Genomic DNA, 144179 nt, shown 5'->3' with positions numbered 1-144179 from the left:
TTAAGGTGATGCTGGCCTCATAGAACGAATTTGGAAGTACTCCATCTCTTTCTATCTTTCCAAACAGCTTTAGTAGAATAGGTATGATTTCTTCTTTAAACGTTTGATAGAATAACCCTGGGAAGCCATCTGGCCCTGGACTCTTGTGTCTTGGGAGGTTTTTGATGACTGCTTCAATTTCCTCCCTGGTTATTGGCCTGTTCAGGTTTTCTATTTCTTCCTGTTCCAGTTTTGGTAGTTTGTGGCTTTCCAGGAATGCATCCATTTCTTCTAGGTTGCCTAATTTATTGGCGTATAGCTGTTCATAATACGTTTTTAAAATCGTTTGTATTTCCTTGGTGTTGGTAGTGATCTCTCCTTTCTCATTCATGATTTTATTGAGTCTTCTCTCTCTTCTTTTTAATAAGGTTGGCTAATGGTTTATCTATCTTATTAATTCTTTCAAAGAAGCAACTCCTGGTTCTGTTGATCTGTTCCACAGTTCTTCTGGTCTCGATTTCGTTGAGTTCTGCTCGAATTTTAATTAACTCTCTTCTTCTGCTGGGTGTAGGGTCCATCTGCTGTTTCCTCTCTAGCTCTTTTATGTGTAAGGTTAGCTTTTATATTTCAGTTCTTTCCAGTTTTTGAATGGATGCTTGTATTGCAATGTATTTCCCCCTTAGGACTGCTTTTGCTGCATCCCAAAGATTTTGAACGGTTGTATCTTCATTCTCATTAGTTTCCATGAATCTTTTAAATTCTTCCTTAATTTCCTGATTGACCCTTTCATCTTTTAGCAGGATGGTCCTTAACCTCCACGTGTTTGAGGTCCTTCCAAACTTCTTGTTGTGATTTAGTTCTAATTTCAAGGCATTATGGTCTGAGAATATGCAGGGGACGATCCCAATCTTTTGGTATCGGTTCAGACCCGATTTGTGACCCAGTATGTGGTCTATTCTGGAGAAAGTTCCATGTGCACTTGAGAAGAATGTGTATTCAGTTGAGTTTGGATGTAAAGTTCTGTAGATATCTGTGAAATCCATCTGGCCCAGTGTATCATTTAAAGCTCTCGTTTCTTTGGAGATGTTGTGCTTAGAAGACCTATCGAGGGTAGAAAGAGCTAGATTGAAGTCACCAACTATAAGTGTATTATTTTCTAAGTATCTCTTCACTTTGGCTATTAATTGATTGATATATTTGGCAGTTCCCACATTCGGGGCATATATATTGAGGATTGTTAAGTCCTCTTGTTGGATAGATCCTTTAAGTATGAGATAGTGTCCCTCTTCATCTCTCACTACTGTCTTCGGGGTAAATTTTAGTTTATCTGATATAAGGATGGCTACCCCTGCTTTCTCTTGAGGACCATTTGAATGGTAAATGGTTCTCCAACCTTTTATTTTCAGGCTGTAGGTGTCCTTCTGTCTAAAATGAGTCTCTTGTAAACAGCAAATAGATGGGTCCTGCTTTTTTATCCAGTCTGAAACCCTGCGCCTTTTGATGGGGTCATTAAGCCCATTCACGTTCAGAGTTACTATTGAGAGATATGAGTTTAGTGTCATCATGATATCTATTCAGTCCTTGTTTTTGTGGATTGTTCCACTGACCTTCTTCTTAAAGGGGAATTTTAAGAGTCCCCCTTAAAATTTCTGGCAGAGCTGGTTTGGAGGTCACATATTCTTTCAGTTGCTGCCTGTCTTGGAAGCTCTTTATGTCTCCTTCCATTTTGAATGAGAGCCAAGATTATTCTTGGTTGCATGTTCTTCTCATTTAGGACCCTGAATATATCCTGCCAGCCCTTTCTGGCCTGCCAGGTCTCTGTGGAGAGGTCTGCTGCTACCCTAATACTCCTCTCCATAAAAGTCAGGGATTTCTTGTCTCTTGCTGCTTTAAGGATCTTCTCTTTATCTTTGGAATTTGCAAGCTTCACTATTAGATGTCGAGGTGTTGAACGGTTTTTATTGATTTTGGGGAGGGGGTCTCTCTATTTCCTGGATCTGAATGCCTGTTTCCCTTCCCAGATTAGGAAAGTTTTCAGGTATGATTTGTTCAAATACATATTCTGGCCCTCTGGCCCTTTCAGCACCCTCGGGAACCCCAATTAAACGTAGGTTTTTCTTCCTCAGGCTGTTGTTTATTTCCCTTAATCTATCTTCATGGTCTTTTAATTGTTTGTCTCTTTTTTCCTCAGTTTCCCTCTTTGCCATCAACTTGTCTTCTATGTCACTCACTCGTTCTTCCACCTCGTTAACCCTCATCGTTAGGACTTCTAGTTTGGTTTGCATCTCATTCAATTGATTTTTAATTTCTGCCTGATTGGATCTACATTCTGCAGTCATTACGTCTCTTGAGTCCTTTATGCTTTTTTGTAGAGCCACCAGTAGCTGTATAATAGTGCTTCTGAATTGGCTTTCTGACATTGAATTGTAATCCAGATATTGTAACTCTGTGGGAGAGAGGACTGTTTCTCATTCTTTCTTTTGAGGTGAGGTTTTCCTTCTAGTCATTTTGCTCAGTGCAGAGTGGCCAAAAACAAGTTGTATTGGGAAAAGGAGAAAAAGAGAAGAGAGAAAGAAGGAAAGAAAAGAGAAAAAGAAAAAAAGGAAGAAAAAAAGAAAAAAAGAGAAGAAAAAGAGAAAGAAAAAGAAAGAAAGGAAAAAGAGGGTGGGGGAAAAAACCAGAAATCAAAAAGCCAAGAAGCAAACAAACAAACAAACAAAAAACACGGGGGAGTATCTTCTGATTCTGTATACTTTAAGTCCCTTCACTTCCCCTGGAATTTCTCCGTCTAGTTGGTCTTCTGGGGGAGCGGCCTGTTTTGCTGATTTTCAGGTGTTAGCACTTGGGGGAGCTGCTCTGCCCCCTGCCTGGTGCAGGGCTCAGTGGGGGTTGTTTACCCCGTGAGGCCCCAGGAGGAACAACCGCAGTGGCGGCCGCCAGCTCTATAGCCCTGGATTCAGCCCCTGCAGTAACTACGGAGCTCTCCGTCGCAGGGCCTGGATGCTCCGGGGGCGGGGCTGCTGATTTGCTCAGCTTGGGGCAGGAGCGTCCTTGCGGTTCTGGGCCCTCCCGGCCTCTGCCTGTCCCGGGGGGAGACCGGATCCTGGGCTGTGTCCTGGCTCCCAGTGCTCTGTGCCCTGCACTGTTGGATTCGTGCTCCAGGCCACGCAGCCCCCTCTGCACGGAGCCTCTTCCTCTGCCAGAGCCGCTTCCGAGCTGCTCCCGGGTCCAGCCATGCGCTGCAGCCCTTTAGGGAGCTCGGCACACTCTCCCCGGCGCGCAGTTGCTCTGTTAGTTTCCCAGGGAGTCTGAGGGCATCCCTGCCCTCCTGGGGTCCTGCTCTAACTCCCTGCGAGCGCCTTTCCGCCTGGGAAGATTGGTGAAGCTCCTGCTTCTCTGGGACGGGGCTTTCCTGTCTTGGGGACACTCGCCCAGGGCTTAGCCTGGCTCCTCGCAGGGCCCCTCCCCCTTGGAGGCCTTTTGTTTCTTTATTTCTTTTTCCCCATCTTCCTACCTTGATAGAAGGGCGAACTCTTCTCACTGTAGTATTCCAGCTGTTCTCTCTTTAAATCTCAGGCCGAATTCATAGATTTTCAGGATGATTTGAGGGTTATCTAGGTAATTTGGTGGGGACAGGTGACTTGGGGACCCTATTCTTCCGCCATCTTGCCCCTCCCTCTGTATTTGTTGTTTCTAATGGCTAATATTCCATTGTATACATTTTCTTTATCCATTCACCTTTCGATGGACACCGAGGGTCCTTCCACACTTTGGCTCTTGTGGGCATGGCTGCTAGAAACATCGGGGTGCAGGTGTCCCGGCGTTTCACTGCATCTGTATCTTTGGGGTAAATCTCCAGCAGTGCAATTGCTGGGTGGTAGGGCGAATCTATTTTTAACTCTTTGAGGAACCTCCACACAGTTTTCCACGGTGGCTGCACCAGTTCACATTCCCACCAATAGTGCAGGAGGGTTCCCCTTTCTCCGCATCCACTCCAACATTTGTTGTTTCCTGCTTTGTTAATTTTCCCCATTCTTACTGGTGTGAGGTGGTATCTCATTGTGGTTTTGATGGCAAGGGATGCGGAGCATTTTCTCATGTGTTTGCTGGCATGTCTATGTCTTCCTCTGTGAAATTTCTGTTCATGTCTTTTGCCCATTTCATGATTGGATTGTTTGTTTCTTTGCTGTTGAGTTTGATAAGTTCTTTATAGATCTTGGAAACTAGCCCTTTGTCTGATACGTCATTTGCAAATATCTTCTCCCATTCTGTAGGTTGTCTTTGAGTTTTGTTGACTGTATCCTTTGCTGTGCAAAAGCTTCTTATCTTGATGAAGTCCCAATAGTTCATTTTTGCTTTTGTTTCTCTAGCCTTCATGGATGTATCTTGCCAGAATTTCCTGTGGCCAAGTTAAAAAAGGGTGTTGCCTGTGTTCTCCTCTAGGATTTTGATGGAATCTTGTCTCACATTAATATCTTTCATCCATTTTGAGTTTATGTTTGTGTATGGTGTAAGAGAATGGTCCAGTTTCATTCTTCTGCATGTGGCTGTCCAATTTTCCCAGCACCATTTATTGAAGAGACTGTCTTTTTTCCAGTGGATAGTCTTTCCTCCTTTATCGAATATTAGTTGACCATAAAGTTGAGGGTCCACTTCTGGGTTCTCTATTCTGTTCCATTGATCTATGTGTCTGTTTTTGTGCCAGTACCACACTGTCTTGATGACCACAGCTTTGTTGTACAACCTGAAATCTGGCATTGTGATGCCCCCAGCTATGGTTTTCTTTTTTAAAATTCCCCTTGGCTATTCAGGGTCTTTTTTGATTCCACACATATCTTAAAATAATTTGTTCTAACTCTCTGAAGAAAGTCCATGGTATTTTGATAGGGATTGCATTAAATGTGTACATTGCCCTGGGTAGCATTGATATTTTCACAATATTAATTCTGCCAATCCATGAGCATGGAATATTTTTCCATCTCTTTGTGTCTTCCTCAATTTCTTTCAGAAGTGTTCAAAACACAAGAAGCCTTTAAAAGTCACATGCAGAAAACAAGCTGGTGGTTGCCAGAGGGAAGATGGTTGGGGGAATGAGTGAAATAGGTAAAGAGGATCAAAAGGTAAAGACTTCCAGCTATAAAATAAATAAGTCACAGAGATGAAAAGCACAGCATAGGAAATGTAGTCAATAATATTGTAATAACATTGTGTGGTGACAGATGGTGACTACATTTATCATGGTGATCACTGAATAATGTATGGAATTGTTGAATTAATATGTTGTATACCTGAAACTAATATAACATTGCATGTAAGCTAATTATACATCAGTAAAAAAATAAAAATAAAAATCACATGCCAAGGAGTTTTATCTTTATTCTCGAAAGAAAGAATAGTTGAAAAAATAGCTGAAATAATTTTAACAGAGATTTGTTTCTATAAAATTCATGCTAGCATCAATTGCAGGGAATGGGCAAAAGTGGTGGATGCCTCCTTTCTCACATAGTGAATAACAAACTGTTGCATTTATCATTACTAAAATGATACTCTTGGGAATCTTTTGAATATTTTGGTATAAAATATCCATTATTCTTTTGGGAACACTGGCGTATTATCTAATCTCTTCTCTTAGCAAAATACACTGGTATTTGACCGAGAGAGAGAGAACACGAGTGGTGGAAGGTGGGGGAGGCAGAGGGAGAAGCTCTCTGCTCAGCAGAAAGTCCAATGTGGGGCTCAATCCCAGGACCCTGAGATCACGACCTGAGCCAAAGGCAGATGCTTAACCAACTGAGCTACCCAGGCACCCATACACTGGTATTTTTAATTCACTGGACAAAAATAAATCTACTAAATAAGGAACTTACATTCAGGAGCCATGAAAATGTTAGTTCTCTGATACATATATTATTAACTATGACAATTAAACACCAAAGTAATCTTGATGTAAAGCTCTCAGATGGTGCTATATATTTCTTAAGATATATTTTGTGTTATAATTCATGATGGGCCAGTATTGTTAACACTGGTGATAAGGAGTCTTTTAGCCAAGATATTTGGTACTCATATGAACTAAAATGGAAAATTGCCTTCCATTCTGAAACCACTTTATTGCATTAAATTTAGCTTTGTCATAACATCTTTTATTGCTCTTTCTTGAGCTTGTATTAGGGAGTACTTAGGGTATGACCATTCCACTAGGGCTTAATTTGAGTGATGGCACCATGTGATACGGGTGTGATCTAAGTAGTGGATTTATTTTGGGATGACAAAAGAATGCAACTTTACCAGATATGGTATGATATGATACCATATGATAACAGAGAATCGATTTTCCAACAGTGGAGAAACTGTTGTGTTAACAGGCAGTTTAGGATGGATTATGGAGGCTACAGAGATGACTCCACCTGCTCATGTGGAGGCATATTTGGCAACTGATCACCAAAGAGAAATTTATCTCATTCCATTTTGACTATGTTTATATTAATAGTTGATATGAGCCTGTAAGTATGAGATTATTGTGCAAGAGAAAATTTTATATTGGAAAATGATAGTGATGCTTCAAAATATATAACAGTGACTGCTAAAAGGCATTGATCAGTATATATTACCTATTTCAAGGCAATTGTACATAACATCATGTATAAGGAAAGACTATAATTAGTTATATCTAAATGATTGGCTCTTAAAGATAAACTGATGTGTTCCTTTCAACTATAATTGAGACAACTGAGAAATAGCAAAAATCAGTAAGTTGGCCTGGGATATGTTTGCCAGTTTGGGCCATCTAAATGACAAGGTCAAACTACTGAGAGACAAAATGATGTTTTATTATAAGAACAGATTAAGAACCAGAATTTAGGAGGCCTTGACCCAACCTCCAAACAACCAGTATTCCCATTCAGGTTATCAGTAGACATGTTTTTGCACCACAATGTGCCCTAATAAAGCAGAAGGGCACTAATGATATCTTAATATGAATGCAAAAAATGAGAACATGTGACAAAAGGGCTAAGTAGGATAGATTCTTCTAAGGAATGAATGGGGAAGAAGCAGAAAGAAGAACAGGAAGGGAATGACGACCCTGCAAATGGCTGAAACAACTAAGAATTGCAGAAACTTACCTTGTCTTTTCATACATGTAGTCCACTAACTCTGTCTGCAAACACCAGTGTTCACCTTTAAATGGTACATGTGACATTTTAATGTAGGTGATGACATTTGGGTGGGTATGTTTACCATGTACAGTAGAGTATGAGGTTCCTGGTGAGAATCGGACAATATGAAGCTGGTATTTATCTAAGGGACACTCCTACCCTAAATTGCCACTCTACCTCCTCCCAGGACTTTTCCTAAAGGACACATATGCTGAAGAACCTGTAATATTATTCACTGGGCAAGCTCCCAGTACCCTTCAATGTAAGGCCTTCAGCACAACTAAAAAATTGTTAAGTCAGAACTCAAACCACATGATCTTTTCACTAAAGCACATTTTCTAATAAATTATAGAATATGTGTGGCATGTAAAAAATAGCAACAAACACAAAATACCATATAATATACTAAACACTAAGAAAATCTGGTAAAGTACAACATGGATTAAAAGTTTGAATATATCATCATATCAGCAAAAGAAAAACCAAGAACCATATGATCCTCTTATTAGATGCAGAGAAAGCATTTGACAAAATACAGCATCCATTCCTGATCAAAACTCTTCAGAGTGTAGGGATAAAGGGAACTTTTCTTGACATCTTAAAAGGCATCTACGAAAAGCCCACAGCAAATATCATTCTCAATGGGGAAGCACTGGGAGCCTTTCCCCTAAGATCAGGAACAAGACAGGTATGTCCACTCTCACCACTGCTATTCAACATAGTATTGGAAGTCCTAGCCTCAGCAATCAGACAACAATAATGTCTTTAAAAAGACATTAAAGGCATTCAAATTGGCAAAGAAGAAGTCAAACTCTCCCTCTTCGCCGATGACATGATACTCTACATAGAAAACCCAAAAGCCTCCACCCCAAGATTGATAGAACTCATACAACAATTTGGTAGCGTGGCAAGATATAAAATCAATGCCCAGAAATCAGTGGCATTTCTATACACTAACGATGAGACTGAAGAAAGAGAAATTAAGGAGTCAATCCAATTTTCAATTGCACCCAAAGCATAAGATACCTAGGAATAAACCTAACCAAAGAGGTAAAGGATCTATACCCTAAAAACCACAGAACACTTATGAAAGAAACTGAGGAAGACAAAGAGATGGAAAGACATTCCATGCCCATGGGTTGGAAGAATTAATATTGTGAAAATGTCAATGTTACCCAGGGCAATTTACACGTTTAATGCAATCCCTATCAAAATAACATGGACTTTCTTCAGAGAGTTAGAACAAATTATTTTAAGATTTGTGTGGAATCAGAAAAGACCCCGAATAGCCAGGGGAATTTTAAAAAAGAAAACCATATCTGGGGGCATCACAATGACAGATTTCAGGTTGTACTACGAAGCTGTGTTCATCAAGACAGTGTGGTACTGGCACAAAAAGAGACACAAAGATCAATGGAACAGAATAGAGAACCCAGAAGTGGACCCTGAACTTTATGGTCAACTAATATTGGATAAAGGAGGAAAGACTATCCATTGGAAGAAAGACAGTCTCTTCAATAAATGGTGCTGGGAAAATTGGACAGCCACATGCAGAAGAATGAAACTAGACCACTCTCTTTCACCATACACAAAGATAAACTCAAAATGGATGAAAGATATCAATGTGAGACAAGATTCCATCAAAATCCTAGAGGAGAACACAGGCAACACCCTTTTTGAACTCGGCCACAGGAAATTCTTGCAAGATACATCCATGAAGGCAAAAGAAACAAAAGCAAAAATGAACTATTGGGACTTCATCAAGATAAGAAACTTTTGCACAGCAAAGGATACAGTCAACAAAACTAAAAGACAACCTACAGAATGGGAGAAGATATTTGCAAATGACATATCAGATAAAGGACTAGTTTCCAAGATCTATAAAGAACTTCTTAAACTCAACACCAAAGAAACAAACAGTCCAATTATGAAATAGGCAAAACACATGAAGAGAAATCTCACAGAGGAAGACATAGATATGGCCAACATGCACATGAGAAAATGCTCCGCATCACTTGCCATCAGGGAAATACAAATCAAAACCACAATGAGATACCACCTCACACCAGTGAGAATGGGGAAAATTAACAAGGCAGGAAACCACAAATGTTGGAGAGGATGGGGAAAAGGGAACTCTCTTACACTGTTGGTGGGAATGTGAACTGGTGCAGCCACTCTGGAAAACTGTGTGGAGGTTCCTCAAAGAGTTAAAAATAGACGTGCCCTACGACCCAGCAATTGCACTGTTGGGGATTTACCCCAATGATTCAGATGCAATGAAACGCCGGGACACCTGCACCCCGATGTTTCTAGCAGCAATGTCCACAATAGCCAAACTGTGGAAGGAGCCTCGGTGTCCATCGAAAGATGAATGGATAAAGAAGATGTGGTTTATGTAGACAATGGAATATTACTCAGCCATTAGAAACGACAAATACCCACCATTTGCTTCAACGTGGATGGAACTGGAGGGTATTATGCTGAGTGAAGTAAGTCAATCGGAGAAGGACAAACATTATATGTTCTCATTCATTTGGGGAATATAAATAATAGTGAAAGGGAATAGAAGGGAAGGGAGAAGAAATGTGTGGGAAATATCAGAAAGGGAGACAGAACATAAAGACTCCTAACTCTGGGAAACGAACTAGGGGTGGTGGAAGGGGAGGAGGACGGGGGGAGGGGGTGAGTGTGTGAGGGGCACAGAGGGGGGACACTTGACGGGATGAGCATTGGTTGTTATTCTGTATGTTGGTAAATTGAACACCAATAAAAATTATTTTATAAAAAAAGTTTGAATATAATGATGTGCTAATTTTGTCTCCTAGACATTAATCCTGGAGCTAATTAGTAAAAGGGATAAAAAAAAAAAAAGAAAAAGGGATCAAAGAGGGTAGAAGTAATCAAGAAAAACAGTGAAATTAGGGGGGGAGGGTAACTTCCAAGAGAACAGAACATCGTGTGTTGATAGGAACATGATCATATCCAGTTAATGTGGCCAAAAAAAAAAAAAAAAGTAGACTTCTGATCAAGTTGGGTTGAAACAAAGGTTTGGGCTCCAGAATAAAACAGATTCTCTTTGATTCTAATTCTGCATCTTAGATGCACTACTGACCCCTAATGTACAAGAATGGTGACTCATTCCAAAATCTTCAGTGAGACGGAAGGAAGAGAGTAATGTGGCAGCACCCAGCCTTTCCAAGTCGGCACTGGCTCAGCTTACCACTTAGTATTGTAAGAAAGAAAGCACATATACGTCCTATATGCATGGGTGTCACCTCACAGTGTGCAGTGGTACAGCTCTCAGTTCTCCAGAATCTGGCCCATCACATCAGTCTTCCCTCTAAAGGAAAAACGAGGAAAGGGCTTGGGAGAGAAGGCTTTCCCTGAGGTAAGGAGCAGTTGTAGGAGAACTTTCCCCACCTCAATGTCATAGATCATTACTGCTTTGACAGAAACTTATTTGATCATAGACAAATTACACTATGCACAAAAATTAACTTTACTATTAAAATCTGGATCTGTTTATGCATTTTTCACAAAACTAAAACGAATATCCTAAAATTTGTATGGAATCACAAAAAGCCTCTTAATAGCCAAAGCAATTTGGAAAAAGAATAGATCTGGAGGTACCATAATACCATATTTCAAGATCCATTACAAATCTGTAATAATCAAAACAGTATGGTACTGGACAAAAATTGACACATAGATCAATGGACCAGAACAGATGGCCCAGAAATAAACCCATGTTTGTATGCTCAACTAACCTACAACAAAGGAAGCAAGAATATGCAATGGGGAAAACATAGTGTCTTCAACAAATGGCGCTGGGAAAACTGGACAACTACATGCAAAAAGAAAAAAAAGGAACTGGACTACTTTCTTATACTATGCACAAAAACAAAATCAAAATGAATTAAAGACCTAAATGTGATACTTGAAACCATAAAATTCCTAGAAGAAAACATAGTCAGTAATCTCTTTGACCAGCCTTACCAACATTCTTCTAGATATGTCTCCTTTGGCAAGGGAAATAAAAGCAAAATTAAACTATTGGGACTACATCAAAATCAAAAGCTTTTGCACAGCAAAGGAAACAATCAACAAAACAAAAAGACAACCCACCAAATGAGAGAAGATATTTGCAATGATACATCTAACAAAGGGTTAATATCCCAAATATAAAGAATTTATACAACTCAATACCAAGAAAACAAATAATCCAATTAAAAGTGGGCAAAGGACATGAACAGACATTTTTCCAAAGTGGATATACAGATAGCCAACAGACACATGAGAAGATATTCAATATCACTCATCATGAGGGAAATGCCAGTCAAAACCACATGGGATATCCCTTCACACCTGTTAGAATGACTACAATCAAATCACAAGAAACAACAAATGTTGGCATTGATGCAGAGAAATGGAACCCTCTTGCACTGTTGGTGGGAATGCAAACTGGTGCTGACACTCTGGAAAACAGAATGGGACATATCAGAAAGGGAGACAGAACATAAAGACTCCTAACTCTGGGAAACGAACTAGGGGTGGTGGAAGGGGAGGAGGGCGGGGGGTTGGGGGTGAATGAGTGACGGGCACTGAGGGGGGCACTTGAAGGGATGAGCACTGGGTGTTATTCTGTATGTTGGTAAATTGAACACCAATAAAAAATAAATTTATTTAAAAAAAAAACAGAATGGAGGTTCTTAAAAAAGTTAAAAATAGAGTTACCATATAATCCAATAATTCCACTACTGGGTATTTACCCAAGGAAGATGAAAACACTAATTCAAAAGGATCTATGCACCCCTATGTTTATTGCATCATTATTTACAATAGCCAAGATATGGGAGAAACCCAAGTGTCCATCAATATGGTAAATATATAATAAAAAAAAGAATGAAATCTTTTTTCATTCTTGCTTGGCATTTGCAACAACATGGGTGGAGCTAGAAAGTATTATGCTAAGTGAAATAAGTCAGTCAGAGAAAGACAAATGCCAATAATTTCATTCATCTGTGGAATTTAAGAATCAAAACAAAGGGAAAAAGAGAAGAGAAGCCAAGAAATAGACTCTTTTTTATTGTTATTTAAATTCAATGTAGTTAACATATAGAGTATTATTAGTTTCAGGGGTAGAATATAGTGATTCATCAGTTGCATATAACACCCAGTGGTCATTAGATCAAGTGCCCTTTTTAATGCCCATCACTCAATTGGAGAAACAGACTCTTAACTATAGAGAACAAACTGATGGTTACTAGAGGGGAGAGGGGTGTGGGGATGGGTTAAACAGGTGATGGGGATTAAGGAGTGCACTTGTTGTGATGAGTACCAGTTGTATGGAAATGTTGAGTCACTATATTGTATACTTGAAACTAATGTTATACTGTATTAACTAGAATTTAAATAAAAACTTAAAGAAAATTTAGAACAAAACAAAGAAATGTTTGTTTGTTTTTTTTTTTATTTTTATTTATTTATTTATGATAGTCACACACAGAGAGAGAGAGAGAGAGGCAGAGACATAGGCAGAGGGAGAAGCAGGCTCCATGCACCAGGAGCCCGACGTGGGATTTGATCCCGGGTCTCCAGGATCGCGCCCTGGGCCAAAGGCAGGCGCCAAACCGCTGCGCCACCCAGGGATCCCCAAAGAAATGTTTTTAATAAAAACTAAATATATTTTCTTCTTTAAAGAAAAGAAGTTCTTGACACTCATTCCTCCACAGAAATACTGCATAAACCAAAATTGCTTTGTGAGAATTCTAGAACCCAGATGAAAAGCAGCAGCAACCAAGAAAACATCTAAACAAGAAAAACCACAATGAAGATGGTAGGAAACTTCATAGCATTTTGTTCACTCTTGCCCACCTGCTCCTTGGCACAAGACAGAATGGTCAGGAGGAAACTTCCCAATTCCCAGTTCCCAGTTCCTCCCTCAGGATAGAAGGAAAAGAATGGAACTTGCTTGCAATATTCTAGCTTGTTTTAGGGATGCCTAAGAGACTGGTGTCTGTCTCCCCTGACTTAGGACACTAGTGGGTATAAGGACATCGTTCGAATATCAGCTTGGAGGCCCCAGAGAATAGAGGTGGGTGTGATAGAGTCTCAGGGGGTCTGCAGACCCAAAGGTAACAAGGGGCTAGAGATTATGGACAGAAGGATACAATAAAAAACCAAAGCTTCTGAGGAGAAGCAAGGGTGAGACTCTTAAGGAAATTAAGTTATTTAAAATCAGCTATATACTCTAGGAGCTGGAATAAAAATAGAAGCACAAGCCTAGTGAAGACACCTATCAGAAAAGTCTTGAAAGTACACTGAGCCTTTAAGGTGGACTGGTCAGTGGAGCTTTTTCCCTGAACAAAGCCATCCATAATGACTTGGAGAGGTGGCTGTTTCTTTTTCAAATACCCAAATCTCAACAAAATATCACAAAGAATTCAAAGAAGCAGAAAAATATGGCCCATTCAAAGGGACAAAATAAGTCTGTTTAAATCAACTTAAAGAAATGCAGGCCTCTGACTTACTTGAGAAATAATTTAAAATAATTGTTTTATAACACCCAGGGCTTATCACATCACTGAGTGTTATAAGACAATTATTTTAAATTATTTCTCAAGTAAGTATTATATGCAACTGATGAATTACTGAACTCTACACGTGAAACTGATGATATACTATATGTTGACTAATTGAATTTAAATTTAAAAAAATAAAATAATTGTTATAAAGATATTCAGTGAGGTAAAAGAGAGCACAGACAGACCTAAAAAATCAGCAAAATGACAGCAAAATGAGTATATTAATGAGGTGATAAAAGTTATAAAAATGAACCAAGTAGAAATTTTAGAGCAGAGAAATAAAATAATTGAATTGAAAAGTTCACTAAAGGAGATCAGTAACAGATTTGATTAAGTAGAAAAATGAATCAATGAAGATAGTCATTTGAAAACTTTGAGTAAGAAAAAGAAAAAAATTAAGTTAACAAAGCCTAAAAAGACTTATGAGAAACTTATTTTTCATGGTTATGGAAATTTTATTTTTTTAATATATTTTTTAATTTCAAGATTTTAGTTCAATTCTAGTTAGCTAACATGTAGTGTAATTGGCTTTAGGAGTAGAACTTAGTGATTCATCACTTACATATAATACCCAGTGCTCATCACAAGTGCACTCCTTGACACCCATCACCCATTTAACCAATCTCTTGCTCACCTTCTTTTCAGCAACCCTCAGTTTGCTCTCTGTAGTCTCTTATGATTTGCCTCCCTCCCTTTTTTTCTTCCTTCCTATATGTTCATTTGTTTTGTTTCTTAAATTCCACATATGGGTGAAATCATGTGGTATTTGTTTTCCTCTGACTGAATTATTTCACTTAGCATAATAGACTCTACTGCCATCCATGTTGTTAGAAATGATATTCCATTGCATGCATATATGTATTGGGGTGCATGTACCACTTTAAATCAGTATTTTTGTATCCTTTGGATAAGTATCTAGTAGTGCAATTGCTGAATTATAAGGTAATTCTATTTTTAGCTTTTTGAGGAACCTCCATACTGTTTTCCAGAGTAGAAAATATTGACTAAACCAAAACACATTATCTGAGTCCCAATGGGGAAAGAGAGAGAGAAGGGGCTGAGAGTTTTTTCTTTAACAGGCCCAAAACTTTCCGTATATTGAGGGAATAAAATGGATATCCACATGCAAGAAGGTAAATTAGCTCCAGCTGGTATACACTCAAAAAGACCCAAATGAGACATGTTATAAATAAACTGTCAAAATTCAAATAAAAAGAATTTTGAAAGCAGTAAGAAAAAAGTGACTCATCACCTACAATGGAGCTTCTATAAAATTATCAGTGGGAATCTCATCAGAAGCCTTTCAGGGCAGAATGGAGTGGCATGATAAATTCAAAATGCTGAAAGATGGGGATCCCTGGGTGGCTCAGTGGTTTAGCACCTGCCTTCAGCCCAGGGCATGATCCAATGATCCTAGAGTCCCGGGATCGAGTCCCACAAAGGGATTCATGCAGGGATCCTGCTTCTCCCTCTGCCTGTGTCTCTGCCTCTCTCTCTCTCTGTATGTCTCTCATGAATAAATAAAATATATTTTTTAAAAGGGCTGAAAGAAAAACTTGTCAACCAAGAACACTACATTCAGCACATGTATTTCTCAAAAATAAGGAGAAATTAAGACTTGCCCAGTTAAACAAAACCTAAGGAGTTTATTATCACTAGAAATGCCCTATAAGTAATGCCAAAATGAGTCATTCAAGCTGAAATGGAAGGAGGCTAGGCAATAACTTGAAGCTACATAAAAATATAAAGTGCTCCAACAAAGTATGGACAAATATTAAAACCTTGGTTTAAGAAATCAGTGGCATTTCTATACACTAACAATGAGACCAAAGAAAGAGAAATTCAGGAGTCAATCCCATTTTCAATTGCACCCAAAAGCATAAGATACCTAGGAATAAACCTAACCAAAGAGGTAAAGGATCTATACCCTCAAAACTATAGAACACTTCTGAAAGAAATTGAGAAAGACACAAAGAGATGGAAAAATATTCCATGCTCATGGATTGGCAGAATTAATATTGTGAAAATGTCAATGTTACCCAGGGCAATTTACACGTTTAATGCAATCCCTATCAAAATAACATGGACTTTCTTCAGAGAGTTAGAACAAATTATTTTAAGATTTGTGTGGAATCAGAAAAGACCCCGAATAGCCAGGGGAATTTTACAAAAGAAAACCATATCTGGGGGCATCACAATGACAGATTTCAGGTTGTACTACAAAGCTGTGGTCATCAAGACAGTGTGTTACTGACACAAAGACAGACACACAGATCAATGGACCAGAATAGAGAACCCAGAAGTGGACCCTGAACTTTATGGTCAACTAATATTCGATAAAGGAGGAAAGACTATCCACTGGAAGAAAGACAGTCTCTTCAATAAATGGTGCTGGGAAAATTGGACAGCCACATGCAGAAGAATGAAACTAGACCACTCTCTTTCACCATACACAAAGATAAACTCAAAATGGATGAAAGATCTAAATGTGAGACAGGATTCCATCAAAATCCTAGAGGAGAACACAGGCAACAAACACCCTTTTTGAACTCAGCCACAGTAACTTCTTGCAAGATACATCCATGAAGGCAAAAGAAACAAAAGCAAAAATGAACTATTGGGACTTCATCAAGATAAGAAGCACAGCAAAGGATACAGTCAACAAAACTAAAAGACAACCTACAGAATGGGAGAAGATATTTGCAAATGACATATCAGATAAAGGGCTAGTTTCCAAGATCTATAAAGAACTTCTTAAACTCAACACCAAAGAAACAAACAGTCCAATCATGAAATGGGCAAAAGACATGAAGAGAAATCTCACAGAGGAAGACATAGACATGGCCAACATGCATATGAGAAAATGCTCTGCATCCCTTGCCATCAGGGAAATACAAATCAAAACCACAATGAGATATCACCTCACACCAGTGAGAATGGGGAAAATTAACAAGGCAGGAAACCACAAATGTTGGAGAGGATGCAGAGAAAAGGGAACCCTCTTGCACTGTTGGTGGGAATGTGAACTGGTGCAGCCACTCTGGAAAACTGTGTGGAGATTCCTCAAAGAGTTAAAAATATTCCTGCCCTACGACCCAGCAATTGCACTGTTGGGTATTTACCCCAAATATACAGATGCAATGAAACACCGGGACACCTGCACCCCGATGTTTCTAGCAGCAATGGCCACAATAGCCAAACTGTGGAAGGAGCCTCGGTGTCCATTGAAAGATGAATGGATAAAGAAGATGTGGTTTATGTAGACAATGGAATATTACTCAGCCATTAGAAATGACAAATACCCACCATTTGCTTCAACGTAGATGGAACTGGAGGGTATTATGCTGAGTGAAGTAAGTCAATCGGAGAAGGACAAACATTATATGTTCTCATTCATTTGGGGAATATAAATAATAGTGAAAGGGAATATAAGGGGAGAAGAAATGTGTGGGAAATATCAGAAAGGGAGACAGACCATAAAGACTCCTAACTCTGGGAAACGAACTAGGGGTGGTGGAAGGGGAGGAGGGTGGGGGTGGGGGTGAATGGGTTGCGGGCACTGAGGGGGGCACTTGACGGGACGAGCACTGGGTGTTATTCTGTATGTTGGCAAATTGAACACCAATAAAAAATAAATTTATTATAAAAAAATAAAATAAAAAAATAAAACCTGGGTTTATTTTAATTTTGGTTCATAATTCCAGTTTTAATATAGGAGTTAAAAGATAAAAGCACAAAAACAATTGTAAATCTATATTAGTGGGTATACAATATATAAAGATAACTTTATATATATTTTTTATTGAAGTTCGATTTGCCAACATAGAGTATAGCACTCAGTGCTCATCCTGTTAAGTGTCCTCCTCAGTGCCCATCACCCAGTTACCCCATCCCCCTGCCCGCCTCCCCTTTCACTACCATTTGTTCGTTTCCCAGAGTTAATAGTCTCTCATGTTTTGTCACCCTCTCTGATTTTTCCCACTCATTTTCCCTCCTTTCCTTATAATCCCCTTCACTATTTCTTATATTCCCCATATGAGTAAAACCATATGATGATTGTCCTTCTCTGATTGACTTACTTCACTCAGCATAATACCCTCCAGTTCCATCCACATTGAAGCAAATGGTGGGTATTTGTCGTTTCTAATGGCTGAGTAATATTCCATTGTGTATATATATATGTATATATATATACATATATATATACATATATATACCAATAAAGATGTAATTTTTGACGTAAATAACATAAATTGGTAATGGAACTGTAAAGGAGTGGAGATTTTTTATAATGTTGAAGTTGTTATTGTCAGTTTAAAGAGATAGTTATGACTTTAAGATGTTTATATACTCTCCATGATATGCACAAAAAATCTGTAGAATAGACATAAAGGTAAATAAGGTAATGCAAGCTTGTCACTAAAACATATCAATAAAACACAAAGGAAGGCAGTAAGAGAGGAAAGATGGGATAAAAAAGCTATAAGGCATACAAAACACAATTAACAAATGGCTTATAAGTATATGAAAAGACATTCAACATTAAAATTAAAATCATCAGGAAACTCACAATGAGATATCACCTCACATCTGTTAAAATGACTCTTAGAAAGACAAAAGATAAAAAACACTGATGAGGATATGAAGAAAAGGGAACCCTTGTGCACTGTTGTTTGGAATATAAATTGGCACAACCAGTATGGGAAACAGTATGGAGATTCCTCAAAAAATTAACAATATAACTACCATACAATCCAGCAATCCCACTTCTGAGTATATATTAAAAGGAAATAATCCCTATCTTAAAGAGGTATCTACCCTCCCATGCTTACTGCAGCTTTATTTATAGTATCCAAGACATGGAATCAACCTAAATGTCCATTGCTAGATGAATGAGTAGAGAAAAAAACAATAGAATATTATTCAGCCTTTTAAAAAAGGAAATTGTCACTTGTGACAACATGGATGAACTTGAAGGACATTATGCTAAGTGAAATAAATCAGACACAGAAAGACAAATACTCTATGATCTTACTTATGTGTGGAATTTAAGTTAAAACATAAGATCATGGGGGATCCCTGGGTGGCGCAGCGGTTTGGCGCCTGCCTTTGGCCCAGGGCGCGATCCTGGAGACTCGGGATCGAATCCCACGTCGGGCTCCAGGTGCATGGAGCCTGCTTCTCCCTCTGCCTATGTCTCTGCCTCTCTCTCTCTCTGTGTGTGTGACTATCATAAATAAATAAAAATAAAAAAAGAGCATGTTTAAAAAAAAAACATAAGATCATAGTAACAGAGAGTAGAAGGGTGGTTACCAGGGCCTGGGGAGTGAGAAAAAAGGGAAACTGTTCATTAGAGGGAGGGTATAAACTTTTTTTTAAAAGATTTTTTATTTATTTATTCATGAGAGACACACAGAGAGACGCAGAGACATAGGAAGAGGGAGGAGAAGCGGGCTCCATGCAGAGTCCGATGCGACACTCAATCCCAGGATTTCGGGATCATGACCTGAGCCAAAGGCAGACGCTCAACTGCTGAGCCACCCAAGCGTCCCAGAGGGTATAAACTTTTATTTAAAGAATGAATAAGTTCTGGAGACCTAATGTATAACAGGATGACTAAAGTTAATAAGACTGTATTGAATACTTGAAATTAGCTAAAAGATAAGATCTTAAGTGTTTCCACCACAAAAATAGGATAACAATGTGAGATATAAATATGTTAATTAGGTTGTCTATGGTTATTATTTCACAATGTATACATATATCAAAATATCATGTACAACCTAAATATGTACCATTTTAATTAGTCAATCATACCTCAATAAAGCTGGAGGAAAAATACTATTGGCCAAAAGTAGCTGAAGCAATTTTCAAAAAGAATGAAGTTGGAGGACTCACACTTCATAATTTTTAAACTTACTAAGAAGCCACAATAATCAAGGTGGTATGGTACTGGCACAAGGATAGACATATAGCTTGATGGAATAGAATTGAATTTATATTCATGTTCAATGGATTTTTGAAACTGTATCAGTACAATTCAGTGGAGAAGTATATAGTCTTTTCAACAAGTGATGCTTGATAAACTGGATATCCATATACAAAAGCAGTTAAATTGGACTGTTTCCTTATACCATAAAGAAAAAAACCACAAAATATATAACGAACCTAAATATAATGGCTAAAACTATAAAATTCTGTGAAGAAAATGTGAGTATATCTTAGTGAACTAGGTTTAGGCAGTGGTTTCTTAGATGTGACACCAAAATTACAGTGACAAAAGAAAAACGTACAAATTGGCCTTTATGAAATTTGAAGACTTTCATGCTTCAAAAAGACATTATCAAGAAAGTGAGAATTCAATCCATAGAATGGGAAAAATATTTTCAAATCATATATCTAATAATACAGATATCTGGAATACAAGTATACATAGGTATATATAGGTGTCTGGAATATAGAAATATTTACAACTCAAAAACAAAGAAATAACTCAATTTTTAAAATGATCAAAGGATTTGGCCCAACATTTTCCCAAAATACTGTACAAATTGCCAACAAGTACATGAAAATATGCTTAACATCATTAGTCATTAGAGGCAGTAAGTCAGAACCAAAATGAAATAACATCACAGCCATTAGGATGGATACAATAAAAAATGTGGAGAATAACAAGTTTTGGGGAAGATATAGAGAAATTTGAATTCTTGTAAAGCATGAGTGGAGATATAAAATAATTCATCCACTTTGGATAATGGTTCCTCCAAAAATTAAACATAGAATTACCATATTAAACAGCAATTCTACTCCTACGTATATATTCAGGGGAATTCAAAACATTTACCTAAGCAAAAACTAGTATCCAAATGTTTTTATAAAGGCATTGTTTATAGTAGCCAAAAAAGTGAAAATAACCCAAATGTCCATCAACCAGTGAACACATAAACACAATATGACAAATTCACACAACGAAATATTATTTAGCCATTAAAAGGGGTGGAGTACTGACATATGTTACAACATGGAGCAATACTGAATGAAGCCAGTCAGAAAACAGCATATATTTTATGATCTTTATTTATGACATGTCCAAAATAGGGAAAGCCATAGGGCAGAAACTAGTTGAGTGATTGCCAAATTCTTAAATAAAAAAGGAGGGGATCCCTGAGTGGCTCAGCAGTTTGGTGCCTGCCTTTGGCCCAGGGCATGATCCTGGAGCCCCGGGATCGAGTCCCATGTCCAGCTCCCTGCGTGAAGCCTGCTTCTCCCTCTGCCTGTATCTCTGCCTCTCTTTCCCTCTCTGTGTCTTTCATGAATAAATAATAAAATCTTAAAAAAATAAAATAAAAAAGGAGAAATGGGAAATCACTGCTAATAGGTTTCTTTTTGGGGTGATTAAAGTGTTTTGGAATAGATAGTGGTAATGAATGCAAAACTCTGTGAATATACTAAAAACTACTCGATTGAACATTATAAAAGAATGAAATTTTAAAAAAAAGAATGAAATTTATTATATATGAGTTATAATTCAGTGAAATATAATTAAATCTGCAATTATCATATATACAGGAATTCCACTAGTGGGTATTTTCCAAAGGAATTGGAAATTTAGACTCATGCAAATATCTGTATATGTATGTCCATAACATCTTTATTTATAATAGCTAAAACTGAACATGACTCTGATGTCTTTCAGTGGGTAAATGAGCAAACAAATGGTGATACAGCCTACCATGAAATACTACTGAGCAATAAAAAGGAACTAAAAATTGAAAAGCAACAATACGTAGGAATCTTTTTTAAAAAACGCTTTGACTCGCTCTTCATCTTTTATTTATTTTTTAAAATATTTTTTTCTTATTTATTTATGATAGTCACACAGAGAGAGAGAGAGAGAGAGAGGCAGAGACATAGGCAGAGGGAGAAGCAGGCTCCATGCACCAGGAGCCCGACGTGGGATTCGATCCCAGGTCTCCAGGATCGCGCCCTGGGCCAAAGGCAGGCGCCAAACCACTGCGCCACCCAGGGATCCCAATATGTAGGAATCTTAAAAGCATTATGTGAATTTTTAAAAAACCAATCTCAAAATATCATATACTTTTTAAGAATCTATAGTTAACTCAAAATTTAAAGTTTAATTCTAAAAATTTATTTATACATATTTCCATTCACTTGTGAAATAAAAGGATAGATTAAGATGTAGATAGCTAGAAATAAAGGTAACTTGACATAAATGAATTTGACAATAGGATTATACCCTACATTCTGTTCAGAACCAAAAGCAATAATTAAGTATAATTAGATAAATGAAGATGAAATAAGAAAGAGGAAAAAAATTGTTTAAATGTTTATTTATTTGGAAAATATTAGCTCCTCAAAGAGTACTTTAAGTTTGTAGAACAAATGATTTCCAGAAACAGTATGGCTTTGGAGACACTGGATATGAATTTGTATGCTAGTGCTCAATGTTTCTCAATTTATTTTGCATAAAAACTTTGGACCTGAGATGTAAAGCATTGTGCATACTTTCTGAGCATTCTACACCCTCTAGCTTGCCCCTCTGCTTATTACTATTATATATTTAGACCAGTATTGAATAGCTCCCATCTGCTTTATTTGGTTCTACAACTTAGTTGACATAAAAATTTTAATTTATTTTACTTTTTAAATCATCATACATTAAAACTGACTTTCCCTTATTCCTATGAATTTTAACACATGCACCCATTTATGCAATCACTGTCACAGTCAAGATAGAGAACAGTTCCATCATTCTCAAACTCCCTTTTGCTATCTCTTTCAGCAGGATTTTTCAACCTTGGCACTATTGACTTATTGGTCTGGATAATTTTTTGTTGTGAGAGGCTGTTGTATGCATTGTAAGATGTTTAGAAGCATCCTTGCCTTTGCCCAAGAGGTGTCAGTTAGCAGCATCTCTTAAGTTGTGGCAACCAAAGTTGTCTGGAGTGATCGTCAAATGCTCCCTTGGTACAACCTGAAATCCGGCATTATGATGCTCCCAGCTATGGTTTTCTTTTTTAATATTCCCCTGGCTATTCCCGGGGTCTTTTCTGATTCCACACAAATCTTAAGATGATTTGTTCCAACTCTCTGAAGAAGGTCCATGCTATTTTGATAGAGATTGCATTAAATGTGTAAATTGCCCTGGGTAACATTGACATTTTCACAGTATTATTTCTTCCAATCCAGGGCATGGAATATTTTTCCATCTCTTTGAGTCTTCCTCAATTTCTTTCAGAAGTGTTCTGTAGTTTTTAGGGTATAGATCCTTTACCTCTTTGGTTAGGTTTATTCCTAGGTATCTTATGCTTTTGGGTGCTATTGTCAATGGGATTGACTCCTTAATTTCTCTTTCTTCAATCTCATTGTTAGTGTATAGAAATGCCACTGACTTCTGGGCATTGATTTTGTATCCTGCCACACTGCCAAATTGCTGTATGAGTTCTAGCAATCTTGGGGTGGAGTCTTTTGGGTTTTCTATGTACAGTACCATGTCATCTGCAAAGAGGGAGAGTTTGACTTCTTTGCCAATTTGAATGCCTTTTATTTCTTTTTCAGGTTGTACTACAAAGCTGTGGTCATCAATACAGTGTGGTACTGGCACAAAAACAGACACACAGATCAATGGAACACAATAGAGAATCCAGAAGTGGACTTTATGGTCAACTAATATTTGACAAAGCAGGAAAGACTATCCACTGGAAAAAAGACAGTCTCTTCAATAAATGGTGCTGGGAAAATTGGACATCAACATGCACAAGAATGAAAGTTGACCATTCTCTTACACCATACACAAAGATAAACTCAAAATGGATGAAAGATATCAATGTGAGACAAGATTCCATCAAAATCCTAGAGGAGAACATAGGCAACACCCTTTTTTAACTTGGCCACAGTAACTTCTTGCAAGATACATCCATGAAGGCAAGAGAAACAAAAGCAAAAATGAACTATTGAGACTTCATCAATAGAATAATAAGAAGCTTTTGCACAGCGAAAGAAACAGTCAACAAAACTAAAAGACAACCTACAGAATGGGAGACGATATTTGCAAATGACGTATCAGATAAAGGACTAGTATCCAACTAGTATCCAAGATCTATAAAGAACTTATTAAACTCAACAGCAAAGAAATGAACAATCCAATCATGAAATAGACAAAAGATATGAACAGAAATCTCACAGAGGAAGACATAGACATGGCCAACAAGCACATGAGAAAATGCCCCGCATTCCTTGCCATCAGGGAAATATAAATCAAAACCACAATGAGATACCACCTCACACCAGTGAGAATGGGGAAAATTAACAAAGCAGGAAACAACAAATGTTGGAGAGATGTGGAGAAAAGGGAACCCTCTTGCACTGTTGGTGGGAATGTGAACTGATGCAGCCACTCTGGAAAACTGTGTGGAGGTTCCTCAAAGAGTTCAAAATAGATCTGCCCTACCACCCAGCAATTGCACTGCTGGGGATTTACCCCAAAGATACAGATGCAGTGAAACGCCGGGACACCTGCACCCCGATGTTTATAGCAGCCATGTCCACAATAGCCAAACTGTGGAAGGAGCCTCGGTGTCCATCGAAAGATGAATGGATAAAGAAGATGTGGTCTATGTATACAATGGAATATTACTCAGCCGTTAGAAACGACAAATGCTCACCATTTGCTTCGAAGTGGATGGAACTGGAGGGTATTATGCTGAGTGAAATAAGTCAATCGGAGAAGGACAAACATTATATGTTCTCATTCATTTGGGGAATATAAAAAATAGTGAAAGGGAATAAAGGGGAAAGGAGAAAAAATGAGTGGGAAATATCAGAAAGGGAGACAGAACATGAGAGACTCCTAACTCTGGGAAATGAACACGGGGTGGTGGAAAGGGAGGTGGGCGGGGGGTGGGGGTGACTGGGTGATGGGCACTGAGGGGGGCACTTGATGGGATGACCACTGGGTGTTATGCTATATGTTGGCAAATTGAACTCCAATTAAAAATATGTAAAAAAATATATAAAATCTTAAAAAAAAACAAATAAATAAATAAATAAATAAATAAATAAAATCTTAAAAACAAAAAGAAAAAAAGATGAACAAACAAACAAACAAAAACAAATGTTCTTTTGGGAGAAGAGAAGATCTTCCTTAGTTACAAATCCCTGCTTATAGTCACACCCTCTCCCCAGCCCTTGTTCTGGCAATGATCACTATGTGTTCTACATTACTCTACTTTTATCTCTTTCAGAATGTCATATAAATAGGACAATACATTATGTAAGTCTTTCAGACTGAATTCTTTGGCTAAGTATGCTTCTGAGTTTCATCCAGGTTATTACATATATCAATAGTTCACTTCTTGTTATTGCTGAAGTATGTTCTTTTTTAAAAGATTTATTTTATTTATTTATTTACTTACTTATTTATTTTAGAGGGAGGGGAGGGGTAAAGGGGGAGGCAGGGGAAGAGGGGAAGAATCCCAAGCAGTCTCTGTGCTGAGCATGGAGCCTGAGTGGGGCTCAGTCTCATGACCCTGAAATCATGATCTGAGCCTAGATCAAGAGTCAGAGGCTTAACTGACTGAGCCACCTGCCCCCCCCCCCGCCCACAGCTGATGTACGTTCTACTTTTTTTTTTACTATACCCTAGATTTTTAAAATTCCATTTACCTGTTGAAGGACATTTGACTGGTTTATAGATTTTTAAGATTTTGAATGGAATAGGTACAAACATTCATGTACAGGTTTCCATTTAATCATAAATTAATTTTTCAAGGATAAATACCCAGAAGAGTGATTGCTGAGTTATATAGCAAATGCATGTTTAACTTTATATGAAGCTTCCAGGCCATTTTCCAAATTGTTTTTACTATTTTGCATTCCCATCTACAATGTATGTATGAGATTTCCAGTTGCTCCAATTTTCTCTAGCATTTGATTTTTTCATTAACTTTTCTGAAACTTTTTAGTTTGAAATAGTTATAGATTCACAGGAAGTTACAAAAAATGATAGTTATTGTATACCTCTTACCCAGTTTCTCCCAAGGTGACATTTTACACACCTATAGCACAATATCAAGACCAGGAAATTGGTACTGATACAATGCATGTACAGTAGTTTTTCCCTTATCTGCAGAGGATATGTTCCAAGACCTCCAGCAGATGCATGAAACCATGAATAGTACTGAGCCCTATACATACTAATGTTTTTCCTTTACACAACTATGATAGAGTTTAATTCAAGAATTAGACACAGCAAGAGATTAACAGTAATAACTAACAATAAAATAGAATGAATATAAAGATATACTTTTAAAAATTTTGTGAATATGGTCTCTCTCAAAATATCTTATTATACTGTACTCGCTCTTTTTCTTGTGGTGATGTGAAAGGGTTAAAATGCCTATGTGATGAGATGAAGTGAGGTGACTGACATAGGCATTGTGACCTACCACTAGACTACTATTGATCTTCTGATAATTCTTCAGAAAGATCATTTCCTTTCAGACCACAGTTGACTACAGGTATCTGAAACCCACCAGGTTATCTCAGATCCACCCAGATTATCTAAAATAATCTTTCTTACTTAAAGTTAACTGATCATAGACTTTAATCACGACAACAAAATCTCTTTACAGTGAAACATAGATTAGTATTTGATTGAATAACTGAGCACTATAACATAGCAATCTGAAACATAAAACTGACCATCATACTATGTACCTCTTTTGTTTTTGCTTGAGCTAAATATCTACAGTGGTTTTTTAAAGTTTCCTATTATACATTGCTAGCATATAAAAATAGGTTTGGATCTTATGTGTCGATCTTGTAATCTATAACCTTGATCCCCTCATGTATTTGTTATAGGAGTTTAATTATTTTATATTTTTGAAGAATTAATTGACATTTTCTACACCAAACAAGGACAATTTTGTTTTCTCCATAACAACCTGTATGTTTTTTATTTCTTTTATTGCCTTACTGCATTGGCTTAGGATTTAAGGTATAATTTTGAAAAGGAGTGGTGAGAATGGATATCTTTGCCTTGTACCAGACCTTAGGGGAAAAGCATTAAGTCTTTCATCATTAAGTATGATATTAGCTGCAGATTCTTTGCAGTTACCCTCTACTAAGTTGAAGAAGTTCTATCATTTGGTGATAGAGCCTGGGTGGCTCAGTCCATTAAGCATCTGACTCTTGATATTGGCTCAGGTCATGATCTCAGGGTTATGAAGTTAATTTTAAAAAATAAAATTAATTTTCAAAGAACCAGCTTGTGGTTTCATTGATCTATTGGGTTTTTTTTTAAGTTTCTTTGTCATTTATTTCTGCTCTGATCTTTGTTATTTGCTTCATTCAGCTGGCTTTAGGCTTCATTCAGTGTTCTTTTTCTACCTCCTTTAGATGTAAGGTTAGGTTGTTTACTTGAAGTTTTTATTGCATTTTAAGGGAGGCCTGTATTGTTAGCTATATACATCTCTCTTAGGACTGCTTTTGCTACGTTCTAAAAGTTTTGGACCATTGTGTTTCCATTTCCATCTCTTGTTTCCATGTATTTTTAAAATTTCTTCTTTGATTTTCTTGGTTGACATATTCATTTTTTAGTTGTTATCCTTCATGTATTTGTAACCTTTTTACTTTTACTTTTTTACTTTAACCTTTTACTTGAATAGACCCATAACCAGCAAAGAAATTAAAAAATAATCAAAAATCTCCCAACAAACAAATGTCCAGAGCTGGATGGCTTTCCAGGGGAATTTTTCCAAATATTTAAAGAAACACTAATACCTATTCTTCTGAAGCTGTTTCAAAAGATATAAATGGAAGGAAAACTTCCAAACTTGTTCTATGAGGCCAGCATTACATTGATCCCAAAAGCAGACAAAGACTCCACCAAAAAGGAGAATTACAGACCAATATCCAACATGAACATGGATGCAAGAATTCTCACCAACATACTAGCAAATAGGAACCAACAGTGTATTTAGAGGATTATTCACCACAATCAAGTGGGATTTATTCCTGGGCTCCAAGGGTGGTTCAACATCTGCAAAGGAATCAATGTGATACACTCTATTAATAAAAGAAAGGAGAACCATATGATCCTCTCAATAGATGCAGAAAACGCATTTGACAAGGTACAGCATCCTTTCTTGATTAAAACTCTTCACAGTGTAGGGATAGGGAGAACATACCTCAACATCATAAAGACAGAGAAAGACGCAGAGAGAGAAGCGGGCTCCATGCAGGGAGCCCGACCTGGGACTCCATCCTGGGTCTCCAGGATCACGCCCTGGGCTGAAGGCAGCGCTAAACCACTGAGCCACCCAGGCTGCCCTAGTTTTCTTTTTCAACATTCCTTTGGCCATTAAGGGTCTTTTCTGACTCCATACAAATTTTAGGATTATTTGTTCCAAGTCTGTGAAAAAATTGATGGTATTTTGATAGGGATTGCATTGAATGTATAGATTGCTCTAGGTAGCATAGACATTTTAACAATATTTGTTTTTCCAATCCATGAGCATGGAATGTTTTTCCATCTCTTTGTATCTTTCTTGATTTCTTTCATGAGTATTCTGTAGTTTTTCAAGTAAAGATCCTTTACCTCTTCAGTTTTGTTTATTCCTAAGTATCTTATAGTTTTTGGTGCAATTGTAAATGGGATCAACTCCTTAATTTCTCTTTCTTCTGTCTCGTTGCTAGTGCATAGAAATGCAACTGACTTCTGTGCAGTGATTTTGTATCCTGCCACTTTGCTGAATTCCTGTATGAGTTCTTGCAATTTTGGAGTGTATTCTTTTGGACTTTCCGCATGTAGCATCATATCATCTGTGAAGAGTGAGAGTTTTACTTCCTTGCCAATTCAGATGTCTTTAATTCCTTTTATTATCTGATTGCTGAGGCTAGGACTTCAAGTATCTTGAACAACAGTGGTGATACTGGACACCTTTGCCATGTTCCTGACCTTAGGAGAAAAGCTCTCAGTTTTTCCCCACTGAGAATAATATTCGTTATGGGCTTTTTGTATATAAATTATATGATGTGGGAGAGAGAGAGAGAGAAAGAGAGAGAGAAAGAGAGAGAGAGAGAGAGAGAGAGAGAGAGAGAGAGAGAGAGAGGCCTACCGCTCCAAGTAAGGTAGCGAGGACGCTCAGGACAGAGAGAAAGCGACCCTGACCAGTCGATCTCAGTACCACTCCCGGAATGGCGGGCAGCAATGCGCATGCCCGGCAACGGTTGCTCAGAGCAAGGCGCACGCGCACTGGCGGCTCCCAGCGGTGAGCGTGCGCGCAGCATTGTGTGCGTGCAGGCAGGGGTGAGGCATTCCCGCCTGTGATGCAGAGCCTCGCCACACGGTATCTGCTGACGTGAAGAAATGACGCTTGAAGCGTCTGTTTTTCCAAGCACCCAATCACTCCTATGCATCCCCGACATACCCTTAGTGGACGGTGTGTCTCAGAGAAAGCGCTGAGACAGAAATGGGTATTAAACATTATAGTCCCGGGAAGCCTGGCTGGCTCAGCGTCTGAGTGTCTGCCTTAGGCTCAGGGCCATGATCCCGCAGTCCCGGGATCCAGTCCCGCATCGGGCTCCCTGCATGGAGCCTGCTTCTCCCTCTGCCTGTCTCTCTCTCTCTCTCTCTCTCTCATAAATAAAATTTAAAAAAAAAGAAAACTAAAGCTGGAGGCATCATAATACCATACTTCAAGCTCTATTACAAAGACTCCTAACTCTGGGAAACGAACAAAGGGTTGTGGAAGGGGAGTTGGGGTGATTGGGTGACGGGCACCGAGGAGAGCACTTGATTGGATGAGTGCTGGGTGCTATACTATACGTTGGCAAATCGAACTTCAATAAAAACAAAACAAAAAATCTGTAATCATCAAGCAGTTTGGTACTGGCACAAAAACAGATTCAGATCAATGGAACAGAATAAAGAACCCAGAAATGGACCCTCAACTCTATGGTCAACTAATCTTTGACAAAGCAGAATATCCAATGGAAAAAAGACAGTCTATTTAACAAATGGTTTGGGGAAATTGGACGGCTGCATGCAGAAGAATGAAGCTGGACCATTTCCTTACCACCATGCACAGAAATATACTCAAAATGGATGAAAGAACTAAATGTGAGACAGGAATCCATCAAAATCCTAGAGAAGAACAAATATAGCAATTCTGTGACCTGAGCCACATCAACTTCTTGATAGACACGTCTCCAAAGGCAAGGGAAACAAAGGCAAAAATGAGCTACTGGGACTTCATTAAGATAAAAAGCTTTTGCACAGCAAAGGAAACAGTTGATACAACCAAAAGACAACTGACAGAATGGGAGAAAATATTTGCAAATCTCTTTTTTAAAGATTTTATTTATTTATTCATGAGAGACAGAGAGAGGGAGGGGGGAGGGAGGGAGATAGAGGAGAAACAGGCTCCATGCAGGGAGCTTGATGTGGGACTGGATCTTGGGATCACGCCCTAAGCCAAAGGCAGATAGATGCTCAACCACTGAGCCACCCAGGGATCCCTGCAAATGTCTTATTCTATAAAAAACTAGTATCCAAAATATATAAAGAACTTATCAAACTCAACACCCAAAGAACAAATAATCCAATCAAGAAATGGTCAGAAGAAATGAACAGACATTTCTCCAAAGAAGACATACAAACAGCCAATAGACACATGAAAAAAAGTGCTGAACATCACTTGGCATCAGGGAATTACAAATCAAAACCATAATGAGATGCCACCTCCCACCAGTCAGAATGGCTAAAATTAACAAGTCAGAAAATGACAGCTGTTGGCAAGGATGCAGAGAAAGGGGAACCTTCTTAAACTGTTGGTGGGAATGCAAGCTGGTGCAGCCATTCTGGAAAAACGTATGGAGTTTCCTCAAAAAGTTGAAAATAGAGCTACCCTCTGACCCAGCAATTGCACTACTACGTATTTACCCCAAAGATACAAATGTAGTGATCCAAAGGGTTACCTGCACCCCAATACTTATTGCAGCCATGTCACAATAGCCAAACCATGGAAAGAGCCCAGATGTCCATCAATAGATGAATGAAGAGGTGGTATATATATATATATACAAGAGAATACTACAGAGCCATCAAAAAGTGAAACCTTGCCTTTTGAAATTATGTGGATGGAACTAGAGGGTATTATGCTAAGTGAAACAAGTCAGTCAAGGAAAGACAATTATCATGTGAACTCACTCCTATGTGGAATTTAAGAAACAAAACACAAGACCATAGAGTAAGAGAGAAAAAATAAAACAGGATAAAATCAGAGAGGGAGGCAAACCATGAGAGACTCTTAATCATGGGAAACAAACTGAGGGATGCTAAGGGGAGGGGGATGGCGGGAGGGGTAAGTGGGTGATGGGCATTAAGGAGGGCATGTAATGTCCTGGGTATTCAGTACTGGGTATTATATAAGACTGATGAGGGATGCCTGGGTGGCTCAGTGGTTGAGCATCTGCCTTTGGCTCGGGGCATGATCCCGGAATTGAGACCCACATCGGGCTCCCCACGGGGAGCTTGCTTCTCCCTCTGCCTATATCTCTGCCTCTCTCTCTCTGTCTCTCATGAATAAATCAATAAAATCTTTTAAAAAAAAACAGATGAATCACTAACCTCTGCCTCTCAAACTAATGTTATATGTTAATTAATTGAATTTAAATTTTTAAAAATTCATGTCTCAAAAAAATAACCTATGTGTCCATCAATAGATGAATGGGTAGAGGAGGTGGGGCAACATGACAGAAGAGTAGGGTCCCCAAGTCACCTGTCCCCACCAACTTACCTAGATAACTTTCGAATCATCCTGAAACCTACAAATTCGGCCTGAGATTTAAAGAGAGAACAGCTGGAACGCTACAGTGAGAAGAGTTTGCCCTTATATCAATGTAGGAAGATGGAAAAAATAAATAAATAAAAAAGCATCCAAGGGAGAGGGGCCACTGTGAGGAGCCAAGCTAAGGCCAGGTGGCAAGAGCCTACAGGAAAGGAAAGCCCAGGCCTGGAGAAGCAGGAACTTTACCAAACTTCCTGGACGGAAAGGAGCTCACAGGGAAATTGGGCAGGATCCCAGAAGAGGCAGTGGAGCCCCCAGATTCCTGGGGTCACTAACAGAGGAAGTGTACCCTGGGGAAGAGTGTGCCACACACGACGGCCTGAGCTCCATAAAGGGCTGCAGCGTGCACTCAGCGGGGCCCTGAGAGTAGCTCAGGTGGCGGCTCTGTGGGGAAGGGGCTGCGGGACCCCGGGAGTGAGATTCCAGTGGTGAGACCCCAGAACCCAAGGCACCGGGGAACACAGCCCAAGTTACGGAGCTCCCCCCGGGACAGGCGGAGGATGGGAGGACACAGGACAGCAAGGACGCTCCTGCTGCCGGGCACCTCCGAACTTTGCAGATCAGCACTCTCCGCCCCTGGAGCATCCAGGCCCCTGCAGACTGGGAGACTGCAGTAGTTACTGCAGGAGCTAACTCTAGAGCTGGAGCGATGGCCGCCACCACTGTTGTTGTTCCTCTGGGTGTCACCTTGTGCCTGGGACTGAGCGCGGCATCATGGAGCAGCCGCCTCACAGGATAAACAGCTCCCATGGAGCCGTGCACCTGGCAGGGGGTGGGGCAGCTCCCCCAGGTGCACACACCTGAGAATCAGCACAGCAGGCCCCTCCCCCAGAAGACCAGCTGGAAGGACAGGGGAAGAGCAATTTCTTGACGGAGCAGCACAGAAAAGTTCCAAGGGAAGTCTAGGGACTTACAGTATGTAGAATCAGAAGATACCCCTTTTGTTTATTGTTTGTTCCCCCCTTTTTATTCTCTTTTTCCTTCCTTTTTCCTGTGCAACTTATTTTTAGCCACTCTGCACTGCGCAAAATGACTGGAGCGAAAAACTCAGCACAAAAGAAAGAATCAGAAACAGTACTCTCTCCCACAGAGTTACAGAATTTGGATTACAATTCAATGTCAGAAAGCCAATTCAGAAGCACAATTATAAAGCTACTGATGGCTCTAGAAAAAAGCATAAAGGATTCAAGAGACTTCATGACTGCAGAATTTAGATCTAATCAGGCCGAAATTAAAAATCAATTAAATAATATGCAATCCAAACTGGAGGTCCTAAGGATGAGGGTTAATGAGGTAGAAGAAAGAGTGAGTGACATAGAAGACAAGTTGATGGAAAGGAAGGAAGCTGGGGAAAAAAGAGAAAAACAATTAAAAGATTATGAGGAAAGGTTTAGGGAAATAAATAACAGCCTCAGAAGGAAAAATCGATGTTTAATTGGGGTACCTGAGGGCACTGAAAGGAACAGAGGTCCAGAAACTGTATTTGAACAAATCATAGCTGAGAACTTCCCTAATGAGGGAAGGGAAACAGGCATTCATATCCAGGAGATAGAGAGATTCCCCCCCTAAAATCAATAAAAACTGTTCAACACCCTGACATTTAATAGTGAAACTTGCAAATTCCAAAGATAAAGAGAAGATCCTTTAAGCAGCAAAAGACACGAGATCCATAAACTTTATGGGGAGAAGTATTAGGTTAACAGCAGACCTCTCCACAGAGGCCTGGCAGGCCAGAAAGGGCTGGCATGATATATATAGGGTAATAAATGAGAAGAACCTGCAGCCAAGATTACTTTATCCAGAAAGACTCTCATTCAGATTAGAAGGAAGGATAAAAAGCCTCCAAGATAGGCAGAAACTGAAAGAATATGTGACCAACAAACCAGCTCTGCAAGAAATATTAAGGGGGACTCTGTAAAAGAAAGAGGAAGTCCAACGGAAAAATCCAGGAAAACAGGGACTGAATAGGTATCAGGATGACACTAAATTCATATTGTTCAATAGTAACTCTGAACGTGAATTGGCATAATCATCCCATAAAAAGGTGCAGGGTTTCAGATTGGATAAAAAAGCAAGACCCATCTATTTTCTGTGAACAAGAGACTCATTTTAGAACTAAGGATGCCTACAGCCTGAAAATGAAAGATTGGAGAACCATTTACCATTCAAATGGTCCTCAAAAGAAAGCAGGGGTAGCAATCCTTATATCAGATAAAGTTCATTCCAAAGACTGTAGTAAGAGATGAAGAGGGACACTATATCATACTTAAAGGATCTATGCAACAAGAGGACCTAACAACAATGATGAATATTTATGCCCCGAATGTGGGAGCTGCCAAGCATATCAATCAATTAATAACCAAAGTTAACACATACTTAGATAATAATACACTTATACTTGGCGACTTGAACACAGCGCTTTCTATAATCAATAGATATTCTAAGCACAACATCTCCAAAGAAACAAGAGCTTTAAATGATACACTGGACCAGATGGATTTCACAGAACTTTACATCCAAACGCAATTGGAAACACATTCTTCTCAAGTGCACATGGAACTTTCTCCAGAATAGACCACATACTGGGTCACAAATCAGGTCTCAAATGATACCAAGAGATTGGGATTGTCCTCTGCATAGTTTCAGACCATAATGCTTTGAAACTAGAACTAAACCACAAGAAGAAGTTTGGAAGGAATTCAAACACGTGGAGGTTAAAGAGCATCTTGCTAAAAAATGAAAGGGTCAACCAGTAAATTAGAGAAGAATTTAAAAGATTCATTGAAACTAATGAAAATGAAGATACAACCATTCAAAATTTTGGGATACAACAAAAGCAGTCCTGAGGGGGAAATACATCGCAATACAAGCATCCATCCAAAAACTGGAAAGAACTCAAATTCAAAAGCTAACCTTGCACCTAAAGGAACTAGAGAAAGAACAGCAAACAGATCCTACACCCAGCAGAAGAGATTTAATAAAGATTCTAACAGAACTCAATGAAATAGAGACCAGAAGACCTGTGGAACAGGTTAACAAAACCAGGAGTTGGTTCTTTGAAAGATAGATAAATAAGATAGATAAACCATTAGCAAGCCTTATTAAAAACAAAAGAGAAAAGACTCACATTAATAAAATCATGAATGAGAAAGGAGAGATGACTACCAATACCATGGAAATACAAACAATTTTAAAAACATATTATGAGCAGCTATATGCCAATAAATTAGGCAATCTAGAAGAAATGGACACATTTCCTGAAAACCACAAACTACCAAAACTGGAACAGGAAGAAATAGAAAACCTGAACAGGCCAATAACCAGGGAGGAAATGGAAGCAGTCATCAAAAACCTCCCAAGACAGAAAAGTCCAGGGCCAGATGGCTTCCCAGGAAATTCTATCAAACGTTTAAAGAAGAAACCATACCTATTCTACTAAAGCTGTTTGGAAAGATAGAAAGAGATGGAGTACTTCCAAACTCATTCTATGAGGCCAGCATCACCTTAATTCCAAAACCAGACAAAGACCCCACCAAAAAGGAGAATTATAGACCAATATCCGTGATGAACATGGATGCAAAAATTCTCAACAAGATACTAGCCAAGAGGATCCAACAATACATTAGGAAGAATATTCACCATAACCAAGGGGGATTTATCCCTGGGATGCAAGGCTGGTTCAACACTCATAAAGCAATTAATGTGATAGATCACATCAACAAGAGAAAGAACAAGAACCATATGATCCTTTCAATAGATGCAGAGAAAGCATTTGACAAAATACAGCATCCATTCCTGATCAAAACTCTTGAGAGTGTAGGGATAGAGGGATGATTCTTTAGCATCTTAAAGCTATCTATGAAAAGTCCACAGCAAATATCATTCTAAATGGGGAAGCACTGGGAGACTTTCCCCTAAGATCAGGAACAAGACAGGGATGTCCACTCTCACCACTGCTATTCAACATAGTTCTAGAAGTCCTAGCTTCAGCAATCAGGCAACAAAAAGAAATAAAACGCATTCAAATTGGCAAAGAAGAAGTCAAACTCTTCCTCTTTGCAGATGACATGATACTGTACATAGAAAACCCAAAAGACTCCACCCCAAGATGGCTAGAACTCATACATCAATTTGGCAGTGTGGCAGGATACAAAATCAATGCCCAGAAATCAGTGGCATTTCTATATACTAACAATGAAACTGAAGAAAGAGAAATTAAGGAGTCAATCCCATTTACAATTACACCCACATGCATAAGATACGTAGGAATAAACCTAACCAAAGAGGGAAAGGATCTACCCTAAAAACTATAGAACACTTCTGAAAGAAATTGAGGAAGACACAAAGAGATGGAAAAATGTTCCATGCTCTGGATTGAAAGAAATAATATTGTGAAAATGTCAATGTTACCCAGGGCAATTTACACATTTAATGCAATACCCATCAAAATACCATGGACCTTCTTCAGAGAGTTGGAACAAATCATCTTAAGATTTGTGTGGAATCAGAAAAGACCCCGAATAGCCAGGGTAATTTTAAAAAAGAAAACCATAGCTGGGGGCATCACAATGCCAGATTTCAGGTTGTACTACAAAGCTTTGTTCATCAAGACAGTATGGTACTGGCACAAAAACAGACACATAGATCAATGGAACAGAATAGAGAATTCAGTAGTGGACCCTCAACTAATATTTGACAAAGCAGGAAAGACCTTCCACTGGAAAAAAGACAGTCTCTTCAATAAATGATGCTGGGAAAATTGGACATCCACATGCACAAGAATGAAACTAGACCATTCTCTTATACCATACACAAAGATAAACTCAAAATGGATGAAAGATATCAATGTGAGACAAGATTCCATCAAAATCCTAGAGGAGAACACAGGCAACACCCTTTTTGAACTTGGCCACAGTAACTTCTTGCAAGATACATCCATGAAGGCAAGAGAAACAAAAGCAAAAATGAATTATTGGGACTTCATCAAGATAAAAAGCTTCTGCACAGCGAAAGAAACAGTCAACAAAACTAAAAGATAACCTACAGAATGGGAGAAGGTATTTGCGAATGATGTATCAGATAAAGGCCTAGTATCCAAGATCTATAAAGAACTTATTAAACTCAACAGCAAAGAAACAAACAATCCAATCATGAAATGGATTGCTGTGAAATGGGCAAAAGACTATTAGAGAAATATCACAGAGGAAGACATAGACATGGCTAACAAGCACATGGGAAAATGCGCTGCATCACTTGCCATCAGGGAAATACAAATCAAAACCACAATGAGATACCACCTCACATCAGTGAGAATGGGGAAAATTAACAAGACAGGAAAGAGCAAATGTTGGAGAGGATGCGGAGAAAGGGGAACCATTTTGCAATGTTGGCGGGAATGTGAACTGGTACAGCCACTCTGGAAAACTGTGTGGAGTTTCCTCAAAGAGTTAAAAATAGATCTGCCCTACCACCCAGCAATTGCACTGTTGGGGATTTACCCCAAAGATACAGATGCAGGTGAAACGCCGGGACACCTGCACTCCGATGTTTATAGCAGCAATGTCCACGATAGTCAAACTGTGGAAGGAGCCGCAGTATCCATCAAAAGATGAATGAAAAAAAAAAGATGTTTGGATAAAGAAGATGTGGTCTATGTACACAATGGAATATTACTCAGCCATTCGAAATGATAGATATCCACCATTTGCGTCGACATGGATGGAACTGAAGGGTATTATGCTGAGTGAAATAAGTCAATCGGAAAAGTACAAACATTATACGGTCTCATTCATTTGTGGAATATAAAAAATAGTGTAAGGGAATAAAGGGAAAGGAGAGAAAATGAGTTATAATATCAGTGAGGGTGACAAAACATGAGAGATACCTAACTTTGGGAAATGAACCAGGGGTAGTGGAAATGGAGTTGGGCGGGGGTTTGGGGTCCATGGGTGATGGGCACCGAGGGAGGCACTTGGTTGATAGAGTACCGGGTACTATGCTATATGTTGACAAATTGAACTCCAATAAAAATAAAAATAAATAAATAAATAAATAAATATATAAATAGATGAATGGGTAAACAAAATGTGATATAAATTATATATTAATTATATTGATTATTAATTATATCATAATATATGTAACATATAATACATAATCATGGTAATAATAACATTAATATATTAATAATATATATAATGGGATGTTATTCAGCTATTTGTGACAACATGGACTAACCTGGAGGACATTATGCTGAGTGAAATGAGCCAGACCTAAAATGACAAATAATGCATGAACTCGCTTATATGTGGAATAAATAAAAACTACAAAAAATCCAAACTTATAGTAACAGAGATTATAATAGTGGTTACCAGAGTTTGGGTCATGAGGTGTTATTGTTTAATGAGTAAGGGTTTCAGTTTTGCAAGTTTGAAAAGAATTCTGGAGATGGATAGTGGTCGTGGTTGCACAATATGAATGTACTTAATACCACTGAACTGTATACTTAATGATTAATGTAGTAAATTTTATGTTGTATGTATTTTGCCACAATAAAAAATAATAAAAATAAACATTAAAAAATAAAATATTTTTAAAACAAATTCAGTTTTTATTATGATGAGTGATTTCATACTGTAATCTGGAAACTTGGGAGTATTTTGTGATAAGACTTGATATCTCATTCAAATCTTATTGCATCCTCTGACAGTACTCCAGTGGTTTAATGGCATTGCCTCATTCCTATTACAGAAGAGTGGAAGTGCAGTTTCTCTATGTGGATTCTGTTGATACCCAGAGTGCAAGAGAGACTCCTTATTACTGCTGTGCATAGTCAGGAGTTCAGGTTCCCATTAGGCTTCTTGTGATACCACTGGTTGGAAAGACAGAAGTGCCTTGTTACTATACCCCACGTGGCTTCTACTGACACAGTGGGATGGTGGCCTTTTTACTGATAAGGGGTTGTGATAATTTGGGCTCAATACAGGTCTCCTCTGACACCAACCCATTACTGCTGAGTGAATGTAGAAGTCTAGGCTCCTCACATGGTCTCCACCAAGGCTACTAGGAACAAGGGTGGACTCTTTACCCTAGAGGTGATGAAATTTCTGACTGTCTGCTAGGTATTCTCTTACACCACCACAGTCAGGAATGGGAAGGACTACTCATTACTGCTGGATTGGAATGGAGGTCCAATCTCTCCAACATGTCTTCATGACACCTGAGGTGAGGGACTGAAGTAGTTACTACCTAGAAAGGATAAAAGTCCTGGCTCCCCACCCATCTTGTCTGACACCATCCTGGCAGGGTCAGAATCTGGAGTGTTTCTTTACACCCAGGTAAGGGTAGAAATCTAAGCTTTCCACCCAAACTTCAGTGGGGATAAGGAGTGGGGTGCATGGTAGCTTTTTCCATGGTGTTTGGCAGTAACAGTCAGAAATTTGTATTCCTTTCAGGAATTAAAAAAAAATACCTAGTCCATAATTCTGGAAGCAAGATCAAGTGACTTTTGAAAATTATTTCCATTGCATTCTTTAGGACTAACAATAAAAACCAACTTAAATATTTACTCTAGGAAGACTTCTGGGAAAGATGGCAGAGTAGGAAGACCCTAGGCACATCTTATCCTACTGATAACACTAGAGAACACTCATAGCAGTGTAAGTAACTCAGAAAATGACCCAAAGACTGGCAGAATAAATTACACAACTAAATGTGTAGAAGAGGCCACCTCAAAAAGGGTAGGAAGGGCAGAGATGCACTTGAGAGCTAAATAGATTTGCAGGAATGTCCATGGGGTGGGGGGCGATGCCTTCGGCATGGAAAGGGGAGAGACCAAGAGCTCCACACTATGGCACCTGTAAGGGGAAGATGAATCTCCATAACATTTAGCTTTGAAAACCAGAGGGGCTGAATTTCTTTTTTTTTTTTAAGATTTATTCATTTAACATGAGAGACAGAGAGAGAGAGAGAGAGAGAGAGAGAGGAGAGGAGAGGAGAGAGAGACAGAGACAGAGACACAGACAGAGGGAGAAGCAGGCTCCATGCAGGGAACCTGACATGGGACTTGATCCCGGGTCTCCGGGATCAGGCCCTAGGCTGAAGGGGACGCTAAACCGCTGAGCCACCCAGGCTGCCCAAGAGGGACTGAATTTCATGAGTTCTTATAAGGAGTGGGACTAAAAACCTGGAATTAAAAAAAAAATCACCAAAACCAGACAAAGACCCCACCAAAAAGGAGAATTACAGACCGATATCCCTGATGAACATGGGTGCAAAAATTCTCAACAAGATACTAGCCAATAGGATCCAACAATACATTAAGAAAATTATTCACCATGACCAAGTAGGATTTATCCCCGGAACACAAGGGTGGTTCAACACTCGTAAAACAATCAATGTGATTCATCATATCAGCAAGAGAAAAACCAAGAACCATATGATCCTCTCATTAGATGCAGAGAAAGCATTTGACAAAATACAGCATCCATTCCTGATCATAACTCTTCAGAGTGTAGGGATAGAGGGAAGATTCCTCAACATCTGAAAAGCCATCTACGAAAAGTCCACAGCAAATATCATTTTCAATGGGGAAGCACTGGGAGCCTTTCCCCTAAGATCAGGAACAAGACAGGGATGTCCACTCTCACCACTGCTGTTCAACATAGTACTGGAAGTCCTAGCCTCAGCAATCAGACAACAAAAAGACATTAAAGGCATTCAAATTGGCAAAGAAGAAGTCAAACTCTCCCTCTTCGCCGATGACATGATACTCTACATAGAAAACCCAAAAGCCTCCACCCCAAGATTGATAGAACTCATACAACAATTTGGTAGCGTGGCAGGATACAAAATCAATGCCCAGAAATCAGTGGCATTTCTACACACTAACAATGAGACTGAAGAAAGAGAAATTAAGGAGTCAATCCCATTTTCAATTGCACCCAAAAGCATAAGATACCTAGGAATAAACCTAACCAAAGAGGTAAAGGATCTATACCCTCAAAACTATAGAACACTTCTGAAAGAAATTGAGGAAGACACAAAGAGATGGAAAAATATTCCATGCTCATGGATTGGCAGAATTAATATTGTGAAAATGTCAATGTTACCCAGGGCAATTTACACGTTTAATGCAATCCCTATCAAAATAACATGGACTTTCTTCAGAGAGTTAGAACAAATTATTTTAAGATTTGTGTGGAATCAGAAAACACCCCAAATAGCCAGGGGAATTTTAAAAAAGAAAATCATTTCTGGGGGCATCACAATGCCAGATTTCAGGTTGTACTACAAAGCTGTGTTCATCAAGACAGTGTGGTACTGGCACAAAAACAGACACATAGATCAATGGAACAGAAGAGAGAACCCAGAAGTGGACCCTCAACTTTATGGTCAACTAATATTCGATAAAGGAGGAAAGACTATCCACTGGAAGAAAGACAGTCTCTTCAATAAATGGTGCTGGGAAAATTGGACATCCACATGCAGAAGAATGAAACTAGACCCCTCTCTTGCACCATACACAAAGATAAACTCAAAATGGATGAAAGATCTAAATGTGAGACAAGATTCCATCAAAATCCTAAACAGGCAACACCCTTTTTGAACTTGGCCACAGTAACTTCTTGCAAGATACATCCAGGAAGGCAAAAGAAACAAAAGCAAAAATGAACTATTGGGACTTCATCAAGATAAGAAGCTTTTGCACAGCAAAGGATACAGTCAACAAATCTAAAAGACAACCTACAGAATGGGAGAAGATATTTGCAAATGACGTATCAGATAAAGGGCTAGTTTCCAAGATCTATAAAGAACTTATTGGGGATCCCTGGGTGGCGCAGTGGTTTAGCGCCTGCCTTTGGCCCAGGGCGCGATCCTGGAGACCCGGGATCGAATCCCACATCGGGCTCTCGGTGCATGGAGCCTGCTTCTCCCTCTGCCTATGTCTCTGCCTCTCTCTCTCTCTCTCTGTGACTATCATAAATAAATAAAAATTAAAAAAAAAGAACTTATTAAACTCAACAGCAAAGAAACAAACAATCCAATAATTATGAAATGGGCAAAAGACATGAAGAGAGATCTCACAGAGGAAGACATAGATATGGCCAACATGCACATGAGAAAATGCTTGCATCACTTGCCATCAGGGGAATACAAATCAAAACCACAATGAGATACCACCTCACACCAGTGAGAATGGGGAAAATTAACCATGCAGGAAACCAGAAATGTTGGAGAGGATGAGGAGAAAAGGGAACCCTCTTACACTGTTGGTGGGAATGTGAACTGGTGCAGCCACTCTGGAAAACTGTGTGGAGGTTCCTCAAAGAGTTAAAAATAGATGTGCCCTACGACCCAGCAATTGCACTGTTGGGGATTTACCCCAAAGATACAGATGCAATGAAATGCCGGGACACCTGCACCCCGATGTTTCTAGCAGCAATGGCCACAATAGCCAAACTGTGGAAGGAGCCTCGGTGTCCATCGAAAGATGAATGGATAAAGAAGATGTGGTCTGTGTATACAATGAAATATTACTCAGTCATTAGAAATGACAAATACCCACCATTTGCTTCAACGTGGATGGAACTGGAGGGTATTATGCTGAGTGAAGTAAGTCAATCGGAGAAGGACAAACATTATATGTTCTCATTTATTTGGGGAATATAAATAATAGTGAAAGGGAATAGAAGGGAAGGGAGAAGAAATGTGTGGGAAATGTCAGAAAGGGAGACAGAACATAAAGACTCCTAACTCTGGGAAACGAACTAGGCGTGGTGGAAGGGGAGGAGGGCCGGGGGTGGGGGTGAATGGGTGACGGGCACTGAGGGGGGCACTTGATGGGATGAGCACTGGGTGTTATTCTGTTTGTTGGCAAGTTGATCACAAATAAAAAATAAATTTATTATAAAAAAAATCAGCAGACTCATCTTTGGGAGAGCCAGAAGGGTGAGAGGAAACTGAGTCCCTGACCTTAAAAGACAACACAACAAACAGCCTCTGGAGATACAGCATATAAGCAGCAGGTTAAAATGTGCCTGCACATATAGGGAAAGTTATTTACTTATATCAATGCCTGCCCTGGAGAGACAGAAATTGCTGGGGAACAAGGAAATGGGCAGGTGCCATTTCCTTCCTCTGCTCCCCATCATGAACACATGGCACCTGAGGGAATGGCTACCTAAATTGCTAGCAGTGCCATTCCACTCCCACATGCTGTGTTTCTGCCCATCCACTCTCTCCAATGTGTTCTTGGCCAGAGCCCACACGGGGCAGTGCTGCAGGTGTGGCAGTGTGCAAATAGCCCCTACAGTGGCCACCACCACTCCAAAGTGAATACTGCCCCAGAGAAAGGGGAAGATAACCTCATACAACAGTATGATGGAGGCCCCAGCAGTGGGCTGGTGCAGACAACTGGTCTGTTTGCCAGCCTCATCCACCAATGACAGCTTCTTAGGGTACAATCCAGGGAAAACATCCTACAGATTGGTGATACTGCATCTCTGGCAAATGCCTGGTCTGACTCAACTCAAGCTCAAAGCATCTGCAGCTTGGCCCACTAACAATACAGAGAACAATCCCTGCCCACAAAGGCAGAAAGTCAATGCCAATGACTAGACATAAAGAAAAAGTGGCTCAACCATAACAACAGGGCACATGCATCACATATAGGAGACACCCCTGTGAATAAAGGGAAAGGAGAGAAAATGAGTGAATATATCAGTGAGGGTGACAAAACATGAGAGACACCTAACACTGGGAAATGAACAAGGAGTAGTGGAAGGGGAGGCGGGCGGGGGGTTGGGGTGACAGGGTGATGGGCACTGATGGGGGCACTTGGCGGGATGAGCACTGGGTGTTATGCTATATGTTGGCAAATTGAACTCCAATAAAAAAAAAATAAAAAAAGGAGACACCCCTGTGTGCAAAGAGATCCCTCAACAAAATCAACCCAAGGAGGTCCACACCAAGCCACATAGTGATGAAAATGGCAAAACGTAGTGATAAAAGAATTTTAAAGCAGCAACACCAAAGAAGACAGTAACATACAAGGGAAACCCCTAAGGCTATCAGCAGAGTTCTCAGCAGAACTTATGTATGCCAGAAGGGAGTGGCATGATATATTCAAGTTGATGAAAGGGGAAAATCTATAGTCAGTAATACTATATCTTATTCAGAGTAAAAAGAGAGATAAAGAGTTTATCAGACAAATAAAAAGGAGTTCATGACCACTAAACTAGTCTTACAAGAAATATTAAAAGGGACTCTTTGAATGGAAAGGAAAGACAATAAATGAGACCGTAAAAAATAAGTATATCTGCAAAAATCAATCAAGGAATTCACAAAATAAAATTATGTAAAATATGATGCCATATACCTAAAATATGGGTGGGGGAGAGAGGAGTAAAAAATGGGTTCAGGGGATCCCTGGGTGACTAAGAAGTTTGGTGCCTGCCTTTGGCCGGGGTGTGATCCTGGAGTCCTGGGATGGAGTCCCACGTTGGGCTCCCTGCATGGAGCCGGCTTCTCTCTCTGCCTCTGTCTCTGCCTCTCTCTCTGTGTGTGTGTCTCTCATAAATAAATAGATGAAGTATTTAAAAAAAAAGAATGGGTTCAAACGTAAGTGACCATCGATATATCCTGCTATAAGCATAAGTTGTTATATATAAACCTAATGGTAATCGCAAATCAAAAACGATTAACAGACATGCAAAGAATAAAGAGACAGGAATCCAAATATATCACTGAGGAAAGCGAACAAACCAGGAAAAAGAGCAAGAGAAGGAAAGATCAGAGAAAAACTATAGAAACAACCACAAAACAAGTAACAAAATGGCAATAAATACATATCTATCAACAAATTGCTTTGAATAGAAATGAACTAAATGTTTCAATAAAAAGGTGACATGGTGGATAAAAAAATAAGACACATTTATATACTGCTTACAAGAGATTCATTTTAGACCTAAAGATGCCTACAGACTGAAAGTGAGGGGATGGAGAAACATTTATCATACAAATGGGTGTCAAAAGAAAGCCAGAGTAGCAATACTTATATCTGACAAAATAGACTTTAAAACAAAGACTGTAACAAGAGACAAAGAAGACACTATATAATAATAAAGGGGACAATCCAACAAGATGCTAAAAACAATTATAAGTATTTATGTACCCAACATGGGAGCACCCAAATTCATAAAACAATTCATAATAAACATCAAGGGACTAATTGATAGTAATACAATAATAATGTAGGGGATTTTAATACCCCCACTTACATTAATGGACAGATCATGAAAACAAAATCAACAAGGAAATAGTGGCTTTGAATGACACAATGGACCAGATGGATTTAACAGTTACATTCAGAACATTCCATCCTAAAACAGCAGAATACACATTCTTTTCAAGTGCACCAGATAGCTTCACAGGCGAATTCTACAAAACATTTAAAGAAAAGCTAATTCCTATTCTTCTCAAATTATTCCAAAAAATAAGAGAGGAGGGAAGCTTCCAAGTTCATTCTATAACACCAACACTACCCTGATACCAAAACCAGATAAAGACACTACTAAAAAAGAGAACTAGAGGCCATTATATCTGGTGAACATAGATGCAAAAAATGCTCAACAAAATATTAGCAAAGCGAATTCATCAATACATTAAAAAAATCATTCACCACAATCAAGTGGGATTTATTCCTTGGTTGCAAGTGTGGTTCAATATTCACAAATCAATCAACATGATACATCACATTAACAAGAGAAAGAATAAGAACTATATGATCAACTTAGTAGATGCCGAAAAAGAATTTGACAAAATATAACATCCATTCATGATAAAAAGAAAAAAACCTCAACAAAGTAGGTTTAGAGGGAACATACCACTCTCACCACTTCTATTCACGTCTATGGAAGTCCTAGCCACAGTAATTAAGCATCAAAAAGAAAGAAAAGAACTCCAAATTAGGAAGGAAGAAGTAAAACTTTCACAATTTGAAGATGACATGATACTCTATATGGAAAACCCTAAAGACTCCACCAAAAAAAATACTACAAGTTATAACTGAATTCAGTAAAGCTGCAGGATACAAAATCAATGTGCAGAAACCTGTTGCATTTCTATACACTAATAATGAAGTAGTAGAAAGAGAAATTAAGAAAACAACCCTATTTACAATTACACCCCAAATAATAAAGTACCTAGGATAAAACCTAACCAAACAGGTGAAAGATCTGTACTCAAAAAAGTACTGTACTGATGAAAGAAATTGAAAAGGATAAAGGGAAATGAAAAGACATTTCATGCTCATAGATGGGAAGAACGCATGTAGTTAAAATGTGTATACTACCCAAAGCAATCTACACATTTAATGCACTCTCTATTGAAATGCCATTAACATTTTTCATGGAACTGGAAGAAACAATCCTAAAATTGGTACAAAACCACAAAAGACCCCAAATAGCCAAATCAATCTTGAAAAAGAAAAAGCAAAACTGGAAGTATCACAATTCCAGACTTCATGTCATACTACAAAGCTGTTATAATCACAGCAGTATGTTACTGGCACAAAAAAGACACATAAATCAATAGAACAGAATAGAAAGCCCAGAAATAAACCCACAATTATATGGTCAATTAATCTTCCCAATGTAGGAAAAAATAGCCCATAGGAAAAAGACACTTTCTTCAACAAACGGTGTTGGAAAAACTGGACAGCTACATGCAAAAGAATGAAACTGGATCACTTTCTTACACCATACACCATAATAAATTCAAAAGGGATTAAAGACCTAAATGTAAAACCTGAAACCGTAAAAATCCTAAGGGAGAGCACAGGCAGTAATTTGTCTGACATCATCCATAACAATGTGTTTCTAGATCTGTCTCCTGAAGCAAGGGAAATAAAAGCAAAAATAAACTATTAGCACTACATCAAAATAAAATGCTATGCACAGGGAAGGAAACAGTCAACATAACTAAAAGGTAACCTATGGAATGGAAGAAGATATTTCCAATGACATATCCAATAAATGTTTAGTACCCAAAATATATAAAGAACTTCTACAACTCAACACCCAAAACCCAAGTATTCTAATTAAAAATGGGAAGACATGAATAGACATTTCTCCAAAGAAGACATTCAGATGGGCAACAGACACATGAAAAGATGCAAAAGATGCTCAATATCACTGATCATCAGGGAAATGCCAATCAAAACTATGATATATCACGTCACACCTGTCAGAATCACTGAAATAAAAAAACGCAATAAAAAACAAGTGTTGGGGTGCGTGGGTGGCTCAGTGGTTGAACATCTGTCTTCAGCTCAGATTGTGACCCTGGGATCCTGGGATCCTGGGATCGAGTCCCACATCAGGCTCCCGGGGGGTAGCCTGCTTCTCCCTCTGCCTGTGTCTCTGCCTCTCTCTGTGTGTCTCTCATTAATAAATAAATAAAATCTTTTAAAAAGTGTTTACAATGATGTAATGATGGAGAAAAAGGAACCTTCTTATGTTGTTGGTGGGAATGCAAAATGGCAAAATGGTGCGACCACTGTAGAAAATAGTATGAAAGTCCTGCAAAAAGTGAAAAATAGAGCTACCATATGATTCAATAACTCCACTTTCAAGTATTTACCCAAGCAAAATGAAAACACTAATTCAAAAAGATATATGCACCCTTATGTTTATAGCAGCATTATTTACAATAGCCAAATCATGGAAGCAGCTGAAATGTCCATCAGCAGATGAATGGATAAAGAAAGTGCTATATATATATATATTATATATATATATAACAGAATATTCAAAATAGCCATTAAAAAAGAATGAAATCTTGCCATTTTCGATGACATGGATAGATCTAAGAGTATTATGCTAAGCGAAATAAGTCAGGAAAAGACAAATACCATATGATTTCACTCATGGAATTCAAGCAACAAAACAAATGAGGAAAGGAAAAGGAGAGAGAGAGAGAAATCAAGAAACAGCTTTTATCTGTAGAGAACAAATTGGTGGTTTACCAGAGTGCAGGTAGGTGGGGGGTTATGAAATATGTGACTGGGATTAAGGAATGTACTTATGATGAGCAAGAGGTGATGTAATGAATTGTTGATTCACTATATTGTAATCTGAACACTGTATGTTAACTATACTAGAATTAAAATAAAAAATACACAAAAAGTGGAACTCTAAGTAATAATTTTATTGTTGCTTTTGCTGTTGATTTTATTTTTCCTCAAGAATCATGGGTTAGGGCAGCCTAGGTTGCTCAGTGGTTTAGCGCTTGCCTTTGGCCCAGGGCATGACCCTGGAGACCCAGGATCGAGTCCCACGTCAGGCTCCCTGCATGGAGCCTGCTTCTCCCTCTGCCTGTGTCTCTGCCTCTTTCTCTCTGGATCTCGCATAAATAAATAAATAAATAAATAAATAAATAAATAAATAAATAAAACCTTAAAAAAAAAAGAATCATGGGTTAGAAATTCTGAAACTAATGTCTGTGACAACTGGCATTGAGTAAATAAATAAATTATATACATAGTTGGATAATGGGAGCTATGTTTCTTACTGTCCGAGAAGTGGGTTACAATTATTGAAAGAAGAAAGTTGAAATGAGTCCTATATTGGACTGTAATTTGGATAATGATATGAACATGGTTTTTAATATGGATATAAAATAGATTAAAATATGGACACACACACATACATATACATATATATATATCTCCAAGATGTGTCTTCTGAGAGAGTCTATCAGCAATGATACTACAATAGCAGTGAGTGCACTTAACACCCAGGTCTTGGTTTATAAGCATTACTACCCACTGATGAAAGCCAGGGCTCCATGATGAAATGTATGATGGTTGGGGCAGGAAACATTCAAGATGAATCTGTAATATCTTGTTGGGCCAGATGTAAGAAATGCTTAAAATGATGGGGATATTTTAAATGGACTCAGGAGTCAACTTGAAGTGTTTCCTACTGACTAAATCTGTAACTATTATCATATCTAAACAATTAATCTTAGTAAAGGATTATAACACATTGAATAGAATAATATCAACGAGGCAACACTGGTACATACATACTTATATGCATTCTTACATGGGAGGATAAATTTCTCTACAGCAAAAAAATAATCAACATAGAAATCCAGCCTTTACAAAGTAGAGTGATGAAACTAGAAAATCATCTCTGGACAATAAGCATAGTAATAATTGAATGAGGTAAGAATCATCAATGGACACTAACACTAGTGGGTAAAAAAAGAACATCATGTGCATGGCTAATGTCCCAGAAGAGAGTCTAAATTCCTCAGTCTGATCTTTGAAGCTTTTCTTCAACCTGGCCCCAATCTACACTTGTCCCACTTGTCACCTTTGGAGTAGGTCTCCCAATCTAGTCTATGTCTTTCACTTACCCCCTCCACTCCAAAAGAAATATTAAAATCAACTCCTGCATTTGAGCCCTTTTATAGCTGGGTACACTGGCAGAGAAATTAGAGCTGGACCCAGATTTAAAGACCATTCTGGTCTTTCCCTGTTCTCTTTCTACTACCACCAGCTTTGCCTCCACCAGGATATCTGACTACTCACCCAGAGAACCACCCAACTTGGACTCCACTGGGCATACAATATTTTGAAGATGTATGTTCTGTTGTCCTGGAAGTGCATATATCACTACCATTCATCAGCTAGAAATAGTCATAAGACCCCAACAAAACTGCAATGCAGCTGAGAAATGTAGGAGAGTGCACAGAAATGTCATAAACACAAAGTGCTGTTTTTCCCCCAAGTATTTTATTTTCCTCATATACTTTCATAAATGGGTAAGCTAAGACACAGAGAGGAGAGAATACCTGCCCCAAATCACTCATTAGAGGATTCAGAATTAGAATCTGAATTGCTCTCTGATGGCAAAGTCCAAGTTCTTTCTACAACACCCTGCTGCCTCTGGCCTCCTAGAGCTCATACTATCCCAGCCTTTTCCATGCACTCACATGTTCCATCATTTATGATTTTGATTGTGAGAAATGGTGTGTTGGTAAATGGTAAACAACTGGTTCTCAAAACAAATATAAAAACCCTTGATTGACAGACAGAACATGAGAGACTCCTAACTCTGGGAAACGAACTAGGGGTGGGGGAAGGGGATGTGGGGGGTGGGAGTGACTAGGTGATGGGTGCTGAGGGGGGCACTTGATGGGATGAGCACTGGGTGTTATGCTAGATGTTGGCAAATTGAACACCAATAAAAAATAAATTTATAAAAAAATTATCAAACATTTAACAACTTGCCAAAAAAAAGAAAAAAGCCTTGATTGGTAGCCATTGCCACTTTTCATGGAGTAAATAATCCCACCACAACCAATTTCAGGTTACCAATTTCACTGAATGTAAATGCAGGATAAAGTGCACACAGTTACAAGCTGTCCCCAACACATTATTGGTCATAAGCAAAAAAAGTTTTTCTTGCCAATGTAAATAAATGGATGTTACTAGAAAGATGTCACAGACTCACAGAACTGAAGGGCGACTGAAGAAAGTAACTTGAGAATTGGATCGGAAACACAAAGATGGGAGTTGTCTGATCAGGATTCTGTTCTGGGGATAAAATCACATAAACCATTCTTTTTCACCCGTGTCAATCACTTAAGTTTCAAAGTGCAACAAAGGGGCATGTTATTGAGTAAGAGTAGATTGTATGCCTGCCTCTTGGCAATACTAGAACAAGGAAAGGAAGAACTTGGCTTACCCTATTTCAATAGGGGTAGGCAAACATCTGGACATGTCATCTCACAAAGACTATATATTAGTTTTCTATTAATGCCCAACAAATGACCACAACTCGAGTGACTAAAACAAAATCCATTTATTATCTCATAGTAATTGTAAGTCAGAAGTCTGGGCAGGGTTTGACTCTGTTTAGGCAAGCCTGAAATCAAGGGGTTGGCAGGACTACATTCCTTTCTGGAGCCTCTGGGGAAGTATCCACTTCCAAGCTATTCAGATTGTTGTCAGAACTCCTGTCTTTGCAGCTGTAGGTCTGATGTCCTTGTTTCTTTGTTGGCTATCTGCTAAAGGCCTCACTTAGTTCACAGAGGCCACCCATATTCTTTGCCACATAGCCCTCACCTTCAAATTCAGGAATATAGAATTTTCATGCATCAAATCTCTCTCACTCTTCCAATATTTCTTGCCAGTAAGAGAGCAGTCCCCTCCAAGGTATCACCTGATTGGGTCAGGCCCACCCAAGCTGATTTCTATATTTTAAGTTCAACTGATTTGGTCTCTTAATTACATGTGGAAAATCTCTTCACAGCATCAACTAGATTAGTATTTTCTTGAATAATGACTAAAAAGTCTATGTAGCCAAGGGATGGAGATCTTGTGTGCCATCCTTAAATCCTGTCTACCACAGTTTCATCTACCACAAAAATGAGGGAACTGTATTACCTAAAAGGAAATTGAGTGCCACTAGGAAAGATAAATGGATACCTACAAGAGAGATATTCACTACAGTATGTTTGTTCAACATCTGCACATACTTTTGCCATCCCATAGTTTGGAAAAATGACAACATGCAACTATTCTTCATATGAGCAAAATGCACTCACTCATCCTCAAATGGAGATAAACATAAAGTCTTACCAATCATAGTATCTACATTCATGTTTAGGATCTTCAGATGACATCCATTCTTCCTCTAGTTCAAATGAATGCTATATCAATATTTTGGAATAATGTGGATGAATAAAAAACTCAACTGCCACCAGCTCACCATATATAAAATAGTAGGTAAAAGATAAATAAAATGGGGTACATTAAAATATATAAATATATACTTATTATAAAAAATAAAATATGAGTAACTATTGTAGTCTTCATTTCTAAAACTGGTTACCTGGTCAAAATTGGTATAAACTTTTTCTTTACTATATATCATGTTTTCTGTCATCGAGTCACCATCTCAGTCAGATAGGCTTCTTACCTAGAGAAATGATTTAAACATTTATTTATGTGTAGTCTGAGGGATTGGTAGCCTTGCACATTATGGGGTTGCTGTAGTAGCCTAATAATTTTAACCACTTTGGGATGTGATAAAGGCACCCCAGAAGATCTCCTGACTGCACACTCCTTTCCGTCCCCATTATGTAGCAGCAACCCTACTTTCTCATGAAAACTGAAATCAATTACCTCAGCCAGTACAAAAGCCCATTTTTACCTATTTCTCCATTGGCATGATGATTCCAAAACTGCCAGGTGGACATCTCAACTTCCAAATCAATGGAATCATTGTTGAGGAACCTGATAGAAATATGTCTTGCCTAGGTACTAAAAATTCTAATCTGGTAGAGTCCAGAGTCACAGGGACCATAAACAAAACATTTTATGAATAGGTCTTTAGAAACAACTCTAATTTCCATCATTTAGTTCTTAGACCTAGGAATCCTGGTTCTTGACTAGATGGTGTTATATCTAGAGGTGACTAGATTAGAATACATACTGTATACTATATATTGTAAGACAGTACCTCTAACACATTATCTCTCAACTGGTGATATAACTGTCTTCAATAGGGTCATTGTATAAGGACAACTTTTTTTCTGAGTGGTGCAGTGCATGATAAAACCAGTGAATTCCATGGGTAAAAGACAATCACCACACTTTTGGTCTTAAAGTGAGTCCCTTGATCAGAAGCAACATTGCATGAAATTTCACAACTGGGATCTCTGTAAGATCACAGATGGTGGAGCTGAGAGAAGTACTGCAGGCAGAAAGGGCAAATCCATATCTAAAATATTTATTCCAGAGAAATCATAAGGCCAAGTAATTTCTCCATGATATAATGGATCCAAAGTAATTACCATACTCTCAGGTATCTGACTGGTCCCCTTGAGATTGGTACATACCAGGAACTCAGTATAGTCCTAACTCAGAAGTTGGGCACTCAACAATTGGTAGGAGGGTGGTCACATCAGCCCTTGTGAGGGGAAACCATGTTGCTGAGGCCATATACAGCCCCTGTTCATGCTCTGTGACCATTTTGTACAGGTGCCCACTGAGCAAGCACAGGAGTAGCTAAGTAAAGAGGCTTATTGACCACCACTGAGTAGGTCATATTGCCCACCTGATTACTGAGAAAGCCTTTTGGTGAGCATTCACATCTAACATACTAGTCTCATGCTCCTGATCTGCCCCCAAGAAGTTAATATACCACTTCCCTAAAGGTTTTTTTTTGTCCATTTCCCCAAATGTCTTCATTCAAAATCTCTGCTAATTAGGATAAACCATTATCCCTGGATTTGGATCTAGATGCAACAATTCATGAAACTTAGGGGTTTTTTTCTCTTTAGAGAGGAGCGAAGGCACTTTTGTTTGCATGAAGAATAACTGCATTGTGTTACAGTGTCCTTTTTCCAAAGGGTGCAATGGCAAGAAGTGGATAAGCAAACTTTAGTGAAATTTGTTAAAATAAAAATAATTTTTAGTTTTTACTTGTTATTCTGATCTAAGATAAGACCGATAAAAAAGTTCCAAGAATAGTAAAAAGTTCCTGTATACACTTAACCTAGATTCTCCAATGTTAACATTTATTGTATTTATCATCTCTCTCTTTCCACACACACACACACACACACACATACACACACACACACACACACACACACTTTTTAAAATAGTTTGAATGTAAGTTACAAAGGCATTTTCTTACGGAAGACAGTACAATAATCAAAATCACATCACTAACAATATAATACTCTTATCTAATTTAAAGAACTTATTCAATAGATTCAATAGATTTTGGCAACTGTCCACATTGCACTTGAATTTTCTGAGCAAGGAAGGGACAGAATCAAATCTCTTCTGGGGTGTGACCAGGGCAGACAGTGTACTAAAGCCCAGAGTAGGGTACAATCCCCACAGAGTTAAGAATGTTTCCATGGGTATTGGGCCTTTCTGCTATCCCCAGGCTCCAATGATACAACCCCTCCTCTCTTCAGGCTTCCAGAATTCCTTTGTGACCTTCCACACCTCTGATGTTGCCCTAAACACGTTTTTCTCTAAATAAACTTTACCTGGGACTGATTGTCCCAAGACTCTTCCAACACTTCAACTCCTAGCACAGCTTAGAATACCCAGAGAGTTCCATCACTATTATATAGATTAGATTGCTGTCTCACAGAGTACAAGAGTTGGGGGAGGCCCCAGAGGTGATCTATTCTTATCTTTCCATTCCCATTTGAGCAACTGAGGCTCAGAGAACTCTGAGACTATTAGGGGCAGTTGGGAGAACATCCCATTGTCTTCTCTTAGACCTGGTGTCTTCCCCATACATCACCCAGCTGGTCTACATTTCCTTCCTTAGAGAGCAGTCACAATCTCCACACAGGGTAGAGCTGGGGGTAGGGGTGTGGGAGCGAATGGCACTTCAAAGAAAGACCCCAACTTAGGGATCTTATGGATAGGCAGGCTGTTCTTTTGAGGCTGCAAAGTGGAGTCCATCTATCTGAATGTGGGAGCCGTAAACACAAACCAGGAGAAACTTGAAGTAGGTGAGGGATTCTGTGGCCTGAGCTGGCACATGGTGAAAGCACCCACCTGCAGAGAAAGGCTGGCCCAATCCCTCAGCACTTGGGTGTTTCATACCAACAGGTAGAATAATCAGCACCCAGAAATGCAGGAACTGTGGCTCAGGCCTGAGGTGCCATAGAGACGCAGGGCTATAGCAACCCCTACCCCAAAGTCCTCAGGTTGAGATTCCCCAGAAGCTTGCCTGAGAAAAGGTCAGGATCCAGGCCTGGCTGAAGGAAAGGAGCCTGGCAGTGAGGACAAAAGGCAGGTGAGGGGCTGGGGCTTCACAGTGCTGACTCCTTCCTTTTAATCCTGGGCTCTATCCCCCTAGAATGTGGACATCACTCCAGAATCTGAGGAAACCCTGGACACTGTCCCTTCCCACTCTCGAGACCTTCCCAGGAGGCTAAATTACCTTTGCTCTTGCTTTTTTCTACCCTGGGAGCTCCTGTTTCTGCCCTTGCCCACATGCTTAAGTATCACCAAGCCTCTGAGGAATTTATGGCCTAGGCCTAATTTCATCCTCAGAGTTCTAGTGAAGACTTCAGTAGCTCAAGCCAGGTCCTTGTTCACAGTAACACTGAAAGGCAGTCTAGCTTTACATAAAACCATAAAACCTTGCCCGTCTTACTTTCTCAATTCTTATTCTCTAAGCGATAAAGATTCCTTTCTCCCTGCAGGAGGAGAGAAGAGGCCAATGTGAGGTTTCCTTCACTATCCATAAGAACTTGTCTCTGTGATGAGGCCCTGGTCCTGTTGTGGGGGGCAGGGCAGGGGGATTGTGAGGGCTTTCTAGAGGGACAAGTTCCTGGGTAGCATTTCCAGAGATGAAGGGGGCCCTATGAGCCCATCTCTTTATGGGCAATGTGACTAGGAGTATGAGATCTTCCTTTTCACACAGGAGACTCCAGCACCTGGATCACAGTGTTCTCTGTTCCTCCTCTTGCCCCCATCCTGGAGTTGTTTCACTTTCCACATACAACCAACACCCTAGAATCTCAGGAGATGCATCACCAGAAACAGTTATCTTCACTCCCCTTCAACCACCCACTCTCTGGACTTTGTCATTAACTGGGGTTCCACCTCCTCTGCCTTCTTAAATTCAACTGTCTGACCACCTACACCCTGTCTCTCATCTCTTTAAGCATCATCACTCCAGGACTCCTAGCAGCCTATCACATGAGTTCCTGAGGTAATATTTCTAAGGTAAACTATACTGGTTCTTGGACCTCATTAACACTTGTGTTCATTACTTCCTCCTTTGTTTTCCAATCCATTAACGGAATCTACCCATATTTTTACCAATTGAAAGCTAATCTGCCCCTCAGGCTAGAAGTGAGGCGCTCTCTTTCCCATATAAACAAGTCAATCTCTCCCCAATGTGTTAAAAACAGAGAGCACACGTAATTCACTTTGCAGTTTCAACGTTTATTTCTGATACCAAAACTTGACAGCACACAAGGGGAAAAAAAGCAACAGACAAGGAACAGCAAATAAATTTATCTTGCATGCCACTTTCAGTCAACAGGATGTGGCTCTCTAGATAGCTGTGTTTAGAAGGAATCTGAGGCTTCAGCCTCACTCAGGGGAAAGACTATTGCAACTGATTAGCAATATCTGTGAACATAAGAAAGAAAAAAACCCAAATAATCAGTGATATATATCAAATAGTAAGAAATATACCAAGTATATGCTTCCCTATACTTCCCTCACCTCCCCACCATGGGTTTTCTAGGACTCCCAGGTTGTGACATAAACACATTCCCATGGACCCTGTATCTCCCGATAACCCTAACTGCCCAAACCAAAGTGATATACCTACCCAACATCTCACTCAACCCAGAAGAAACCAATGGCACCAAAGTTGGCAGCAAAGTTGGTGCTGGCTGTACCACCAGGGCCAATAATGGGGCCAGTGAAGGTCTGAGGAAATCGGGAGCGGGCATTCTGGTGGTATCTGGCCCAGAAGGTAAATGGGATTCTAGACCAGGGATCGCCAAAATCTCCTTCCTCATCCCAGGTCAGCAGCTCAAATTCAATGTCATCCCAGCTCCAGGGCCCAGATACGGCCTCATCTCCAATCCCCATGCGGGTTCTCGCCTCAGCCCGGGCCTCAGCCTCAGCTGCAGCAGCATCCAGAGCATCCAAGGCCTCATCTGCAGCCTCCATGAACTGTGCAGTCCAGTCACGAGGATCTCTTTTCTGAACCTGAGATGAAGAACAGAAAATAGAAAATAAAACAAAACCCGTAATAATGGGAGTTAATATTTATGAAGCACTTGCTATATATTTAGTGCCCTACTTTGTGCTACTATTTACGTAACAGCAACAATCAATACCACCAGTAATGCAGTACCACGTGCAGTATCTAAGGTCTTATCCCTGCTCTGGACCCTTTCCAGCCAGCCACACCTCATCTTTTGACCTATCAAGTCTGGAGCAGTTCCTCTATTACCTCTGCAATGAATCTCAGCACTTTCATCTTGCTAGTTTCATGGTAGGAACGGAGGCCCCAGAGGAACTCATACTCAGGAGGGTTGCTGTTGGGCACTCGTCTGTAATCCAGGTACCTTAGAGCAGAAAGGTCTTTGTTTCTACCCAAGAAAGAACAGTAGTCCAACAATACATAATACTCTATTTTGATACCCCCAATTTCAGGTAGCAATCCCACCCAGATAGTAGTCCAACAATGCATAATACTCTATTTTGATACCCCCAATTTCAGGTAGCAATCCCACCCAGACTCATTCTTAAACCTAGCTTAATTATATTCTTTTTTAAATTTATTTTTTTAAAGTAGGCTCCATACTTGAGGCTTGAACTCACGACCCTGAGATCAAGACCTGAGCTGAGATCGAATCAGACACTTAACCAACTGAGTCACCCAGCTGCCCCATAAACCTAGCTTAATTATATTCTAATAGTCAGGCCTTCAAATTCCTGTACCAGTGCTTCTACATTAAGCAGTCACCTAAAACTGCAGGGTGGCTTATATAGGGTCATAGAAAGGGCAACACTTAATCTCTCCCCTTGTGTCACAGCTCTAGCTCCATGTTCTTGTAATCTTGTTATTGAGCCACAGTTGGCCCATTGCAATGATTACTATGCAATGTAAACCTCAGCCTTGGAAATGTCTACTGTGGGTATAGTGGACAGACTTCACCTGCAAGATAACTATAATACTGCAGAAAAATCCAACCACAAGCAGGGATACTCAATAAACACTTCCAAGTATGTATGTGTTTTTCTATGGGGATATATAGGTATAGTGTAAGAAATGAGCATAGTAAGGACTGTCTGAGGCTGACTAGCACACAGAACTCATGAAGACCAGAAAAAAACCCTTAGACATCACTTACTTTTGTTTTACAAACTCATAAGTGAGAAGTTTCCTCAGATCTCCAAGAAGAGGATGTCTCACACTGATAGTATAAAAAAAAGAAACCCATAATCAAAGACTATGACATTGCCCAAAGAAAAGAAAAGAGCTTTCTAGTGGAGATCAGAGATGAGAGGAGAGGCATAGAGTTCAGAACTATTTGCCCATCCACCCAGGTCACATCCTTGGGCTCTGGTACCTCCCCAGACCAATTCCCTATACCACCAGGCTGATGCAATCCTGGGACCATCCTCTGTTGCCAAAGGATGATATGAACAGGCAAGAGATGAGAGAGCCCAATCATACCCAGGACGCAGTCCCATCTTGCGTAGTGCCTCCCAGAGGACAGCTGCAGTGGGAGGCAAGGGGAGAGACAAGGGATGGAAGATGAGCATGGAAATCAGGTGGTAGCCAATCCCCAGCTGCAGGTCCAGCCACTCACCTTCACTGGCACGGTTGCCATTCATGAAGATAACGCCCAATATCACTAAGAGGAGACCCAGCTTGGGTGTGTCTTTGGTCCTAAAAGTGTACAAAAAAAGATATTTTCAGCAGCCATTTGTATGAAACAGCTCAGGCAGCTTATTCATCTAGCTTCCCCAGTATTCCTCAGCAAAGGGCTATTTCTGCCACAGTCCCGACCATGACCTGGTATACGACCCTGAATCTTGGACCCCGAACTACTTGATGCTCCCAGGGAAAAAAAGCACCACTGAGAAAGGCAATGTTCCACCTCTTTTCCCATCTTACGTTCCCAATATGCCAGCCAGGGACTCGGGGGTGCTGATGAGAATATACAGGTGTTCTTCTTTGTCGATCTCCTTCAGTTGAATCCCAAATTTCTACATGGACAAGAAAATGGACTGTGAAATTACAAAATCCAGCATCAACTACCCATGCTCAGTTGCTTACCACCCTGTGAGTCTTCAGCTCTAAATTACCAGTAGGAATCCCACACATCTTTGATATCAAAATCTTCCCTCATTCCTGTGTTCCTCAGGGCTGCCTTCTCACCTTCTCCAGGACAAAGCATGCACGTTCAATGATTTCTGGATAAACATCAGTGTATTCACGGATGATATCCCTCAGCATTTCTGTAGGAGAGAGAAGAGAGCACCTGAGCTGAGCAGAGGCCACAGAGCTACATCCTCTTTGCCAGGCCTGCTAAAGGGAACACAGTCAGGACCCTCAAGGATGAAAAATGAAGAATCAGCCATGGAAAGGGGATTAAAACCATGGAAGGCGAGGGGACATATAAGCAAAGGGATGTCCACAGAGCATGGGGTGAGGGGAAGGAGAGTGTGCTTGGGGGAGGGCACTGGATGCCTACCTGAGCGCTTAATGGGCACCTTGGTATAATCTTTAAGCATCAGGTACTTGACCAACTTATTTGCCTGGAAGGGGAAAAGGAAATCATTAAATTTATTGATACTTCAAGAAAACTTGATTGGATTATAGATAGAAGGCCAATAAAGACAAAAGGAAGAGAGGAAAAAGTGACTGGGAATAAGTTCTTACTCTTTCCTGAAGAAGGGCCACATCTCGGGGCTGTGAGGCACCCAGGTTCTGTGAGGCACGTGAATTGGGAGAGGGGCGCAGGTTTGGTGAGGGCCGCAGGTTCTGCCAGTCAGGTGGAACTGGCCAATCAGTGGGGATCCAGTCAGGTGGGAGTGGCCAGTCAGTGGGAAGTGGCCAATCAGGTGGTAGAGGCCAGTCAGGTGGTAGTGGCCAGTCAGGAGGGCCCTGCCAATCTGGAGGACCCTGCCAGCCTGGTGGGTTCTGCCATCCAGGTGGGGTCTGCCATCCAGGTGGATTCTGCCAGGCCAGTGGGTTTGGCCAGACAACTGGACCGGGCCAGACAATGGGGTTTGGCCAGATCACTGGATTTTGCCAGATCACTGGGTTCGGCCAGATCACTGGGTTCTGCCAAGCAACCGGGTTTTGCCAGGCTGGTGGGGTCTGCCTAGCTGGGGGACTCTGACGTGCTGGTGGGGTCTGCCTGGCTGGCTGGTTTTGCCAGCCTGATGGGTTCTGCCAGGCCAATGGGGTCTGCCAGAGCACATTGGGGGGTGCGCCAGGTGGGTTCTGAGTGGTAACTGGAACAGGTGCAGACCTCCACGTCCCTGTAGCCAGTGGGGCCCGCCTCTGATCCCCATTGCTGTTCTCGTCCACATTCAAGTTATTAATCTGCATCATCAGAGAGAAGGAAAGTCCAGAGTCACCAGTTGTTTCTGTGTCCTCACCCTATCTATTCCAGGAAGGCCCTCTAAAACCCTCACCTGTAGTGACAGCCTGACCCACTAGTCAATGGTCACCCTGAGTCCTGGGCTTGTCTTTCACTGTCTTCCAGGCAGGAGTTTCATCTCTGAATCAGGCCAGGAGCAACCCAAGGGTGGGGCCTGAGGCTTCTCCTCTTCCTATGTCCAACACTGGCTCTGCTTGTACCACCCTGGACAAATCACTCAAGTCACTCACCTCTCTGGGACTGAGTTTCCTTCTCTGTAAAACTGGGACTATTATCCTTAGCTAGTAATACCTTGAAGATTTAATGAGGTAACCTGTGTGAATATGCCTAGCTCAAGACCTAACACATGGTGGCTATTATGAAAATGTAAACTGAATTACATAGTGTACATATTACCTGTCCATGTCTCATCTCCCCATTAGTCTGGATATTCAGAGGGCAGAAATTATGACATTCACCTTATTATCCCCTACAACCTAACTCAACACAGGCCATTACATATGTATGCTTTGTTTTGTGGAGAACAAATGAAACTCAGAGAAGAAAGGAGAGAGCCCAAAGCAAAATGAAGCTAGCAGGGATCTCACCTTGCGGGTCCTCTTGCCCCGAATTATAGTCCTGGACTCCAGATTCTGAGCAGGGGAACCATCTGCTGATGTCTGTGCAGCTGCACCATCAGATTCAGGGATACCTGGGTTGGTCTCTACCTCAGTCTGGGAAGTGGCCATCTTGGCTTGGTTAATATTCTGGGTCTGGGTATCAACTGTTGGGGCCTTAGTGGTGTCATTCCAAGCCTTAAAGGCTGTCTTAGGTTGAGCATTAACCATCTCAGTGGCACTGAGAGACTGAGAGAAATTGTAGGTGGCATTTGGGCCCACCTTAGTAGTGGCATTCTGGGCCTTAAAGGCCATCTCGGACTTGTTAGCAGTTAATTCACTGGTGGTTGCTGCCTGGGAAAAATCATAGGCAGCATTTGGGCCCTTTAGGGTGGCATTCTGGGACTTAAAGGCTGCCTTAGGTGGTACATTGGGCATCTCCTTGGCATTAAGAGCCTGAGAGAAATCATAGGCACCATTTGGGCCTTTTGTGGTGGCATTCTGAGCCTTAAAGGCTGTTTTGGGCCTAGTGGCAGCTGCCAAAACCTGAATATCAGCCATCTCACTGGATGTTGGGGGCTGTGAACTCTGGGCACTAGCATTCAGCCCAGCTGCTGTGGCCTGGTTGGTAGGTGGAGCCTCTGAGATCTGGATGGCCTCCATCAGGGTCTGCATAAGCAAGGTGCTGTCTTCTACGGAGGCCTCAGCCTGCAAATACAGCGGGGGGGGGGGGGGGGGGGGATGGGGGGTGGGAATGAAATTTCTGGGCCTCCGAAGTAGAAGCAGGAGGGTAGGGGGAGCAGTGCTGGGAAGGTACAGGCAGGCGGATGGTGCAAAAAGGCTGAGGCACAGATCTAGACCACCAGCAAGGGGCGATGGGAGGCAGAGTGGTAACAAAACGTGTGGTAGGGCTGGAGTGGGGCAGGGACTAAGTGAGGGGTGGGGCGGAATGAATAGTGGGGAAGAAGTAGAATGAAGGGAGCGGTGGGGGTTGATGGAGGAGGTTAGAGCAGAGCAATGCGGTGTGCGGCAGAAGCTAAGGGCGGACGCGAGGGGAGCCAGAGCAAGGGTGCCGCCTCGAGGAGTTGAGGAGAATAAGGGGGGGGGGGGGTCTCAGCGGTGGGGAATGCAGAAGAGAGGGTGGCGGCCGGAGGTTGGGGGAGGGGGTGGCAGACTGCTCTCTCTACAAGCGTCAGGACTGAGGAAAAAAATGGTTCCTTACCCAACCCGCATTCTCTGGATAGACTGCCCTCACTATTAACAGGGTCTCCCCTTTCTCTAAGCAGGGATTGATGGCTGAAAGGGGACGCCCCTCCCCCCCGATAAACCATGGGAATTTGAAAAGCGATGGAGTCTAGGCATGAAGAGGGCAAAATCAGATCGAGGGTTTTGGGCGGCCAAAGGGGCCCCAGGGAACTATCGGCTAGGTAAATAGTGGGGTGGGGAGTGAATATCTCACCTGGAAGCCGAGGAGGCCCGCACCACAGTCCATTTTCTGAGCCATGGCTCCAGTCCCTCTGGCAAGAGCAGAGCCTGGGTGGGGGTAGGAGGAGCTGGGCGTTATACTCCAAAGGGCAAATGCGAAGGACTGAATGGGGGGGGGGTGTCTGGGATTTGACTGTGGGGGCGAACGAGGCGCTGAATGTGAGGGGAACCGGTTGGATCAGAGTGGGAAAAGTGAATGGATGTCAGGATGGAGGCTCTGAATCCTGAGAAGCTACTGACCCGGGAGAAGCTTCAAATCGGGATTCGGAAAGCCAACAACAGTTCTGAATCTAGGGGGAATGGGTTGGGACGCGCATATGGTAAATTGAATGGAGGTTTCCAATCAGGAGGAATCGTATGACAGTACAGATTAAGCTCGAGAAATCTGTGGAGATTTTTAACGATGGGAGGGGTTCGGAGGATGAACAGGGGTTCTGAGTAAGGGAGGATCGGGTGAAGGGTGTGAATGGGGATTAGGGGAGTGGAAGGGGAATCAGAATCCGGGGTAAAGGGATTGAAATGAAAAATGGGTGGCCCGCACCAGGGGGCAGATGCCCTGTCTGGGGGCTAATTCTCACCTTGCCTCAGGCCCCAACCCCAACCCCCTCGTTGCCTCCCTTCTTCACGACTCAGAGGATCGGGATTGCAGTGTTCGGCTCTCCGCAGCCGCACCCTCTCCTTGTCCAGGAGAAAATGCCAGCGCGGCAGCTAGGACGACCCCGCCTCTCCGCCTAATATACCACCCACCGCCTCAGATAGTTGTGCGCATGCGCAAGAACTGACCGACCAAATAAAAGTCCCGCCCGCTTTCCCAACAAAAGCTTCGTCCTTAACGCCATGGTGCGCATGTGCAGTGGGAGGCAATCCCGCCCCTTTGCCAACACACCACCCCACTACCAACCAGGTCGACAGTACACCACGGCCCCACCCCCCTCCACAACATCCCCTCCCCCAAACAGATGCGCTGTGCCTTTAGGTCCCACCCCTTGCCCACACACTGGCCCCCTACCTTTTCCGCAATGCGTCTCAGTTCTATCCCTCCCCTCTAGCGGCCCCTCCAGTCCTGTCCTTTCGTTCGGCAAGAATCTCCACCCCCCGCTTAGCAACACTTAGGTCATTAATAAGGAGGTGTCCGTGTGGGGTCTCTAACTGCAACAAGTGCTAGGCTCCCGCTAAGCTCTCCGACTTTGGGACCCAGGAGAAGGAATGGCCAGAGAGAATACGTTGTAAGAGGTAGAAAAAGTGTGCACCTGCCACATGAATCTGTATGATCTCTCTCAACAGATCCCAGGGTCATAAACATTAGCTTCTTTCGTGCCCTTTGTGCAGCTCCAGCCATGCGCATATTTTTTGCGCAGGTGAGGAAGGGAGGGAAGGGAACAGCTTGACCACCACAGCGCAATCTGTGCTGGGACTTGTCTCTCACAGCAGCCCTGGGAGGTGGATGTCAGCATCCCCATTTTACAGGTCAGGAAGCCAAAGCACAGACACACTGCATGAACCAGACAAGGCCACAGAGCCAGTAAAGAGCAAATGCAAAATGTGGGCCTTGGAGTCTTCTTGACTCCAAAACCTATGTTCCACTAGTGCTGGCCTGGGAACTGAGGCACCCTCTCCTCTCCAGTTTGAGCGACAGTTCCCACACATACACCTCCCCTGCACTGTCAACACCTGTCCCAAACAAGCAAGGTTTGTGTTCTCCAAGACCTAAGCTCATGCTCTGCATTTAGGTGTACCCAGATAGAGATTCCTAGTCCCCACCCCCTCTATATGGATACATCCAAGTGTGGGAATTGTTCCTTGGGGCCCATTCCCTGCTCAAATTGTCGGGTCTCCCCCCCTGAGTGGCATGAACACCGCTACCCCTGAGGCCTTCTTGGTGCCTGCTTGAGCAGCCAGGACAATCAGGCAGTTGTGTGCCTGAACCATGGCAAACCCTGATTCTGTGTAAATGTTTACCCTGGTTCCTTCCAGGCCTTGCGCCTCAATTCCTGGGACAAATTGCTGGGCCGTTCTATCCCTCGCTGTGTGAACTGACTCAGGTCATTCCACTTCTCTGAGCCAGCTTCTCAATACAAAATGGGAAGCACAAATAGCACTGCCTGGAGTCCAACCGAAGGACACACATGCTGCTGTGCTTCCAGATGACTGGAGACTCAGACAGAAAATCATATACAGATGTGAAATGACTCAAATTGAACGGATACTTTCCAAAAATACAAGGCAGACCTTGGTACATTTCACATTTGTTCTGGCAACAGCTCCTGCCGGGAGTCTGCATATGAAAGAAAGCTAATACTAGGAAGGATGGCAGCATTTGGTCCCCAAGGGCCAACATCAATTCTGCCTGGCTGGATGACTTTCCTCATCTGTTGCATAGCAACCTCCCCTGTCAGCTGCCTGTTTTTCCTAAGCACTTCCTCTGTAAAATGTCTGCAGTGGGACGTGATCAGACTCAGGAAAGGAGGTCTGAAAACACCATTTTATATGCTACCTGCTTCTGTATCTGTATCTCCAGTCTTGACTTGGCCTATGAATTCTAGATCCATAATTCAACTGCCTGCCTCACTTCTGCAACTGGATATTCCTAATATGTTCAAATCTAACAGGTCTCAAACTGATTCCTTTGTATATATCCTCTTCCTTACCAACGCTGTGTTTCTCCTTTAGTTATGTCACTCTCTCCCACTTAGAATAAAACCTTTTAGGGAGATGGATTTTGGTTTTATTCATTGCTGTATAAATACCCTGTACCTACAATGATACCTGGTGTATTTTATATGCTTATAAATGTTTGTTAATAAATGGATAAATCACACTATCCACCCTATTGCTCAAGCAAGAAAACTGACAGGTATTTTTTCTTTTTTCCTTCCTGTGATGAATTCACTTACTTTTCCTTATACAAACAATGCATATTTGTCATTAAAATTAAACATTGGGGCACCTGGGTGGCTCAGTCGGTTGAGTGTCTGACTCTTGATTTCAGCTCAGATCATGATCTCAGGGTTTTGAGATCGAGACCCCAGTCGGGCTCCGCACTCAGTATGGAGTCTGCTTGAGATTCTCTTCCTCTCCCTCTGTCCCTCCCTCGCTCACATACACTCTCTAAATAAATAAATCTTTAAAAAAATAAAAATAAAAATAAAAATTTAAGCATTATTTTAGAAATTAAGTAAACATCACTCCAAATGGCACCGACCTGAGATATTTGTTAAGATTTGATGCTACCTTTTCATGTAATACTTGGTGCATATATATGCTTACATAAATGGGACTATGTATGCCATACATATTTTAAATTGCATTCTTTTGCTTACTTGCCTCCCACTCCTTTCTTCCACTTATACCCTACTCTGCCAAACATGCATTTTAACAACCATTTTTGTATCTTTCCATGTTCAAAAAGTCATGTTATTTTTAACCATTTTACAAAAATTAAGATCATATACACTTTAATGCATATTTATTTAACACTAATCTATTAATTCTTTTACATTGCTGCATAATATTCGATGATAGGGATGTCCCATGATGTAGTCAATTATTTCACCACTCATGGCCATTTTAGTTTCAAGGTTTTGGGGAGCACGTACATACAAACAACACTGAAATAAAATATTCGTACATATATCCTTGTATTTTATGCTTCATGTTTTTCATTCCTGTGACACTAGATTCCCAGGACTAAGACTGACATCCTCTACAGTGCTTGGCAATATAAAAACTTTTTCCAACATTTTGCCAATGTGATGTCGGTTTTATTGGCTATCTCCTGTGGTTTTAATTTACATTTTTTTAAAGATTCTATTTATTTATTCATGAGAGACACACACAGAGAGAGAGGCAGAGACAGGCAGAGGGAGAAGCAGGCTCTATGCAGGTAGCCTGACATGGGACTTGATCCTGGGTCTCCAGGATCAGGCCCTGGGCTGAAGGGGGCACTAAACCGCTTAGCCAGCCACCCAGGCTGCCCTAATTTACATTTCTGATGTAAGTAGTGAAACACATTCATATGTTAATAACGGAACTTCTAGATTTCTTTTGTAAAGTAATTGTGCAAGTCTTTTATCTATTTATCTTGTGTTGTCTGTTTTTGTCTTATTTTTAGGACTGCTTTACTTTATATAGTCTTACAGATACTTATTGAAAACTAGATCCACCCTACATTTCAATTATTTTTTTTCACATTTTAGTAAGGGAATATACTCTATATTACATAATAGTTCAACTGCAAAAGCCTTGAGGGCCAGATATTCACTTTTTTACATTCCCTTAGCAGCCAAGAGAATGTGATCTAGGATTTACCAATGTGGCAAGGTCTTGAAATCTACTCTGGGATTCAATGATTCATTTGATTCACTAGAAGGACTCACAGAACTCCGAAAAATAGTTATATTCACAGCTATTGTTTATTACAGTGAAAGCATACTGATTTTAAATCAACAAAACTAAAAGGTACATAGGTAAGACTCCAGGAGAAACCAGGCATATGCTTCTGGTTGTCTTCTCTCAGTGGAGTTGTATGGTCGTGCTTCAATCTCCCAGCAAGATGTGGCAACCAGGGAAGTTTGCCTAAGCTGGAATTTTACTGGGGATCAGTCAGGTAGGCACGGGACACCAGCGTGGCTGACCTTAGCTACTCAACCTCCAGGCTTTACAGAGGTACCACAAGGCCACAGGCCCACTATAAATCACACTGTTAACAATCTAGTATGGCCCAAAGTTCCAAGCGAACCAAAAGGCACTCTAATCAAGCAGGATATTCCAAGGGCTTGGAGATTTTCCCCTGGGAGTTTGTCAAGAGCCAGACCTATCTTTAGAATGTGTAGATATTTTCTGGAAATCACAGGGTTTATAGAGCCCACACACCTGTGGAGTCAATGCTTTTACTGCATAAATAATCACAACTCCAACCTAACACTTAGTCTGAGTGGAGTGATTCAGAGATGCGATGAAGGAATTCATGCCATATCTGTAGTGGTGGGAGCAGCAGCCAGAAGAAAATCCAGTTTCTAGGAGCAGTATTGGTAGCAGGACCACGGGCAGCTAGTATCCAGTGTTCACTGGTGGCAGTAATGGTAGCCACCCAGCTAATAATTATGGCATGATTTTTGAAATAACAAATTATTTTATTAATTCTACTTTAGAAATGTTTTAACTTTTTATTTTGAAATAATTATAGATACATAGGAAATTGCAAAGATAGTACAGAGAAGTCCTATGTACCCCTTCAACCACTTCTTCCAATGGGCACAGTTATAAAATTATAATACAATATAAAAACCAAGAAACGACATTGGTATACATACATAGTTCTATCACATGTGGAGTTTTCTGTAGTAATCACCACAGCAATCAATATCCAGAATTATTCCACCTCCACAGATTTCCCTGTACTCCCCTTTACACTCACATTCATCAACCTTCCCTCCACTATCCCTAACCCTTAGCAGCCATTAATGTGTTCTCCATTTTTATAATTTTGACACTTAAAAAGGTTATAAAACTGGAATCACACCATTTGTCACACTGACTTTTTTTTCACTCAGTATAATGCTTGTGAGATACACCCAAACTGTTATATGTATGTATCAATGGTTTGTTCCTTTTTATTGCTGAGTACTATTCCATGATATAGATGTGGCACAGTCGGTTTAACAATTCACCCACTGAATCATATCTGAGTAGTTTCTAATTTTGGGCTATTATGAATAAAGCTGCTATAAACATTTGTCTACAATTTTTTTTTCTGTGAACAGAAGTTCTCATTTCTCTGGGACAAATGCTCAACAGTGCAACTGCTGGGTATTACAGTAAGTACATGTTAGTTTTATAAGAAACTGCCAAACTTTCCCAGAGTGGTTGTATCATTTTTCATTCTCATCAGCAACGTGTGAGTGATCCATTTTCTCCAAATCCTTGCCAGCATCTGTTGCATTTTTTTAGCCACTCTCATAAATGTGAACTAATAACTAATTGTGGTTCTAATTTCCATTTCCCTAATGTCTAATGATGTTGAAGATTTTTAACATGTACTTATTTATAGTCATCCATATATCCTCTTTGGTAAACTGTTTGTCTTTTGCCCATTTTCTAATTCATTTTTCTTCTTCTTTCTCTTTTTCATTTCTCTATTTCTTGCCTTCCGATGAGCTAAACTTTTTTGTAGAATTGGGCTATTCTATTTGTACCCCTCCAAAATTCATGTTGAAATCCAAACCTCACCATAGATGATAGTATTAGGAGGTGGGCCTTTGGGAAGTGCTTAGGTTGTGAAAATAGAGTTCTCATGAAAGGGATTAGTGCTTTAGAGGCTCCAGAGATACTTTTAATCCCTTCCACCATGTGAGGACATAGTGAGAAAAGGCCAGCTATGAAAAGACCCTCACCAAATGCAACCATGCTGGTGCCTTGATCTTAGGTTTCTCGGTCTCCAGAACTGTGATGAATAAATTTGTTGTTTATACCTAGTCTGTGGTATTCTATTATAGCAACCCAAATGGATTACGACAAAGTCTATTTTATTTATGTTTTGAGATATCTATATATATAAAAAACCACTGAGCCACCCAGGTGCCCCCGGGCCTTCATGGTTTCTAATGAGATGTCTGTTGTCATTGACTTGGTGTTCTTACAAGTAAGGTATCATTTCTCTCTCTGGTGGCTTTCAATATTTTTAATTTGTCTTTAGCTTTCAGAAGTTTGAAAATGATGCGCCTTGGGTGTAAATTTATTTGGCTGTATCCTTTCTGGAGTTCACTCAGCTTCTTAAGTCTATAGGATTATGCTTTTTTCCAAATTTGGGGAATTTTCAGCTACTTTCTAGCCCTTCTTTCTTCTTCTGTGACTATGACAAGTATGTTAAATTTTTTGTAATAGTCCAACATGGGCTTGAGGCTGTTTTTGTTTTTCACTTTATTCTTTTCTCTTGGTCTGATGGAATAATTTCTATTCCATCTTAGAGTTCACAGATTCATTCTGTCATATTATTCTACTGTTGAAGTCATCTATTGAGGTTTTTCTTAAAGTTCATTTATTAGATTTTTCAGTTCTTAAGTTTCTTTTTGACTTGTCTTTATACTTTCTATTTCTTTGGAAGATGTTCTGTTTCTTTGTTTAGACTTTCTCTTTTTCCATTTGTTCTAAGAATGCTCACAACTGCTCACTGAAACATGTTTATGAGGGACGTCTGGGTGGCTCAGCAGTTGGGCATCTGCCATCAGCTCAGGGTGTGATCCTGGAGTACCGGACTGAGTCCCTCATTGGGCTCCCTGCATGGAGCCTGCTTCTCCCTCTGCCTATGTCTCTGTCTCTGCCTCTCTCTCTCTCTCTCTCTCTGTCTCTCATGAATAAATAAAATCTTTTTGAAAAAAGAAACATGTTTATGATGGCTATTTAAAAATCCTTATTAGATGATTCTAATATCTGTGTCATCTTGGTGTTGATGTGTGTTGACTGTCTTTTCTCATTCTAGTCGTAATTATCATAGTTCTTGATATAACAAGTCATTTTCAAATGAATCCTAGATATTCTGCATAGTAGGAGGATCTGAATCTTATTTAAATCTTCTGTTTTATCACATGTGGGTAAGTCCACATTCCCACTCAGCCTCCACTGACACCTGAGAGAGAAGATCTCCTTTTTATTGATGGCTAAGTGAGAGTTCCAGCTTCATATTAAGGTTTTACTGATATCAGCCTCACTGGGAGGGACCTGGGTACCTCATTACATGGTAAATGTGTATCATTTTTAGTGCTGGGTGGTGATAAAAATCTCAATTCTCCACTAGCTTCTTTTAACATGACTTCATTGGTTAGGGAAAGATGCATCTCATTATCATCTTTAGGGATGGAGATCCAGGGTCCCCACATGGTTTCTGACATTGTGGAGATTGGGCTATTCCCACTCCCCATTTGCCCTACCCTGACACTCTGTCAGGAGACTAAAGACCTCATGGGCAAGAGTGGAAGTATACAGTCTCTCGTTGGCTTTTGTTGTAAGTGTAGGGCAAGAATGGAAGTATACAGTCTCTCGTTGGCTTTTGTTGGTAAGTGTAGGGCCAGAGTCTCCCCTCTGGCATTTAGCTAAAGTAGGGAAGTTACTGTCTAAAAATTTTTTTCTGTCTTGCTATTCTATCTTTGTCTTTTAGGTATATAAAGATGTTGGGGCTTTTTATTTTTTGATCTATGTCCTTACGTGTTTCTAGTTTGCAAGCTTCCCCAGCATCTGGTTTGGGATATATGAGGCCAAAAGAAATCCCAGGGAACTCACCACCATGTCATTCTTTGGGATCCAAATTCCCTAGAGGGTATGCCATCTTATCTCTAACTTTCAAGGTCTTCTCATGTTTGGTTTATATATAATCCCCAAGGATCAATAGGAAAAAGTACATCTACACCATTTGCCCTTCCTGCTGGAAGCAGAAGTCCTCAATTCTGATGCTTTAAAAAGAAAAAGTACAACTAACTGGCATTTCTAATGTACAATCATACTATAAGAAAAATAATTTGATCTCTTATTTTACAATATATACAGCACTTATCTTGTTGTCTTAGATGATTTGCTAAAACATCAAGAACAATTTGGGGTAATAATTTCAGTAAGTAACATACTTTTCTTTTTCCTGAAATGACTTTACCATTTCCCCAATTTAGAATGTTTGTTGCTTTTTTACAAGTAGTTTTAAAAATCATATTTAGTAGTTTCTCTTCTTTTTATTTTTTATATATTTTTTTATATATAGTAGTTTCTCTTCTTATTTTACTTATTCATAATGCTTCCTCTGTCTTAGTCACAAATCTAATCCACCACCTATTCCTGTTGATTCTACTATTTTAAGTACACCTTAACTACCGTCTATTCTATCATCCTATTGTTAGAAGGGAGCATGAATAAAGAGGGAAATGGAGAAAGAAAATTTGAAGAATGAGGCAGAAGAGGAATAGATGGAAGAAGGAAAGAAAAAAGAAGAAAACAAGGATCAAAGAAAGGATGAATGAAAATACTTGTAAATAAATGGAATAATTAAGATAAGGAAAAATAAGAGTGGAGAAAGAATAGATATTAAGTTGAAACAGAAAAAGCAGTAAGAAAGAGAATAAGGAACCAGAATGCAGAAGGAAGAAAAGATGTAGAAGAGTATGAAGGGAGACAGAAGGAGAGAGATTAATAAGTAGATGGAAAAGAAAGGAAAATAAAAAAAGGAGAAGGAAGAAAATGGGGAAGAAGGGAGCAAAGGAAGTAATACGGGAGAAAAGAGTGTGTTTGAAGTAAGAGGGACGGGGACAAGAAGAAATGATGTGGAGTCACACCTCACAAATGGCAGATTTCATTCTGCAGAGAGAATGTCCACTATAAGAAGTTCCTCTTTTTTCTCCTTAAATACCCAGTTCCCTTTATATTTGGTACCCACCAAAGTGCCCAAGGTCATTTCTCACATTATGTCACTCTTAAGGTAAGACCACTGTGGTTTTCAACTAGTAAGAGCCATGTGCCCCACATTTTGAATAGATAAATTTGTTTGCAATACTCATCATTTACCACATACTTTCTGCTGCTGGTTGTTCATCAGGTATGGATGTTATCTGACATTTCAGGTATGCAGGAAATAATAAGTTTTCTTTTTCTCTGCAACTCAATTTATAAATTCTGTGCCAGTTTCCCAATCTTTTGAGTGGTTGAAACTCAATCTCCAGCAGTATGGAGTTCTCCTCATCCCTTTCTTTGGGGTTGTATCTAATTTATGAGACCTTAGTGTTAAACCATCAGAATGGGTTCCGTGGAGTCTCCTATATCCATTCTGACATTCATGTGATAGATAGCTGGTTTACCAGTGTCTATTTAAGCAGGTAGCTGTTGAGTTGAGCCTCATTCTTTACTACAAAACCCTCTTGGGGTCTCTCTGAGGGTGTCATATACCACTCTTATACATGAGAAACATTCTGCTTCTCCTATCATATCTATTGCGATGGGGCCTGTTCAACTCTGTGCGGCTGACTTTGCCTAACATATCCTTATATTCCCATGACATCCTGAGCTGAGAGAAACTATGTGAGGAAACCCAAAGCTCAAAATCCCTACGGACACCATACAACCATTTCTATCTATTTTGTAGTCTTCATCAACAAGGAGCTGGTCTTACCCAGGAAGTGAAGCTAGAAGCCACATTGCTAGAGGAGCTCACAAACCTACCTTGGGGTTTCTTCCTATCCCTGAAATACAGGGCCTAGGTTTTTTCAGTTTTCAGGAACCCACAATAGCTACTGACTCTTTGCTTCCTGTCTGCTTTTCTTCTTAACACAATCAATGTGAAGCTGGAGGCACAGCCTTGAAAAGAAGTGCTAAAAACAACAAAAGGCTAAACAAATAAAAATCAATGACTTTTCTTGGACTCGACAGAGAAATGAAGTTTTAAAATAAACCACCATCCTGAAGTCTTGAGGAACAGGCAAATCCAGAATCACAAATGAGATATACTTACCTGAAACAGAAGCCACTAGAGCTATAAACTTGTAGGAACACTTAACTGATAATTTTGACAAGATGCTGGAGGCTGAGTGTGGACTAGAGTGAAAGTGAGAAACTCCTGGGAGTGGTAGTCTTGGGGGGAGGCACACTTTCATGGGCTTTACTTCCAGGAATCTCACCAGGTTCTCACAGTGCAGGTCCAAAAAAGACACCCTTGTAGTCCTGGCAGGAAGAGGGGAAGAATCTTTGTGAATATCTTTATGAAATATGCCCAGAGCCTTCTCCATAACAAAGGCCTAATTTCTAGGAGAAAAGATTACCAGGGCCTTGTTCCCGAGCCATGGAAGAAGGACATCCTTCTCATTCCAAACCCCTCTAGTTTTCCTATCTCATCTAAGACAGGGTCACAGAGAGGGGGACTACACAAGAAGAAATATCTGTAAAGGTCACAGGCCCACTAAAACTCTGAGATTTAATTGGAATCTTACAAAACACTCTCTTTTCTCCCATACCATACCACCACACCAACAGGGGCTCCAGTATATTAACAGTGGGTTACAGCTGAATGAACTTCAAAACAAAGACTCTCTAAGGAAGAAGACTTAAGGAAGCCTAAAGTCAAGAGAGGAAACAAAATCAAGGATGCTGAAAGAATATGGAGCCTTTGGCACCTAATGCTAATGGAAACTTTAAACAAAGCCCAGTCCTAACAATATTAACATAAATCTTCACACTAGAGACCAATCTATCTATTACCTAGTATATCATGTCCAGCTTTCAACAAAAAATTAGAAGGCACACCAAAAAGCAAGAAGAAAAAGTCTGAAGAGACAAAGGAAACATAAAACTCAAATATGACAGAGTGTTGGACTTATCAGATGGGGAATTCAACACACTGTAATTAATATGTTAAAGGACCTAATGAGAAAAGCAAACAACACGCAAGAATAGATATGGGTAAAATAAGCAGAGTGATGGAAATTCTAAGAATCAAAAGGAAATGCTAGAAAAAAATCCTAACAAATGAAGAATGCCTTTGGTGACTCATTAGTAGACTAGACATAGCTGAAGAAAGCTGGAAGGTAGATTAAGAGAGACTTTCTAAACTGAAAGGTAAACAGGAAAAATAATTTTTTAAAAAGGAACATTTAAGAACTGTGGGAAAATTTCAAAATATGCAGCATATGCATAACTGGAACACAGAGGGAGAAGAATGAAGTGGAAGAAATATTGCAAATAATAGTGGCTAAGAATTTTCCAGAATTAACAAAGACAACAAAGTACAGATCCAGGAAGCTCAAAGAACATCAAACAGGTAAATATTAAAAGATTTACACTGAGGCACATTAATACTCAAAGAGAATTAATGCATAAGACCAAAGACAAAGAAAAAATCTTGAGGGGCACCTGGGCGGCTCAGTGCTTGAGCGTCTGCCTTTGGCTCAGGTCATGATCCCGGGGTCCTGGGATCGAGTCCCACATCAGGCTCCCCACAGGGAACCTGCTTCTCCCTCTGCCTTCGTCTCTGCCTCTGTGTCTCTCATGAATAAATAAAATATTTTTTTAAAAAAAGAGAAAATCTTGAAAGAAGCTAGATGAAAAAAGTTTCTCATTTATAATGGAACATGGTTAAGAACTAAAAGCTTCTCATCAGAAACCATGCAAGCAAGAAGAGAGTGGAGTGAAATATTTAAAACATTAAAGAAAAAAACCCACTGACCTACATTTCTATATCTAGCAAAGTATCCTTTAAAAGTGGAAGAGAAATACTTTCTCAGACAAACAAAAACAAGGAATTCATCACCTTTAGATCTATCCTACAAGAAATGTTAAAAGATTTTCTTGGAGCAGAAGGAAAACAATATATAGCAGAAACTTGTAATTACATAAAAACAGGAGCATTGGAGAGGGGACAAATGAAGCTTTCCTTCAAAGAGGAAATCAAAACTGCAATGATAGGGGAGCCTGGGTGGCTCAGCAGTAGAGCATCTGCCTTCAACTCAGGGCGTGATCCCAGAGTCCTGGGATCGAGTCCTGCATTGGGCTCCTCGCAGGGAGCCTGCCTCTCCCTCTGCCTATGTCTCTGTCCCTCTCTCTGTGTCTCTCATGAATAAATAAAATATTTTTTAGAAAACTGCAATTATAGATAATTTGGCGTGCTTTAATCAAAGGAAATTTATGCGATACATTTCTCCATTATTGCATGCAACACATAAGAGAAACATTTCAAACATAAACATATATCAAAAATAAAAGAATGGAATAAATTATGGCATACAATAAACAAATGATGTATTAATATCAGACATAGTACTTTAAGGCAAAACATTTTAGATGAAAAAGTTCGCGGCATAATATAAATAATACACAAATCATAATTTAACAGATATGCATGAAGAAATACTAAAACCAAAATCATAGAGGAGTTAATGATAGAATAATCATGCAAAATAATGGGTCCTTCTTGAAATTTCTACATAGGTTCTATACATTGAGACCCAAACATAAAACATTATGGTGCTTCCTACTGGGTATCTACCCAAAAAATATAAAAACACTAATTTAAAGGGATATACGCTTATTGCAGCACTATTTACAATAGCCAAATTATGGAAGCAGCCCAAGCAATCCACTGACAGATGAATGGATAAAGATGTGATGTATATATACAGTGGAATATTAAGCCATAACAAAGAACGAATGGAGCTAGAGGGTATAATGCTAAGCAAAATAAGTCAGAGGAAGACAATACAATATGAATCCATTCATATGTGCAATTTAAGAAACAAAACCAACAAGTAAAGGAAAAAGAGAAAGAGAGAGAGAAACCAAGAAACAGACTACAGAAAGCAATTGATGGCTACCAGAGGGGAAGTGGGTGTGTGTGTGAAATAGGTGACAAGGATTAAAGGTGACACTTAATCATGATGAGCACTGAGTTGTGTATAGAATTGCTGAATCAGGGGCATCTGGGTGGCTCAGTGGTTGAGCATCTGCCTTTGGCTCAGGTAGTGATCCCAGGGTCCTAGGATCAAGTACCACATTAGGATGTCCATAGGGAGCCTGCTTCTCCCTCTGCCTATGTCTCTGCCTCTCTGTGTGTCTCTCATGAATACATAAATCATAAAAAACTTTAGAAATTGCTGAATCACTGTATTGTACACCTGAAACTAATATTATACTGTATGTTAACTATACTGGAATTTAAAAACTTAAAAAATTTAATAAAAACATTATGTTGCCTCAAAATGCGCACTACAGAATTCTTAAATCCTTCTTCTGTGTTTTTGGGTAGAAGTTAACTTGATTTATATATGTGCAAGTATTTTAAAAGAAATTTTAAAGTATGCCTACTAAATGCTATGCATTGTGTAAGTCCTGGGGAAACAATGATGAGAAAAAACACATTTATTACCTGTTTTCAAGGACTACTGGATTTCAGTCAAATATGAACAAAACTTAGTCCAGTTAGACCTGCACAATTTTGAGATATTTTTATTGAGTTTGTGATGCCAATTTGCACCATAAGAGAAGGCAAAGTGACCTCCCAAGATTATATCAAATGATCTTGGCATAAACTTAAATAGGTTACATCTTCCTTCACATTGAACAATTTCTTATTCCCTTCCAATTGATTCCTCACTCCCATCACCACAGCAATTAACATTTCATTTAGGGAGAAGGTTATCAGAAGAAACAAGAGGAGGAAGCCTGCAAGTAGAACCTCTATGCAGTTTGAGGGTGTTTGTTTGATATCTCATCAGATAATTGTACCACATGGGCTTTTGGTATCTTATGACTTGGAGACCTGTCATTTGCACTGGAAAATTCACAGGTATATCTGAATGTAAATGTTCTTAGATACCTGGGATATGATTTAGCTCCACAGGTGTCCTCAATGTTTAGCATCAATATAAAACTTATAAACCACCTAATTTGAGAATCATGAAGCATTAACAACTATAACGGATATAGACCTGGACTTAAGTCATCACATACTTGAGCTTAAGGCATTTTCTGATTTCATTTAATGACACAAGAATCATCTGAAAAACACTGAAAAGATGGTCCATACCAACTCCAACATTGCACATACACCCCCACATGCACAATGATACATACACTGCATCTGAAATTTTTAGAACATAATGTTATATAATAATTATTCTGATAAAACATTTTCCAAGATATTAAAAAGCCTTTGCAAACTTCTTTATAATTATATAATATCCCATTATATAAATTTATCTACTCAACTAATTAACAAAGGTGTAGTTTCCATTTATTTTTGTTCATCAGATTATCATTGTGGTGATTTTTCCCCACAAAGCTCTGTGCATATCTCCAATTACTTCCTTATGATATATTATTAGAAATAGAATTACTAGGTCAAGGGGGTATGAACCATTTTAAGGCTGTTATTCAATACCAAAATGCTTTCCAGAAAGTTTTTACAACACTAGTAATATAGAAGAGTTCTCATGTACCCTTGATCATATTAAGTATTTGCTTTAAAAATATTAGTCTGGTTAAACAAAATATTTAATTGATTTAAATTGTATTCATTTTGTGATTAATGAAGGGGAACACACTTTCAGTGTTTTTTAGTCATTTCTACTTCTGTGAGAGTTTTTTAAACATTAAGGATATTAACTTTATGTCTATCATATTCATTGCAAATACATTTTTTTTGGTTTGTGGCTTGAATAAATAAATAAATAAATAAATATAAATAAATAAATAAATAAATAAAACCTTAAAAAGAAAAGAAAAGAAAAGAAATAATAGCAATCAATCTTGCTCGTGAATTCTTGATCTAGGATAACCTGCAAACTATTACTTTCTTTTCCACTGTCATTTCCTCCATTTTTTAGAAAAACACTAGGGGTGTCCTTACCCATTCAAAACCCAAGTAAATATTCATTTTTATGGAAAGTAATTCAGAAATGCATACTTATGCCTAAAATAATCTATGCTTTCTCAGTAATTTACCTATGAAACTTTGTTCTTAGCTGGAAATCAAAATATCTAAATTATTCTGATGTTTAAACAATGACAGAAACTTCTTTTATAGCATGAAGAAAACACAATACAAATTTAGCAGAATATTGAATGCGACTTTTAATATTGCCTCAAAATTTTAGTTAAAGCCACATAGCTTAAAAAAAAAAAAAGACACCAAGTATCTCCCTATCCTAAAGGGAGCCACCAAGGAGTTCTGAACAACACATTCTTACAAGACTTAGTCAGAATAGCAGACTAGTCACCCTACTGATACATATTTTATCCCTTCTCTGACCAAATGTGCTTAAGAGACCAGGAAAAATGAGAGAATTCACAGTGTTATAAGTCCTTGTCTTATAAGGAGTGGTCTCCCTCCTTTGTCAAGGCCATGAGAGGAGAGATCCAAAGAATCACTTATAGAGTTTGGGGAAGCCTGCATAGGATAAGAATAGAGGGAAGTATTTTAACACATTTTGGATATTTAATAGTTTCTCTCCAGATTGAAATTTCTGATGGTTACTCAAGTTTGACTCACTCCTAAAGGCTTTTCAACATAGACTGCATTCCTATGGCTTCTCTTCACTCTGTATTCAACTATACCAAATTAACATTTGAACTCTGGCTGAAAGATCCATGATCATTACATTTATAGGGTTTATCTCTACTGATGAATTTTCTGATGTTAACAAAATCAGAAGCCTGGCTAAAGGCTCTTTAATGCTCTTTAGATGTGTTTTCTCACCATCATAACCTTCTTGGTGACCTGTAATCTCTGAAATTGGGTAAAGTTAAGATCCTGTGACCCACACCATAGGCTGCCTATCCTATGTATGGGTTCATCCTCATGTAGGACAGTGTCTGAGATTAGAGCACGATTATTCCAACATTTACTATAGTCTTGGAAGCTCCCTGGTTGGGAGCCAATCCTGTATCTATCCCAAGCCTTAAACATCTATCCTTTGAAGGGACGTTAATCTGTCTCTTTAACTTTATACTCAAGTATAAAGATTTACCCTTGATATATGTGGTCATGTCCCCTGTGATCCAAAAATCTTCAAACCCCTGATGTTGAATATGTTTCTCATTTTGTTCAGACTCTTCCTTCTCATCTTGATAACAAAAATTTTAGAAGTACAACTGTCACTTATTATCTGATACTTGGCAGTACTAAGGAAACCAACAAGCTCAAAGGAGAAGAGAGGAGAAGGAGAAAAAAGGAAGAGAAAAAAGGAAAACTAAAAAGGAAAGGATTATCTAACAAGTCTCCACTATATAGCTTCTTAAGAGGGAAGCCAGGGACTGGATTTACCCTCCAATCTGAAAAAAAGAAAAACACTACAAAAAAGGACAAACACATGAAATCATTGTTTCTAAGACATTAGACACTAGGCAGTAAAAAACCGTGATCCCTGAGAGATTGGGAGGGGGCAGGGGAATGAGGTGAGCTTTAACAATTTGGATGTTTCCAGCTCATAGTGCAATGAAGGAGAATGCAGTCAGAGCCCAGAGGTTTTCCTTCGTTGAGGTGACAGATGACATCAGAAAGACCAAAGCAGCTAGAGGTCGGAGAACAGAATACCAAGAAGCAGAGAACTGCACTTAAGCAGAATTTTGAAAAATTTTGAAAGATGCCATAAAGTATTTGGCAGAATACTGATCAGTTAATGCATAAAAGTAAATTACCCAAAGCTGGAGAAAGAACCACTTGAAAAGATTAGAGGGAACAAGTGTCAAAAGCTCAAACAGGTCTGGGGGATCATGCCTCTTCCCGCCTGTTCCTACCATCCACAGCAGAAAAACTCTTTAATTCATGAGGCATGGGCTATTCAGATGGGACTTGCCTCAGTAGTCTGGGATAATTAGTTTTATGGAAAACATTGCTGTGGTCCTGCCTAAAATCTTAAAAGCAAAACTCAAAAAAGATTTAATTGCTTCCAAATAACTGCATCTCATAGTAAGTGTCAAGAAGATGTATAATAATACAAAGATATCTAGCACCAAAAGGCAAAAAATTTACCAAAATTTCACCAAAATGTAAAGTTCAAAAGGTAAAGTTCGTAATGCCTGGCATTCAAAAATGATAATAATAGTAATAACCAGGCATGCAAGGCAGCAGAAAAATGTGAGGGGGTAAAAATCGATCAATCCAAACTGACCCACAACTTTCATATGTGTTATATTTCGCAGACAAGCTCATTTAAAAAGTTACTATAACTGGGGTGCCTGGATGGCTCAGTCAGTTAAGAATCCACTCTTGATTTCAGCAGTTCAGGTCATAATCTCAGGGTGGTGAGACTGAGCCTTGCCTCAGGCTCTACCACACTGGCCTGCTTAAATTAATCTTTCTCTCCCCCTGCCCCTCCCTCTACTCCCTACAAGTGCTTTCTGTCGCTCTCCCTAAAAAGTTACTATAACTGTGTTCCTTATGTGCAAAAACCTAGAAGAATTGTCATATTAAGTAGAGAAATGAGACATTATTAGTAAGGTACAAATCATGTCTAGTAATAAAAATCATAATATTTGAAATGAATTTACTGGATGGAATTAACTAGTAAATAAATTAGTGAACTTAAGACATAACAGCAAATATTCTAAATGAAATAAAATTAAAATACAAAAATAAACAGCACATTAAGTGCTTTTTGTTCATGCCATTTCCTCTTCTGGGAATACTCTTCCCCCATCCCAACCATCCATCCATCCTTCAACCAATCAATTCTGAATCTACATGAGAGACTTCTAACTCTGGGAAATGAACAAGGGGTAGTGGAAGGGGAAGTGGAAGGGGGGATGGGGTGACTGGGTGACAGGCACTGAGGGGGGCACTTGACGGGATGAGCACTGGGTGTTACATGTTGGCAAATCGAACTCCAATAAAATATATATATAAATTCTGAACCTACCTACCTTCTGGTCTCAGTTCAATTGTCACTTCCTCCTTCGTTGGCCTTCCAGAGTAGGTCAAACTCTCTTTAAACTATAACACTTATTACAATGTCAATCTCACAAATATTTGGGTCTGTGATCGTCTGTCTTAAATTAGAAGACAGTAGCTCCATGAGGGCAGAGAAAACATGTTTATTTTTGTTTGCCCTGGTATCTCCAGCATCTTGAACTATGCCAGTCTTATAGTACCCCTGTACGCTGAATCCTACCTATATCTGTTACCTCTGGGATTTTGATCTTTTAATTATACCCTCTCTCTCATATCTGCAACCACTCTTTCCTGGCTATATCCTACCTAGCATCCCTTCTTTCTTATTAAATAAACCTCAACTTTTATTATAGGTGACAACGTTCTCAGCTGTAAACTTACATTTCCCTGACCCCCTTGCAGACAGTGGTAGCCATATGTGTCAGTTCTGTTCAATGGATGTAAGTGGAAATTGTTGGGTAAGATCTTGGGGAAAGCTCTGTAAAAAGGAGACTACTTCTACTGACAAGGTATTTTGTTCTCTCCTCTTCCCTACCTTCCTACCTGAGACAGACATGATGGATAAAGTTGTATAAGGCATCCTGCAACCACGAGGCACCTGAAAGATGGGAACCACATGCTAAAGATCATGAATCAAAAAAGTATGTGTATGTGAGGGGCCTGAGACATTGATAAAATCATGGAGGTCCTGGACCTCAATCCGTTGGATTTTAGATAAGATAAAGACACTCCCTAATCATGTTAAACAACTCATTTTCAGATTTGTTAACATGAAAAATTTCTCCTGCATGTACACAGTCTTTAACAGACTATCTCATTCACAGATGATTCCCTCTATGACTTACAATGTCTATGATTTATGACTTATGATCTCTACACACTGTCCCAATTCTCCAAACTATCCCACTAGCATGCACACTACTCTATTACTCCCATTTCTGCACATACATTGTTCTATCCTGTACTATTATACACACAATGTCCATACAGTACCATGACTCACTGTCAAATACAACTAGTTCTAATCAACACATACCACTGCCACCCCGTCACACCTATAATCACTCAATCCCTAGACTATCAGTGTCTAACACATTCACAATCACATAGTTCACAACCCCACTATAAAACCTTCATCATCTTCCAAAACTTTCTCACATGCTAATGCCATCTCCCTATTATATACACTCACAACCAATACCTACATCGCCTCTATTATCACATACATAATTTTCCTGTTCCTCACTGACACCTGATACTCTGCATTTTCCCATATGCTTCATTCAACAACCCCCCTCAGGCATTCATGATATCCACACTCCAAATTATCATAAAACTTTTCCATTCCCCCTTATCACACATACTCACTGCATCTGTCTGCTCCCGAAAGTAAATATACTTCTCATTTCCCCCAGCATGACACATATACAAACACTAACCCTATCACTTCCACTATGAATCTATCTTCTATCATTACTTAAACTTTCCCCATTACACCATTTACGTCCTCCTATGACCACTTGAAATATCCCTCCACATTTTTACACACAACAATCCCACTTTCTCATTGTGTCCTTTAACACTACTCTCTCCTTTCTTACTCTCTCACACAACCATACACATGCACACGCACAGTTCTCATCTTCCACAGTATGACATACTTCCCGTCCTTAACTACCATTATCACATACATTCTGATGTTGTCCTGTCACTATCATTCACATTGCCCCCCTTCATTTTCAGTGATTTCAGACCATTCTCCCCCATCATTCACATTGATCCCAATGTCATGATTATCACATATATCTTGCTTGCCCATATCACTCCCACTATCCCACTGTCACTCAATACTCTCCCCATCTCTGCAAACACATGGCCCAAATCATCCACAATTTTACACATGGTGCCCATCCCCTGAAGTCCCATTTCCTTTTCTCCCTTCCTTTTCTTCTCCCTACCTATATGTACACACTTTCCCTACATGCGGATACTACATGAACCCAGATAATACAGAGAAACTTCTCACCCAAAGCCTCATTTCAAAGCTCTAGTAAGTAGAGGTACATATCACACTCAAAAGGTACAATATTTAATGTTCCCACTTGGTAAATAGTTGTGAATGGATTCCTTTTGATATATTTGCCTTCAAGAAGCATTTCTTCATGTTTTGTTACAGTATTTAGATGAGGTTTTTAAACATTTCACTAATGTGTCTTTAATTATGATCTATGCAGTTAAGCTATTTGCACTATACTTAAGTCTTCCTAAAATATCCTAATAGCTTGTTTCACTACAGCAAAATTGTGATATTTTTGGTCCTGAAGAGACAGAGAGCTTCAAGCAAATGGCAATACTGAATATATCACTGAGATGTTAGAGGGAACACTTAATCTTTACTTCTCATGTTTCCATGCAGAAGAACTTCAAGTAGACTAGCACTCCTGCTTTTCTGCCCACTGGAGGATGAATGAGTTATAAGACTAGTATGTTTGAGAGACATACCTGAGTGTGCTTGGCTCACGCCCTTGCTCTCTGCTTTTCTCCCAGGGGTCTGTATGCTTATAGAAAACATGCATTCTGACTATCTCTTTGCCATGCAATAGGGGCCTACTTTTGGCCTGGAGTCTCTTGGCTTTCAGCATTGTGTGTAACTGCCTAGATACGTCTACCTAATTCTGGGGCCCAGCATGAGGAAGTTCACACCAAAACCACCTTCTCCAACCATCCTTATTATTAATGAAGATATTTTGATCTCCATCTTTCTGATTCCTTGGTTCTGAACCTAGGCAGGGAAGACAAGTGTTATTTATTGGTTGGTTGCTTACAATTCCCACACCACTGAAATCATGGAAATTCTTTATTGGCTTTATCCATGTTTTAACACAGAGAAGTCTCTAAGTGAAGTCTGTTTTTGATTAGCACTTAAGACAAACATTTGGCAACAACTAAGATTAGGTCTAAACAAGAAAAGTGAATGTCCACCATCCCTAGACTCTCAGTTCCTCTGGCTTGGGGAGTCCAAAATCTGAAGGAGTAGAGTTACCATTGTACAGTAGGTACTACTTAATCAGAATGGTGGGGAGCAGGCACCAACCAGATCTATCTTCCCTGGCCATACTGTTAAGTCCTAGGAGGGCAAAACCAAAGAGCTCTGTCATGGGATGGGGTGGCAAACCTTATATGGAGTATCAGAAAGGGGCTTAGCCATTCATCCAGATGTATGGAAGCCTTGTTCTCTTCTCAAAATAAATAAATCCTAAAAAAAAAAAAAAAAAAAAAAAACAAGGGGCACCTGGGTGGCTCAATGGGTTGAGCGTCTGCCTTTGGCTCAGGTCACGATCTCGGGGTCTTGGAATTGAGCCTTGGCATCAGGCTTTCTGCTCAGAGGGAGTCTGCTTCTCCCTCTCCCTCTGTGTTTTTGCTCACCGTCTCTCAAATAAATAAATAAAATCTTTTTTTTTAAAGAAAGATCAATAAGAATCATTTCTTAAAAAGTAAGAAACCTTTTAATACAAAACTAGAATTTAGTCTCATAGGATGTGCTTGTTAACAACAAATTCTCTGAAAATTTAGATCTAACAGTCATTTTAGTTTTCATTCTTTTTGCTAGTTAGCTTCATGCTAGTTTTTGAACCTTTGCATACAAATTTAAATACTGTGTTTGTCTGCTGTCCATGAAAGAACACCATTTCAGAGTACAATTTGTGTCCAAGGTTACTAGGCCCAAATATTGGAATTTTCAGTTCTACCCTGGGACAATCAGTGTTGTGAAGAAATGCCAACTGTTCTCTAGAAATACAGCAGAGTAAGGATTAGAATTCATATGTGACCTCTTTTGCAAAGGAACACTTTTCATACTCACACATAGTTGGTGTTCTAGAGGTACTGACCCAAATACACCTTTTCCTATTTACATCAGGGCTTAAAAAGTGATCATTCATAAAAACAAACATATAAACAAAAGTATGTCTCAACAAAATGAAATAAAAACTGTTGGATAAGATATGTGAAAACCTGACTAAAAAGTAATAACAACACCTAAGAAAAGTCAAGTACAGCACACACATATCAAAAATTTTCTGGAAACTCAAAGCTTTAAAACATTCCAATTAAATAATAAAATGAAAATGATGGGTCACTAATGAGCTCTGAGTTACTGGACTAGAAAATGAAATGCAAGATTTATATCAAAGCACTGAAATAATAATAAGAATTACTATTATTATAAAGTAATAGAGTCAGTGAGGGACAAGATACTTAGGGACCTACCAGGTGACTATGGGTGGGTAGATATAAAGGAGAAAAGAGACATGGAGAAGAAAGGCCATATTAAATAAATGACAGAAGAAAATTTCTCTCAGCTATAGAAAGGGCCCTCAGAGTTCCAGACAAGATTGATTTATTTATCCATTCACCCATCCATTTATTAATTTATACTTCATACAGTCATCTTATCAATACATTTAATAAGGATCTATTATGTGTCTGGCACTCTTCTAGACACTTGAGATATATCAGTGAGCAAAAGAGACAAAAAAAAAATCCCTGTTTTCATGGAGCTTACATTCTAAGACACACTTTAGGCATACCCTGATCAAATTCCTGAACTCAAAAAATAAAGAAAACATCCTATAAGCTTACAGATAGAAAGGAAAAATTGCCTAAATTGGAAAAAGTACACTACACACACACAGGATTCTCATCAGTAACACCAAACTTCATGATATCATTCACTAATTTTCCCAGAAATGGCTTTATTAAATTCTCAGGGAAGGTGAAGTCAGTCTGACCCAGAACCTGTTTTCCTGGAAGACCTTAACAAGGGCAATAGTACCCATTCCTCATTCAACTAGATTTCCACTTGCTTTTCAATTTTTTTTAAACTAAATAACATGCTGTATATAGTATCACCCAGTAATACATATAGGTGATAAAACTGTAAGAAGACCAAGGTGAGGGCACCCCGGGTGGCTCAGCGGTTTAGCGCCACCTTCGGCCCGGGGCGCGATCCTGAAGACCCGAGATCAAGTCCCCCATCAGGTTCCCTGCATGGAGCCTGCTTCTGCCTCTGCCTGTGTCTCTGCCTCTCTCTCTCTCCTCTCTGTGTATTCTCATGAATAAATAAATAAAATCTTTAAAAAAAAAGAAGGAGAAGACCAAGGTGATTATTAATACATAGACTACTGCTATCTCTAGGTGGAAGTAGACAGGACTGAGACCAGAAAAGGACACGTGGGGAGGGTGGACACTAAGGTACTACTAATGTTCTATTACTTGTCCTGGCTAGTGGGTTTACTGGCGTCACTTTATTTATATTATTTTAAATGTAAATAGCAATTCGTTCAACAAATAAGTGCCTATCATATATCAGGAATTATTATTATTATTCAGGCACTGGGGACACAGAAATAAGACAAATAAAAATCACTGTCTTTATGGAGCTCACAAATTATAAAAATAAATAATAAAAATTTCTAGAGCCTAAGTACAAGAACATACAAACTGAAGGGGTCTACCAAGTGTCCAGCACAATAGATGCAATATCTACATATGATCATGAAATTTCTAAATATCAGTTATAAAATGGAAATTCTAAAAGCTTCCAGGAATCAGGAATGGAAATAGTCCAGACTGAAGCAGAACAGAAGGCCCTAGAAAGGGGATTTCCAGAAAAAAATTTGTTTGGATAATCTGACTTGTGTTGAAATAAAAAAGACATGATAGATCTGATGGAAAAGATAGGAATATATTAAAAATATGAAGATGAAAAGCAATTATTAACTCTAGAAATGACAAAAATGTATACAAGAGAAATGTAATCACAATTAATCACTTGTATCTTTAGTGTACAGTGTTTGCACAATTATGACATAAACATTATCATTAACCAAAATATATGCTACAACGATGTTAAAGAGGTGGAGAAGAAAAGTGGAAGAGAAAAAGAGTTTAATCTTCGTCTACTATAACAGGCAATCAACAGTTAATATCTGAAATAATGCAAGAAATATTATAGGCATTTTTTATAAATTTATTTTTTATTGGTGTTCAATTTGCTAACATACAACACCCAGTACTCATCCCATTATATAGGCATATTTTAATTGCACTTCATTTTATTGAGCTTCATGGATAGTTGCATTTTTTTTTTTTTTTTTTTTTTTACAAACTGAAGATTTGTGGCAACTCTGCATCAAGCAAGTCAATTGGTACCAATTTTCCAACAGGATTTGCTCACTTTGTGTCTCTGTGCAACGTTTTGGTAATTCTTGCAAGATTTCAAGTTTTTTTTAGTATTATTATATTTACTATGGTGATCTGTGATCACTGATTACAACTCACCAAAAGCTGAGATGATAGGATGGTCAGCATTTTTTAGCCATAAAGTATTTTCCAATTAAGGTCTGTAAATTGTTTTTGTAGACCTAATGTTATTGAATACCTAATGGACTACAGTATAGTATAAACATAACTTTTACATGCATTGAGAAACCATAAATATTTTACTCATTTTATTCTATGTCTGGAACTGAACCTGCAGCACCTCCAAGCTATGCTGGTATAGCCATATTGTTTAGCATGAACTGAGATAAAAACCAAAACAAATAGCCAATAGATTTCAAAGCTGGCTACTTCGGGTATTTAAGCCTGGTGAGTGGGAAAAGATGAAGGTAAATACTACTATTTTTGTTACTATTTGGTTTTTAAGCCATATATAGGTCTTACATTAATACAGAATATATATTATACTATTATACATATAATAAAAACAAAAATATATTTTCGTTGTAAAGGGAGCCATTTAATTATAAAGGAAAGGGATGTGATGAGAACTGGGATTTACTGAAATTAATGTGGCCAACAGTACAGATCAAAAGAGGTGGGGAAGATATAAAGAGAGAAACTGAAGGGCCTCCAATGTTTGCTTCTTAATTCTTTTACAACTCTTTGAGGGGTGGGGATGTTCCAAATCGCTCTTAAATTGTGCAAAGAGGAGTTTTACACTTGAGAAGTAACTGCCAAAGGACCCAGTAGTCCCAGTCTTACATGAAGAGTGGGGCTGAGAATTATAGGTCCAAATCAGTTAGGGACAGGAGAGACGGGAGACTGAACACAGGAAAGAGATTTATTCTGGGAAAGAAACTCAGACCACCACAAGAGGGCACAACTTGAATGCACAAGTTCCTCTGGTTCCCCTCCTACCTTCCCTGCAGCTCTTTTTCAGCTTGCTTTGCCCTCCCTCCATTACAATGCCTGTGTTTCTGGGATTCTGCTATGCTCTCTGGCCCTGCCTTTTTCTCCCTCACTCCACACACTCCCCTGGAGAAATCTCATTCATACCTTAAAACCACCACCTCTATCCCTGATGACTTCCAAATCTATCCATAATCTTACTTCATGGCAGCAGAATAAATTCCTGCCTGCCTACTGGATAATTCCTCTTGGACACTCTGAAGGTACCTGAGATTTTGCATGCTCAAAATTGAAACTCATCATTTCTAGCCCCCCAACTCAAATCTGTTCCTCGTTCTAAATTCTCCAGCTCATGGAATGGCACTTTTTTTTTTTTTTAAAACTTTATTTTTTTATTTATTTATTATTTATGATAGTCACAGAGAGAGAGAGGCAGAGACATAGGCAGAGGAAGAAGCAGGCTCCATGCACCGGGAGCCCAACGTGGGATTCGATCCCGGGTCTCCAGGATCGCGCCCTGGGCCAAAGGCAGGCGCTAAACCCACTGCGCCACCCAGGGTTCCCTACTTTTTTTTTTTTTAAGATTTTACTTATTTGAGCAAGAGAGAGCATGTGCACACAAGCAAGGGGAGGGGGGCAGAGAGGGAGGGAGAAGCTGAGAGCAGGGAGCCAGATGTGGGGCTCAATCCCAGGACCCTAGGATCATGGACCTGAGCCAAAGGCAGATGCTTAATCAATTCAGCCACCCAGGCAGCCCTCATAGTATGGCTTTTATGTCTTCTCAACCACCTAAGGCAGAAAGAAAATGGAAGATCATCCTAGATTCCTTCTTCTCCATTGCCCCGCTCCCATATCCAGTCAGTGACTGAGTTCTTTTTTTTTTTAAGATTTTATTTATTCATGAGCGATACAGAAAGAGAGGCAGAGACATAGGCAGAGGGAGAAGTATGCAGCCCATGGGGAACCCGATGCGGGACTCGATCCCAGGACCCCAGGACCATGCCCTGAGCTGAAGGCAGACTCATCCACTGAGCCACCCAGGCATCCCAGTGATCATAGTTTCTCACATTTGTATTCTCATTTCATTCCCATTGCTTTAACTCAGGCTTCAACATCTCTTCTCTTCTGTAATAGCCTCTGAATTAGTCTTCCTATACCCAGTTCTATCTTTTCCAGTTTACCCATTTTATTCTCATCCACTGGATAGTTCTAAAATACAAATCTGATTCTGTTAATCTATTGATTAAAATTTCCAAATATCTCTCCACTGTTCTTAGTATAGCATTCAAGGTTCTCCCTGATCTAACCCACTGTCTCCTTTTCATTACATCCTCTCTCATTCTCTATGTTCCAACTACACTTAGCTTCTTAAAGGGACCATAAACATACTATAAACAGAGATATTTCATATAAATCTCTGCTCATACCACCACTGCTTGGACTAACTCTTCTATTCCTCAGCCCCAGCAGTTAACACTGATAGCATCTACATACCTTTCAATACTTAAGCATTAATTTCTTTCTGGAACCCTCTCCCACCCACTGGAATTAACTATTTCCTCCTTTATGTCTCTAATGTATTCCATATGTATTTTTTATCAAACATGTGTAATATTCTACTGTGTATATTTGTTTACCTGTCTCTTCTACTAATATCAGCTCCTCTGGGAGCAGAAGGATATTATTAACATCTCTACTCAAAGCATCTATCACAGTGCTTGGCACAGAGAAGATGCTTAACAAATGTTTCTGAATAAGTAAGAGTCATCATGAGGATGTAATATATGAGGCCAGTCTGACACCAATCTCACATCCATGGCAGACATCAGTAATCAACCCCAATATAGTGCCCTGGACCTCAGAGTCATTCTCAAGACAGCATACCATGAAAATCTACTTCAATCAGTTGGAATTGGCATGAGATATACAATTCTCTTCTTGGAGTGCAGGGCACCACAATGATGTGCCTCAATAATTATCAGAGTTCGTCTAAGCAAATTAATATGGGATTAGGCAGAGTATCTCCTAAACCATCTTTGCAACAGTATGAATACAGCAATGGCCCATATAACAAAGGAATGTTGTAGCAAAAATTGGGTGTTGAGAGGTAAGTTCTGTCCATGTGCATCCAACATCACCCACTGAAGAGACATCTTGTCATCAAAGACAAAACCCCATATACTGTTGTTCTGATTTATACTCCAGCTTTATCAATTCATTCAGAAAAATATTCATCTCTGAGGATCAAAAATCTGATAACAAGCAAAGTACTACACCTGAGAAACCAGGTAACAGGCCTATCATACTTAGAGAAACAATGGATCAATTTATCTTATTCATTCCTTCTATATCTAGACCCCCTGGAAAAGTACAATGGAGACTAAAAACCTCTTTCTCAAAGGAAAAACAATCTTTTGGAGCATTTTTCCCAAATACCAAAATCCATTAACGCATAAATAAAATGATGATTTATGTACAGCTCATGGAGGTATAAGACTGTTCATGACCACAAGTAACTGGCCTGGAGACTCCAGGCAAACTGGGCCGCCTGTGCAGGGAATTCATTTCTTACTGCCACAACAAACTATCACAAACTTAGTGTCTTAAAGCAGTATAAGTTTATTTTCTTACAATTCTGGCAGTCACAAATCTACAATGGGTTCGCAAGGCTACATTCCTTCTGGTAGCTCTAAGGAAGAATCCATTTCCTTGCTTTTTCTAGTTTTTAGCAAGTGCCTACACTTCTTGGTTCTTAATCATGAAAGCCAGCAGCTTAACATCTTCTTTCCTCTCTGACCTCTGCTTCTGTCCTCATTGCATCATCTATCTAGAACTCTGATCTTCTTTCCTATAAGGACCCTTGTGACTACATTGGGCCCACCTTAACAGTCCAGAATAATCTCTGCCATCTCAAAATCTTAATCATACCTGCAAAGTCCCTTCGACCATTTCAGGTAACATATCAAGTTTACATTCAGGTTCTGGGGATTAAGAGGCAAACATTTTGTGGGGCTCCCAGGTGACTCAGTCACTTAAGCATCCAACTCCTGATTTTGGCTCAGGTCATGATCTCAGGGTCGTGAGATCGAGCCCCCGCATCAGGCTATGTGCTGGGTGTGAAGCCTGCTTGGGATTCACTCTCCCCCTTTCTCTCGGCCCCTCTTCTTCCCCATCACTTGTGCATGCTCTCTCACTCTCTCTCAAAAAAAAGGGCATTTTTGGAGGTCCATTATTTAGCCTACCAAATGCAGGTGGCACAAACTGTGCATCATGTGATTCTGTAGAATATCATTCACATTACATCATAGATACTTATATTGATTATGACATTTTTCTAACAAGTAGTAATAAAGTATTTTGATAAAGAGGTACCATTTTCCAATTTACACAAAGGTACCATATGAGTTAGCAGAAGCCCCATGGTCTAAAGGGATCAATATCTCAACACAGCTGTAAAACCACAAGGGTGGAAGAATTCTGTATTATAGAGGCTTGAGGCCCTGGCAACAAAAATAATAACAAACATTCATTAAGTGCGTACTACGTGGCGGGCATTATACTAGACACTTTATATCCCTTATAATCCTTCGAATATTCACAACTGGGCATGGTATTAATATTCTGACCTAAAAATGAACAATGTGAAGCTCAGAGAGATTTGTTAATGTAATTAAGTCACATAGCTAGAAGGTGGTTAAGCTGGGAAATAAATCTAGGTATATCCAGTTCTAGAACCCAGATACTTTCTGCTATACCATGTTGCCTCCTTAGAATGAGAGGGTATAAAAATCAATTTATTATTATTTCTTATACTTTGGGTTTCTGGAAGTCACACTGATCTTTCACTGCTAGAACAATTAATATTCCTGTGCAATTTCAAGTAGCAGTTCCTCTGAATACTGGGTGACAGACAAGCAACCTGTATCTATACCCATCCAAGGAGGAAAATCATAGTATATAATCTAGTTTCTCTACATCTTATGGGCTAGATTCTGTTTATTTTGGCTTGTCTAGTTATAATTCCTAAAATGACCTGGCTCTGTTCCTAAAGCTCCCAGCACATCTGTCTTCCATTTCTACTCAGAATTGGACTGCTGCTCTCCCTTATTTCCTGATGATGAAGCTGTCCAAGCTAATCCCCAAGTCTGTGTTCTCTATAGTACACCAAATTGTCTAAGCCATGAGAAGTGGTTAGGATGGACATTTGAGAACAGAATTTTGCTATTAATGAAATCTTTCCAGAGGTAATCCCCATTCAAAGAGAGTTACAGGATTAACTCTTTATAACCCTTACTTCATTTTATGAAGCCCGATGTGGAGTTTCTGGGAGTATCTACCAGATCCCAAAATTGACATAAGGCTTCCAAAACTCATTGCACTGACGAGTGAATTCCAATTTCTGGAATGCATTTCTTAGTGACAAATAAAGGCTAACACATCTCTGAATATTTACACATTGTCATTATAAAACCATAACAATTAAATGATGTAGCATTCAAATCCTGGCTCTTCCAGTGATAGCTATGTGACCTTGGGAAAATTCTTCCATCTCATTTCATTAGTTTCTTCACATGTAAAACAAGGATGAGAGTTCCTATATTACATGATTGTTGCAACAGTTAAATGATTAAACAGACTACATAAAGTTCTTATACTGCTTGGCACATGGTAGGTGTATAATTATATGGGAAAAATGTATTTTAATCAACTTTTATTATGAATCTTTATTTTCATTTTTACTACAATCTGATTTTCTCACAAAGACCTTTCCATAGCATTACGTTAGTAAGATGCCTGTACTGTCTAATGCTGAGTAAGATTATACTTCAAATGGAAGGCTTTTCCACATTCACTGCATCTGAAAGATTCTTTTCCACTATGGACCCACTGACGTCAAATAAGACTAAATCCTACTGAAAGCAGATTCACATTTTTTACATACATAGAAGATCCTGCCTCTATGAATCATTTGATGATAGTTAAGACTTAGCCTCTAAATGAAGGCTTATTATTATGGGTACAGTTTCCCTCCACTATGAATTTACAGATGCTAAACAAGGATCTCCTCCTTCCATCTCCATTATACATTTTTTGATGTTCTATAAGGACTGATATCACCAAAATCCCTTTCCCACACTCATTACACACCATAAGGTTTCTTTGCACTACCAATTCTTTCATACTGAGTAAGGTCTGAGCGGGATCTGCAAGTCTTCCCACAAGCATTGCAAACATAGAGTTCTTCTCTATGAACTCTCTTACATTAAAAAAAAAGTATGAGTTTGTCCTGAAGTCTTTCCCATAGTCAACACATTCATAGAGTTTCTCCACTGTGCATTTTCGTATGTTGGAAAAGCTTGATTACTCACTGTAATTTCTCTCACACTGGGAAAGTTTTCCTACCCTATAAAATCTCTGGTGTTGAAAAGAGAATTAAATTCTGCCTGAAGGCCTTCCCTTGTTTTCATAGCCATATGAATTAATAAATTCTCAGGTGGGGATTCTCAGATGTCATATAAGCTGGGCATCATGACAAGAAATTTCTATATTTATTACCTTCATAGGGTTTCTCTCTACTATGAGTACTCTGAGGCATCAGCCTTCAACATCGACAAAAGGCTTTTAGACATTAATCATACATGTAGCGCTTCTACCCATTGGAAATTTTCCAGCATCTCACAAATTCTAAAACCTTTGCAGAGTTTTAGTCCTATAAACTATACCTCTGTTACCTACCCAGTTACCCCATCTCTGGGTGATGGACATTAAGGAGGGCATGATGTATTGAGCACTGGGTATACAAGACTGATGAATCATTGAACTCTACCTCTGAAACTAATAATATACTCTATGTTGATTAATTGATTAATTGAATTTAAATAAAAATTTTAAAATAAATAAATAAACCATACCTCTCTGCTTTTTCTCCTACAGGTTTTCCTCATATAAAAACATCTAGCTCAGTCTTTCCTCAGTCAAGGTACTTACAGTCTTCTTCGGTAGGATTATTTTTTCTAAGTGGCGGTATTGTGCCCACAGCAGATTTCCACAGAAAAAGGAGTATATTAGATACTTCTCTGCCAAGCTTTCCTTCAGCCTTTGTCATCACATGCCAAGTCTTCTCTACAGTAGAGATTATGATGAAGCAGCCTTGGATTCTAGATCCATAACATTCTTTAGAATTTTGATTTTTTTCTGAAATTTCCCTCTTTGAAGTAGACACTATTCCTAGTCAAAATTTTATCAACTAAATGATAGACCCACATACAGAAATGGGCAAAGAACATGAGTAAACCATTCACAAAAAAGAAATGCAAACAGAAAATTAAATACACCTAGAAAAAAAAAGGAACATTTTTCTGCCCCTATAGTTGTAACAATAATGATAATAATACTACAAATACTTAGTAAGCATGTACCAAACACAACACTTCACCAAAATATATTAATTATATTTCAGATGGAAACCTTGAGAAATAGGTATTATTCAAATCGTCTAGCTGAAGAAACTGATGTCAGAAAAGAGAACTAGGGATCCCTGGGTGGCGCAGCGGTTTGGCGCCTGCCTTTGGCCCAGGGCGTGATCCTGGAGACCCAGGATCGAATCCCACATCAGGCTCCCGGTGCATGGAGCCTGCTTCTCCCTCTGCCTGTGTCTCTGCCTCTCTCTCTCTCTCTGTGACTATCATAAATAAATAAAAAAAAATAAAAAAAAAAAAAAAAAAAAAAAGAAAAGAGAACTGGCTTACCGAATATTTTAGAGTGAGTAAGTAAGGGAACCGAGTGTCAATTCAAGTATGTCCAGCTCCAAAGCTCCTGTGTTTTCCACCAAGTCAAGGTGCCATGGGCATTCACCAACCAAAATCCAAAACCATCCTAACACTAACAAAACAAGTTCTCAAGCTCCTACCTGTTTCATTCTCCCTTCTTTGCTCACCTAAGAGAATTTCTTCCTCGATCCCTTTGTCCTTAGATCTTTCCAAATTGAGCTGGGAATGCATTTTGGTCTTTCGAGGTGGAAAATCCTGCAGTTAAAAAGAACATAAAACTTTGTAGTTAAAGCTGGGAAACTGCCCCTAAATTCAGTTCTGAAAGGTACAGTGTAGGTGGTAGAAGAGGGTCTGTTATTTAATAGGATGTCTCGTAAACAGGCATGGATCTTCTGAAAGAGGCATAGAAATGCATGGTGCCCCAGGAACAAGAGAGAGTGCTGACTTTGAGGGAGAAAAACCTGATAGGAGAAAACAATATGACATTTACTCTCCTACATGTCCCATATTCCAGGCACAAAAAACAATGGAATCTAAAGGATGCTGTGCACTGAACTGGTTATGCACACAGGCTTCAGGGCTGGACAGAGCTGGGCTCAAAACCGGTATTACTACTTACTTGCTATATGATCTTGGGCAAGTATCTTTATTTTTCTGAGCCCTGGATGTTTCATCCATAAAGTAAAGAAAACCTACAAGGTAACGAAAAGTTCTGAGCCTAAACTTAATCTCAAAGAAAATGTAGGAAAGAGTTACAGGAAATTTTCATATTTCTGGTAATTGCCCACAAGGCTTTTTGGACAAACCCTCATGCTGAAAACAAAACAAATTTTTGACAAAAGAGAAACAACATCTACTTAAAAACAGTAAAAATAGAGGGCAATTAAAATATGGAAACAACAGGGCACAGCAGGAGAAAAGGGGAATCTAGAGTAGAGAAACAGGTATGCAGGGAGGCAATTTCTGCCCTGAGGATATCTATCCATTCCCAATAAAATTTTAACTTTCATTTTGGTTGTTTTGTAGGCAAAAGAGACAGATTAAAGTCAGATCTACACAGAGTAGGAAAACTAATAGGAGACTCTCCCTACAATAAGTAGGGATGCCAAAAGGCTACCCTCTCAGGGGGTTGAATGAATGCAAGCAGGTCATTTTGCAGTTCAGGCTAAATTACATGACTAGCCCTGGGGATCCTTGAGACGAATTAGATAAAGAGGCAAAACAGCAGGATCAGCTGATAAAAGAAAAGACGTAACACTGGGGTTAGCAAATAACAAACTGTAAGACAACAACTTTACTACAGATAAAGAAGTAAACAAACTTGAAGATATTTCCAAGCATCAGGAAACCATAATACATAATATATCACAAACCTAATCAAACTTTTGGAAGAAAAATATAGCATCTCACATGAAAAACCCAAGAGATTGCATTAATCAAGAGATTAATAATTTGTAAAAAAAATTATTAGAGTACAGTACAAAGAGACAAAAAGGTGGAAAGTACAGAGAGAGGATTCTTTAAAACTCTGAACTGCTCAAACTTCTCTCTTTCACTTAACAGGCGTCAGGGCCTTGTGAAGTGATCACACTGAATCTTATACAAGGCACAAAATATAGTGTTTCATTGATAATAAAATTCTTTTCAGCCCTTTCTCCATTTCTACAAGCAAAATTAGGCTCCAGATTCCCTTTTATTTAAAATTAACTTATGGAATCCAGAGCCTAACTTTACAAATACAAATCTTCACAATCAACAAAAAGGAAACTTACAGAGACATAAAGGTTCTGTACTCTCTTCCCTCCAGCTGTGGAGGGATAGAAACCATAGTACTTCACACTTATTTCAAATAATCTAAATTTAAAAGATGTTAAATTGAAACATTTTAACAAGAATGTCAATCTAGTTCTCTTTTACAATACGGAGACTTATCAATAATAACTTACCAACTAGTTCTATTCTTTGTTAATACAAATCTTTCCTTAGAAGTACTATTTAAAGAAAGACATTTTGTAAGGACTCCCACAACTTTAGAAATTGACAAACTATGAAAATAACCTACAAAAGGAATGTGTAATTCTAACTAGATATCTTGTTTATTAACTCATTAACCTGGTATACTAGACAGAATAATAACCTTCCCAAGATGTCCTGATCCTGTGAATATGTGACTTTACACAGCAAATGGGACTTTGCAGAAGTGATCAAGGCTCTTTTATTAAATACTGTTGGAATTTCCAAATAAAGATAATTTCCTTTCTTTGATAACTTCAAAAGTATTTACATATCAAACACCACTATTTAGAGCACAAAGCCTCGGAAACACTTCAGTGAAATTGCTTTAGAAAAGAAATTCTATTTTATTTTATACAAAATGATATCAATATTTGGAGGCATAGGGCTGAAAGCGGAAAAATTACAATTATTCACAAATTACACTAACAAGCCCAAAACACTTTGTGATAATTCAGTGAGCTGTATAGTTAAGATTTACATACTTCTAAGTATGTTTTATATAAAGTTTATATAAAAATTCAACAAAACCTATAAACAACAATTGGACCTAGAGAAGCAGGTAAGCAAAGTGAATGGATCTAAAAACAGTGCACCAGAATCAAACACTCCCATACACCAGTCACAATCAGTTAAAAAATGTAATTTAAAAATACTCATGAGAGCAACAAAAACTTACAGGTCATAGAAATACCTCTAAAAGAATATGCATGACACCCTTATGGAGAAAACTATAAAACATTTTTTCAAAGGTATTAAAGATATCTAGACAAAAGGAGGGATGAACCACTTGCATTGTTGAAAAGATGTAACAGAATCTATAAACCAATAAATACGAAGAAGTTCAAGTCAAAATCTCAATGTTTCATATAGATCATATTAAGCTTACCTTAAAATCTGTATGGAAAAGTGAAGGGTAAAAAATGTACTTTTGAGGAAGAGGAATAAGAGGCCTTTCCCTACCAAATATTAACATGCATTACAAAGCTATTGTAATTAACAATATAGTATTAGTATAGATACAGTAAAATAGACCAATAGAACAGAAAGAAAGTCTAAGGGCAGACATATACATCTATTACAACTTGGTATATGATAGGCACAGCATTATAAATCTGTGGTGAAAGAAGAGACTATGCAGTAAATAGTCCCGGAACCAATGATATATCATTGAGAAAAAAATAATAAATTCTCTACATCATACAATACACAAAAATAAATTCCAACTAGAAACTAATTGTGAAAAGAAAACTATAAAACTTATACAGAGAGGGAGGCAGGGCAAGATGGCAGAAGAATAGGGTCCCCAAGTCACCTGTCCCCACCAACTTACCTAGATAACTTTCAAATCATCCTGAAAACCTATGAATTCGGCCTGAGATTTACAGAGAGAACAGCTGGAATTCTACAGTGAGAAGAGTTCGTGCTTCTATCAAGGTAGGAAGACGAGGAAAAAATGAAATAGAAAAGCATCCTAGGGGGGAGGATCCCTCGTCAGGAGCCGAGCTAGGGCGGGATGGCGAATGCCCCCAGGACAGGAAAGGCCAGTCCGGGAGAAGCTGAAACTGTACAAATCTTCCCAGATGGAAAGGCGCTCCCGGGGAACTCGGGCAGGATCCCAGGAGGGGCAGGGATACCATCATGCTACCAGGAGCACTAACAGAGGAACTGTTCCCCGGAGGAGAGTGCACCACACACCACGGGGCAAGCTCCCAAAAGGGCTGGAATTCACGCCTGGCGAGCCTGGGAGCAACTCAGGCAGCGGCTCCATGTGGCCCCGGGAACGGGATTCCAGCAGTGCAGGCCCCAGAGCCGAGGGCGCTGGGGGACACAGCCCAATATCCGGCACTCAGCGGAGGCCGGGAGGATGTAGGGCAGCAAGGAAGCTCCTGCCTCTGGGTGGCCCCGAGCTGTGCAGATCAGCACCCTCACCCTGGAGCATCCAGGAACCCATAGACTGGGAGCTGCGGTAGTTCCTGTGGAAGCTGACTCCAGAACTGGAAAGCTGGCCACCGCCACTGTTGTTCCTCCTGGTGTCACCTAGTGCCTGGAACTGAGCAGGGCCACCAGGGAGCAGGGGCCTCACAAGATAAACAGCTCCCACTGAGCCATACACCTGGCAGGGGGCTGGGCAGCTCCCCCAGGTGCACAACCTCAAATCAGCAAAGCAGGCCCCTCCCCCAGAAGACCACCTGGAAGAAGGGGAAAAGCAAGTTATTGACCAAGCAGCACTAGAAAGTTCCAGGGGAAGTCGAGGGATTTACAGTATATAGAATCAGAGGATACCCTCGTTTTTTGTTTTCTCTTTGTTCCCCTACACTCCTATTTTTCTCTCTTTTTCTCCTTTTTCCAGTACAACTTATTTTTAGCCATTCTGCACTGAGCAAAGGAAAAACTCACCACAAAAGAAAGAATCAGAAACAGTACTCTCTACCACAGAGTTACAAAATTTGGATTACAATTCAATGTCTGAAAGCCAATTCAGAAGCACAATTATAAAGCTACTAGTGGCTCTAGAAAAAAGCATAAAGGATTCAAGAGACTTCATGACTGCAGAATTTAGAACTAATCAGGCCGAAAATAAAAATCAATTAAATGAGATGCAATCCAAACTGGAGGTCATAACGACGAGGCTTAACGAGATAAAAGGAATATTGTCTCACATTTAGATCTTTCATCCATTTTGAGTTGATCTTTGTGTATGGTGTAAGAGAATGGTCTAGTTTCATTCTTCTGCATGTGGATGTCCAATTTTCCCAGCACCATTTATTGAAGAGATGGTCTTTTTTCCAGTGGATAGTCTGTCCTGCTTTGTCGAATATGAGCTGACCATAAAGTTGAGGGTCCAATTCTGGATTCTCTATTCTGTTCCATTGATCTATGTGTCTGTTTTTGTGCCAGTACCACACTGTCTTGATGACCACAGCTTTGTAGTACAACCTGAAATCTGGCATTGTAATGCCCCCAGCTGTGGTTTTCTTTTTTAATATTACCCTGGCTATTCAGGGGCTTTTCAGATTCCACACAAATCTTAAGATAATTTGTTCCAACTTTCTGAAGAAAGTCCATGGTATTTTGATAGGGATAGTATTAAATGTGTAAATTGCCCTGGGTAGCATTGACATTTGCACAATATTAATTCTTCCAATCCAGGATCGTGGAATATTTTTCCATCTCTTTGTGTCTTCCTCAATTTCTTGCAGAAGTGTTCCGTAGTTTTTAGGGTATAGATCCTTTCACTCTTTGGTTAGGATTATTCCTAGGTATCTTAGGCATGTGGGTGCTATTGTCAATGGGACTGACTCCTTAATTTCGCTTTCTTCAGTCTCATTGCTAGTGTACTGATTTCTGGGCATTGATTTTGTATCTTGCCACACTGCTGAATTGCTGTATGAGTTCTAGCAATCTTGGGGTGGAGTCTTTTGGGTTTTCTATGTACATTATCATGTCATCTGCAAAGAGGGAGAGTTTGACTTCTTCTTTTCCAATTTGAATGCCTTTTATTTCATTTTCAGGTTGTACTACAAAGATGTGGTCATCAAGACAGTGTGGTACTGGCACAAAAATAGACACATAGATTAATGGAACAGAAGAGAGAATCCAGAAGTGGACCCTCAACTTTATGGTCAACTCATATTCGACAAAGCAGGAAAGACTATCCACTGGAAAAAAACCAGTCTCTTCAATAAATGGTGTTGGGAAAATTGCACACCCACATGCACAAGAATGAAACTAGACCATTCTCTTACACCATAAACAAAGATAAACTCAAAATGGATGAAAGATCTAAATGTGAGACAAGATTCCATCAAAATCCTAGAGAAGAACACAAGCAACACCCTTTTAGAACTTGGCCACAGTAACTTCTTGCAAGATACATCCATAAAGGCCAGAGAAACAAAAGTAAAAATAAACTATTGGGATTTCATCAAGATAAGAAGCTTTTGCACAGCAAAAGAAACAGTGAACAAAACTCAAAGACAACCTACAGAATGGGAGAAGATATTTGCAAATGACGTATCAGATAAAGGCCTAGTATCCATTATCTATAAAGAACTTATTAAACTCAACAGAAAAGATACAAACAATCCAACCTGAAATGGGCAAAAGACATGAAGAGAAATCTCACAGAGGAAGACATAGACATGGCCAACACGCACATGAGAAAATGCTCCGCATCACTTGCCATCAGGGAAATACAAATCCAAACCACAATGAGATACCACCTCACACTAGTGAGGATGGGGGAAATTAACAAGGCAGGAAACCACAAATGTTGGAGAGGATGTGGAGAAAGGGAAACCCTCCTGCACTGTTGGTGGGAATGTGAACTGGTGCAGCCACTCTGGAAAACTGTGTGGAGGTTCTTCAGAGTTAAAAATAGAACTGCCCTACCACCCAGCAATTGCACTGTTGGGGATTTACCCCAAAGATACAGATGCAGTGAAACGCCAGGACACCTGCACCCCGATGTTTATAGCGGCAATGTCCACAATAGCCAAAGTGTGGGAGGAGCCTCAGCATCCATCGAAAGATGAATGGAAAAAGAAGATGTGGTTTATGTATACAATGGAATATTACTCAGCCATTAGAAACGACAAATACCCACCATTAGCTTCGAAGTGGATGGAACTGGAGGATACGACAGCCTCAGAAGGAAAAATCTTCCTTTAATTGGGGTTCTTGAGGGCGCCGAAAGGGACAGAGGACCAGAAACTGTATTTGAACAAATCATAGCTGAGAACTTCCCTAACTTGGGAAGTGAAACCGGCATTCAGATCCAGGAGGTAGAGAGATTCCCACGCCCCCAAAAAAAATCAATGAAAACCACTCACACCTCAACATTTAATAGTGAAACTTGCAAATCCCAAAGATAAAGAGAAGATCCTTAAAGCAGCAAGAGACAAGAGATCCCTAACCTTTATGGGGAGAAGTATTAGTTAATAGCAGACCTCTCCACAGAGATCTGGCAGGCCAGATAAGGCTGGCAGGATATATTCAGAGTCCTAAAGGAGAAGAACCTGCAGCCAAGAATACTTTATCCAGCAAGGCTCTCATTCAGATTAGAAGGAGAGATAAAGAGCTTCCAAGATAGGCAGAAACTGAAAGAATCTGTGACCACCAAGGAGCTCTGCAAGAAATATTAAGGGGGACTCTAAAAGAAAGAGGAAGTCCAAGGAAACAATCCACAAAAAACAGGGACTGAATAGGTATTATGATCACACTAAATTCATATCTTTCCATAGTGACTCTGAACATCAATGGGCTTAATGATCCCATCAAAAGGCGGAGGGTTTCAGACTGGATAAAAAAGAAAAACTAATCTATTTGCTGTCTACAAGAGACTCATTTTAGACCTAAGGACACCTACAGCCTGAAAATGAAAGGTGGGAGAACCATTTACCATTCAAATGGTCCTCAAAAGAAAGCAGGGGTAGCCATTCATATATCAGATAAATTAAAGTTTATCCAAAGACTGTAGTCAAGAGATGAAGAGGGACACTATATCATACTTAAAGAATCTTTGCAACAAGAGGACCTAACAATCATGAACATTTATGCCCCGAATGTGGGAGCTGCAGTATATCAATCAATTAATAAACAAAGTAAAGACATACTTAGATAATAATACACTGATACTGGGAGACTTGAACACACCGCTTTTTACAATCGACAGATCTTCTAAGGACAACATCTCCAAAAAAACAAGAGCTTTAAATGATACACTGGACCAGATGGATTTCACAGATATTTACAGAACTTTACATCCAAAAGCAACTGAATACATATTCTTCTCAGGTGCACATGGAACTTTCTCCAGAATAGACCACATACTGGGTCACAAATCAGGTTCTCAACTCATACCAAAAGACTGGAATTGTCCCCTGCATATTTTCAGACCATAATGCTTTGAAACTTGAACTAAATCACAAGAAGAAATTTGGAAGAAACCCAAACACGTGGAGGTTAAAGAGCATCCTGCTAAAAGATGAAAGGGTCAACCAGGAAATTAAGGAAGAATTAAAAAGATTCTTTGGAAACTAATGAGATTAGATTGGAAACTAATGAGAATGAAGATACAACCAATCAAAATCTTTGGGATACAGCAAAAGCAGTCCTGAGACGGAACTAGGGAACATCAGAAATAACAGAGGGAACATTGCAATACAAGCCTCCCTCAAAAAACTGGAAAAAAACTCAAATACACAAGCTAACCTTACACCTAAAGGAACTGGAAAAAGAACAGCAAATAAAACCTATACCAAGCAGAAGAGAGATAATAAAGATTCAAGCAGAAATCAATTAAACAGAGACCAGAAGAACTGTAGAACAGATCAACAAAATCAGAGTTGGTTCTTTGAAAGAATTCATAAGATAGATAAACCATTAGCCAGCCTTATTAAAAACACAAGAGAAAAGACTCAAATTAATAAAATCACAAATGAAAAAGGAGAGATCACCACCAATACCAAGGAAATACAAATGATTTTAAAAACTTATTATGAGCAGCTATACGCCAATAAATTAGGCAACCTAGAAGAAATGGACGCATTTCTGGAAAACTACAAACTACCAAAACTGGAACAGAAAGAAATAGAAAACCTAAACAGGCTAATAACCAGGGAGGAAATTAAAGCAGTCATCAAAAAACTCCCAAGACACAAAACTCCAGGGCCAGATGGCTTCCCAGGGGAATTCTATCAAACATTTAAAGAAGAAACAATACCTATTCTACTAAAGCTGTTGGGAAAGATAGAAAGTGATGGAATACCTTCAAACTCGATCGATGAGGCCAGCATCACCTTAATTCCAAAACCAAAGACCCCACCAAAAAAGAATTATAGACCAATATCCCTGATGAACACAGATGCTAACATTCTCAAAAAGATCCTAGCCAATAGCCAACATTAAGAAAATTATTCACCCTGACCAACTGGGAATTATCCCCGGATGCAAGGCTGGTTCAACATTCCTAAAGCCAATCAATGTGATAGATCATATCAGCAAGAGAAAAAACAAGAACCATAAGATCCTCTCAATGGATGCAGAGAAAGCATTTGGCAAAATACAGCATCCATTCCTGATCAAAACTCTTCAGAGTGTAGGGATAGAGGCAACATTCCTTAGCATCTTAAAAGCTATCTATGAAAACCCACAGCAAATATCATTCTCAATGTGGAAACACTGGGAGCCTTTCCCCTAAGATCAGGAACAAGACAGGGATGTCCACTCTCACCACTGCTATTCAACATAGTACTGGAAGTCCTGCCTCACTAATCAGGCAACAAAAAGAAATAAAAGGCATTCAAATTGGCAAAGAAGAAGTCAAACTCTCCCTCTTCGCAGATGACATGATACTGTACATAGAAAACCCAAAAGACTCCACCCCAAGATTGCTAGAACTCATACAGCAATTCGGCAGTGCGGCAGGATACAAAATCAATGCCCAGAAATCAGTGGCATTTCTGTACACTAGCAATGAGACTGAAGAAAGAGAAATTAAGGAATCAATCCCATTTACAATTGCACCCAAAAGCATAAGATACCTAGGAATAAACCTAACCAAAGAGGGAAAGGATCTATACCCTAAAAACTACAGAACACTTCTGAAAAAATTGAGGAAGATACAAAGAGATGGAAAAATATTCCATACTCATGGATTGGAAGAATTAATATTGTGAAAATGTCAATGCTCCCAGGGCAATTTACACATTCAAAGCAATCCCTATCAAAATACCATGGACTTTCTTCTAGAGAGTTGGAACAAATCATCTTAAGATTTGTGTGCAATCAGAAAAGACCCCGAATAGCCAGGGATATATTAAAAAAGAAAACCAGAGCCGGGGCCACCACAATGCCAGATTTTAAGTTGGACTACAAAGCTCCGATCATCAAGACAGTGTAGCACTGGCACAAAAACAGACACACAGATCATCTGAATGGAATAGAGAACCCACAAATGGGCCCTGAAATCTATGGTCAACTAATATTCAACAAAGCAGGAAAAAATATCCACTGGATTAAGGACAGTCTTTTCAATAAATGGTGCTGGGAAAATTCGACAGCCACGTGCAGAAGAATGAAACTAGACCACTGTCTTACACCATACACAAAGGTAACTCAAAATGGATGAAAGATCTAAATGTGAGACAAGAATCCATCAAAATTGTAGAGGAAAACAAAGGCAACACCCTTTTTGAACTTGGCCACAGCAACTTCTTGCAAAATACATCCATGAAGGCAAGGGAAACAAAAGCAAAAATGAAATATTGGAACTTCTTCGAGATAAAAAGCTTCCGCACAGCAAAAGAAACTGTCAACAGAACTAAAAGACAACCTACAGAATGGGATAAGATATTTGCAAATGACCTATCAGATAAAGGGCTAGTTTCCAAGATCTATAAAGAACTTATTAAACTCAACAGCAAAGAAACAAACAATCCAATCATGAAATGGGCAGAAGACATGAACAGAAATTTCACAGAGGAAGACATAGACATGGCCAACAAACACATGAGAAAATGCTACACATCACTGGCCATCAGGGAGATACAAATCAAAACCACAATGAGATACCACCTCACACTAGTGAGGATGGGGGAAATTAACAAGGCAGGAAACCACAAATGTTGGAGAGGATGTGGAGAAAGGGAAACCCTCCTGCACTGTTGGTGGGAATGTGAACCGCTGCAGCCACTCTGGAAAACTGCGTGGAGGTTCCTCAAAGTGTTAAAAATAGATCTGCTCTATGACCCAGCAATTGCACTGCTGGGGATTTACCCCAAAGATACAGATCCAGTGAAACGCTGGGACACCTGCACCCCGATGTTCATAGCAGCCATGTCCACAATAGCCTAACTGTGGAAGGAGCCTTGATGTCCACTGAATGATGAATGGATAAAGATGTGGTCTATATATAGAATGGAGTATTACTCAGCCATTAGAAACAACAAATACCCCCCATTTGCTTCAAAGTGGATGGAACTGGAGGGTATTATGCTGAATGAAGTAAGTCAATTGGAGAAGGACAAACATTTATGGTCTCATTCATTTGGGGAATATAAAAAATAGTGAAAGGGAGTAAAGGGGAAAGGAGAAAAAATGAGTGGGAAATATCAATGAGGGTGACAGAACACAAGAGATACCTACCTCTGGGAAACGAACAAGGGGTAATCGAAAGGGAGGTGGGCGTGGGGTTGGGGTGACGGGTGATGGGCACTAAGGGGGACAATTGACGAGATGAGCACTGGGTGTTATGCTATATGTTGGCAAATTGAACTCCAATAAAAATATATACAATCAATCAATCAATCATTGTAACCATTTTGAAACTATTCACTTCTGCTTGACTCCTGTTCCCTAGCTCTACTAAACCAGAATGGCTTCTGAACTTCCCATTTCTTCAGGTACTTTCCAAACTCAAAAGCTATATGGCATACTCAGGTAGCTACATGGTCTAATGACCAGTAGCTCGCTAGGCCCCACACTCAGGGATTCTTATCTGCCAGATTAATGGCTACTTCTATGCAAAATTAAGTTCTCAACCTGATGCCTTCCAGGAGGCCTTCACTGAGTTCTAGAATGGGTTGGAGGACCCTCTTCCATGTTTCTACTGACAGTACAGTCTCCCTTCCATCATAGCACTCCCTGTTGCAATTGTCTGTGTCTATCTCATCCACCAGACTCAGTAGAAAATACATCTAATTTAGCTATGTCCTCATTATCCAGCAGAGTCTAGATCACTATATATTTGCTTACTTAATTGATTGATAGTTAATGGTATATCTAACTTTTCTAAGGCTTCCACTCTATCTTTCCCAGTAGTATCCCAGCACTTCCGATATTCTTAGACTATGTATATTTCCCTTCTCACCTTCTATGACTTCCCCTTTTGTTCACTCATACTTCTTGTCTTTCAGGGCCCTGGGGAAAACATTTTCCTGAAAACCAAGAAGATAAATAGAGGGAGTGAAAAGTAGTAAGCTATGCCCATTTCCCCTTCAAACTATCAGTTCACTGTGCTCCTTCCCATTTGAAATCCTTCCTTAGTGGCCTCTAGAATCCCCCCTCCTTAAAAAATAAGCTTACCTAAACCCTTCAGTATTTTTAGAACGACCCTTCACCTTGCCATAGATGAGATAGTTTTCTCATAAGCATGCTGATTCTCCCCACCCCCACTCGGTTCCAACATTCCCAACTAGTAAACCCCAGTACCCTGGTATGCCAAACCTATGAATAACACACTATTCAAGCAGTGTCTGTGAGATGGGCATCCTCAGCTGGGTTTGCATGTAATATAAAGCAAAGCACAACATGTAAAAGATAACAGGGTTAGTTTAGTGTCCAACTGATAATAAAGAAAGATGACATGTTTTCTAGAATATCTTTGCCTTGCAAATATGTGAGAGGTTGTAGTCAAGGCATTAAAACAACTTTACACAAGTAGCAGCCAAAGGATGAAAGGAAATCAAGTGAAGAGCTACAACATGCCACTGTTTTCAATGATTTATCTTGAAAATTCAAATTCTCAACATGTATAGAGAAAGCAAAAGTAGTAACAGTAGTAAAAAGTAAAGAAATAATGAACTAAAACATGAAATAAGCATCTCCTAAGTGTAAATATGCTAATGCATTCATATTTGTGAAATATCTAAAAAATATAGTCAGGTCCAAAAGGTACATTAAATACTAATTGTAATTAAAATTTGGAATTATTATTCCATTATCTGTTTTAAAATTAAAAATCAAGGGCAGCCCCGGTGGCTCAGTGGTTTGGCGCTGCCTTTGGCCCTGGGAGTGATCCTGGAGTCCGGCGTCGGGCTCCCTGTGTGGTGCCTGCTTCTCCGTCTGCCTGTGTCTCTGCCTCTCTCTCTGTGTGTGTCTCTCATGAATTAATAAATAAAATCTTTCAAAAAATTAAATTAAATTAAAAATCAATAATATATATGTATGATATTTCACATCTTCATATAGAACATTTTGTCAACTTTCTGAAAGTTAATAAACTCCTAATTTTTAATCACTACAATTTACTTCTATAAAACCTTGAACTCTGGCAAGGAAAGAAAAAAGCCAGGGCCCTCCTGGCCCTATGCAAGGGCTCCCTAAAGGACAGATTCTGGGAAAGAAAAGAATAAGGAGAGAGTGGGCTAAAGACAGTTGTTCAAGGACCCTCCAAAGACACAGGGTCATCTAAGCCACTACACTAGTCTTTATACTCTGCCATCCACAGATGCTGGTTATTAACTTCCTGGTTCTGATTCTTGACCCTTGAGTCTGAAGAAGAGACAACGGGCTCAAAGCCCCCCTACAGAACCCTTGGCTAATCAATTGGAGAAGGACAAACATTGTATGTTCTCATTCATTTGGGGAATATAAATAATAGTGAAAGGGAATATAAGGGAAGGGAGAAGAAATGTGTGGGAAATATCAGAAAGGGAGACAGAACATAAAGACTCCTAACTCTGGGAAACGAACTAGGGGTGGTAGAAGGGGAGAAGGGTGGGGGGTGGGAGTGAATGGGTGACGGGCACTGGGGGTTATTCTGTATGTTGGTAAATTGAACACCAATAAAAAATAAATTTAAAAAAATTTAAAAAATAAAATAAAATAAAATAAAAAAATAATTGCTAAAATCAACTATGTGTATCACAGAATAATAAAGCAGCCTCCCTCATTCTCAAATGGCCTCAGAAGCTGGGCAACCACATTCAATTGTGGTGCCCAATTCTTGGGCCTTAAGATTCTGGAAAAGATAAAACCAAACCAAGGTTCTCCTGTAGAATACCCCTGAAGCAGCTAAATGTAACTGTTCCAGGAGAAATGTGAAATAGTAACCAAGTCCCCCATATCCACAGCCAATTACAGGTCCTGGCTGACCCTGATCATCTCCAAGCCATAGTTTTCTGGCCTCAAAACTGTGGGGGAGGAAAAAAAACAAGGTATAAATCCACATACATTTCATAGTCAAAACTGGTACAATTCTTGTGAAGATCAATTTTTCCATTGTCTAATAAAGTTGAAAGGATGCACATACTATTACCACATAATCCCTTTGCCATAAATGTATCCTAGAGAAACTCATGCACAGATGCAACAGATGTGTACAAGAATGTTCTTACCAGCAAAAATGGGAGGCAAACCAAGTGTCTACAAACAGTAAAATGTATAAATAGGTGTATATGTACACATGTGTCTATACACATAGACAAAGTCAAGTCAGGAAATATGGTTACCTCTGGGAGAGAGAGAGAGGATTACAAATGGAGGCTTCTGAATAACTTCCAATGTTCTGTTTTTTTGGTTCTGGAAGGTTCTTTTATGGGTCCTTACTTTATAATTATTCACTTTAGTGTACATTTACATTTTATGCAACTTTCTGTATTTTTGTTACATTGCACATTTAAAATTTTTTTTTTAAAAAAAGGAATAATCCAGGGCCTTCCTATGGAAGTTCCTTAAAGCATGTGTTCTCAACCTTTCTGAGGTGATTAATATTATTATAAAAAAAAGCATCTACTTCTATAAAAGCTGCAGGGACTGGCTATCATATCCATTTGCAATAGGATTTTTGGAAACACACACCTGGGCAAGCCAGGGTCCTACCAGCCATACCATTTACCTTAAAGTTGCTAAAGGCAGTTGTTCAAGTCTCTCCAAGAATAGAGATCAATATAGAATGCTATCTTAGCTCTTACATTCAAGATTTTACCACCAGTTCTTTCTTGGCCCTAATCCTGGTTATGCACCGCCAAAAGGCAAAGACAGAGACAAAGACAGAACTGAAACAAACAAAGCCAAGGCCAAGGAATATACTGCTAAGCTGGTTAAGGGCAACAACTCATGCTAGCCACTGCTGCTTCCATTCCCTACTTCTTCTTTCTGCTATGAAAATCTCTGCTCCTCTCTGGGACACTTAACATCATACACACGCACCACTCTCTACGTTTATATCCTAAGCATATTTATATCATGCATATATCATAAAATATGTAGATATACAAAATAGAAATGTATGCATACGTATAATTTAGGACTACTATTTTGGCTAAGGACAAATGGGCAGAAGTAGCATGATTACAAAGAACGTTTGTGCTTTGAAATGCATGCTTTGGTAGGCCATATTGTTACTAAAGTTGGGACATAAGATGAGCTCTGAAGCTCTGAATCTTTCAGGGGCCAAAGTAAGATGGAATCTACGTTGTTGAAGCACAAAGTGGTTACGTGAAAGCAACCAAGCACAGGCTGAAGGGGAGGCCGGGGTAAGAGCACGAGGACCTGGTGTCCACTTTGTACTAGCCGATAAATATTTTGAATATCACCTTAATTTGTATCTTAGGTGAGAGTGCAGGGACTTTGCCTTTTACATTTGAGAGACTTGAAGAACTTAAATGAAGATGTGAATAAACTGGCTGCCTCAAAAAAAAAAAAAAAAAAGAAAATCTCTGCTCCTTTGATTTTCATGCCATCTATCTCAGAGCTATACTCACTCCCTCCACAAAATATAGCATCTTCCTTGTCTTCCTCTCTACTCTTTTTATCACCTTTTATCTTCTGAAATATCTTTGATGATCCCATAGCTAACTTGTCCATCACCCCAGCTTCACAGCTCCTTGACCTCCTCTACTTCAACTTACTCATCATCCAGAACTACTTTTCCTCTGAAATCCTAAGTTCCAATAACCTACTCTGACCACAATTTCTTGTCTGCCATATCACCTTATTACTTCTACTCTTTGAGCTTTGAAATTTCTATGTAACTTCTCCCACGCCCATGCACATATTCACACAGCTTCTCTTTCTCTGGATCCACAGAATAATCTTTCTGAGAATATACTCTTCCCTGACGAGACTAGATCCCATGGCCTATAACCTGAACAAATCTCATCAGTAACCTCAACAACTTATTCGCCCCTCAAACCTTCTACCACCCACAATCATCACCACCCCATTCAGTCTAAAATCAAACCCAATGTTTGCCTTCTTTGCTCCTACTTCTAGGCAGCTTAACATACCTGGATAAAAAGACAAAACTAAAAACATTTTATTTCCAACCTAGATAGGTGTTCAATACTGCCTATAAATCTTCTTTCATTCTCTAAAGAAAGTTGCAAGCTTCCTCCTCTTTGCTCTGGCCCCTGGCCATCCCCTCTCACACTCCAAAATGCCCTTACTACCTTATTCACAGAGAATAAAGGGGCACCAAGAAACTCCCCCTATTTCTTGCTTCTCCAAAACCTTAAAAACATCCCTTTCTGACTCTCCTTAACTCCAATGTCAAAAGTAATGCCCCTTCTCTTGTTCATGGCCTGTACTTCATATGTCTCTACAAATCTTTTCTACATTTTGTTTCACTAGTTATCCCCTTTCGCTCCTATTATTTAAACTGTTTTTATCAGTTCCTCCCCTGCAGAACACCTAAACATTTTCAAATCTCTCATCTTAAAAATATACATGTACCACCTATTATCTATTCTACTTTTCAGATAAGATCTTTGACATCAAAGTCTACACTCATTTCATCAACACTTTCACCAATTATATTAGTCCTCAGCACATGAGCCTTCACTAACACTGATCCATACATACTCGCTGCCCTGGTTTCCCCTAAATCTATTAGATTAAATAGAACCCTCTCAGTCTACATCCTATCTAATTATGTACAGAAATTTCACATTTTATATTTTAAAAAGTTTAAGATAGTAGTCTTAAAAGACAAACACAATACATGTTCATTAGTATACAACCGTGCCTGACACACAGAAACTCATAAAAGGAGATTCAGTATCTTTGATTATCATTCCACTCTCCCAGAGATAACTGTTAAGGCTACAGTCCAACCTCTGGGGAATGCTGAGCAATCATCTCATTCCTCCTCATACTCTTGAATCCCATGAAGAAGAGGAAGAGGAATTCTCAGATTACTTAAGGATACACAACTGGGCCTCAGTGCCAATTGGTGGAGCTTTGAAGGAGGAAACACAATCAGCAAAAGTTCTGGTGGGGCCTGTTAAAGAAAAAATTATCCTGACACTTGTTAAAATGATAAGATTAAAAGGACTATTGTGATAGTGTCAAGACTATTGCAATAGGGAAGAGAAAATGGACTGCAATCTGAATAGGGTAAAGACACCTGGGAATCTATAGCTAAGCAGTAGATCTGGATGGGAATGCAGGGAGGGGGGCTCAATGGGTAGAAAATTAAGAGGAAACATTAAGAACAGGGAAATCTTGCTAAACAGACTTAGAATTCTTGTTGAAGGCAGACCAGGATGATCACATATATCAGGGGTAGGGGAAAGTCGCATTAAATTGATTCAGCAGGATTCTTTCTAAAACTGGACTAGGCAGGTCAAAGACCATGCCCAAAGATAAGATCTAGTTGAAATGAGGGCTCCAAGGAGCATGACTCCCATTTGGTCAAGGAGGGAGTATTTGTTAGCCCTTTTCCACTCTTCAGCTGTCCTGTCCTTGGGCAATGTTTCTTCACTGAAATATTCTCTATTTTAGACCTGTTGCAATGAGATGGCCCCAGGATATATATGCACATATAGAATTATAGACATGCAACACTATGTCCATGTGTATGCACAGATCTTATATACCTGTAATATTTATCACATATATTATATATAAAATGTCATGCTACACTGTACTCTATGTTTGTGTATGTATATATTATGTATTACACTAGATTATAACAGATGTACTACTACACACACACAACTCTCCCATATACCACACACAAATATAAGGTGCAGTGTAACATGACATTGTCTCTCTCCTGGACCGCTACACCTCTATCCTCCTCATGAGTCTCCTACTGTCCCACTCCCATCTGCCCACCCCGCACATCATCAGTACATCCCAAAGAGAACTGTATATCTCATCCACTTAGGACAATTCCATTATTTCTTCCTCATAGGTTTCAGAGTGAAATCCTACTTTTCTGACCTGACTTTAGGGGCTCTCAATATCCTGGCCCTTATCTATATCTCAGTTTCATTTCTCTTCCTCTACATAAAACTTATGTTCCAGTTAAAACCAACAACACAAGTGCCTTTCTTTAAATATATCTAGATTCCCACCCCCACTTCTTCTAGGTTCATCTGACTAGAACACACCTCATAGCTCTTCTACCTTCATATTTCCTCTATTTATCCAATATCAAACATTATCTTCCCTTCCAAATCATTTGCAAATGCTCCTTCTGGGCCTCCTCACGGCCTATCATTTGCCCTCACTTGCCGATACCCACCATAGTACTCATCATACTCTTTAGACACTGTCTGTTCATTTACTCATACCCCCACTATAATGAATCTTCATCAAGAACAGGAAACCAGTCAGGTTTACCTTTACATCGCCTGTATCCAGCATGAGACCAGATACAAGGTAGTGTGGTCTATAAATTTTCACTGAATGAATGACTACATAAACAAATGAAAGCCACACTTAGCTAATTTTCAATGGAATGCTGCTGGAGTCATTCACTTGTATTCAAAAAGGTGAGGAAAAGGGCAAAACAGAAGGTCACATAGTGTGACTGAAAATAGGAATAATCCCCTGAGCACTCACATCTTGCTTTCTTAGTACCAATCACTACTGAAGGAATATATGCCTCCTTGCAAAATGGCTGATTCCAGGACTGGCGCAGAAAATGTACTCATTATTAATGAGCCTAAAATATCTTGTGTCAGAAAGCAAGAAAAGGCTAGATGGGTGGGGTTTTTTTTTAAAGATTTTACTTATTTATTTAACAGAGAGAGAGCATGAGAAAGAGCACAAATGGTGAGGACAGGGAGAGAGAGAAGGAGAAACAGACTCCTTGCTGAGTGGGGAGCCCGATGTAGGGCTCGATCCCAGCACCCCAAGATCACAACCGGAGCCGAAAGGCAGATGCTTAACCGACTGAGCCACCCAGGTGCCCCTGGGCGATGGGTATTAAAGAGAGCACTTGTGATGAGCACTGCATATAAGTGATGAACCACTGAATTCTACTCTAGAAACCAATACTGCACTGCAGATTAACTAACTAAAATTTAAATTAAAAAAAAAAGAAACCAAGGAGGCCAAGATCTAATGAAATCATGTAAAGGATACAGGAGCCAAACAGAAAAGTCTCCTAATTTCTAAGATGACACAGTCTGGGCATCAAAAATAAATCACAGTAGATATATACAATAAAATACATAAAAATCCATGAATTCCCAAGGATACTGAAGAAAACAACGAAAGTCTCTAGGAAACCAACCCATTACTCTGATAGATGAAAAAAAACATTTATCCTGACTTTTACTAAAATATTTTGGGACAAAAAAAAAGCTAATAAAGAAAAGGTATTTTTTACAAAATAATTTCAGCTAATAAATGCAGAAGGATTGATAAAATTAGACCACTCTTTTTCAACTACTACTGAAATAGTGAATTTAGACAATTATCTTCAATGGCTAAAATCAATAGGAGAAAGGTTGAGAGGAGGTGCTACAATGGAGAGATCAGGCTGACAAAACCTGAAAACAAAAATCAACCCCAGAACCAGTTAAAAAGTTAAACCAGATATGATGAAATGCCATAGAAAGTGCATATCACTACCTGAAATGATTTCTTCCCTTAAAAAATCATTGAAACTGAATCTAATAAATCCTCTAGTTCTAAATGCCAGTGAACAGAAACATGCAGTGGAAAAACTGAATACCACCTCAAGGAAGCAATCATCTAAATCCATTTGTTGATAGGATAAGTGACTTAGTTTCTCTAATAAACCAGTGGTCTTTAAAATGGGGGGGTGACTACAGATGGTTAGGAAAAGACTTAAAAGAAAAATATCCAGTGGTAATAAACAGTGGCCCTTGTTTAGATACAGATTTAACAAAGCATAATCTGCCTTTGGCTCAAGTCATGATCCCATGATCCTGGGATCAAGTCCCACATCAAGCTCCCTACATGGAGCCTGCTTCTCCCTCTGCCTATGTCTCCACCTCTCTGTCTCTCCTGAATAAATAAATAATCTTTAAAAAACAAAACAAAGCAAATATAAAATGACATTTTTATTAATATCTTTTTAATGGGACACCTGGGTGGCTCAGCAGTTGAACACCTGCCTTCAGCCCAGGGCAAGATCCTGGGGTCTCGGGATCGAGTCCCACATCAGGCTCCCTGCATGGAGCCTGCCCCTCTCTCTGTGTCTCTCACGAATAAAATCTTTAAAAAAAATAATAGATTTTTAAAAGATTTATTTATTTGAGAGTGTGTGCATGCACAAGCGGGGGGAAGGGCAGAGGGCAAGGGAAAAAGAATCCTGAGCCCAATGCAGGGCTTGATATCATGACCCTGAGATTATGACCTGAGCCAAAATCAAAAGTCGGATGCTTAACCAACTGAGCCACCCAGGTGCCCCTAAAAAGACATCTTTGAGACAATCATGGAAATTTGAATATAGCCTGGGTATTAGATAATATAAGGAATTACTGTTAATCCTATTAAGTATAATGGCCCTGTGGTTACTTAGTATAATGCATTTAAGAGTTAGAGATGTATAGTGAGTTATTTACCTGTGTAATGACATAATGTTTGGGATTGCTTTAAAATACCCCAGGGAAAAAAGTGGGTGAGGAGAAAAGATCAAAGGAATTTGTACAAATGGTATTAATTGTTGAAGCTGTGGAATGGATACATGTTTGTCTATTTTACTAACTTTAAATGTATTTGAAAATTTTAGTAATAAATGAAAAAAGGAGCCAACGTCAAGGGTTCCAACTAGCTTCTTCCAAACTGGATAGTTTGATCAACAGAAGAAATGATGACTGCAATGGATTGAAAAGTACTAAATATATAAATATGCACAAGTTGAACAAATAGAGAAAAGGACAACAAAAACATCTCAAAAAATATAAATATACCTTATGGGTGATGGTTTTAAATACCAGCTTTAAGACTTATATTTTGCATTTTATAAATAACAGGTCCCTCAGCAGGATTTCTTCCTCTCCCTACCTCTTTATTATTTGATTTTTACCTTTATTCTTTTGTATATGATATACAGTGATAAGAGCATGGGATATTATAGAACTATGCATTTGAATGTGAAGAGCTTTTGAGGCTTTTTAAAAAATATTTTATTTATTTATTCATGAGAGACACACAGAGAGAGGCAGAGACATAGGCAGAGGGAGAAGCAGGTTCCTCGCAGGGAGCCCGATGCGGGACATGCCCTGAGCCGAAAATAGACACTCAACCACTAAGCCACCCAGGCGTCCCAGCTTTTGAAGCTTTGTAATTGAACAAGTTTCTTAACCAATTTGATTCCTTTCCTTTCCTATTAAATGGAAGAATTTGTACATCATAATTCTTTTTTTTGTTTTAATTAAATAAAATGTTATACATTGCCTGATGATAAATAGAACCTTAGTAAGCACCACTTGTCTTTTTTAAAACAGAAATATCAGCTATGAAAGGCACATTGGGAAAAAGAAAGAAATTTGAAAACGGATTAAGTGGGGCACCTGGGTGGTTCAGTCGGTTCAGCGTCTGCCTTCGGCTCAGGTCATGATCCCAGGTCCTAGGATGGAACCCCACATTGGGCTCCCTGCTCAGCAAGGAGTCTGCTTCTCCCTCTCCCTCTATCCCCACTCATGCTCTGTCTCTCTGTCATAAATAAAATCTTTAAAAAAACTTTTAATTAAAAAAAGAAAATGTATAGGTATTAGATGATATTAGGAAATTATTCTTAATTTTTATTGGTGACATAATGGTAATTAAATTATCTATAAAATGTCCCTAATATTAGGAGATAAACACTGAGATATTTAAGGGTAAAGTGCCATGATGTATGTTTCTCAAATGGATGTATTAAGTGGTATTTCAATCAAAATGTCAAGAAGAATTTTTGTGGAAATTGATGAGCTGAGTCTAAAATGCATATGAGGGACGCCTGGGTGGCTCAGCAGTTGAGCGTCTGATTTGGCTCAGGGCATGATCCAGGAGACCCAGGATCAAGTCCCACATCCGGCTTCCTGCACGGGGCCTGCTTCTCCCTCTGCCTCTGTCTCTGCCTCTCCCTCTCTCTGTCTCTCATGAGTAAATAAATAAAATATTTTTTAAAAATGCATATGAAAATTCAAAAGACCAAGAATCACTAGGCATTATTGAAAAAAAAAGAACAAAACTGTAAGACTAAATGACTATATACATATGATATATATTATAAAAGGACATCCATTATAACAGTGGTACTTATATAAGGATAGAAAAATTAACCAAACAGAACAAAATTCAGAAGAAATAAACCCACATAAATAACTTAGTCATTTGATTTATGAAAAACATGACTCTATAGGAGGGAAATAGCTATCTTTTCAATAGTGATATTAGGTTGATTAAATATCTGCTTTTTTAAAGAGTGGGAGCATGAGGTGAAGTGGGGGCACAGAGGGAGAGGCAGAAGTAGACTCTCCGCTGAATAAAGAGTCGAATACAGGGCTTGATCCCAGGACCCTGGGATCATGAAATGAGCCAAAGGCAGACATTTAACCGACTGAGCCACTCAGGCACCCTTGAATGTCCATTTCAAAAAATGTACAAAAGGGGGGCCTTTACGCATACCAATAACTCATACTGAAAACATACAAAGAAATCAATTACAAATAAATTGTGAATACAAATGAAAGATCAAACAATACCACCACATAGGTTAAGCAGGCTCCCTGTAGGAAGCCTGATGCGGGACTCAATCCCAAAACCCAAGGATCACGACCTGAGCCAAAGGCAGATGCTCAACTACCTAGTCACCCAGGCATCCCAGGGCCAACTATATTTAAAAGATTGCCTGTACAGACAGACAAGTACTCAATTCCTCCAATTTAACATACCAAACATTTATGGGCAACATATCATGAGCACACAGTGATAAGAGCAGTGAGAGAGGTAAGCAAATATGCTGTAGGATAGCACACAATGCACTGCGGATAAAAGATTGAAGAAGACGTGAGGATGGATGTAAAGATACGTCTTCTAGACGTATTAGGTATGTAACTAACAACATACCTAAATGTATGTAAAGACATGTCTTCCTAGAGGGCTGGTAACTAACAACATACCTAATTGATAGCAAGAAGCTCGCCAAGATTAAAAAACAAAAGAATATGGGAAATGTATGTGCCTGGATTAGGTTATTTCAGTATGTAGAGTGCTACATTAAAGCCATGCAAAAAAGTGACAATGGGCAAGGGGGGTGTGGAAGCAGAGTGAACAAATACAGAGACACCAACATAAGATATATCCTGTTTTTCCCATTAATAGCTGTACATAGTTCGTGCCCTCACTTCCTTTAGGTTTCTGCTCAAATGTTGCCTTACCAGGGAAGCCTTCCTCACCATCCCTATTTAAAATACTACATCTCCTCTCCATTACAACTTACTCATATTTACTATATATTCATTTACTGTCTCTCAACTAAAGTTTAATAAGCTTTTTATTTTCCACTGTTGTATCCTCAGTGCTTAACACTGTCTGACACATAAAGTTATTCAATAAAAAAATTCTTAGATGAATAAATGATGGTTGCACACTGGGTTGAAGCCGTGGGATATTTAAATGCTGTGTTACTATAACTTGACTAGAGAATACAGAGACATCAGCAATACCCTTCAAAAAAGTTTTTAAGTGTTTTAGTATCATGAAGTCGAGCCTGACTTTTTTCTAAACGAACTGAAAATTACACCTAGCCCAGAAAAAGATTTACGTCTTATTTTGGCAAGTATAACACACTAGTTACAGGAGGAAAGGAATAAATTGCTTGTTCAAGGGAATTCTTGGTGAATAAATTCCTCTTTAGAGCCTGAATAATCCTGACACTCATTTTAAGTTTAATGATCATATCCCCTCTCTTGGGTAAAAAATTGAATAATAAATTGTGATTAACTAACGTTCTCACGAGACAAAGTAAACATGATGAATGGAACAGAAAAATATATTTCACCTTGCACGAAATAGAGAATACTTGCGAAGTTCCCAGGAAAACTTTGAAAATCTGTCAGCTTGCTGTTCAATGTTGCCACCAAAGACCAGAAAAAGATTTGAATAGGCATAACTCATATGAAAAAATAAATTTGTGATTGGATGTCATATCCGTCAACCATTTCTGTCCTATGACAAGTTCTAAAGGAGATGGGAAAGCTTCGACCATCAAGAATTGACACAAGTTTTACAGGCAAAACCCCTATGACTGCTCCTCTAAAAAGTGGGGATTGAGTTCTGTGCCAATTTTTTTTTTTTTTTTATGTCAGGAGGGTTAAAATCAGTGCAGTTTCTGATGTATCATTTTGGTTAAGAGTAAAAATAAACTCAGCAATAATATAATAATCTGAACAAGCTCCTGTGTCTTAGGACTAAAATTTCTGCCACTGCTTATTTTAAGGAAATAAAAGAGTTGACCTTGAAACTGAAGTCACACCTGGTTTTGGCAAGTTTTTAATTCAAAGGACTCTGAAAGAGGCGGGCAGGAGGGGCGGGGGGGGTGGAAAGTAAAGTACTGGAGCTGAAGAAAAAGGAAGGGCGTAGATTCCTAACGGGAGAAGGGGGTTGCAAAAGTTTTGAGGCTAAAAGGGGCCGGGGAAGAAGGTGGAAGTTAAGAGGTAGGAAAAAAATCTGTGGTAGAGGAAATGGCCCAGGCTCAGAAATATCAGGAAGAGGATCTGGGGTAACGAGGAGAGGTGAAGAATGACCAGGGATAAAAGGACAAAAATAGAGAGGGAGGACAGCCTGCCATCTTCAGAATAGGTAGACAGGCGACCGGAACCATAAGCGTCAGAAACATCCTTCACACAATGTGCTCTGGGGATGAAATCTTTCCACCCCATGTTGAAGCAAGGAGGAAAGCTTCCCGGGAGGGTTTGGAGACTCACTTGTGAAAATTATGAGCCTCTTTCTTTCCACTCACCTCAGTGAAGAAAGCCCCGACACAACGATGGCGTAACCGGAAGCGCTATTTTCCTTCGTTTGGCGGAAACTTATTTTCCGACGCCACGCCCCCTTTACAGGCAACTTCCTGTGCCTCTCTAGCAAGCTTTTACAATACTTTATTGCTCTGGCTTTCAGCGTATCAGAAGCTGGTTAGTGATGTGAACCGGCTCAGAGACAGTAACTTTTTACTAATTAAAGCTCTAGGGTCGCCTGGGTAGTTCAGCGGTTTAGAGCCTGCCTTTGGCCCGGGGCGTGATCCTGGAGTCCCGGGATTGAGTCCCATATCGGGCTCCCTCTCCCTCTGCCTCTCTCTTTCTGTGTCTCTTATGGATAAATAAAATCTTTATTTTTTTAAAGATTTTATTTATTTATTCATGAGAGACACACAGAGAGAGGCAGGCAGAGACACAGGCAGAGGGAGAAGCAGGCTCCACGCAGGGAGCCCCATGTGGGACTCGATCCCGGGTCTCCAGGATCACACCCCGGGCTGAAGGCGGCGCTAAACCGCCGAGCCACCGGGGCTGCCCTAAAATCTTTAAAAAAAAGAAATTTTAACTCTAGTCATCCGAAGAACTGCATTATTTCAGCCAAACCCCACATATCCAAATTTGTCACCTCGCCTTATTGATTTAGCCCTTAAAATACCTTCCTAACCCTTAGTGCCTTGACTCTTGGATGCCAACAGTTATGTATTTGCCATACTGGTTTACCATTTTCTAACATACCATGTTGAGTAAAAAGTTCATTTTTATAAGTGGCATACTTCGATTTCGAGATTTTAAAAAATCTTAGATCTGAATCATTTTTGTCTCGGAATAGTATCCAAAGAGTTACATGCTATACTCAAATTAACAAATAAAGGTAAATTCATCTAGAAAGCATTCTTGTATATGTATATACCCCCCCCCAAGAAAATGACAACTGACAAAATTTTCTTTTTTTAAGATTTTATTTATTTATTTATTTATTATGAGAGACACAGGCAGAGGGAGAAGCAAGCTCCATGCAGGAAGCTCGACGTGGGACTCGATCCGGGGTCCCCAGGGTCATGCCCTGGGCTGAAGGCAGGTGCTAAACCGCTGAGCCACCCAGGGATTCCCAAAATTTTCAATAATAAGAATAATCCTTACTCTGGTTAAAAGTTCAATATTGAATCACCTATTGCCACTACCTCCAGAAAACACTGGGTCCAAAATCTGTACCTGTTTTCCTTTTTTGTGGTTATTTTCAGTCAATCTACTACTATACAGTGAGCATCTACCATGTCCCAAATACTGCGCTACACTCATGGGCATTGCAGTAGGAACCCACAGCTTAGGAGCTAAACGTGACATTTTAAACACATAAGAGCCTGGCATAAAATAGGTGATTATTGATGTTTGTCAGATGAATAAATAACCAAAATGTGATCAGGGAAATGACAGGGGCCAGCACCAGGTTCTTACTTTTGATGGTATTTTTATAGTTCATTTCAACATTTTAACTCATATTTTGTCATTCAAACAGCAGATTCTGAACAACCACTCAGCGTAAGGTTCCGTTCCTGATATTGCCCATATAAAGAAGAATAAGACTCAGTCCTGGATTTCAAGACCCTCCAAACAGTGGGGGAAATGAATACATAAACAAGTAGCAACGCTATAATGCGACAAAATAATAGGTAAAGGAGACCTTGTAGGAACTATGACTATCCCATTGATTGGTGAATACTAAAAACCTAAAATACACCTTATCTACTAGAGAGTGCTCAATAAAGATTTGTTTAATGTTGAATAGATTATTGAATGGACGAATGAAAGGGAAGAATGGCAGTGGACTTGAAGTATACTGTGAAAGGAGTAGTAATGGGTCATGAATCTGAATGTTAGAAGAGGCCAGAGAAGGAAGGATCATGGAGTTTGAGCTTAATTATGAGGAAAACAGAAAGCCAAAGAAAAATTTTAAGCAAGAAAGTATTTAGTAATATTTAAAACCAGAATACAGAAAATGGGTTGTACTGGTGCAATCTGGAGGCAGAGAGGTTGATTCAGAGGATATTGGTGTAATCAAAGAATAAATACAGAAAATTAGGGGCTTATGCTATTAATAATTAATTGTATTTGGGAATTGAGGTGGAAAAGTTAGCCAGTGGATTATCAGAAATCCAGAGGCATCGAAATCTGATAATTTTTCCTCGACTTCCTCCACATTCAAAATTTTGACAAATCCATGCAACAAATATTTATCGAACAGTTAATATGCACCAGGCTCTGAGGATAGAGCCATGACCAAAATGGATAAAAATTTCTGCCCTCACAGGAACTACATTTTTGTGTCGGATAATAAAATATTTAAGAAAAAACATACCAGAAGGTGACAAGTATTATGAAGAAACAAAGCAAGTAAGTAGGATAGCAATGTACACAGGGGAAGAGGAGACGAATGCTATTATGGAAAAACTCACTGAAAGGATGATATATGAATAGTTACAGATTTCATCCATTTCTCTCAGTCATCAGGATCACTTAGTTCAAACCCTCCATGTTTCTCCCCAAATCCCAACTCCTTAGCATGGTATACAAAAACCTTGGTAGTCTAACTTTGTCTCTCTCTCTCTCCAGGCTCCTCTCTAACTACTCAGCTTTTCCTTTTCCCACCCTAAGTCAAAGTCTCATACAAGTGCTTACAATTTGGAAAGCGCACTGAGACCTCAAATCTACATGCTTTCACACCCTGCTATCTAGTATCACCTTTCATAGATCAGCTCATATTTTATCTCTATCATTAAGCCTTGCTGACTCTTCCTTCCACTCCTTAATCAAAACCAGACAACTGTTCCTCTTTTCTGCTTCCACCATGTACCTTGTTCTTATCACTTTATTTTATTCACTCGACAAACATTTGTTAGTCAACTACTGTGTGCTTGTCACTGTTCAAGGCAATACAGATACATGTTTAATTAAAGGAGTGGAAAAAAATCCTCACACATTTGAAACTTACATTTTAGTGAGGAAGACAAGCAATAAGCAAAATAACATAATAAATACGAATTTATAAAGCTGTAGTTCTTGCCTCTGGGTGCCCATTATAACCACATGCATTATTTTCTATATATCATATATTATAATAAAGATATAAAGAATAATTTTAGAGGTGCCTGGGTGGCTCAGTCAGATAAGCATCTGGCTTTCAGCTCAGTTCATGATCCAGGGTCCAGGGATCAAGCCCCTGCTCAGCAGGAAGCCTACTTCTCCCTCTTCCTCTACTCTCCCCCTACTCATGTTCTCTTCCACTTACTCTGCTCTCTCTCTCTCATGTAAATAAATAAATAATCTTTTTTAAAAAGAATAATTTTAAACAGGTACCCAAAACTGACACAAAATCATATGCAGTAAAAATTTTCTACCTTATACCTGGCCCCTAGTCATCTGGTGAGTTTCTTAGTTATTCTTTCAAAGATATTTTATACATAAAGTAAACACACACATATTTTTTAACATTTTTGCCAAACAATAGCATATAATACAAACCATTTTGCATCAATATTTTTTTTTACTTAACTATATATGCAGGCATGTGTTTCACCTTGTTACATATAAAGAGATCTGTCTTTTCTTAAAATTACACATAATAGATTACTTTTTTGGTATGAACAGTACCATGAACATTAACACATGCATAGATTCATGTTACCACACCACAATCAGGATACATAACAATCCCATAACCCCCCAAAGTCTCTATGATATCCTGTTTTAGTCACACAGTCTTCCTTACCCACAAATCCTAACAAAGACTCCTGTTCTCTTTCTTCTTAAAAAAAAATTTTTTTAAAGACTTTATTTATTTATTTATTCATGACAGACACACACAGAGAGAGAGAGAGAGAGAGAGGCAGAGACACAGGCAGAGGGAGAAGCAGACGCCATGCAGGGAGCCCGATGTGGGACTCAATCCCGGGTCTCCAGGATCACACCCCGGGCTGAAGGCGGTGCTAAACCGCTGGGCCACCAGGGCTGCCCTCCTGTTTTCTTTCAATCTAGTTTCTGCTTTTCTAAAATGTCATACATGGAAGCATAGAACAAGTAACCTATTGAGACAGGCTTTTTTTGCTTAGGATAACACCTTTGAGATTCATCCAAGTTGTTATATGTATCATTTGTTCATTAGTTTTTTTATTTTTGAATAGTACTTCATTGTATAGATTATCACAAATTTTTTATCCATTCACCAATTGAAACATTTGGGTAGTTTTCACTTCTGGAGATGATGAATTAAAAGACTATAATATTCATATGCAGTTTTTTGTATGAATATAGTTTTAATATCTCGAAAGAAATACCTAGGAGTAGGATTGGTCATGAATGGTTACGGTACGTGGAAGTTTAACTTTTTAAGAAACTGCAAAATGTTTTTCCCTTTCCAATTAGTATTATGTTGTTTCTTAACTTTTTAAGTTGTTTTAACTTAACTTTTTAAGAAACTGCAAAATGTTTTCCCCTTTCCAATTAGTATTATGTTGTTTCTTCATGAGTAGTTGTACCATTTTGGACTTCCGCTACGATGTTGACTAGGAGTGATGAGAAGAATCTTTTTGCTTTGTTCCAGAAATTAAAGGGAAAACATTCTATTTTTCAGCATTAAGTAAAGCAGGAATGGCTATAATATTAGAAAAAAATAGACTTGAAAACAGAAAAATTTATTACAAGTAAATAAAAACATTTTATAATGATAACAGAGTATATCCATCTGTAAGATATTAAAAATACAAACACAGATGCATATGCACCTAAAACTGGAGCCCCAAAGAAGAGAAACAAAGTCATAGAATTGAAGAATGTTAAGGAGAATTCAACAATAGTTGGAAACTTTAACGCTCCACTTTCAGGAATGTATAGGACAACAAAGCAGAAGATCAACAAGGAAACAGAAGACTTGAACAACAATATAAAGAAACGAGACTTAATAATAAACTCCCCTTTAACAAGGTAGAATACATATTCTTCTCAAGTACACATGGAACCTTACCCAGGATAAACAATATGTTAGGCCATAAAATAAGCTTCAATAAATTGAAAATCAACAAAATAAACAAAAAATGTTTCTCTGAAAAGACTAACAAATTCATAAATCTTTAGCTAAACAGAACAAGAAAAAAAAGAGAAGACTCAAATTACTAAAAGAAGTAATGAGACAGCAGTTGTTACTACTGACATTAAAGAAAGAGAAAGAATGTAAGAGAATACTATGAATAACTGTTTGCCAATAAATTAGATAACCTAGGTGAAATGGACATATTCCTAGAAAGAAACAAACTACTGAAACAAATTCAAGAAGTAGAAAATCAGAGTAGACCTATAACAACTAGAGATTGAATTTGTAATTTAAAAAACTTCTCACAAGAAAAAGCCCATATCCAAATTCTTTTAAATAACTAATTATAATCAATACAAATTCTTTACAAATTGTTACAGAAAATAGAAGAGAAACATTTTCCAAATTCTGTAAGGCTGGTATTTTCCTACAAATAAAAGTAGACAAAAGCATGAGCAGAAAAGAAAACCACAAGCATTTATGCCAAAATCCTCAATAAAATGCTAACAAATCAGGACGCCTGGGTGGCTCAGTGGTTGAGTGTCTGCCTTGAGTCCTACATTGGGCTCCCTGCAGGAAGTCTGCTTCTCCCTCTGCCTATGTCTCTGCCTCTCTGTGTGTCTTTCATGAATAAAAAAAAATTTTTTTAAATACTGTCAAACCAAACTCACTGACAAGAATTATAGAATTAAAGAATTATACTTCATGATCAAGTGGAATATATTCTAGAAATGCAAAGTTGGTATAACATCTGAAAATCTATTAAAGTAAGATGATATCATATCAATAAAATAAAGGACAAAACCCAAATAATCATTTGGACAAACAGAAAAAGCATTTTACAAAATCCAACACCTTTTCATGAAAATAAATAAATTAAATAAATAAATAAATAAATAAATAAATAAATAAATAAATAAACAAAACATCAAACTAGGAATAGAATGAAGCTTCCTCAACCCTACCTCATACTATATACACAAATTAGCAAAACGTGGATCATAGGACTAAATATAAGTGCTGAAGCTATGCAAATCTAAGAAGAAAATATAGAAGTAAATCTTTCTGACTACTAGTTAGACAAAGTCCTTTTAGATAGGATACAAATGTCCAAATAACAAAATAAAAAACTAATAGGTGAACTTGGACTTACAAAATTAAAATCTTTCATGCTTCAGTGGATACCATCAAGAAAGCGAAAACCCTCAAAATGGGAGAAAATGTTTGTCAATCATATATCTGATAAAGGACTTGTATATATTATATATAAAGAATTTGTACAACTCAAAAACAAAGACAAATAACTCAACTTAAAATATGGGCGATAGATAGAAATGGACATTCCTCAAATGGCGAGTGAGTACATGAAAAGATACTCAACATCATTAGCCATCAGGAAAATGTATATCAAAGCCACGAAGAGAGGAATTATAAATATAACCTTGTCAGTTATTCAGACCGTCAACCAGCCCTGTCTCAGGGACCCAAAGATTGAGGGTTTTTAAAAAAATATTATATTTATTCATGAGAGACACACACGCACACACAGAGGCAGAGACACAGGCAGAGAGAGAAGCAGGCTCCGTGCAGGGAGCCCAACGTGGGACTTGATCCCAGGTGCTGAAGGCGGCGCTAAAATGCTGAGCCACCCGGGCTGCCCAAGATTGAGTTTTTGAGAAAGATTATGGTAATAAAAGCAGGATGCAAAAATAAAAGGAACCATAACAATTCCCTGAGGATGGAATCTGAGATAATTTTGATAATGATCAAGGTGAGGAAACCTGGAGGCATATTAAACCTCCCTAGGTTTATTCAAAGCCATTTAGGTAGAATTTGGCAAGAACTGAAGTTTCTGAAGACTAAGTGAGAACAGAATTAAAGAAATATTCCGAAAACAGAGGAGGGGAGGAAGCCAGCGGCCAGGAGCAGCAGCGGCTTCGGGCGCCCGAGCAGCCAGTTCCGGAAGCTTCAGGCGGTCTTTCTGCGGAGCCTTGGTCCCAGCCCCCATCTTCCCCGACCCATCGGTTGTTGTCTGGGCAGATTTAAACAGTCAAGTTAAATCAAGCTGGGCAATCATGGCAGAAGGTGGATTCGATCCTCGTGAATGTGTTTGCTCTCATGAGCAGCATGCAATGAGAAGGCTGATCAATTTCTTGAGGCAGTCTCAGTCCTACTGCACAGACAGCATGTCTTCAGGAATTACCAGGGCCCTCTGGTGATAATGGCATCAGTATTACCATGATCTTGATGACCTGGATGGTTATTGCAGTGATCTTGTTTCTACTGAGACCTCCTAATTTAAGAGGATCCAACCTAACTGGCAAGCCAACCAGTCCTCATAATGGACAAGATCCAACAGCCCCTCCTGTGGACTAACTGTGATACAGGCAGTGAAAATAGTTAACACCTTGCACGACCAAATAAACGAAGATGACCAGAGTACTCTTAATCCCATTTGACTGTTTTTCCTTTGGCATCTGCAATATGGGATGGTATTGTTTCCATGAGCTTCTAGAAATTTCACTTGCAAGCTTATTTTTGCTTCCTGAGTTGTCACCATTCCTTTTTACAGTATATTTGAGTAAATAATTATATTTAAAAAGTTACATGGGCTTTTTTGGTTATCCTAAACTTAAACATTCTACCCATTCTATTTGTAACTGTGATCATAATTTTTGGTGATGATTTCTGGCCTGATTGAAGGAAATTTGAGATCTCTGCCCTTAAATATTTTAAATAGTTTTGATGGGTTTTAAAATTGCTTTTTTTCATAAGATATTTATAAAGTTACTTGGGGTTGTCTGAGATTGTATGAAAAAAATTAGAACCACACTGTATTTACATTTACCTTGATGCTTTTTAGTGGGTGGCGTTTTTTCTAGTTCTTGGGACTGTGGCTGTTGTGCCCAAGATTGCGAATCCGAGAAACCACCAAGGAGCCCACACTGATGCAAGCGCATGAGGGTTTATTTGCAAGCTAGAGCTTGGGTCCAAGTATACCCGACACAGCAGAGCAAGGACTTGGACCCCGAAGTGGGTTACAGCTGGGTTTTTTATAGGCTGGTCTAGGGGATTTTCAGAAGGGGTGGAAAAATTTCTCAAATTCTGTTTACATTCTGATATGGGACCTTCAAGGGCATTGAGCTCTGTTCCCATTCTAATATGGGACTTTCCACCATGGACGTGGGCTCTGTTGTCTTTCTGATATGGGATTCCCTGCCGAGGACATTGGGGACATTCTGCAGTTTTTCCCATAAGGTTCAGCTCTTATTCACAGGGGCCTAAGATGGCTGTACTTGTGCTAATGCTAAACTTTAGGTGGGATGGCCTTAATTTTTCTCAGCCTCCACGGTGGCAGCCTTTGGAATATTTTACAAATCTGTGTCATCCACTACAGCTGGCTTATGTGGCTAGAAAAGGAGGGGGAAAGAAATAGTTGTTTACTAAGTTTTTTATTCCCACAAAAATGTCTAATATTAGGAGAACTTTAAATAAACATGACTTAAATATGGTGGATGATTTACAGCCCATCATAGCTCACAAAGTTCACGAAAGGAGGAAAAAAGTTCATTCTTTCTGCCTTTGCCAGGTATATTCTATACAGTAATAATTTAAGCTATAATTTATTTGTTAAATGAGTGCCTCTCAGGAACCTTCTTTTCCATTCTAACACTTCCCTGTTAAATGGAACTATCTTAAAGCTGTATTGGGGGCCTATTTCGTTACTGAGATTTGAATGCTATTTACTTATTTAGTCTATTTTTTTTTCTGTGAAGAAAAAATCGAGTCTTTTGTTATCCTTCTGACTTTAGAAAATATTTGATGAATTCTTGGTTTACTCTGAGGGAAAAGGAAGAAAATGAAAAAACAATCAAGGATCTTTTTCTCACCCCTTATCTCATTCTTATTTAGTAATAAGATGGATTGGGCAGCCCTGGTGGCTCAGCGGTTTAGCACTGCCTTCAGCCCAGGGTATGATCCTGGAGACCCAAGATGGAGTCCCACGTGAGGCCCCCTGCATGGGGCCTGCTTCTCCCTCTGCCTGTGTCTCTGCCTCTCTCTGTCTCTTTGTCTCCCATGAACAAATAAATAAAATCTTAAAAAAAATTAATAAGATGAATTGGGGTGGGGAGCTCCATTAATAAAAGTAAGATTTTGAAATGTATAAAAAGTAAAAGGTTACATTGTTTTGCTCACTTTGAAAGAAAACAAATACACATGGCATAAAAACAAGTCTGCATGACCTATGTGGTTATGGAATTTTTTTCTTAGCAAGTGATTACAGATGGTTTATGGAGACTAGAAGATATTTTGCTATCATGTAAGGATTTCCCCCCCCAGATCAGTCTAGCCTTTCACTGTATCGATCTGAGAAATTACTTGTATGAATTAATAAACTTCTCTATATCATTGTACTGTTTTTTAAAAAAGAAATGTTCCTTTTAAAGTATTATTTTATTTATTGGTTGCTGAGGTATGGGAAACATGAAATATTGGTAATTGGCAGACAAAAAAATCTGTAAACTCGGCTGTGGACCGTGGGCTGCCGGGGTTGGTGAAGGATCTCAAGATGGCTGGGCGAAAACTTGCTCTAAAAACCATTGACTGGGTAGCTTTTGGGGAGATCATACCCCGAAACCAGAAGGCCATTGCCAACTCCCTGAAATCCTGGAATGAGATGCTTACCTCCAGGTTGGCTACTCTTCCTGAGAAACCACCTGCTATTGACTGGGCTTACTACAAGGCCAATGTGGCAAAGGCTGGCTTGGTAGATGACTTTGAGAAGAAGTTTAATGCCCTGAAGTTTCCTGTGCCAGAGGATAAATACACTGTTCAGGTGGATGCTGAGGAAAAAGAAGATGTGAAAAGCTGTGCTGAATTTTTGTCCCTCTCAAAGGCCAGGATTGAAGAATATGAAAAAGAGCTGGAGAAGATGAAGAACATAATTCCATTTGATCAGATGACCATTGAGGACCTGAATGAAGTCTTCCCAGAAACCAAATTAGACAAGAAGAAGTATCCCTATTGGCCTCACAAGCCAATTGAAAATTTATAAACTTGAGTTGAGGAGAAAGCCCCGGCCTTCATATTATAAACATTGGACATTAAAAATAATGATACGGTAAAAAAAAATCGTAAACTCAGAAAAGAATATCATTTAAAAACAAAAACTTTGACTTATTGCATAGACAAAAAATGAAAAAGAGTAAGTCATTATTTTTCCCGATTAAAATCATGATCATAATTCCATTAGCATCACTCATTTTTGCTACCATCTACCAATATTCTACTATGTGAATGATAAACAACAGATAACAGTGAGATTGGGGTGGGTTTTAGTGTCAAACTGGTTTTAGTGTCAAACTGTCCTGTGTATATTATGACCATTACTGTACATTTAGGCCCAGTATTTTGGGGAAAATTGTTGGCAAGAATGTGGAGAAAAGGAAACACTCTTGCACTGCTAATGGTAGTGTAAATTGGTGTCACAACTATGGAAAATAGTATGAAGCTTATTTGAATATTAAAAATAGAACTACCATATGATCCAGGAATTCCACTTCTGGATATTTATCCAAAGAAAATAAGATCACTAATTTGAAAAGAATCTATGGACCCCCATGTTCATTGCAGCACTATTTACAATAGCCAATATATGTAAGCAATTTAGTGTCTATCAGTGGAAAAATGGATAAAGAAGATGTGTTATACACACACACACTCCACAGTGGAATACTATTCATCCAAAAAAGAAGGAAATCTTGCTATTTGCAACATCATGGATGGGCCTTGAGGGCATTATGCTAAGTGAAATAAGTCAGAGTAAGACAAGTACCATATGATCCTGCTTACAGTGGAATTTAAAACAAAACAAAAACCAAGCTCAGACACAGACAACACCTGGTTGCCAAAGGCAGAGGGTAGGGGGTCAGCAAAATGGGTGAAGGGGGTCAAAAGACATAAACCTCCAATTATAAAATAAATATATTTTGGGGTGTAATATAAGCGTGTTGACTATAGTTATATTAACTATACTGCATTGCATTGAAAGTTGCTAAGAGAGTAAACCTTAAAAGTTCTCATCACAAGAAAAAAATTCTTTTGTATAACTATGTATAATGATAGATATTAACTAGACTTGTGGTGATCATTTCACAATATATATGTGTACTGAATCACTATGTTATACAGCTGAAATTAATATAATGTTATATGTCAATTATACCTCAACAAAAAAAGCAAAAAGTTTACTGTATTTTGAAATTGCCAACTGCAAAAAAAATACAGAATATATAAAATGAGACTACTTATAGAAGACAGGGATTTATAGTTGAAGTGTGGCAGCAATAAAATTATATGGCTTTATTCTGACAGTAGCGTAAGTTTCTTCAAGGTCAAAATGAAGAGCAAGGTAGTTTTCTTTCTTTTTTTTTAAGATTTTATTCATTTGTTCATGAGAGACAGAGAGAGAAGCAGAAACATAGGCAGAGGGAGAAGCAGGCTCCATGCAGGGAGCCTGATGTGGGACTTGATCCTAGGACTCCAGGATCACGCCCTGAGCTGAAGGCAGACGCTCAACCACTGAGCCACCAGGCGTCCCTGAACAAGGTAGTTTTCAATAAAACAGAGCAATGGTGGGGGATGAGGGAGCCTTCTAGAAGTGCTTGAAAAGTTTAATATCTTGATCTTCGTGGTGATTGCACAGATATATAAATAATTGAGCTGTACATATATGAGTAGTGCATATTACTGTCTGTAAAATACCTACATCTAGAAGATATTAAGAAAAAAGAATAGACGCTTTTGCTTATGAGCAATATAGAGTAAAAAAGATCAGAAATACTCTCATAGCTGAGACAACAAGTAAATGTTTCAAATCATACGATACATCAGTTTTCAAGATACTGGAGATCCAGAGATTCAAGTTTGGAGACAAATGAGGTGAGCTCAAAGATTTTCCCTGTCTATTGCTGTGAGAGATTTTTCTGGGCTATGGTTCAAGGAGGGAGAATTGAAAAAAGATTGATGGACTCCCTACATTGAGAAGATAGAGCTAAGTGTCCAGAGAGATCTAGATGGCTAGAATTTTCAAGAAAGAGTACTAAAGAAAAGAAACTGCATAGAGGTAAAACTCCAGATATCTACAAAGATTCCCCTTCAGCATGTAGCTAAGGACTGATCAGAACACGCATTTGAGGAAAGTACCCTCCAGGCCAGGTAGAGAATCATCCAAAAGAATTAGAGCTAACTGTGGGGTGAATTCAGGACCAGAAACAATGCCTGTTCCCACCAGCCATACTAAAAAACCTCAAAAATCATTGGGCACTGGATCAAGTATGCGGAAGGGTGGCTTTGGTAGGGAAATAATTAGGCCTAGGTTGAACACTGTTCCAATCCTGTAACAAAACTTAAAAAGCATGACTCAAAAGGATCCAAGTATGTCCTGGTACCTTAACATGTCACAGAACTATGTCAAGAATATTTAAAGGAATATAGACGTATTCAGCATTGAACAAGGTAAAATCTACAATGTCTGGCTAATATACAACTAAACATCACAAAGAATGAAAAGAATGCATAAAAATATAAATTACATCGAAGAGAAAATTAAAACAATTGAAACTGATCCAAGGCTGATAAAGATGTTAGAATTAGGAGCATAAGGGCAGTGGGCGGCTCAGTCAAGTGTCTGCCTTTTGCCCAGATCTTAAACCTAGCATCCGGGGACTGAGCCCTACCTTGCTTTCCTGCTCAGTGGAGAGTCTGCTTCTCCCTCCCCTTGCTCTTGTGCTCTCTCTCACTTTCTCTGTCTCCCTCTCAAATAAATAAAATCTTTTTTAAAAAAGAATTAGGAGTCATAGACATTTAAATAGACATTATAGCTATATTCCATCTATTCAGAAAATTAAGTAGAGATGGAATATTTATAAAAAGACCCAAATAGACATAATGGAGATGAAAACTAAACTTTGTTCAATGTAAATATGATGGATAGAATTAATGGCAGATTAGGCTGCAGAAAAAAAAAAGATTAATGTAGTTGATAGTATAAGCTGTCCAAAATAAAACACAGAGGAAAAAAATGAATCCTTACAAACTGAACAGAGTATCAGTGAGATCAGTAAGTTGTGAGACAATTTACCAAGTGACAAATGGACGGGTAATTGGAGGGTCTGAAAGAGGAGAGGGGAAGGAGATAGAGAAAATTTGAAGAAATAACAGCTGAAAATTTCTAAATTGATGAAAACTATAAACATACAGAACCATACAGAACCAGGAAGATAAATTCCAAGCACAAGAAAAATGAAGAAATCTACATCCTGTGTATATTATGACCAAATTTATTAAAACCAGTGAAAAAGAAAATCTTTAAAACATCCAGAGATAAAAGGCATGTTATGTCTGGAGTAACAAAAATAACGATGACATCTTATTTCTCCTTGGAAACAATGCATGCAATACAGTGAGGAAACATTTTTAACATACTGAGAGAAAAAAAAGTCAAGGTAAAATTCCATATCTGACAAGAATATCTTTCGAAAGTGAAGGTAAAATAAAGACTTTTTTCAGACTTACAAAATGTTGTCCCCAAGATTGTGAATACGAGAAACCACCAAGGAGCCCACACCGATGCAAGCGCATGAGGGTTTATTTGCAAGCTAGAGCTTGGATCCAAGTGTGCCGGACACAGCGAAGCAGGGACTTGGACCCCGAAGTGGGTTACAGCTGGGTTTTTTATAGGCTGGTCTAGGGGATTTTCAGAAGGGGTGGAAGAATTTCTCCAAGTTCTGTTTACATTCTGATGTGGGGCTTTCAAGGGCATTGAGCTCTGTTCTCATTCTAATATGGGACTTTCTACCATGGGCGTGGGCTCTGTTGTCTTTCTGATATGGGATTCTCTGCCGAGGGCAATTCTGAGCTCTGTTGTCTTTCTGATATGGGATTCCCTGCCGAGGACATTGGGGACATTCTGCAGTTTTTCCCATAAGGTTCAGCTCTTATTCACAGGGGCCTAAGATGGCTGTACTTGTGCTAATGCTAAACTTTAGGTGGGATGGCCTTAATTTTTCTCGGCCTCCACAAAAAGCTGAAATAATTTACCACTGGCAGACCTTTACTATAAGAAATGTTAAAGAAAGTGTTTTATGCAGAAGGAAAATGATAGATAAAAATATGCACCTATAGAAAGGAATGAAGATGGCCAGAAATGGTGTGATATTGCTGCTTATAATAAATACATATTTGGTCTTTGTTCACTATTCCTGGCACATGTTTTATAAAATTCTTGTAATTTCCTTTTTAAAAAATATTTTATTTATTTATTCATGAGAGACACACACAAAGAGAGGCAGAGACACAGGCAGAGGGAGAAGCAGGCTCCATTCAGGGAGCCTGATGTGGGACTCGATCCGGGGACTCCATCCAGGGACTTGATCCAGGGACTTTATCCAGGGACTCTATCCAGGGACTCAATTCAGGGACTCCAGGATCACGCACTGAGCTGAAGGCAGACTCTTAACTGCTGAGCCACCCAGGCGTCCCATAAAATCCTTGTAATTTCTCAAGAGCTGTAGGGACATCTTTTGTTATAGTATTTGGTCTTTTGTCCTCAGTTCCTGAAATAGCTTCAGAGCATAAAGGTGAAGTGGATGTCTCTTTTTATTCATAACAAACCCCTTTCAACCGTACCTGAGGTTATGCTAATGAGCGACTTTTGGAAAGCCTCTATGGATGCGGGCTGGTTGCCAGGGGAACCAACCTTGATAACGGGGTTGGAATTTTTAGTTCTATCTACACCCACACCCCTGCTCCTGCCCTGCCCCAAACTGAAGGAAAGGGAGAGGGGCTGGAGATTGAGTTCAATCACTAATAGCCAAAGATTTAATCCATCATGCCTATGTAATAAAGCCTCGATGAAAAACTCAAATGAATGGGTTCAGAGAACTTCCAGGTTAGTGAATATTTGGAGATGTAAGGAGAATTGTGTGCCCGAAGAGAGCATGGAAACTCTGCCCAATGTATCTCCTCCATCTGCCTGTTCCTGATTTATATTCTTTTATAATAAATCAGTAATCTAGTAAGTAAATATTTTTCTACCTTATAAGAGCTGCTTTAGCAAATTAATCAAACTTGAAGAGGGATAATATGAAACTCTGATTCATAGTATGATGAAGTTTTGGAATATAGATGAAGTTTGGTGGGGTCAGGTCCAGAGCCGATGACCAAGAAAGAATTCTTGAGACGTCTTTGGTGCTAATGGTGGTTTTATTAAGCACAGGGACAGGACCCATGGGCAGGAAGAGCTGCTGCCCTGGGCCTATGAGGGGTGGCTGATTATATACCTGGGAGTTGGGAGGGGTTTGAGGATGGCGTACTCTCTAAGGAATTTTGGAAGCAAGGTTTCCAGAACCTTGACGGGGCTAGCCATTGTTGGGAAAAGGTCATTTATTACCATCTAATATAACCTGAGTCATGAGGCCCTTCAGATGTATATCAGTGGGCCATGTGCTTGGAGGATGATTGCCAGCACGTATCTTGGTGGTTTAGAGATAAAGGGAAATTTCTAAAGGAATTTTTTTTAAAAATTACTTATTTATTTATTTATTTATTTATTTATTTACTTACTTACTTATTTATGAGAGAGACAGAGAGAGAGAGAGAGAGAGAGAGAGGCAGAGACATAGGCAGAGGGAGAAGCAGGCTCCATGCAGGGAGGCTGAGGTGGGACTGGATCCCAGGTCTCTAGGATCACTCCCTGGGCTGAAGGCAGTACTAAAGCACTGAGCCACCCGGGCTGCCCCTAAAGAAATTTTTATATGTTAAAGTAGACTTACAGGATCCTGGGGGTCGGGCTAAGATTGCCATTTGCTCTTAGCAAGATTATTAACATCAAGGCAGTTGAATCTGTAGAGGAATGTCCCTCTGCCTGTTTCAAGGATTTGTCAATGTGCTGCCTCAGGCTTGTGCTTTGTCCTCACCTAATCCTGTTCCCCTATCAAGTAGGTCAGAATCAAAGGAAACAACTTCGACTTGCTATTGGTGTCTGAAGTTGTGGGGAGCAATTTTGTGGGACTGACACTTTAACCTGTGGAATTAAATTGTAGGAAACTCAACTAGTGCATAATTGTTTGGTATGGGGTTATATCCCCCAACACACACACATATCCACACACATCTGGTGTTAGAAGTGAAATAGTATTTATAGTAAAGTACTGAGAGTGGAGAAGACACACAAAAGTGTATTTTTCATCTAGAAATGGTAATAAAGTGGATAATAAAATGTTTTTATTATTTAAAACTTTTTAAAAGAAAACTAAATAATAATATATATTGTAAGTTTTATAACATATGTAAAAGTAAAATGTATACAACAATGGAATAAAGGTCAAGAGGCAAAAATGAGTAAGCTATTTTAAGGATCATAGATTGTACACAAGCTGGTATAATATATTTTTAAAGATTTTATTTATTCATGAGAGACACAGAGAGAGAGAGAGAGAGAGAGAGAGAGAGAGAGAGGCAGAGACACAGGCAGAGGGAAGCAGGCTCCATGCAGGGAGCCCTACGTGGAACTCGATTCCGGGACTCCAGGATCATACCCTGGGCCGAAGGGAGGCACTAAACCACTGAGCCATCCAGGGATCCCCAAACTGGTATAATATGACATGAAGGTAGACTACAGTAAGTTAAAAATGTATGCCATAAATCCAAGACAGACCATGAAAATAAAAAAAAATTAAAAATTATAGGTAATAAGCTTAAAACAGGGATAAAATGGATTCAGAAAAATACTTGACTAATGGAAAAGAAGGCAGAAAATGAGAGAAAAAGGAACAAATAGGACAAATAAAAGATAGAAAAGTATTTACTCAAAACCAAACTGTATCAATAATGATGAAACATAACTGGTCTGAACATTCCAGTTTAATGTCTTAGATTGGCAGGTTGGATAAAAATGAAATAACTATCTGCTGCCTATAAGAAGATCATTTTTCTTTTAAAGACAAAAAGAATAAAAATAAAATGTTTGATAAAAAAAATATCATGTTAACTCTAGTGTAAGGAAAAGACAAAGTAGATTTTAGGGCAAAGACTATTACCACATTAAAATAAGGATATTTAATAAAGATAAATTAGTCAATTAGGTAAGAGAACATAACAATTATGTTTATGTACCTAATAAAAGAGCATCAAAATACACGGAGGAAAACCTTATAGAACTGCTGTGTTAGGGTAAAACCCAGTCCTCCTCATGTGTTTCTCCTTTATTTTCACAGTATTGCCACACTCACAACACTTCTGACACCAGATGTGTGTGGGTTTTTCCCCCACCAAGTAATAATCTGCTGCACCAGCTGGGTGTCCTATGATTTAACTCAGTTCAATTCAGTTCTGGCACTATCTGCCTGATGATAGCATCAGGTCCACAGGTTAAGAACTCAGGCCCACAAGACCTGTGCTTTTGACTGATGGATTACAATCTGAGCCTCCCATAACTCCCTCTTTATATTTGATTAATTTGTTACAGTGACTCACAGGACTCAGGGAAACACTTATTTTTACCAGTTTATTAAAGGATATGATTAAAGATACAAAGGAATAGTCAGTTGAAGAGATACATAGGATGAGGTCTAGGATAGTTCTGAGCACCAGAACTTCTAGCTCCATGCTTTTGGGGTACATCACTCTCTTGGTATGTGGATGTTTTCACCAACCTAGAAGCTCTTTGAATTCCACACTATTGGGATTTTATGGAGACTTCCTCACATAGGTATGGTCAATTATTAACTCCATTTCCAGCCCTTGTCCCATTTCTGGAGGATGGGGATAGGGTTGATAAGGCTGAAAACTTCAAGAATCTAATCTTGGCTTGGACTTTCTAGTGACCAATCACCATCCAAGATCCCACCTAGAGTCACCTCACTGGAACAAAAAATGCTTCTAGTGTTGCAGGATTGCAGGGTTCTTGTCTCACAGAGTTGAGGAATGAATCTTGTGGATACAAAAGGGTGAAGTGAAGTGAAAGTTTATTAAGTGAAGATGAGAGCAGAAAGGAAAGAAAAAAGCTCTCCAAAATCAGAGGGGTCCTCAAAGGGTTCCCACTGAGGGATTTTAGTGGCAATCTTTTATTGATATCCGACTAGGAAGCTCATGGCCTTGAGATTCTTGTGCCATCTTAGTTTGTTCCCTTATCTCTTGTTCAGCTCTGTCACAGCATCTACATCTGCCAGGAATAGTTTCAGAGCCTAGTCAGGGGAGTCAGGGGCCTCCTATCTCTCCTACCTATACCTTAACTCCTTCCCTATACATAAGACAGGACCTGTGGACAGAAAGAGCTACACTGGGATTGTGAGGAGTGTATACATTTTAATTAGTGGGGATTGGGGATAGTGCAAGTCTCTCAGAAATCTGGAAGCAAGGCTATCAGGACCTTGAGAGGCCAGCTGTTGCCAGGATAAAGTCCCTTTTAAACAGTAAGTCACAAAGGCAGCCAAGAGTTCCTTGAGGAACGTCACACTCTGCATGTTTCAGGTGTTTCTCAGAAGTCTGCAAGCTGTAAGGAGATTTTTTTAAAAAGATTTTATTTATTTATTCATGAGAGATAGAGAGAGAGGCAGAGACACAGGCAGAGGGAGAAGCAGGCCTCCTGCAAGGTGCCCAATGTGGGACTTGATCCCGGATCCTGGGGTCATGCCCTGAGCTGAAGGCTGATGCTCAACCACTGAGGCACCCAGGTATCCCAGGATATTTTAATTTAATCTACATTTTTGCCTTTGTTTCCCACATCACTAGTCCTTTTATCACTTGGGAATTTGCATAAGTTTCAGGAGCCCTGGGTCTGGAATCTGGGTCAAAGAGCAAATATTGTAACAGAAGATGCTCCTGGTGCTTTTTATCACTTAGGAATTTACAAGGGGAGGAGGGGCAAGATGCCGGAAGAGTAGGGTCTCCAAATCACCTGTCCCCACCAAATTACCTAGAAAACCTTCAAATTATCCTGAAAATCTACGAATTCGGCCTGAGAATTAAAGAGAGAACACCTGGAATGCTACAGTGAGAAGAGTTCGCGCTTCTATCAAGGTAGGAAGACGGGGAAAAAAGAAATAAAGAAACAAAAGGCCTCCAAGGGGGAGGGGCCCCGCGAGGAGCCAGGCTGAGGCCGGGGCGAGTGTCCCCAGGACAGGAGAGCCCCGTCCCGGAGAAGCAGGAGCTGCACCAACCTTCCCGGGCGGAAAGGGGCTCGCAGGGAGTTGGAGCAGGACCCCAGGAGGGCGGGGATGCCCTCGGGCTCCCTAGGACAGTAACAGAGCAACTGCGCGCCCAGGAGAGTGCGCCGAGCTCCCTAAGGGCTGCAGCGCGCACGGCGGGACCCGGAGCAGCTCGTAGGGGCTCGGGCGGGGGCTCCGCGGAGGGGACTGCGGGCGGGAGCGCGAATCCAACAGCGCAGGCCCTGGAGCACAGGGCGCCCGGACACAGCCCAGGATCCGGCCTCCCCCGGGACAGACAGAGGCCTGGAGGGCCGAGAACAGCAAGGACGCTCCTGCCCCGAGCTGAGCAGATCAGCGGCCCCGCCCCGGAGCCTCCAGGCCTTGCAGACGGAGAGCTCCGGAGCTACTGCCGGAGCTGACTCCAGGGCTCCAGACCTGGCCCCGCAACTGGGGCTGTTGCTCCTGGGGCCTCACGGGGTAAAAAACCCCCATTGAGCCCTGCACCAGGCAGGGGCACAGCAGCTCCCCCAACTGCTAACACCTGAAAATCAGCACAACAGGCCCCTCCCCCAGAAGACCAGCTAGACGGACAATTTCCAGGGGAAGCCAAGGGACTTAAAGTACACAGAATCAGAAGATACTCCCCCGTGGTTCTTTTTTTCTTATTTTTTTTGTTGTTGTTTTGTTTTGTTTTGTTTTGCTTTTTGATTTGTTTCCTTCCCGCACCCCCCTTTTTTCCTTTCTTTCTTTTTCTTTCTCTTTTTCTTCTTTTTTTTCGTTTTTTTCTTCCTTTTTTTTCCCTCTTTCTCTTTTCTTTCCTTCTTTCTCTCCTCTCTTTTTCTCCTTTTCCCAATACAACTTGCTTTTGGCCACTCTGCACTGAGCAAAATGACTAGAAGGAAAACCTCACCTCAAAAGAAAGAATCAGAAACAGTCCTCTCTCCCACACAGTTACAAAATCTGGATTACAATTCAATGTCAGAAAGCCAATTCAGAAGCACTATTATACAGCTACTGGTGGCTCTAGAAAAAAGCATAAAGGACTCAAGAGACTTCATGACTGCAGAATTTAGAGCTAATCAGGCAGAAATTAAAAATCAATTGAATGAGATGCAATCCAAACTAGACGTCCTAACAACGAGGGTTAACGAGGTGGAAGAACGAGTGAGTGACATAGAAGACAAGTTGATAGCAAAGAGGGAAACTGAGGAAAAAAGAGACAAACAATTAAAAGACCATGAAGATAGATTAAGGGAAATAAACAACAGCCTGAGGAAGAAAAACTTACGTTTAATTGGGGTTCCCGAGGGTGCCGAAAGGGACAGAGGGCCAGAATATGTATTTGAACAAATTCTAGCTGAAAACTTTCCTAATCTGGGAAGGGAAACAGGCATTCAGATCCAGGAAATAGAGAGCTCCCCCCCTAAAATCAATAAAAACCGTTCAACACCTCGACATTTAATAGTGAAGCTTGCAAATTCCAAAGATAAAGAGAAGATCCTGAAAGCAGCAAGAGACAAGAAATCCCTGACTTTTATGGGGAGGAGTATTAGGGTAACAGCAGACCTCTCCACAGAGACCAGGCAGGCCAGAAAGGGCTGGCAGGATGTATTCAGGGTCCTAAATGAGAAGAACATGCAACCAAGAATACTTTATCCAGCAAGGCTCTCATTCAAAATGGAAGGAGAGATAAAGAGCTTCCAAGACAGGCAGCAACTGAAAGAATATGTGACCTCCAAACCAGCTCTGCAAGAAATTTTAAGGGTGACTCATAAAATTCCCCTTTAAGAAGAAGTTCAGTGGAACAATCCACAAAAACAAGGACTGAATACATATCATAATGACACTAAACTCATATCTCTCAATAGTAACTCTGAACGTGAAAGGGCTTAATGACCCCATCAAAAGGCGCAGGGTTTCAGACTGGATAAAAAAGCAGGACCCATCTATTTGCTGTCTACAAGAGACTCATTTTAGATAGAAGGACACCTACAGCCTGAAAATAAAAGGTTGGAGAACCATTTACCATTCGAATGGTCCTCAAAAGAAAGCAGGGGTAGCCATCCTTATATCAGATAAACTAAAATTTACCCCGAAGACTGTAGTAAGAGATGAAGAGGGACACTATCTCATACTTAAAGGATCTATCCAACAAGAGGACTTAACAATCCTCAATATATATGCCCCGAAGGTGGGAGCTGCCAAATATATCAATCAATTATTAACCAAAGTGAAGAAATACTTAGATAATAATACACTTATACTTGGTGACTTCAATCTAGCTCTTTCTACCCTCGATAGGTCTTCTAAGCACAACATCTCCAAAGAAACGAGAACTTTAAATGATACACTGGACCAGATGGATTTCACAGATATCTACAGAACTTTACATCCAAACTCAACTGAATACACATTCTTCTCAAGGGCACATGGAACTTTCTCCAGAATAGACCACATACTGGGTCAACAAATCGGGTCTGAATCGATACCAAAAGATTGGGATCGTCCCCTGCATATTCTCAGACCATAATGCCTTGAAATTAGAACTAAATCACAACAAGAAGTTTGGAAGGACCTCAAACACGTGGAGGTTAAGGACCATCCTGCTAAAAGATGAAAGGGTCAACCAGGAAATTAAGGAAGAATTAAAAAGATTCATGGAAACTAATGAGAATGAAGATACAACCGTTCAAAATCTTTGGGACACAGCAAAAGCAGTGCTAAGGGGGAAATACATCGCAATACAAGCATCCATTCAAAAACTGGAAAAAACTCAAATACAAAAGCTAACCTTACACATAAAGGAGCTAGAGAAAAAACAGCAAATAGATCCTACACCCAGGAGAAGAAGAGAGTTAATAAAGATTCGAGCACAACTCAATGAAATCGAGACCAGAAGAACTGTGGAACAGATCAACAGAACCAGGAGTTGGTTCTTTGAAAGAATTAATAAGATAGATAAACCATTAGCCAGCCTTATTAAAAAGAAGAGAGAGAAGACTCAAATCAATAAAATCATGAATGAGAAAGGAGAGATCACTACCAACACCAAGGAAATACAAACGATTTTAAAAACATATTATGAACAGCTATACGCCAAGAAATTAGGCAATCTAGAAGAAATGGACGCATTCCTGGAAAGCCACAAACTACCAAAACTGGAACAGGAAGAAATAGAAAACCTGAACAGGCCAATAACCAGGGAGGAAATTGAAGCAGTCATCAAAAACCTCCCAAAACACAAGAGTCTAGGGCCAGATGGCTTCCCAGGGGAATTCTATTAAACGTTTAAAGAAAAAACCATACCTATTCTCGTAAAGTTGTTAGGAAAGATAGAAAGAGATGGAGTACTTCCAAATTCGTTCTATGAGGCCAGCATCACCTTAATTCCAAAACCAGACAAAGACCCCACCCAAATGGAGAATTACAGACCAATATCCCTGATGAACATGGATGCAAAAATTCTCAACAAGATACTGAACAATAGGATCCAACAGTACATTAAGAAAATTATTCACCATGACCAAGTAGGATTTATCCCCGGGACACAAGGCTGGTTAAACACCCGTAAAACAATCAATGTGATTCATCATATCAGCAAGAGAAAAACCAAGAACCATATGATCCTCTCATTAGATGCAGAGAAAGCATTTGACAAAATACAGCATCCATTCCTGATCAAAACTCTTCAGAGCGTAGGGATAGAGGGAACATTCTTCGACATCTTAAAAGCCATCTACTTAAAGCCCACAGCAAATATCATTCTCAATGGGGAAGCACTGGGAGCCTTTCCCCTAAGATCAGGAACAAGACAGGGATGTCCACTCTCACCACTGCTATTCAACATAGTATTGGAAGTCCTAGCCTCAGCAATCAGACAACAAAAAGACATTAAAGGCATTCAAATTATCAAAGAAGTCAAACTCTCCCTCTTCGCCGATGACATGATACTCTACATAGAAAACCCAAAAGTCTCCACCCCAAGATTGCTAGAACTCATACAGCAATTTGGCAGCGTGGCAGGATACAAAATCAATGCCCAGTAGTCAGTGGCATTTCTATACACTAACAATGAGACTGAAGAAAGAGAAATTAAGGAGCCAATCCCATTTACAATTGCACCCAAAAGCATAAGATACCTAGGAATAAACCTAACCAAAGAGGTAAAGGATCTATACCCTCAAAACTATAGAACACTTCTGAAAGAAATTGAGGAAGACACAAAGAGATGGAAAAATATTCCATGCTCATGGATTGGCAGAATTAATATTGTGAAAATGTCAACGTTACCCAGGGCAATATACACGTTTAATGCAATCCCTATCAAAATACCATGGACTTTCTTCAGAGAGTTAGAACAAATTATTTTAAGATTTGTGTGGAATCAGAAAAGACCCCGAATAGCCAGGGGAATTTTAAAAAAGAAAACCATATCTGGGGGCATCACAATGCCAGATTTCAGGTTGTACTACAAAGCTGTGGTCATGAAGACAGTGTGGTACTGGCACAAAAACAGACACATAGATCAGTGGAACAGAATAGAGAATCCAGAAGTGGACCCTGAACTTTATGGGCAACTAATATTCGATAAAGGAGGAAAGACTATCCACTGGAAGAAAGACAGTCTCTTCAATAAATGGTGCTGGGAAAATTGGACATCCACATGCAGAAGAATGAAACCAGACCACTCTCTTTCACCATACACAAAGATAAACTCAAAATGGAAGAAAGATCTTAGTGTGAGACAAGAGTCCATCAAAATCCTAGAGAAGAACACAGGCAACACCCTTTTTGAACTCGGCCAGAGTAACTTCTTGCAAGATACATCCAGGAAGGCAAAAGAAACAAAAGCAAAAATGAACTATTGGGACTTCATCAAGATGAGAAGCTTTTGTACAGCAAAGGATACAGTCAACAGAACTAAAAGACAACCTACAGAATGGGAGAAGATATTTGCAAATGACGTATCAGATAAAGGGCTAAGTTTCCAAGATCTATAAAGTACTTCTTGAACTCAACAGCAAAGAAACAAACAATCCAATCATGAAATGGGCAAAAGACATGAAGAGAAATCTCACAGAGGAAGACCTAGACATGGCCAACATGCACATGGGAAAATGCTCTGCATCACTTGCCATCAGGGAAATACAAATCAAAACCACGATGTGATACCACCTCAAGCCAGTGAGAATGGGGAAAATTAACAAGGCAGGAAACCACAAATGTTGGAGAGGATGCGGAGAAAAGGGAACCCTCTTACCCTGTTGGTGGGAATGTGAACTGGTGCAGCCACTCTGGAAAACTGTGTGGAGGTTCCTCAAAGAGTTAAAAATAGATCTGCCCTACGACCCAGCAATTGCACTGTTGGGGATTTACCCCAAAGATTCAGATGCAATGAAACGCCGGGACACCTGCACCCCGATATTTCTAGCAGCAATGTCCACAATAGCCGAACTGTGGAAGGAGCCTCGGTGTCCATCAAAAGATGAATGGATAAAGAAGATGTGGTTTATGTATACAATGGAATATTACTCAGCCATTAGAAACAACAAATACCCGCCATTTGCTTCAACGTGGATGGAACTGGAGGGTATTATGCTGAGTGAAGTGAGTCAATCGGAGAAGGAGAAACATTATATGTTCTCATTCATTTGGGGAATATAAATAATAG

At 39.3% G+C, this 144179-nt stretch overlaps 2 protein-coding genes and 1 pseudogene across 11 annotated transcripts; 2 read left to right on the top strand and 1 right to left on the bottom strand.

Annotated features, from left to right (window-relative positions):
- Positions 1–55579: 55579 nt before the first annotated feature.
- MAGED1 (MAGE family member D1) lies at positions 55580–119277 on the bottom strand. 10 transcript variants are annotated; one of them, XM_025468610.3, is made up of 15 exons: positions 119203–119266; positions 94418–94505; positions 72361–72569; positions 61852–61925; positions 60384–61100; positions 59070–59738; positions 58882–58945; positions 58566–58645; positions 58302–58393; positions 57994–58073; positions 57858–57900; positions 57532–57594; positions 56628–56742; positions 55995–56380; positions 55580–55789 (listed from the first exon to the last, which is right to left on the bottom strand). In XM_025468610.3, the coding sequence occupies exons 3-14, from the start codon at positions 72500–72502 to the stop codon at positions 56003–56005; spliced, it is 2517 nt and encodes an 838-aa protein (XP_025324395.1). In that variant the 5' UTR covers positions 72503–72569; positions 94418–94505; positions 119203–119266; the 3' UTR covers positions 55580–55789; positions 55995–56002. The 10 variants fall into 10 exon arrangements, with proteins under 10 accessions (XP_025324395.1, XP_025324401.1, XP_035567552.1 ...); XM_025468616.3 differs by having other exon boundaries at positions 72407–72569; XM_035711659.2 differs by having other exon boundaries at positions 72527–72569.
- A 7054-nt stretch (positions 119278–126331) lies between these two features.
- LOC112673272 (small integral membrane protein 14-like) lies at positions 126332–127132 on the top strand (annotated as a pseudogene).
- A 1705-nt stretch (positions 127133–128837) lies between these two features.
- On the top strand, positions 128838–129426 carry LOC125754599 (ATP synthase subunit d, mitochondrial-like). Its single transcript, XM_049107060.1, has one exon. It carries the CDS (start codon positions 128869–128871, stop codon positions 129352–129354), a length of 486 nt encoding a protein of 161 aa, XP_048963017.1. The 5' UTR covers positions 128838–128868; the 3' UTR covers positions 129355–129426.
- The last annotated feature ends 14753 nt before the right edge of the window (positions 129427–144179 follow it).

Source organism: Canis lupus, chromosome X (assembly GCF_003254725.2).
Source record: "Canis lupus dingo isolate Sandy chromosome X, ASM325472v2, whole genome shotgun sequence".
NCBI classification, from domain to species: Eukaryota; Metazoa; Chordata; class Mammalia; order Carnivora; family Canidae; genus Canis; species Canis lupus.
This window is presented reverse-complemented; position numbering and strand designations above follow the sequence as displayed.

Coding starts and splice junctions, on each gene's coding strand:
- MAGED1 (XM_025468610.3), bottom strand. CDS start 72,502: ATGAAAGTGTGCCTCCCCCCAAGACTACCACTCCCAGGAGTTTCTCAC. Junction 59,739..60,383: donor GGGGCAAGAGGACCCGCAAG/GTGAGATCCCTG, acceptor CTGATGATGCAG/ATTAATAACTTGAATGTGGA. Junction 57,595..57,857: donor AAGATGGGACTGCGTCCTGG/GTATGATTGGGC, acceptor TTATACTATCAG/TGTGAGACATCCTCTTCTTG.
- LOC125754599 (XM_049107060.1), top strand. CDS start 128,869: ATGGCTGGGCGAAAACTTGCTCTAAAAACCATTGACTGGGTAGCTTTT.